The sequence below is a fragment of the Globicephala melas genome, chromosome 15 (genome assembly GCF_963455315.2).
Source record: "Globicephala melas chromosome 15, mGloMel1.2, whole genome shotgun sequence".
In the NCBI taxonomy this organism is placed as follows: Eukaryota; Metazoa; Chordata; class Mammalia; order Artiodactyla; family Delphinidae; genus Globicephala; species Globicephala melas.
Window position 1 is genome coordinate 64,145,256 of NC_083328.1, and position 113,903 is coordinate 64,259,158.

Consider the following 113,903-nt stretch of genomic DNA (forward strand, 5'->3'; position numbering starts at 1 on the left):
AATGTCCTCTGGGGGCAAATCAGCCCCAGCTGAGAACCACTGCTCTAAGGGTTACAGGGGTTTACAGCAAAGGTCACTCAATGCAGGTTGTGGTGCTGAGAAAAAGTTTCATGGAGGAGGTAATATTTGAACTGGACCTTGAAGAATAGACACCATTCCTATAGGTCAGGATGAGAGAATAAAAGAAGGAATGCCAGAAAGGGAGGAGAACGAAAAAGCAAGATGATAAGAAAGCACCGCTGGAAAACGCTCCAGTTTGGCAAGAGCAGAAGCTTGCTGTTGGTAATAGGTGATAAAGCTAAAAACGTCCACTGGAGTCAGGTCACAGAGAGCCATCCATCAACTAACAGTTACAAGATACACACCGTAATGAAATAGCCAACAATACAAGATACTACACAGATGTTTAACAGTATACAAGTCAAACCAGTGGATTTCCATGTGTCCCACCTACCCAGGAGGACAGAATGTTACCTGGGCATCATGTCTTACATTGCATCTAGTGTTCACTACGTTTAGCCAGAGTTAAACGAAGGTCGGAACCAGTGCAGAAGTGGGAGAAATAACTAAGGACTGGGATGGTCAGGAGTTTCCCAAAGGAGTTAAGAGTGGAGGGCCTTGAATGGATATGTTCTGGATAGCTGGAAGGGAGGAGAGGACATTCCAGGTGAGGACATTTGAGCTGGGAAAGAAATAAATGTACACAACATATCCAAGAGACACCAGGAAGAACAACGTAGTTGGGAAAGAAGACAAGGCTGGTCAGAACACAGAGCACATGACTCAGACATCACTGGACAATCACTGAGGGTTCCTGAGGAACAAAATGACACAGTTGTTTAAAACGTGGCATCTTGTCCAGCAGTTCTCTTAGCTACACATTAGAAAGACCTGGGGAGCTTTGAAGAACATCAATACCCAGGCCTCAACCCTAAGGATCCAATTTAATCGGGCTAAGACAGGGCCCAGGTATTGCTTTTAAAGCTCCACAGGTGATTCTTACACGCAGCTAGAACTGAGGACCACTGGTCTACAGTCATGCTGTCACTTTCAGATGAGAAAAGAGGCCTAGAAGTTTAAGTGGTCTGCCTAAATTCACATAGTCGGCTGGGTGTAGGGTTGGGACTGGCATCTGGACTCCTATTCCAGGCTCTGAAAGATACCACAGAGTCCTGGGCTAGAGGCCATACTTCAGTCTTTAAGAGGCACAATCTGATGACTTGCCTCTTAAGTTTTGCCAGGGTTAAAGCCTGAATTAATCGTATCATAAAACTATTAACTTAAGCATCCTCTCAAGTGTCTAGGGTAATGGATGTTGATTTCATTGCTGTCTCCTGAGGGCCCTGAGGAAAGGAAAGGGTCTCAGGAGACTCCCCAGAAAGCCAGATAAACAAGCCAACCCCCCAGCTCTGTGGAGAAACAATGACTTTTTAAAATACAGCTCACTGATGTTTTGTACTGCATAAAGGAAAGTCTGGGTTACTCTTCACCAGGAAAATACTTTCAGAGATGCTATGCCATAAGCAGAGGTGGGGGACGGGGAGAGTGATCAAAGGCAGCTGCTGAAGCATGCCCACAGACCCTCATTTTATTTTGGTTTTTTTGGGGGTTTTTTTGCGGTACGCAGGCCTTTCACTGTTGTGGCCTCTCCCGTTGCGGAGCACAGGCTCCGGACGCGCAGGCTCAGTGGCCCATGGCTCACGGGCCCAGCCGCTCCGCGGCATGTGGGATCTTCCCGGACCAGGGCACGAACCCGTGTCCCCTGCATCGGCAGGCGACTCTCAACCACTGAGCCACCAGGGAAGCCCCAGACCCTCATTTTAACAGTAAATCTCTCTATAGTCCTCAGCCCTGGATAAGGGCTGTCCACGCACCTTGTGTTTTTCTAAAAGGAAAAGAGTAGCACCCCTCACAATAGGCCCGCCTTCCTGTTGTGTCACTCCAGGATTCTGGCAGCAGGTGGTAAACGGGAGGTCTGCAGAGACTGCCAAGCTGGGGATCTGAGTCTGCTTGTATAACCATTCTATTCATCCCAGGGTACTGGTACAGATAGCTATTAGAACAAAGCAACACACATCTAGGGGAGTTCTTGTTAATCCCAGACACCCATCAACCAGCTGAAGCCTAACAAGGGGGTCATACTAAAGTCACTTCAGAAGCAGAAGCACTACCCTCTGTCTCCAACTCTTGACACCAGGAAAGCTACTGCTGGCAAGGCTCTGGTACGTGCTCTTGGGATGGGTTCCAAGTTCCCACCAGCTATGAGATAGAATCCCTGAACACAATCTGTTCTTTAAGACAACGTGCGTGGAGGTGAAGGACAAATAAGAGCCCTAAGAGGCAATACTTAATACTCATACTAACTTGATGCTCATAAGATATTGATCACTGACTCTATGCCAGATACCAGAACAAGCAGTTTCATCCATTATTCCATTTTATTTTCCCACACACTTATAAGATAGTACTGTAATCTCCCCATTTTACAGATGAAGAAACTGAGGCTTGGAGAGGTTCTGTAACATGCCAAAGGTCACACAGCTAGCAAGGGGCAGAATAAGGATTTGCACCTGAGCACCTGCAGCTAGAGCTTGGGCAGCCTCTATAAACGACTCTTCCACTTGATGCCAACTGACCATTAATTCTTCTACTTATTTTTTTCAGCTTTGGCTACTGGAGTCTACCAGGATCTTAATGATCAAAGAATTCTGAAAACTGAGAAGCACCATACTAAGTTTAGGTATTATTATTATCATCATTATTACTTCAATGAATAGGACAGACCTGCACCAATCTGGAAGTATTTGAAAAGCAATTACCCTGTGGACTGTCTAATCACCCTAAGTTACACTTTAGTCAACATCCTGGTTAAAAACCTGGGTCCCAGAAAGCCTGGTCCCCAGAGCTTTCTCAACTACAGGGATAAAGAGATAATAGCCTGATTCCTCTCTTCTCCTTTCTCTGCCAATTATTAGGTTTCAAATTAAATGGTTTTAGAGCTAAGAAATCTCACAATTTCAAAAAGCATTCATTTTTATCCTCAAGTTGAAAGTTCAGGCTTAAAAGATAAGGATAAAACTGTCATTTTTAATAAACAACTGTGTCTCTTTTGAAAGCAAATGGTATTTCTGCAAAGATTATCGTATGACAACTACCAATTAAATGAAAAGCTGACATGACTTCTCTTAAGTTATCATTAGAAAAGAGAAGCAAGTTTTTATGAGCTAAATTTTCCTTATCCTAATATATGAGTTTTTGGGCCATCACACTCACAAACATAACTAGCTCCAAACCTGAAATAGCATTACCTTTAAAAAGATACTGCAAAATAACAACCAAAAAAACCTTAAAATAATTAGTAATAAAATCAAGTATGAAGAGTGGCTGTATCAGAAATTTATATTTGGTCAATTGAAAACTCAAACTGTAGACTGTGGGCATTTTTAGGTGGTAAAGGGATTACAATCAAATGATATAGCTAAACTCCTCTATTAGGGAAATTAAGTTTAATTTTCTATATTGAATCTCTGAAGAATATAAAAAGTAGCACCTCCAAACAAAAAGTGGGGGAGGGTTTCCATGGTGGCGCAGTGGTTGAGAGTCTGCCTGACGATGCAGGGGACACAGGTTTGCGCCCCAGTCCGGGAAGATCCCACATGCCGCAGAGCAGCTGGGCCCGTGAGCCATGGCCGCTGAGCCTGCACGTCCGGAGCCTGTGCTCCACAACAGGAGAGGCCACAACAGGGAGAGGCCCGCATATCACACACACACAAAAAAAAAGTGGGAGAGAAGGGACTTCCCTGGTGGTCCAGTGGTTAAAACTCTGTGCTCCCAATGCAGGGGGCCTGGATTCCATCTCTGGTCAGGGAACTAGATCCTGCATGCGTGCCGCAACTAAGAGCCCGCATGCCTCAACTAAAAAGATCCCGCATGTCACAACTAAGACCCAGTGCAGCTAAATAGATAGATAGATAAATATTTATAAATACATTAGAATTAGCACTGTGATTAAAGAAAAAAAAGTTTCATTTACCAAAGAAAGCCCTGGTAAATACTCATACTAAATCTAGTTAAGTTTTTGCGTGCTATTTTCAAGCAGTCTCTTAAAAAAAAAAAAAGTGGGACTGGGGGGGATGGTTTAAAAAGGTCTTTCAGAATAGATGACTGGACATCCAGTTCTGCAGTAAATCCAAATGTTATCAATCTTTGGACTTGAAAGTCCTTGATACACCCTTTCTTTTCATCATCTCTATTCAGGCTTGTCAATTTTTCTTCCAGAATCTCCCATTTGCCCTTTCCTTTTCTTTCTGACTGTCCTCACTTCTTGCCTGGATTTGCTCATTCATTCATCATTTACCAAGTGCTTATTATCTGCCACGCACAGAGCTAGACCCTTGTCCTTGAGCTTAGGAAGCTCACGTGATACTCAGTAGAGCTGCAATCTACCCATCTCGATCACCAGACTACAAGCTTTACCAAAGGCTTTGTATTTCCAGAACCAGCAGCAACTGGCATAGAGCAGACACTCTAAAAATGTTTGTTGTATGACACTAGATTACTTTAGCAAGCTCTTTTTTTAATCCATAAATATTTTAGTGCATATCTTCAAAAAGGACTCTTACTTTTCTTCCCTTTTTAAAATACAAAAGCTATATGTGCACAATGCAAAAATAGTATTGAAAGGTATGGAGTGAAAGTGAATTCTCCAACCTCCTAAATCCCACTCCCAGAAATGACTACTATTACAATCTGGAATGTATCTTTCCAGAACTTTCCTATGCTGGTATATAACACACACACACACACACACACACACACACACACACACACACACACTCTAAAACTTTTTTGGAACAAGTTCTTTGACAGTTTCTGACTCTAGCTTCTCAACTTTTTTTTTCTTTTTTTTTTAATAAATATATTTATTTTTGGCTCTGTTGGGTCTTTGTTGCTGCACACGGGCTTTCTCTAGTTGTGGCGAGCGAGGGCTACTCTTCGTTTCGGTGTGTGGGCTTCTCATTGTCGTGGCTTCTCTTGTTGCGGAGCACGGGCCCTAGGCACGCGGGCTTCAGTAGTTGTGGCACGCGGGCTCAGTAGTTGTGGCACGCGGGCTCAGTAGTTGTGGCTCACGGGCTCTAGAGCGCAGGCTCAGTAGTTGTGGCACACAGGCTTAGTTGCTCCGCGGCATGTGGGATCTTCCCGGACCAGGGCTCGAACCCATGTCCCCTGCATTGGCAGGCGGATTCTTAACCACTGCGCCACCAGGGAAGTCCCGCTTCTCAACTTTCTAATCCAGCTCAAGTTCTCAAAGTGCTGTCCCTGGATCAGAAGCATCGGCATCATCTGGGAACTTGTTAGCAATACAAATTCTCAGGCCCCACTCCAGACCTATTGAATCAGAATCTCTGGAGGTGGGGACCCCACAATCTGTGTTTTAATTAACTCTCCAGGTAATTCAGATGCACACTAATGGTTGAGAACCACTCCTCTAACAGTCAAGCCACCTTGGTCAAGCTGGGTTTTTTTTTTGGCTGCATTGGGTCTTCGTGTGCGGGCTTTCTCTAGTTGTGGTGAGTGGGGGCTACTCTTCATCATGGTGTGCGGGCTTCTCATTGCGGTGGCTTCTCTCGTTGCAGAGCATGGGCTCTAGGCACATGGGCTTCAGTAGCTGTGGCTCGTGGGCTCAGTAGTTGTGGCTCACAGGCTCTAGAGCGCAAGCTCAGTAGCTGTGGCACATGGGCTTAGTTGCTCCGCGGCATGCGGGATCTTCCCGGACCAGGGCTCGAACCTGTGTCCCCTGCATTGGCAGGCGGATTCTTAACCACTGTGCCACCAGGGAAGCCCCAAGCCGGTTTTTTATTTTTATTGTCCCTTAAACATTATATTGTCAGGCACTGTAACCTTGTTTTGGTTTTACCACCCTATTTCAAAATGCATTTCTTGTCCTTTTGATTAATTCTGATCATACCAATCTGTTAAAGCCCAGAAAGTCCTCGATCCTCCCCAAAGTGCTCTCAGTACCACAGCTCTTACTGATTCCCCTTGCTCCTCCCCCTCCTATGACATACCTAGTTCCCCTACCATACAATTTCACAATTAGGTACTCACTGTCTCCAATGATAGAGAACAGTTCTTTACTCTTCCCTTGAAGACATGAATCATATTTTTGTCACCTCTTCCTCACCCCTGTTCTAAGCACAAATTTTAATAAAGTTGCCGGTCTTTAAGGATAAATTCACCGAGAGAAATACTGATAAACTTTTGATGGATAAAAAGTCTACATTCAAGTTGTAGCACCACTTCTGCGACCTTGGACAAGCTCACTTCTCAGGATGAAGTCTGTAAAAGCAAGACAGCTGGACTCAATGACCTAACACTTCCTTTCAGCCTTGAGCGACGTATGACTTTATGAAACGTCTCACATTGGAATATCTTATTCCATTATACTTGAGTATACCATTAGACTCATATCGCTTTGCTAGTGAGCTCTTTGAACAAGAACTATGAGAATCTTCCACCATACCCAGCACCATGCCTTATGCATAACAGCTCAATCTATTTGCAGAAGATTATTTGGAAAAATTATTTTAGAAGTTTCATTTATGTAGAGAACCTATGTACTTTGGCAGACCTACTGCCTCCCAAAGGGCCGTTTCAAATATTTATTGTTATAAATACTATGAAATGATTTATGGTAAAAACTGTGATTACTCTGATAACACTGGGGCAGTCAGCCACGTAAGGCGAAAGAATGTAAAAATGAATCTTACATGTATTTAGGAATAGACTAAAAAGCTATAAGCCTTAGGCTACCTTAGTGCAACATGCAAATAAAAACAGTCCTGTACACTTAGGTGACATATACCAACTCCACTCTTGGGCATAAACAGGCTTCTTGACATAGGACCTTTTTCTGCAAATTTTCAGACACAACAGGGTGGACTAGAGACCTCTGAGTGGCCAGTGATGACCAGAAGTTGAAACTAAAGAGAAGGACAGCTAAGAGAAATTGAAGGGCAAGAAGGAGGAACAGAAGGGCAGGAAAACACCTTTAAGTAATGAAAAGGAGCAACGGAAATTCACTGAGTCTTTACCAAGGGCCTACTATGAGCCAGTCACTTGGGGCTGCAAAGATGGCCCCTGACCTCAAGGGGCTAACAGTCCAAAGGGTAAGACAAGCTTCTACCCTATCTACCTACCTACCTACCTACACACACACATATATACATATGTATGTGTGTGTAATTCTAATTGGGAAAATCAAGCAAGGAAGGCTTCACAGAAAAGGTGGTAAGTTAATGAAGTTTTGAAGTGTGTAGGAAGGTTTGCTAAGGAAGAAAAAAAAAGTTTGAGCTAGTTGTTTTGGGGAAGAAACATTCGCTTATTTTTACAGCCATTCCTTTGGGACTTTAAATCGGTAAGGCTTCTTAGATGCAACACTACCTTGTCAATGCTCTCCTTCTCATTTTACTTCATCTTAAGTGAGATGTTCAAGCCCAGCACTGGAATACAGCCAGAAAGCCCCAGGATAAGGGGAATGCTCGCCAGATTCGCTCTGTCACCTCCAAATTCAACCAGCCCAGCTATCCCAGTCTTGCACTCCTGGCAGCCAGAATAGGAAGGCTAATAATATCCTCTGGGGACAAAATCTGGACTCAGGCACACAAGACTTACCCCTGCTCTGCCAGTAAGCCACCTTGAGAGCGTCCCTGCCTCCTAAGCCTAGTTTATCTGTGACAGGGAGGCCAGCTCTGCAGAAAAAAAGCTGCATGAAAAGGAAGGAGGACGCATCCGATGGCGAAGCGCTGAGATACTGAGATAACCTTAAAATGCTTGGCAGGAGCCCTGGCACAGAGCAAGCGCTGGATGAACGTGAGCCCCTAATTAATAACATTACTATTACCATTATTACAGTAATACCTCAATTGTACTCCAACAACAAGAAAATGCTGTTTTTGCAGCCTACTTTTATGACGTTGAAGAAGCAACTCCAGAGATGAAAGTGCATTTCAGATTTTTTTTTAAAGGGACAAGATCGAATTCCAACCGCACTAGCCTGACAGCCCCAGACCCTGAATTCAAGAGCCATTCCTGCCTCTCGTCTGGCGCGTGACCTTGGGCAGGGCACTTCACCGCTCTGTGCCTCAGTTTCCTCATCTGTAACGTGGGGCTAAGAAGCCCCTCCCTCGCATGGTCGTCGCCGGGTCCAGCCAGAGGGTACTCTTTGCGGCACCGGCACCGCACGGGTGCAAGGCGAGCTCCCGGCCCATTTTCCAGGCCCCCCGCCGGGCGGACGGGGCAGACGAATGCCCGACCCCGAGGCCCACCGAGCTCCGCCGCCTGCAGAGCAGGAGCGGGAAAGGGGGTCGCGCCTGCGGTGGGTCCCTGAGGCTGAGCTGTTGGGCACCCAGAGGTTCGGCCGCTGCCGCCTGCACGCTGTCGCTGGCGGGTTCGCCCTGGGCCCCGCCGCCCAGGTGGGGAGCGGCCGAGGGAGGCCGGGCTGCCCCCGGGTCCCCAGGAGAGGAGGGCGGAGGGCGCCCGGACACCTAGACGAGGCTGGCAGCGCTGACCCGGTGCCCGGCCGCACTGGGGTGATGAGGCGGGGAAGGAGAAGGCAAGAGGAGGGACGACCCCGCATGCAGTATGGCGCGCCCCCCGCCAGCCGGGCTGAGGCGCTCACACTCACCCGAAGCTCCGGCACCCGCCGTCAGCACAGCAGCCGCGGCGGCGGGAGTGGGGCGGGCGGGTGGGGGGGTGGGGAGGAGGCTCTGCGCCCGCGCAGGCGCGCTGAGGACGCCAGGCGGCGCATATGCGCTGTGCCCGCCCGCCCGGGGACCTACGGAGAAGATGGTGGCTGAGCTGGCGCCATTTTCCGTGTACAGTAGTTTGCCTGATTTTTCGTGGTTTCAGTTCCGCTTGGCCGACTCTGGTCTGAAACTACTGAATGGAAAATAAGTAAATAATGCGTAAGTTTTTAATTGCTGTGCTGTCCGGAGCAGTGTGTCGAAATCTCTTGTCCTGCTCCCTCCCCCGGGGAAGTGAATCATTCCTTTGTCCAGCATAGCCACGCTGTATATGCTACCTGCCCCCTTAATCATTTCGTGACGGTCTCTCATCAGATGGATTGTCTGCATACGGCAGTGTTTGTGTTCAAGTAACCCTTACTTTACTTAATAATGGCCCCAAAGTGCAAGAGTAGTATGGCTAGTGATGTGGATAAGCGAAAGAGAAGCTGTGAGGGGCTTCCTTTAGGTGAACAGGTGAAAGTTCTCAATAAGGGAAAAAAAAAACAACAACGGTATGCTGAGGTTGCTAAGATCTACAGCAAGAATGAATTTTCTGTGAAACTGCAGGAAAAAAATCTGTGCCAGCTTTGCTTTCGTACCTCAAACTGCAAAAGTTAGGGCCACAGTGCATAAAAAGTGCTTGAGAGTGAAAAGGCGTTAAATTTGTGGAAGACACGAACAAAATACATATTCTGTTGACAGCAACGTGTTGCCCCAGAAAGCACTGAGCCTATTGTCAAAGCCAAGTTCATGTGTCTGACACCCAGTGAGGCCAAACCAACCAAAACGTTGGAGTTTGGAGCAGACAAAGATCCATTGCAGGGCCAAGCAAGGAACAGTGGACGGGTGCTCAAATGACCCAAACTCTTTCAAGGAAGAAATTTTAAAGGCAACATTTGGGGTGAGGGCTGCAGGGTGCATAACTTTCTTCTGATTGGTTGGTGGTGAGGTAACAGGGTGATGTTTCAGGAATCTTAATCATGGACTTTCTGGTTCCAACCAGTTTGGGATCTACTGCTTGTGGTCAGCATGCAGTCACCATCCTCCACCTGGGCCTAGGAGACCAAAGCCTCTTTCCACAGACAAGAAACGGGGACATGGAGGGGCTTTTGTACCCAGGAGGGCCCCACTGGGTCCTGCTCAGTTTCAAGCCTATATAAAGACTTCAGCAAGGGCTCCTCTGAAGGGAGTGACACCAAGCCATTTACTGCAAATAAGGGATTGTTACACAGACTCAGGAGTATTTTGGACAGAAAAATAGAAAAATTGCCGGAGAGACTGAGTCTGCCAGTGAAGAAGTGATACTGAGCAGGACCCTGTGGGGGTCCTGGGCACAAGAGCCTTTCTGTGTCCCCTATTTCTTTTCTTTTTTTTCTTTTTTTGGCCACACTGCTCGGCTTGCAGGGATCTTAGTTCCCCAACCAGGGATTGAACCCTGGCTCTGGCAGTGAAAGCACGGAGTCCTAACCACTGGACGGCCAGGGAATTCCCCCACCCACTCACGCCATTTCTTGGTTACAGGAAATAGGCTTCTTTCGGCCTCCAGGGCCTTCCTGAGTTGCAAAAGCAGATTCAAACAGTTACTAATTAGGGAAGGGATGGGATGCTGAGACAAGGTAGGGACAGTCAAAACCAACAATAATGCAGCCTTGGGGCAGGGTCCTGTTTCGCACTCAAGGGATATATGTAACAATATCTTGTTACCTGCTATCTTGCAGATACTGAAACCCCCACCAGGTGGGAGAAATCAACTGTATGCTGCCCACAAGCGTGCAGACCCCAGACTGGTTGCAACCAGAAGGTTGATGATGCTGACTCCCACTTACCTCACCACCAACTACTTAGAAGATTGTCCACGAGCTGATCACGCCCTCCTTGAACCATTACTATAAAACTTCTCACTACCCCCTCCAGGTTGAGATACACAGTTTTGAGGGCATTAGCCCACTGTGGCCCTTTGCCTGGAAAAGCAATAAAGCTATTTTCTACTTCACCCAAAACTCTGTCTCTGAGAATTAATTTGGTGTCAGGGTACGGAGGCTGGATTCAGCTTCAGAAGCTGTTGCCACATTTCCAGCAGAGTTGAAGAATTTGATTGAAGAGAAAGGATACCACCCAAAGCAAGTCTTCATGTGATGAAACTGGGCTTTTCTGGAAGAAGGTGCCCAATAGAACCAAAAACCATCTGGGAGTTCTCTTTTTTTTTTATAAGTATGAGCCACCCATTCTCCTTGTTTGGCCCTTGCAATAAAACTTTCTCTGCTCCAAACTCGGACGTTTGGGTTTGTTTGGCCTTATTGTGTGTCAGGCACACAAACTTGCATTCGGCAACAAATCTACCTTCATAGAAGTGCAAAGGAGGCACCAGGTCATAAAACATGGAAGAACAGATTAACTGTGTTACTCCTGGCAACGCTGCAGGGCATATGTTAAAGGGAGGAGTTGTGTACAGAATGAAGCATCCACAATCTCTCAGAAACAAAACCAGGAATTATCTGCCCATAGTCTGACAACATAATCAGGTGAAAGTTATCTTGTTTATGAACTGGTTCCACCAATGCTTCTTTCCAGAAGTGAAAAACATTTGGAAAAGGAAGGGTTGGAATTTAAAATCCTATTACTAATAGACAATGCACCTGGCCATCCTGAATCTGCTATGAAAATGAAAATGTCAAAGTTGTATTTTTACCTCAAATACAACCTCATTGCTTCAGCCACTTGACAAGGCATCACTTGGTTTGTCAAGGCCACGTACACCTGCCTGATATTTGATCACATTTAGTCAGCAATGAACGCAGACTTTCATCTGGACATAAAGCAGTGCTGGAAATCATTCGCTATTGCCAACGCAATACATTCATCAAAGCTGCTGTGAAGGAATTAAAACCAGAAACTGTAAATGCCTGTTGGTAGAACTTATGAAGTCGTGAATGATTTTAAAGTTTACTGAGGCTCGATGGAGAAGTTAGGAAACTCATTCACGTAGCAAGACAAGTTGGTGGAGAAGAATTTGCCGACATGCTTGATGGAGAAGTGGAAGAACATACTGAAGGCCACCGAGAAGTGTTAACAAGCGAGTTATTGGAAGAACTTGTGGAGTCATCTACAGAGGAAGAGGAAGGTGAAGAACCTGAAGCAGAATCAGCAATGTGGACATTACTGAAACTTGCCAAAGTGTTTCGAATTTCACAATCAATTTCAAAATTATGGAATATGATCCTCAGATGAAAAGAAGCACTGTAGCCATTCATGATCACCAAAGGGTTACAAACTCTGCAGCAACACTGTGATGAGTTAAAGAGACAGCAACTCCAATTACAATGTTCTTCCAAAAGCTTTCAGCAAAGAACCCTTCAACTATCTATTGTGGATCCCCAACCATCAACGTCATCTGCTCATGACGTCCAACCATTGACATCATCATGGCTTCATGATCCTCCTTCTGATGTATGGTCAGGTCAATAGTAGCCTAATGCTATGTCACTTCATCACATAGGGATTGTATCATCTCATATCATCTGTGAGAAGGGTGAGTACAAGACAATACAACATTTTGAGAGTGAGACCACATTCACTTAAATTTTATTACAGGGGACTTCCCTGGCAGTCCAGTGGTTAAGAATCCACACTTTCAATGCAGGGGGTACAGGTTCGATCCCTGGTTGGGGAACTAGGATCCCACATGCCGCATGGTGCAGTCAAAAATTTTTTTGAATTAAAAAAAATTTTTTTATTACAGTATATTGTTATGATTGTTCTGTTTTGTTATTGTTGCCGTTAATCTCTTAATGTGACTAATTTATAAATTAACTTTATTGTAGGTGTGTATATATAGGAAAAAACTTAGCACATATCGGGTTTGGTACTGTCTGCAGTTTCAGGCATCCACTGGGGTCCTGGAACGTATCCCCCTTGGTTAAGGGGGCAGTACTGTAGTTTTCTTGCTGTGGAGTCTCCCTGGAGAACCTTAAACTAGAACTGCTCAGAGGGAGGGTAGTTGAGTGCTGTGTCTGGCTGGCTTCTCCCATTCTGCCGAGTTGCATCCTTAGGAAGCCCCTAAGAGCTCTTTACAGCAGCAGGCCCCAACCTTTTAGGTACCAGGGACCGGTTTCATTGAAGACAATTTTTTCCATGGACGGTGGGGGGCTGGGAGGTGAGGATGGTTCAGGCGGTACTGGTCCACAGCCTGTGGGTTAGGGACCCCTGCTTTACAAGGCAGAGCATCCTCCTTTGACGTGGGCCCTGAGAGGTACCCAAGGTCACATGGCACCTAGCACAGGGTTTGGCATGAGGAAAGGGCTTAGTAAGTTTTTGGTGAATGAACCAGTAACTTAAGAACTAGATATAGGACAGGGAACTCTACGCAATACTCTGTAATGACCTATATAGGAAAAGAATCTAAAAAAGTGTATATATGTATATGTATAACTGATTCACTGTGCTGTACAGAGAAACTAACACAACATTGTAAATCAACTCTACTCCAATAAAAGTTAAAAAAAAAAACTAGAATCCAAGACAGGGCTCCTAATTCCTAGTCCTCCACTGTATCACCTCTACTACAGCCACCAGCCACACCATCTCCTTTTTAGAGTGCAACATGAGAAACGGAATTTTTTTCCCCCAGAATGATTACATTAAGCTTAATTACACCCAAATTTAAAAAACACCAAAATGTACAGGACATACTCTCTTCCTTGAAAGAGCTTATAATTTGATCTATTATTTCTTTAGTGTTAAGTATCACTGACTAAAAGCAAGGTGTTCTCTTAACTAAAGTAGGGCAAACGGAAGAATATTACCAAACATCTAAAGGGCTGCAACTGTCTATAGTATTCATCAAGTGCAATTCCTGAACCAAATTTGGGGAGAGGGAGAACTAATACTGAGCACAGCCTTTTATTATGATTTGTGTTTATTTGTTAACATTTACTGAGTGCCACATGGGGTCTAGTTGACCCTCCACTCCTGTATATATGTTCTTGGTTAGATTATTAAGCCCCTCCATGCCTGAGTTCCTCATCTATAATGACAGAAAGAGAAGTTATCTTATAAAGTTGTGGTCTATATGTGTATAGAATACTCAGAGCTTATTAAATATTCTTTTTCTGTGCTCTATCTTGCATAGCTGTTGAAGACACAAAAACATACTTCCTATCCTTGGGCTTAAACAAATTCTTATCAACAAAAGATGTAATACAATGCAGTAGATAAAATGGGGCTGGGGAGGTACAATCACCTTTGGAGAGAGGTGATCTCTCCCCATTTCACAGAAAGGAAATTGAGGATAAGGATGAAGATTCACTCCAAATTCTACACTCTTTCCACTATACTATTCTGCTTCTGAGAGTAGGCAATTCACACCACTCCTCTGATTCTTAAAAGCTTTCCTCGGGTCTGTCCAGTTTCCCTTCTTGCTCTACTCTGGACAGTATTATCTACTCTTAAGGCTTTAATAACTGGGTATCAGTAACTTCCAAATTTTATTTCTAGTCCAGGTTTTCCTACCCAGTTTTCCACCTGTATATCCAACAGTTCTAGTTGACATGTTTGGCATCCCAAACTGAACTGCAAGCTTTCCCATCTCATTATCTGCTCTATTACCCACCCCCTCCATCATATTCATACCACTGTTCTAAACTTACGTTATTTAATCTAACCCTTATAGCATCCCTGTGATATAGATTCTATCATTCCCCCAATCTTACAAATAAGAGGTTAAATAACTTTTTCTCGGTCAGTTAATACGTGGCAGTTAGGCGTTTGTAACACGTAGGTGACACGCCTGCTATGTTGCAGACACTGTGGACGACTCTTCACACTCATCCATTGCCAACTCCCAGCACAGGTTGTCATTCCCCACCTGATGACTACAATAACCCAACTGGTTTCTCACACCCACACATACTTGCTTCTGTCTGTTCTCCAAACAGCAACTGGAGTGATTTTTTTTGGCTGCTGCCGTGTGGCATACAAAATCTTAATTCCCTGACCGGGGACTGAACCCACGCCCCCTGCAGTGGAAGTTCAGAGTCTTAACCACTGGACCACCAGGGAAGTCCCTGATCTTTTAAAAATAAAGCTCTGACCCTTTCTCTCTGTCTCTCAAAACCTTCCAATGACTTTCGATTATCTTTGTCTCACGTGGCTCTTACACTTTTCTCTCTCCCCTCAGACCTTTGTAAATGCTGCTCCTTTTACCTCAAATAACTGCCCTATTTAACTCCTTTCTCCTTCCCAAGTTAACGAAAACATCACTTCTGTGGAAAAGGGCTCTCTTCTTGTTCCGTGTCTTCTTGTTCCCTTGTCCCCACTAGACTGTGAGCATCATGAAAGGAGGTCCCAGGTCTGTTTTTGTTCTTTGCTCTCTTCCCAGTTCCTGCAACTGTGTGTGGCATACAGCAGGGGCTCTGCAAATCTATGAAAGAATAAGGAATGTAGGTCAAAGCAAGGAGATATCACCTCTCCCTAACTGGTGCTTAGGCGAAGGCTTAAGACTTAGGATAATGACTGGGTATTTACGTGAAATGGATTTTGTCCTAATAGGAGGATCAGAGAATAAGAGACACTAACAATAAATTAGTTGGGGTTTTACTGGAGTTAATGCTGAGGCGTATCTCCACACTACTGTTCACTTCCAGATCCTGGCAAAGAATCCTATTTTCTGCTGAGCCTTCCCTGCCTTTTCATTTTTTTATACACTCAAAATATACACAGAGACAAGGGAAAGCTTTTAAGTATGCGCCATCTTATACTGCAGATTATTAACAAACATGGAGAACAATGAAAAGAGGTACTTAACCCCTTCTTGCCATGAATCCAGGATTTAGGATGTCGACTCAATATTAAAAGCTAAAGCACACTACAGACATCAGGATAAAGAGAATGAGAGGAACCTCCTTCAATCTGGACATGTTGTGATGTGATTTATGTATCCACACGATGCTAGCAATGCTCACAACTCCTCTACCTAAAACCACCTTCGAAGCCACACTAGGCGTCAGTCTCATTCCCTTTACAACCAGAACGACCCCTAAAATGTTTGTTGGATTCGGCCCTGAATGACTTCGCGTTGTTTCAAAACCTGAAAAACATCTTCACAAGAGGAAGGTTTCTGATCACGAAGGACGTTTAAAAGAATGGGCCACTAGTTCTGAAGGTCATTCCAAAGCAGAAGTCTCAAGCATTTTGCACATTCTTGGAAAAAGTTTCTATATGACATTCTTTCAGATGCATTAATTCCATCATTTTAAGGAAAAAATCGAAGTGCTTTATAGTCAGCCAGTTATCTTCAAAGGCAACAGGGCAGACGTCACAGCTTAGCCCGTTGTGCAGTTGCCGTGCGCTGGGGCACTCTTCCTGTTTCTCTCCTCTGGAGCATCCTGTGGCAGAAAAGCTGCATAAGGTCACTGACAAGATTTAGAGCAACGTGTGCTAGGTTGCTTCCGCAGCTGAAGCTTGAGCAGTTTTCGAGCTGGTGAAGGATCTAATTGTTGCGTGCTTCTCTTCCCTGCAGAGAAAAGGAGCCACAAAATAAACTTCAATTGAATTCAAATACCATTTATTGAAAACTTACTGTGTGGACACTGTGCCAGACACACAGAAGGGCATTCCAACAACAAATGAGAGCATGTGCCCTCTACGAGACGGCAGTCTGGTAGGAAAGCCAGCTGCAACTACAACCACAATACCATCCAATGAATAATGAAATGAAGGGATGTATAGCACATAATTTAGGGCTGGAGGTGGTCAGGAAAAGTGACGGATAAGTAATGTCGGTGTCACTTAGTGGATTCTTGAAGAATGAAAAGGGAAAAAAGGAATGGGTGTTTCTTAAGTCTTGGATTTACCCAAACAACACAGTTTGTGGAGATTTAATTCTCAGTCTCCTGTGCTTCTGTGGAATTTACATCTACAAATTTCCCATCAACTTTGAGTACCCACAACGTAATAGTTATTGTGAGGGGAAAAGAAACCCCACCAGATATAGGCCTTGCCCTCTGAGACCATATGTTTTGAAGGGCGGTGTGTATCCGAAGGGCTATGAGACATAAAACAGTACAAGCTCTGGTCCCCTTAAGACAGGCTTACCGAGCTGTACTGACACCTTCTGGAGGCACTGGGTACTTTCCTCCATAAAGGCGTGCAGCTGCTTCATGGATCCTTGCAGTTCGTCCATCTGCAGACAAAAGACAGCTGTCAGTTGTAAGGGTCCAGGCGTCTCTGAGGCTCCTCAAACATGTCAGGCGAGCTCCTGCTCAGCTTTGCTTTTGCTGTTCTTTCAACCTGGAATGCTTATGCCAGACTTCCCCACTCCACTCTTCTCCACACCGCTCCGTGCCCCAGCAGGCTGACCTGCACAACCTCCAACAAGATCCCATGTCCTCTGGTTTCTGGGTGGGCTTGGCCAAGAGGGAGCCAAGTGCGAGGGAGCTGAATGAGGTCAGCGTATTTTACCCAGGCCTGCTTCCAGAAGGGTCATCTCGAGTTAGCTGTGTCTCTCAACTGAACGTCATGGCTCTCTCAAAGCATCCCACTCACTATATGACTCCCTGCCAGGTGCCACAGTAACTGTTCCTCCCTCCAGCCGACAGGTATAGCTCAGCTGCCTCTAAGCCCCAGATTACTTTTGGTTTCCTGAAACCCACACTTTTGTACTTAGCCCCTCTGTAAACAGACCCTCCTTGAATTATCCTATATCAAATGCCATGTGCTTCCTGTTAATACTTGGGTTGATAACACTACTATTCTCCAAAATGTCCTCATGGATCATTCCTCATTTCTTTCAAGTCTTATTAAAGTAGAACCTTAGCAGGACCTTCAACCCCTCTATATAGCAACCTACAGCCCTCCTTCCACCTGATTTATTAACACTTATCACCATTTATTCGTTTCTTCTCTTCCATTGTCTCTCCATGTTTCCCCAAGGTAGAGCTGAATATACTCTTATCTCATCTAATTACGCATATTCTCCACGTCTTTTAATTTCCAAGGATGACAAGGTAGCAAAGCTGGATAACTCAACAAAAGAAACATGACCCAACTTACCACCAACTCCATACAATCAAAGACTTTATTCTGGTTCTGTAATATTTTCTGGTAGTCAGGCTTTGTATTAAGGACTTCACTCTGGGAAGACCCAAGATATGCTGTAGGTTCCACTTCAACTTCAGTATTTTTGGTTTCAGTTGATCCTCTAAACACAAAACAAAAGAGCTTTCAAATAATTTTACTATCATTTTCTGGGGAAAACAGTAAAGATTACCTAGGGAAAAAACCTCCTAGAAGGCTTTATTAACCTCAATCAATATTCTTACACCCTGTACTGAAAGTATAGGCTCTCTAACTAACAGGAGATTCTGAGATCATTATCCAATATTAATATTTTTATACCCCTGGACTCCAGGAAATGCTAGAAGGTTAGCTGACTCCACCTAACAGTAAGGTCCATTTACAAAAAGGACTACACTTGGGGTAAAGCCAAAGCCTGCTATCCTGAAGTCAACGTCTATAATCTTTTACCAAAGAGATGCTGGCCCACTTCAATTATCTAAAGTAACTGAATATAGGGAATTCCCTCGAGGTCCAGTGGTTAGGACTCCCGGCTTTCATGGCCGAGGGTGTGGGTTTGATCCCTGGCTGGGGAACTAAGATCTTGCAAGCTGCACGGTGTGTGGCCAAAAAACCCCAACCACAAACTGAATATACTGGACAGTTCATGAAAACTGATGATGACGCTTTAGTAACAGCTACTACAAGGTACTGAGCGCTTACTGGGTGCCAGACACAGCTAAGCACTTTCCATTCAACCTTATTTAACCCTCATAATAACCCAACGAGGTATGAACTAATATTATCCCCATTTTCAAATGAGGCACTTCAGATTGCCCAAGGTCACAGAAGTAAGGAGTAGTCAGGATTTGAATAGAGACAGTCTGCTTCCAGAAGCATTCTTCTTAACTATTAAGCTATGCCCCATCAAAAGTTTTTATTCTGAAACTGCCATCTTATACATTATCTATCTTCATAAATGGAACATTTAAAGGGTGAAGAAAGTAACTAATAACCATCAATGCTGAGACTGGGGGCATTTCTCCAACTGTGTTCCTCAAAGCACGTCTCTAAGAGGCCGCTTCTGCAATTACTATTTTGGCTAATGTTTTATAGTTCCATTTCTAGCTAAGATTCTGTTTGGGAAAAAAGCTTAAAATCACTGGTTTGGATGGTAAAATGAAATCAAAATCTAGCACTTACCCATTTTCTTATGCCTTCAAGACCCAGACAAAGATCCTCTCTCTCCTACACCTCATCTTCCATTACCCATTTCATGTCTGTATCTCCATGAAGGCCTGGCCAGGGTTCTCTCCCATACCTGCAGCTCAAAGGCCATGTGCTCATTGATGTCCCTTGATACTGTTCTTGGCCCAGCCCCAGGTTGCCAGGTACAGGCCAGAAATGTGCCTGTCTCCCCCAGGATGTGGAATCGCAGCCAAGGACACAGAACAGAGGCAATTCTGTTCTTTGACTGAAAATAGTGACAACTCTTCCTTCCCTTCCCCCTCACTCCCCATTTACAAAGTGCTAATATACATGTTACAGAGATCTGATGAGTTGATTGGCCTCTAAGAATGGATTCATCGTTCAATTTGTGCTAAGAGAACTGAAATCAATTCAAATCAAATTCCACAAGGTAAAAGCTTCCTATTTCCTGTCACAGATCTAACCTGGATATGATCTCTTCAGCCTCCTCCTGGTAGCGCAGCAAGAGCTGATCCCAACTCTGACGTTCTAAAGAAAACCTATAGGAACAGAAAAAAATTCAGTTAATTTTTGATCATCTCACTCTGAATCACTCAGGGCAACAATAAGTGTATTAGGTGTCTACTCTGGTCCTAAGATATGAATAAAAAGGTCATAAAAGGATGAGAAAGCATGACCAATTCAGAGGCTATTAATTTAATCAAATCAAACATGAGTTCTTAATAGCAAATCCACATCTTTAGTCTCTAGACTCCATTCTATGAAACTGGCCATCAGTACAGCCCATAAAATCCCAGTGTGCAGCTGTCTAACTTCCAGTGGGGATACACTAGTATTGACACACTGAAAAGTATGTTTACTATTCCTTTTTCCCAGGTTTAGTTATTTTCCCCAGATGGATTTAGATTTTCCAACAAAGGTTCACTCATTTTCACTTACTTTGTTATATATTCCTTCATCTCAGCCACTGATGTTTCCAGAGACAAATCTGGTGCTCTTCTAGAATACAGACAGGATGATGAGATTAACACAAACCTTCCAAGAGCACTTGCTATGGACACCTTACATAATTTTAATGGCAATAAAACATGTTCAGAATTTATCTTTCTTTAAAAAAAAAAAAACTTTTCTGAAGATTTAAATTTATTTATTTATTAAAAAAGTTATCTTTAATTTATTTTTTTTTGGCTGCATTGGGTCTTCCTTACTGCATGCAGGCTTTCTCTAGTAGTGCTGAGCAAGGGCTTTGTTGTGGTGTGTGGGCTTCTCATTGCGGTGGCTTCTCTTGCTGCACAGCACGGGCTCTAGGCGCGTGGGCTCAGTAGTTGTGGCACACGGGCTCTAGAGCACAGGCTCAGTAGTTGTGGTGCACGAGCTTAGTTGCTCCGCGGCGTGTGGGATCTTCCTGGACCAGGGCTAGAACCCGTGTCCCCTGCATTGGCAGGCGGATTCTTTTTTTTTTTTTTTTTTTTGCGGTACGCGGGACTCTCACTGTTGTGGCCTCTCCCGTTGCAGAGCACAGGCTCCGGATGCGCAGGCTCAGCGGCCATGGCTCACAGGCCCAGCCACTCTGCGGCATGTGGGATCTTCCTGGACCGGGGCACGAACCCGTGTCCCCTGCATCGGCAGGAGGACTCTCAACCACTGCGCCACCAGGGAAGCCCGGCAGGCGGATTCTTAACCACTGTGCCACTAGGGAAGTCCCAGAATTTATCTTTCAACAAATATTTATTCTTGGGCTCTATTTCACTTTTGCACCAGGTAACAGCTTTCTCAGTGGGTCTCTTCATCATCTATTTCTCTCACCAATTCTAATTCGCACACAGCCAGATTAACCTTTCTTAAAATATTCCTTTAATTTTTTTCCTTGCTTAAAAATTCTGTGACCCTCCACTGCATTCAGAAGAAAACCCAAAACTCCTTAACCTGGCACTTAAGGTTCTCTTAAGGTTCTGGCTCTGTCCAGCTCATTAACTTTGATTCCTATTACCCTTTATCTATTCGGTCTCATATAGTGCCATTCAGCATCAAACATCTGAGGGTTTCAATCTCCAAAGTTTTGTTCACGCCGTTTTTTAGCCTCTTCCCTTCCCACTAATCAAAACCTTAATATCTTTTAAGAACCAACAATACTTTTCCATATAACCATCTTGTCTTCCCACTTAAACTGAAGCTACTGGTTGGATATGTTTTACTTAAACCAATGCCTCGGCTCTGTAGGGCCATTAATCCTAAAGGAAAAGCAGGAGGCATTGAAAATGCCAAAATTTTGCAGATGTACTTGGTACTCTACCTGGCAAAAGCAAATCAGTTGTGTCACCGTTCGTGTTTTCCTACCAAGGCCTGTGAGAAACAGCCTCTATCACCTCTGGCTGACATGCAGCAGCCTGTGGCTTAAATATACTGCATTAAGTTACGGGGATATAAACCTTATTGCTGTTTCATTACCACGCAGAGGTCGAATATGAGCTAAAGAATAGCATCCTATATTCATCTTCCAACGACTGGTTGTGGGCAACCCAAGCGATTGTATTATAGTTTAATTAATGGAATAAGAAGGGAATAAATAGCTTCAGTGCTGCCTGACAAATGTAATTCTCTCATGGTAAGATACGCACAGTGAAAAACAATAAAGGAGTGCTGATGGAAAAAATATATATATATACTGTATTAAAAGAGAAGCTATGTTGAACTAAAGTATTTTTCATTTCCTGAATAGTAATGTTAATTCTAAGGATCCATAGAAAGGTAGACCTTTGTGAAGTCAGAAGTGTAAGCCCAAGTTACATGATGTGTTACAGGCTGTGGGTAGAGGGGTGGGTGCTGCCCCTGAAGAGGAACGACCAGTTTGGGGGTGCGACCGCAAAATTTCTCCTAATATTCTTGCTTGCCAACAGCCAAAGAACATAAATTTATCTCCAACTTGCATGGCTAGTGAAGATCTGAAGAGCACTTTTCCTCTCAGCTTTCCATGGCTGGCTCCTTCTCACCATCCAGGTCTTATAGGTCTCAGTGCAAAGGTCAAATCACTAGAGGACTTCTCTGAACACTCTAGCTAAAGGTGCCCACCCCTCAAGTCACTCTCATATTTACTGACTTCTTAGATTATCACTATCTGAAATCATTATTTTCTATGTATTTGTTTGACTGTCTCTCCTATTACAATGTATATGAAGAGAGATCTTGTTTGATTATTTACCACTATTTATCTCCACTTCTAGAAGAGCCTGGTACATAGGAGATGCTAGATGAACGTTTGTTGAGTGCATGAACAACTGTCTAATTAAAATAAAAAGTTTTATTTCTCCAAGGAAGACATACAGATGGCCAACAGGCACATGAAAAGATGCTCAACATCGCTAATTATTAGAGAAATGCAAATCAAAACTACAATGAAGTATCACCTCATACCCATCAGAATGGCCATCATTAAAAAGTCTACAGGGAGTTCCCTGGTCTCCTAGTGGTTAGGATTCCAGATTTTCACTGCCGTGGCCTGGGTTCAATTCCTGGTTGGGGAACTGAGATCTCACAAGCCGCGTGGTGAGAAAAAAAAGTCTACAAATAATAAATGCTGTGGAAAAAGGGGAACCCTCCTAACACTGTTGGTGGGAATGTAAGTTGGTGCAGCTACTATGCAGAACAGTAAGGAGGTTCCTTAGAAAACTAAAAATAGAATTACCATATGATCCAGCAACCCCACTCCTGGGCATATGTCCAGAAAAGATGAAAACTCTAATTCAAATAGATACATGCATCCCAATGTTCATAGCAGTATTATACAATAGCCAAGACATGGAACCAACCTAAGTGTCCATCGACAGATGAATAAAGATGTGGCATATGTGTATACACACACACACACACACACACACACACACACACACAATGCAGTATTACTCAGCCATAAAAAATAATGAAATAATGCTATTTGCAGCAACATGGATGGACCCAGAGATTATCATACTAAGTAAGTCAGACAAAGAAAGACAAATTCCATATGATATCACTTATATATGGAAACTAAAATACAACACAAATGACTTATTTACAGAACAGAAACAGACTCACACACAGAAAACAAACTTATGGGGGACTCCCCTGGTGGTCCATTGGTAAAGAATCCGCCTTACAATGCAGGGGACACGGGTTTGATCCCTGTCAGGGAACTAAGATTCCACATGCTGCAGGGCAACTAAGCCCACGCACCACAACTACTGAGCCTGCACGCCCTGGAGCCTGTGCACCACAACTAGAGAAGAGAAAACCTGCACAATTAGAGAGAAACCCACACGCGGCAACGAAAGATCCTGCATGCCTCAACGAAGATCCTGCATGCTGCAACTAAGACCCAACGCAGCCAAAAATAAATAAAAATAAATAAATAATAAATGTAAAAATCTTTAAAAAAGAAAAAATAAAACAAACTTATGGTTACCAAAGGGGAAAGGGGGTGGGGAGAGATAAATTAGGAGTTTGGGATTAGCAGATACAAACTAGTGTATATAAAATAGATAAACAACAAGGTCCTACTGTATAGCACAGGGAACTACATTCAATATCCTGTAATAAACCATAATGGAAAAGAATATATGTATATGTAACTGAATCACTTTGCTGTACACCAGAAACTAATACAACATTGTAAATCAACTATATTTTAATTAAAAAGTTTTTAGGGACTTCCCTGGTGGTCCAGTGGCTAAGACTCTGCAACCCCAATGAAGGGGGCCCGGGTTCGATCCCTGGTCAGGGAACTAGATCCCGCATGCCGCAACGAAGATCCACACACGGCAACAAAGATCCCGCGTGCCGCAACTAAGACCCAGTGTGGCCAAATAAATAAATATTAAAAAAATTTTTTTTTAAATAAATAAATAGAAAGTCCTAATTCAATTATAATTTTGGACAGAAGAGGAATTGCTCTTACCCTTCTGAATCTTCAAAACATTTTTGTAGAGTTCCATCACTTTCCAGTCTGTCTGCAAAATGTTTCAATTCTTCAGAAAGAGAAGATGCTAGAGAGAATAGAATAAAATTTTATGTTATAAAATAAAGAGAATACAAATTTTCACAGTGAGCTGCTGACAAAGATATAACGTACTTAATGTGGTCCCAGCTCTACGGTCCCCTGTTACATTCTCACTCATTTAAAAAAGTGGTAAAAATATGCAGGAAGATTTTATCTTTTCTCTTTGGATAGGTATAGATAAAATGAAAGACAACTCCTCTTTATAACATTTATAATAGTGTTTTTTACACTTGACTGGTGAAAAAAGCAGTTAAAAAGATGTATCTGGGGCTTCCCTTGTGGCGCAGCGGTTGAGAGTCCGCCTGCCGATGCAGGGGACACGGGTTTGTGCCCCAGTCCGGGAAGATCCCACATGCCGCGGAGCGGCTGGGCCCGTGAGCCATGGCCGCTGGGCCTGCGCGTCCGGAGCCTGTGCTCCGCAACGGGAGAGGCCACAACAGTGAGAGGCCCGTGTACCGCAAAAAAAAAAAAAAAAAAAAGAAAGATGTATCTGCATGGACATTTCATTCTTTTCAAGCGATTTGATCTGCTGGCACTGGGTGGAAGAACATTACAGAAGTCAGGCAATGGGCAAGAGTGTAATGAGAAATGTTGGAGACAAATAAAGAGTTATGGGCATAAGGTAAAAACAGGTCTCTGCTTAAATTTGGAAGAGTTCACAATTAAATTCAGGTGAGGAATGCAGAGGGGGAAAGATAGGTTAAAACAGCTATCAAAATAACCTGGGCATATCTACTTTAATTATGGTGATAGTGCAGTTCTGAGATAAATAGCTTTAACTGGCAAGTAAGTCTGAGTTCATGTATTTTCTAGGTCTTTTAAGTGGGTAACACTGAGTATTTCTGACCTGGATGATTGTGTAATGACACTGTAAGGAGAATAGCTACTTTTTGGAAAGCTGAAAACTGATTCCAGGAAAGAATATTTGTAACTTACATCACAAACAGCTAATTTCCTTAATATATAAAGAGTTCCTACAAAATCAATACAAAAGAGCCAATATCCCAATTCTTAAAAGTGAACAAAGGATATGGACAGACAATACACAGAAAATAAAGCACAAATGGCTCTCCTCTAAAAATATGAAAAAATTATTATCCTCTTCAAAAGAAAAAGAAAAGATTAAAAGTACAAAAAAATACCTTTTATCACCAATTAAATAGTAAAAAATCTAAACTTTTAGTTACAGTATAATTACACTAGTTAATTTCCAATCTAGAAATTTATCTTACTTTTACTTGAATATGTGCCAAAAGGTTTGTATAAAAAGGTATTCATTATCCATTCATTGCAACAGTAGAAGACTGAAAACAACTCTAAAAGTCCATCAGTAAAAAACTGGTTAAATCAAATATGGTACATTTATAAAATGGAGTATCATGGAGCTACTAAAATGTCAAGATGGCTCTATAAGTGTGATATAGAATTATCTGTAAGATAAATTAAGTTAAAAAAAACACAAGGTAAAGAACAGTGTAGAGTGGTTTACTCATTTGATTTCAATGGATAAATGTTTAGAAATGCGATAAATCTTTCTGCGAGGATACACAAGAAGCTGGTGACTGCAGTTGCCTCTGGGAGGAAAGAACTGTGATTGGGGTCACGGTGGAAGAGAGGCTCACTTTCTTCACTTTTGGACCTTCTGAACTTCATAAACATATACTCTTATTTTTTTTAATGCAACTCCCCAAAAAAGGAGGGGAGCTGGTTTTGTGAAGCAGCAGTTCCTGTAAATGGGGATCCTGAGAATGGGGCTTCAATTGACCTTCATAGAAGGTACAGACCAAGGTCAAAGCTCACTTGTCTAGTCTTAGTAACTTACCTTTGGCTCTAAAATTTTCAAGACTGAAGCCCTCAGTGCCCCTTAGGAAAGGTTCAAGTTTCTGAACAGAGAACTAAATAAAGAAAAGCATTTTCAGTACAACCAAGATTTCCCAGGCCAGTCCCGAGTTCATGTAATTTTATGATGTTTAATAAATGTGAGTAAACGTGATTTAATTCTACACCTAAGATTTTTCATATAAACAAAACAAAATGAGAAAATCAAAAGGTAAGGGAAAAACTCTTTGTTGCCTAGACTATATGATTTGATTTTTGATTCAGGAAAAACAATGCTCATTTAATTCACACAAATGACTTGCTTATCTAAACTGATGTGATCACCAGTCAGCCATATAACACCAACTTAGAATGCAGTCAGACCTCAAATGACTGCTTAAACTTAGATTTGACCTCCACTCACTGTAAATTCCCATCATTTGCTGCCAGTGAGCAAAATATACTAGATCGGGGAAATCTGACTGTTAAGTGCTCAGCGACAGCAGCACCGATGGGACTGGTAGAGCCTAGTCCAGAGACAGATCAGCTCCTGGGATTAAAGCTGGCTTTTAAATTAATCCCACTAGAGAGAAATATCTTTTACCCTTTACCGATAAATCACACAGTATTTGATCTCTCTTTGGGGATGTCACAGTTAACAGTTTAAAAAAAAAAAAGAAAAGAAAAGAAAAAGAAAGCATTTCCCAATCGTGAGACTCTCACCTGGAAACTGGAAAGCAGGAGACAGCCCAGCCGTTTGCTTTCTGCTATGTTGACACTGATGGATCTGCAGAGCTCTAACATAAAATATCACCGCATTGAAGGAGATGGATACTTACACAGTTAGCAAAGTAAAAAAAACTGAAAAATTCCCTCCCCCTTGATGCAGTCCAACTTAAGAAAACCCAAGCAGCCTTCTCTAATTAAAGGGAGAATTCATATATAGTCACATCTAATTTGTTCAAGATCACCAAAGAATGACATTTACCCATTTGTGCATCCTAACTTTGAAAAGTTATAAGAACCTTTTATGTACTACATTAAAATCTTGTCTTGATAAACAACGTAGAACGTAAAAAAAAATTTAACTCCTTTTATGTTTTATATTCACCATTTGAAGAAAGGAGGTGGGATTATTTCAGTATTTCTATGACAGGCACTGCAGTGTGCTTTAAATACTGTCTTGGGACTTCCCTGGCAGTCCAGTGGCTAAAGACTCCGTGCTCCCAGTGAAGGGGGCGCGGGTTTGATCCCTGGTCGGGGAAGTAAGATCCCACGTGCTGTGTGGAGCAGCCATGAATGAATGAATGAATGAATGCATACATACACTGTCTTAAGAATCTTCTTATAAACTATGAGCTCCATTTTACGGATGGGGAAATTGAAGCTCAGAGGGGATATAACTTGTTTGAAGCCGAGACTGGTGGAGCCAGAATTCAACCCCAAGTCCATCACCAAAACCTGTTTTCCCACTAATACCATGCTGCCTCTCCTTAATGACCTAATGATACATTAATAGTAATTTGTTGAACACCTGCTATCTAAAAGGCATTTTATTAAATGCTATACACACCTCATCAAAACTTGAGGCAAGTATCTTATCTGGGTGAATCTTTTTTTATTTTTTTCCCCACACTGCCCGGCATGTGGGATCTTCCAAGACCAGGGATCAAACCACTGCCCCCTGCAGTGGAAGCACGGAGTCTTAACCACTGGACCGCCAGGGAAGTCCCAAGTATCTTATCAACTCCATTTGACAAAGGTTAGGTAATAGGTAACTTGCTCAAGGTCACACAGTGAGTCAGCCAGAACTGAACGGGCATTTTACATAATTATGCCACTGAATCCTCAAACAACTAGAAGACATAGATACTGTTTTTTCGATTATGTTCATTTAAAAACATCAACTATTATACAGCAAAGGAAATTTGCTTTGAGAATTGGGAGAGATACATGTCTTTTTGCCCTCCAGCTTCAGCTGGCTGTGTTTTTAAAGTTCTTTTGTGCCCTCTCTTGATTACTTCTCCTTGCTTTTAGTCATGAAAAACTGGATACCTTCTGCCTATAACCAAAGAAACTTGGCAAGTGGCTGGTAGTGACCAGGAGATAACAAATCTTATTATGCATCAGTAATTTTCTATTACACAGAACTTTAGGCCCACATGCTCTGGAACAGAGATGCAGGTTAGGGCAATCTTAGGAAACTGAAGCTTCTTGGCACGTCCATGGAGTAAAGTGCATGTGCCTAATTGTGGTGGCCATTTTCTGATATGCTACATGGCTGTTTTTACCCAGAATTCCTTCTAAACATGAGACCATCTGGAAGTGAGGTGATGTCTTTAAAATAATCACCACAGCTTAACATTTGAACTATTTCTTTACCATGTGCCAAGTACTGTGCTATATATCAACTCATTTAATTCTCACACAACCCCGTAAAATAGGTATTATTTCATCCTGTTTACTGATGAGGACCGTAAGGCAAAGGAGGTTAAGGGACCTGCTCAAGGTCACACAGCTAGTAAGGTCTTCCTGAAATGTGTTACTTTCCATATTAAATCTTGTACTTCAATGCTTACTGAGATGCTATTATTATAAATTCATACAAAATTACATTCAAATACAGCATGTCTAAAAAACTAGGTTTTTACCCTAGATATTTTTATGTGTCCTTCCCTCTGAGATATTTTCAGTTATAAAGCCTAAAATCAGGTAGCGACCCATCCACCTTCTGTTCTGCTTAAGGATATGAGGCCGAAAGCCACAGGAAGAAATCTTTACTTCTAGCAAAGGCGAATGTTGAACATTCACTTAGCAGAGGTGAGTGTTGAACAACCATAAATCAGATTTTCTGTTCATGGTATAGATTACAGTGGGTAGCTAATAACATGATATCAATAGCAATGATACTGAATACTTACTAGGTGTTTGACATCAGTACTTATAATCTTAGGATACTCCTACAGATGAGGAAACTGAAGCTCAGAGAGATTTGCTCAGTCACATAGCTAGTAAGCAGCAAAGTCAAGTCTATCTGTCTCCCATACCTCACTGCCTCTTATCTGAGCTGGAACTCCATTGTCTTATGTACATGGCACCCCACCTGTGATGCCCTGATGAAAGGGAGGCAGTGACTTCCGCCGGTTCGTTTCTTTCATACTTGCTCGCCGCCAGGATTGCCTCCTGTCTTGATGACGGGCACACTGTTCTTTGGGGGACAAATAAAGGGACCTGGATTGAAGTCCTTCCTGGTGGCTGGGATCACAACTTTCCCCCTTTTTAGGGCTAGAGCCAAGGTGAATCTGTTTCTTTGAAACGCCTTCAGTCATCTCCAGGGAGGTGGACGAATTACCACACGCTTCCGCAGGGTTGGGATCTGATTCCAATTGATGATCATGAGTCTTAGATGCCACTGGTTCCTCTTCTAGCACTTGTTATAAAAAAGTCAAAATACAGAATCAATCCCATCACAGCTAAGTATCTGTGCAAAAAAGTGGAAAAAGGAAATGTATGCCCCAGATCATGGAAACACTGAGGAAGCATCTTTGCAAATACGTGAGTAAGTGCTTTCAAGTCCACCAGGAGCCAGGAAAGTATTTAGGTAAAGCTCAGGAACCTGAACCCAAGAGGTACTGAATGTCACTACAGTACTCACCTTCTACAATCTCTGATCTAGAAGTCATCCTGGGTGGAGAACCCTGAAAACAGGAAAAGGAGGTGATCTGTTCTCCACATTTCAGTCCCAGGCTTGCCGGGGATTTACTACCCCAGAATCGGCCTTGTGCTTTCTAATCTCTTTGAACTGCCCCTCTTTGCCCCATGAAATTCTACCTGCCTGAGAAGGCCCAGTCCAACCCCGCCTCACCCACCTCCTCCAGAGAACATCTGCACAGCTCATCACCCCCTGTTCTCAATTTCTACGGAATTCATCTCTAGAAATACTCACCTTAACACGTAGCCCATCTTATTTCCCAATTATTTTGTGTTTAACAAGCGCCTAAGTGCATAGTTCAGTTGATGGCATTATGATCTACATGGTCTTCAAAACATGAAAAAATCACATTATCCTTGATTAATTCTAAGATCCAAAGGCCTGTTCATTCTACTTCCAACAGTCTCTACAACTCTTCCCCATTTCCGGTTATCGATTTAGTTCAGATCTCATAATTTCTACCACTCTCCCCCACCTCCCTCAAGAATCTAACAGTCTCTCCACTAGTTTTTCCTACATGCAGCATTGCTCCTCTCCAATCCATTCTTATTTATTTTATTTATTTTACTTTTGGCCGCGCCGTTTGTGGGATCTTAGTTCCCCCGCCAGGGACTGAACCCTGGCCCTCACAGTGACAGCACGGAGTCCTAACCATCGGACCGCTGGGGAATTCCCTCCAATCCATTCTTTAGACAGCAGCAGAGATTCCTCCAGTGTACTCAACACCTTCCAGAAGCTAGTCCTAACTAGTACCCATTCCTGCTTTCTCCTGCCACTCCCATTCCATGCACCACTTTTGACTCTTTGCACACAGTGCCTGTAAAGCTTATTCATCCTTCCCAATCGAGCTCAAGTGTGAGGCTTTCACGCCACTTCTCTTTGACAGAGTTGGCTGCTCCGCTCCACCCCTAGGTCTCCCTAGCACTGGTTGTAAAGTCCGTTTACATGTCTGCCTCCCCGGCCAGACTGTATTTCTAGAGCCTGTTACAGACAACTAACGGATTGGAAAAGGGCAGGGACACGACTGAGGCATCTCTACATCGTCTATGCTTCCCCCACCCCCATCCGCAACAGAAATCGGTGCGTTGCGGGGTGCTTAGTAAAGAGAAATGAATATATGCGACGGGACAACATGGCAAAGATAACAGAACGAGGGGTAGGTCGAGGATCTACATCGCCCCAGTAACGACTGTATCACTCAGTTGAAAGCCTGGATAATAGCAGCAATCACTGTCGCCCGCTAAGCGCTTATTACATGCCAGGACCTGTGTGTGTATGCAAACAATTTACTTGCATCACTATCCCGTTTAATCCTTTCCACAGCTCTGTAAGTACCATCATCAATTCCACGTTGCAGATAGAACTGAGGTTCAGAGGGGGCAAAAGCCTGGCCCAAACTTGTTGTGCGGCCAGCCTGGAGCACAGGCGAAATTCCGACCCCGGCCTGAGACCCACCCCCCAGCCTTCAACCACTGTTCTGGAGTTTAGACCGCTGGCTCGGCAAACAGGCCCCGACCGAGAGGCGCACCCCGGCCTCGGGTCTCCTCTTACCCGGAGGTGGCTGCAGCGCCCCCCTAGTCCCCGCTGTCGGGGGTGACGACGGGTTGGGTCTGGGCTGGGCCGAGGTGTCCGGCCCCAAAGAGGATGGTGCGCGGGTAAGCGACTTCCTAACCTCAGAGCGACGCCCGTCCAGCCCTAAGCCTCCGTCCCCGAAAAATAAGGCCGCAGGCCACTCTCCGCGGCCCCGGAGACCTCCGCACGCCCTGCGCCAAAGCGTCTGCTCCTTCCGGGTCTGGGCCCGTTTGGCGATCCGCCGCCCGCGCCAGCCCCGCCTCCGGTGAAACTCCCGCCAGCCGAGGGCGCATGCGCCGGCGGCGGCCTCCACGGCTCGCGCAAGCGCACACGCAGAACGCCGGCTTCACTCAAGGTGCATGCGCAAACTGGTGTTCAAGGCTCTTGTTGCCCCGCCCGCTTTGTCCAAGTTCTTCCCAGCCCAGACTTCGCCATGTTACACCTCCTCAGCTACGCCACGCCCAGGGAGCCACTAACTGGGTCCCATCACACCAGCGTATCCTTTGCGCCCAGTATGCCTAGAGCCTTTCTAAGAGGGGGAACAGAGGTCCAGGGAGGTACTTGCCAAAGGAATACAGGGCATTAGCGGGTGCGCAGTGATACCTGCTCCGTCGCTAGGCCGTGGTCACCCCTCCTTTTATCTTCTTAACGCTGAAAATGTGGACCATGACTCTCACACTTTTTCCGGTCCTTTTGTAGCACGTATTCTCCCTTTGTGGTCCCTTCTATACTTGGCAAAGTTCAAGATCTCTCCTTTGTAAACTCACTGCAGGCCAGCCCCTCACCAAACTGCTTGCCTCTCCTCTCGTCATCCCCCATTGCTTCTACTCCTTTGCTCAAGCCATTCCCTCTGCCTGGGAAGCCCTTCAAGCCTTTTGTTCTTGGCAAAATTCTCCGATTTTAAGCCTCAGCTGAGGATTCATCTCTCTCAGAGCCTTCTCTGAGGCCCCAGGCTGAAAAGCAGATCCCCCTTCTGTGCTCCCAGAAGCCCAACCTGTGCCTGGTCCACTATCCCTTGCTGGCTTGGGGGCTCCCAGATAGCAGACTGCTGCTTCAGCACCCAGCATGATGCCATCAGAATGTCCCCTTGCAGGTGCAGTCCTTTGGGATCTGAAACCTCCAAGTGTTGAATTACAAGCAGTCCACAGAAACTGAAAGAAGGGTTGGTGAGCAACAGCTGGAACGTGACTGTGATCATCCTTCTATAGCAGCTGTGGTCCTTGGAAAAGTTTTCTGGTGGTAGGCAGAAATCTGCCTTCCTGAAATTTCCACCATGTGGTTCCAGCATGTTGGCTACCAACAGACATCTGAAAGCAGAGGTTTGCTCTTTATTCCTTGAATATCACTTTCTAGAGCCCCGTTCCTTCTCTGCTCACCCTGCTCCTTCAATTACTACTCGCTTGTCAATATCCCAAGAACAGAACACAGCCAGAACTGGCCCTCCTGGGGCACAGTGGGTCTACTGCTTCATGGAATCCAGACCCAGTACATCCTCTATGTCCCTTCTCTGCTTTCAGTTCTTATGTGGCTCCCTACTGTCCACAGGATGTGGACACCCCTTCCCTCCTAAGGCCCTCTGTGATCTGACCCAGCCTCTTTCATCACGCCAGTGACTTCTTTCCGTTCCCCAGTTCTGCTCTTCTTTCTCCTAGGCTTTCACACATGCCGTTCCCTCCACCTGGGACATGTCCTTTCCGTCTCCTGCCTACGACACACCACCATCTCCTTCATCTGGTCCTCTCAAGCTTAGGTATCAGTTCAGATGTCCCTCTGCAGCCTTTGCTGATTCCTCCCAGCTCCCTGAGCACCCTGGGCTCCCCCTGGCCATTGACATTTGCTTTCCTGTTTTTCAGGTCCATATATTGTTATCCTCAATGCCTAGCACAGGCCTGGCTATTGTTAGGCCCTCAAAAAAGAAGAGATCTGTATAATTTTCATGTGGTTGCTGGCTTCCAAGATGGCCCCTAATGTTCCCCACTTCCTGGTCTTCATACCCTTGTATAATCCTCTCCCACAAGGAATAGGGCTAATCTGTATAAGCAATAAGATACTGCAGAAATGACAGTGTATGATTTTCAAGGCTTAGTCATAAAAGACATTGTAGCTTCTACCCTCTTTTTCCATATATCACTTGCTCTGGGGGAAGCCAGCTGCCATGTTGTGAGGATGCTCAAGCAGCCATATGGAGAGGGCCACCTGGGGAGGAACTGAGGTCTCTTGCCAACACTGACTTGCCAGGCATGAGTGAGCCACCTTGTGGATCTTCCAGCCCCAATCACGCCTTCACATGATTGCAGCCTGATTGACACTTGACTGCACCCTCAGGAGACCCTGAGTCAGAACTACTCAGCTCCCGAATTCCTGACCCACAGCATCTGTGATATAATAAACGTTTGGGGATAATTAATTCTACTGTAATAGATAATTAATCCATGTCCTTTTTTATGATAAATTTTTGAAAGTCTTTTGTAGAAAGTTTCAATTCCTTTTTTTTTTTGGCCACACTGTGAGGTTTGCAGGATCCTAGTTCCCTGACCAGGGATTCAAACCCATGCCCCCTGCAGTGGATGTGCGGAGTCCTAACCAATGGAGCTCCAGGGAATTCCCTCAATTCCATTTTTGATGACTCTGCATTTATTTCTCAGTGGTCATACCACCCTTCATGGGAGACTCTGAGGTGTCAGCAGTCAGTAGCCAGGAACCCCTGGTGGCTCCTCCCAAGTGACCCCCAAACCAGCCAGCTGGCTGTGGCATTCCCAGGGCTCCTTCCTTCCCAGGCAGCTGGGTGTGGGGTAGACTCAAGTTTCAAATCTGCTGAGCACCCCACCCACCCAAAATGAGAAATCAGAGAAGAGGCCAAGTCCATGGAAACTGTTCATATGACATACTTTATTTCCAATCTACAACCATTAAAAACGCTTTGTAAGTTTACACTGTACAGTTATTCTCATGTCTGAAATAAGACACGGGGGCAAGGAGAGCTGGCGGATTGGACCATGGTTGTCCTAGCACCCAATCCATCCTGGGAAAGAGCCTTCTGAAGACAGGAGTGGGGAGGAGAAACAGCGGACAGGAGAGGTGGACAGTTTGGCCCAAGGATGCCCTTAGTCCCTTCCCTCCCAAAGGCCTTTCCCTGGGGAACCCTTAGGGCCCACAGCTGCAGGGTCCACACCAGGAAACCAGGATGGTCAGAAAGGGGGCTTCACAGTATTGGTGGGGTTTGGGGAGGGAGGCCAGGAGGAGGAGGAGGGACAGCTTCTGGCTCTCTTCCCCAGCCGCTGGGGGTTGGAGCTGCTTTTTGGCCTTGTCTACAAGGTGTCCCTAGAGGTGAGAGGTGAGAGGAGAAGGAGCTGGCTGGGGATTTAGGAGTCTTCCTTTGAGGAGTTGTTTCTTTCCATTTGAAGAGAAGCCATAAGCCTATGGTGAGGTTTCCAAGGGATAAACGGTCTCACGGTCTTTTGTCTCCCGCCCCCCCACCCCAGGATGCCCACCTGCTGCCCAGCTGGCACAACCCTACACAATCTCTTGTAAAACCCAGACAAGTAGGAGAAGTGGGTAGGACTGGAACCAAGCCAGGGGCAGGGAAAGGAAAAACGTATGCCTTCTGCCAGCCCTCCAGTTTCCAGGAAGAGGAGAACATAGTTTTGTTTTGCTTTGGGTAGGGGCAGGGAGGGTTCGCAATCTCTCAGGAGTCCAGATGAGGTTGGTGTTTCCTGTTCCTGGTCAGGGCCAGCCTCAGTCCCTCACCAGGCCACACTATTTGCTGGTCTAGGTCAGCAGGTGGCAAACTCCTGTGTATATCAGAATCACCTGGAGGGCTTGTTAAACGCCCCCCCCAGCTTGCTGGCCACCCCCGCCCCCACCCAAGGTTCTGTTCCATAGGTCTTGAGTGGGCCCAATACTTTGCATGTCTATCAAGTGCCCAGGTGTTGCTCCCGCTTCTTTGAGAACCTCCAGGCAACATCCTCAGCAACCTGGTGCCCCAAGACAGTGCCCGGGAGCTGGGCCACAGCCGGCAAGGCCCTGCCTTAGAGGCACCAAGATATCTGGGAAGCTGCTGGGCACAGACTTGTGGTGAGCGCCCTGTGCGGAGAAGTAAACTAAGGCACAGAGATCAGCGGCGGAGCTGAGAGAGGAGCCAGGATACCAGGGCCCAGTGGAGAGGGGATGGTGATGCAGGACTCCAAAACATGAGGGGTGCTCTGGGGCCCTAAGGACCATCCTCGTGCTTATCATAAAATCATACAACCAGACAAACACAGAGAAGTTAAGACATCTCCTGGGCCAGGTCTCCAGACTCCTGGCTGAGGTTCCTTTTCATGGGAGCAGTTTGAGTGGTATCAGAATGGAGAGTGACAAGGTGGCCAGGCCCTGACGACTTCGGCCCTTCAAGGATGCTTAGGGGAAACCAAAGCTCCTTTCCTTAGACCCTGGGGTCCAGGGGGCTGGTGAAGGGCAGGAAGGGAGTGGAGTAGGGCTGATGGGATACACAAGGTAGGGTCCAAGAAGAGTGCAGGAGGGGCGGGGAAGAGCCCTGGGCAGGCGACTCAGGCCCAGCATCATGTCACCAGTCCCCTTCCGTTCTTGGGTCTGTGGACTTTGCAAACCGCAAACACTATTGGGAGGGGTAAGGGGTAGTGCCAGGGTGGGCTACAGGTTCTGCCAAGGGCAAGCTGTCCCAGAGGCTGTGAGGCCCAGGGGAGAGTGGAGAGTATGGGGGATGTCAAATGGACAGACAGATGGACGGATGGCCAGGGAGAGAAGAACCCAAGCTAGGCTGTACCTACTTTCCAAACAAGGCCATGTGGGACAGGGCAGGACAGAGGAGGCCAAAATGGGGGATCCAAGTTCCCCCCCAATTCCCAGTGGAGAGTGTTGGGGTCTTGCCGGGAGGCTGTGGACAGAAGAAAATGGGGCTCAAGGGTGGGATGGGGGGATGTCTTTCTGGGCTTGGGGGTGGTGGTCACTGAGGCCAAGCCCAGCCTGAGGCATTGGGGAAAGGTTCCCCCTTTGGTGTGAGGAAACACAAAATAAAACAGAACCCAGGGAATACAACCAGATCTGAAAGCAAACCTCCGGAGTTGGGAGACCACAGACATGGGAGGATGGGAATGTGAGGCTGAGGGCGCAGGGAGGGAGTTGCTGAGGTTACAGGGAAATCCACGGGAGACGAGTGGAGCCGGGGAGGCCGTTCTGGGAGGGCTGAGGCATGGGTGCTACAAGGAAGCCTGAGGCTCAGAAGAGGAAAACCTGGCCATGGGTCAGGGCCACTCAGTCTGCTGGTGGGAATCGGCTGGAGAAGAGGAGGCAGGATGAGGGGAAGCTTCGGAGGAAGATATTAAAAGAGAGGATGGGTGGGCAGTGGGGAGCGAACATACAGCCCAGAGAGAGGAAGGGGTTCAACCAAGACCACGGAATGGTAGGTGGGGGGTGTCTCACCACTGGGGATGCAGAACCTGATGGGAGTCAGGAAGCCTGGGTTCTGGTCCTGATTCTGCCTTTAACCTGCTGTCTTGACCTTGGGTGAGACACTCTGTCCCTTCTCTGGGCCTGATTCCTCATCCAAAAAAGTGAGGGGGTTCGACACAAAAAGACAAACACTGTATGTATGATTCCACTTATATGAGGTGCTTAGACTAGGCAAATTCATAGACACAGAAAGTAGAACAGAGGTTACAGGGGCTGGGGGAGAGGGATGGGGCGTTATTGTTTAGTGGGTATAGAGTTTCAGCTTGGGATGATAAAAAGTTCTGGAAGTGGAGAGTGGTAATGGTTGTATCAACACAACATTGTGAACGTATTTAAAGCCACTTAAAAATGGCTATGTCTTATGTATGTTTTGCCACAATTTTAAAAAAAGTGAGGGGGTAGGTCCAGTTTATTTTTCTTTCTATTCACTAAGACTAGTGAGGGGTGTATCACCCCTAGGGCCAGGGCACCAGGAGGCTGGTGTGGGGACAATGAGTGTGATCGGACCACTTCCCATGGGTGTAGAACCTTATGTTTTCCCAGGCAGATTCCCAGGCACAGTACTGTATTTGGTCCTCAGCACAGCCATGCAAGGACATTCTCCCACTTTGCAGCTGGAAGAACTGAGGTACAGACTAGCCACATGCTCCGGGGCCAAGGCCATTCAAGTTGGTGGCCGTTTATTATTATTTTAAAAATAGAAACCATCCTTGCATCTTAGGTTCACACTGCAACCGGCTTAGTGGACTTTGAAGGAAGGACACATGCTTGAAATTAGCAGCAGAAGAGTTTGTCTGCTGGGGCAACTATGGTTACATCCCATGACTGGATGATGACATGCTTCCCTTTTTACCGTGATGTGCTTCCCTTTTTACTGTGGCTGCCAGGAAACTCAAGAGTAAAATTTAATTGCAGGATTATGGGAATCATGTCAGATAGATTTGGGGAATGATCATTCCTCTTGCTTTTTGACTTTCTTTGTACTTTTTTTTTTTTGGCTGCGCCGTGAGGCATTCGGGATCTTAGTTCCCCTACCAGGGATCGAACCCATAACCTCTTCCGTGGAAGCACAGAGTCTTAACCACTGAACCGCCAAGGAAGTTCCTGACTTTCTTTTTTTCTGTTGTCTTACTGATCCTTATGACTAAGACTGTAAATTGCCTCCAGTGCTTTTTGGAAATTCTCAGCATAATTAACCCAAATCAGAGCTGGCTTGAGGACCAGGCCCCCTAATTACCAGCTCAGTGCTCTTTTTAAGATATAACATCATGGTTATCTGGTTAAAAAAAGATGGCCTAACGGTCAGGGCTGTGAACATCAATGGTGTGGCCACTGGTACTCAGGATCTCCCTGGGAATTCGTTAGATACGCAGATTCCTGGCCCAGAGGCTGAGGCGGGTCCCAGGAAGCTGCATTTTGGACATGCCTAAGAGGATTCTGATGCAGGGGGTCCCCACACCACCCTCTGGGACACACGGGTCCAGTGATTCAGAGTGGACTGGTTTTATGTCTGGGTTGGGCAGTGGCATATTCTCGGTGTCCTATACCCACACAAAGCCTCCAGTGGGGCAGTGGGTTGACACAGCAAGCAGGACAGTGTTGGGCTGGGGGATCCAGTGGACCCAAGTTCTAGTCTAAACTTGATGACTTCCCAGTTAGGTGACTCAGGGATGAGACCTGCACTTCAGTTTTGTCATCTGTAAAATGGGAGCACTAACCCCTATCCTACCAAGGTTGCCTCCCAGAGCTGGCCCTTAGAAGTCTGAAGGAGATGTGGCATGGGGAAGCAATTTCTAAATAGCAATGTGCTCTAGGGGGGGTGTACGGGGTCGGGGGAAGGTGATGCTGGTGGGGCTGGAAGGCTGGCAAAGCTGGGGTGGGGAGGACATTCTAGATGGGAGAGGAGAGGGAGGAAGGGCCTGGCAGTTGGATGGGCAAGAGGAGAACAGGCCGGGTGACGAAACCATGAAAGGTGCATGGGGGCAGGCACGAGGGAGCCATGTGGCAATTAGGGTATAAGAGGGTCAAGTCTTGGGTCCTCAACTTCGTCACCTGGGAGAGCAGCTGGTAGAGGAGCGTCCCTGGGGGGGACCAAGGGGAGGGGCCATTTTGAGCAAGACCTCTTGGAGGAGTTTTTACAATTGGTCAGCCTTTGGTGGGGAAAGAATTAGCGGGGGGCGGGGGGAGAGTGGGGGGAAGGGCTGCCAGGGTGACGGGGACTTGGATACTGATGCTTTGTGCATGCAGGATCTAGGGACCACTGATGTGCCAAAGTGGTTTGACATTCATTTCAAATACAGACATCATTGCCCCCAGGAGGGTTTAATTTGGCTCTGGGAAGAGGTCAGACATAAGAAACACAAGATCGTCCAGTCTGGGGTCAACCATGCCAACTGGTCTCCCATTTCCCCTCAACGAACTGGTGCCAACACAATGGATCCAAACCCAGGGGTCTGTAGGGAACTGGGACCCCAGGGTTCCTTGGGACTTTGGCTGCAGAGAATAGAGATGGGGAAAGGAAAAAGAAGGATAGAGGAGGAGGAGGAAGGGAAGGAAGAAGAAGCTGCTAGGAGTGAAAAGGTAAGGGGCAGCAGGAAGGGGAAGAAAGGGGGAAAGGGCAGTGTTCCTTCCTGGGACCCAATGCTCCAGGGGAGTCCCCACAGAGCGCCAGGCAGTTTTCTGCTTTGGGAATGTTACCAAGACTTAAAAAGGCATTTGAAGAAACAAACTTAGAAATTACATTCCAAAAGAGTAGAGAGTTTTTACAAACCAACCCCCCACCCCAAAAAAGAAAACACAACCGTTACTAATTAAAATGCTAAAAATCAAACCAAACCAATATTTACACGTAACATTTTCAACCCCATCAAGCCCCTCGTCCAGAGGCTTCTGTAGGAACAGTGATGAGTGACCTTGCACAGTGGCATGCAGGAAGCAGAAACTGGGACTTTATTGAAAACCAAGCTCTGGGGTCTCGGACACTGGCTGAGGTCTGGGTGGCCATGCTCTAAGACAATGAGAACGCAAGGACAATCTTGGATGAGAACGACGGTAAGGCTGAGCGGTCCGCAGGGTTCAGGTCTCACGAGGATTTCTCCCCAAGGCTAGAAGCACAGCCTCCCTGGCCCTCTGCAGCTCTGGGAAATGCCAGAGGCCTCTGGTGGCTTGTGGCCTTGTGTGAATCCCCTCACTTGGAGATAACCTCGGAGGGGCCCCCTGACCTCTTGGGTGGGAGCAGTGTCTTCCTAGAGGGGATTGGCCCATGGCTCCATCAGCCTGCCTGCTCTGCCCACACAGGTCGCTATGGCATGAGGAAGTGGCTGCTTGCACCAACGTAGCCCCAAGTTCTACCGAGAGGGAATGGCGATGAAGGAATTTGGGTAACTGGTCCAGGTGCCCCAGAAAGGGCAAGACCGGCAGCTGGTAGGTGGGAGCGCAGAGGCACCTCCTGAGTCCTGGGGGCAAATTGGCCACGCTGCTGGCTTTTTGTCTTCCTAATGGCAAATTCACAGATAAGCCACTCTATCCTGGTGTTTCCACTCTGAGCCCCCAGCCCGTTACAGGCCGATGTGTGTAAACAAAACAGGTTCACTGGCACCAAGGGGGAGGCCATCTGAGTATCCCTCCCCCATCACCACACTGCAGTGAGCCACGGTGCAATCCATCCGATGGCTCAGGCAGCTCACATGGGACATGGGGAAGGGCGGGCCGTGGAGCTGGGGCTGGGAGGCGAGCCGGGAGAGCCCATAAGGCTAAGGAGAGAGGCTGGTGAAAAAGCTGGCAGGCTGGTGAGAACTGAGGCAGGCTGGCAGACACTCTCAGATCGATGTGCAAAGCTGCAATAAACAACATTCTTGAAGTTCAGTCCTGTTTTCCTGTGAGTTCTCACTTGGGGAACTTGGAGAGATCTCCATGCTCTTGATAAAGCCTTAGACATCCGTGTTTGACTCATCGAAACAAAAAAGGTTTCAGAGGGAGGGAGGAAGATGAGAAAAAATGGAAAATGTTTGGGAAGCGGTCCAGCCCTCCACCCTGGCTGTGAGCATGTACAGACTCACGTCTGGGGGCTGGGCAAGTACCGGGTGTTGAGTGTAAAGGGGTGCTCTGAGGCCAAAGGGTCAGCAGTTTTGGGGGAGCAGGCTGCAGAGCTCCAGCTTCGCTGTGGGGCCCTCCAAAGCTGACCTGGAGACCAGAGCTCGGCTGCTGAGTTGCCTCATCCACACAGGGGACCCTGCGCCTGTCCATCGTGTTAAAGCCTTGCATTGTCCCAGTGGCGAGAGTACATGTATCAACCTCCAATAAATTACCTTAGGGGCTTTGGGGTAAGTTAAATTATTAAAATAAAGTAAAACCACCTTAAATATTTATAGTAAGAAAAATTCAAATAAACACCCGAGGCAAGAAATATGTTTCCAGGCCCCAGTCTATTGCCACGTCCTGGGGCACTGGCCTCTCGGAATGCTCCTTGGCCTGACCTGGCCATCTGGGAGTCTCTTACTGGGAACGTCTTTGCCCTCCACCAGCTGCAGGATGTAATCACAGTGGAGATGCGGTGCCCCTCCAGGGTGCCAGGGAAAGAGACCCCAGCGATCAAGGCAGTGGGCAATTAGGCATTTATTTATCTGTGCACCAGGTCTTGAGATGGACTTTACCTATTTCTGTCCTCAAGGAGTCTCCTGGGAAGGTTGGGGCCCCCCAGGTCACCTTGGCAAGAAAGGCAGTTCCAGTGGCTCTCCAGCCCTGAGCCCCTCGTCTTCTAGTCCTTGCTGCACCCAAGCTACAGGGAGATCCAGGGCTCCAGGATTCCAAGCAGATACTTGACCCTGGTTACCGCCCTCTCATATCCCCTAGAGCCATAGCAATCCAGAGCAGCAGGGCTGGGAGGAGGAGGCGGTGGAGGGAAGAAACGGACGGCGTGATGCCCATTTCAGCTCCACCAAGAACCCGAGGTTGAGCCCTAGAGCAAAGCCTGTTCTTCTCATTGGTGTTTCCTCCCCGTGAAGAGGGATGTGGTGGGCAGGGAATGTCTCTGTGAGCCCTTTTCCCTGAGGGGCATGGCCGGAAGTGTATCCTTTCCTTGGCTCTTCTGAGAAGTGGGTGTGGCTAGAACCAGGCAAGGCTCTCCCTTATGACCCAGGGATCAGCTCCCAACGGATCAGCTCCCAAGGGATCTTTCTGGAGCTGCTTCTGAAGCCCAGCTTTGGTCTTTCTCCCACTCGCTGCCTTCCCCTGGGAAGTCAGAGATCGCCACCCAGCAGTCAGCAGGAGGCCCCGCTTTACCTGGATGGGAAAGCTCTTCTGCGGCGGTGGTGCAGCTGCTGTCCCTCCTGGGCGAGAGATGCAGGGGGCGCGGGCCCTCACCTCGTCTCCTCTCCGCGGGTTCCCTTTGGCTGTCCAGGGACTGGGCTGGTTGAGGTGGGGAGCTCGGCTGCTCTGTCACTCACTGGGAGGGGCGGCCCTCTCCTCCCCACCCCAGGCGCACTCCGAAGGGTGCAGCCTGCACTTGGAAGGAGAGTGGCGGACGGCAGAGCGGGATGGCCGGGCGAAGCAGGAGGCGAGAGACTGGGTGCTACAGTCACACACGGCATCCTGGGAGGAGGGAGGAAGAAGTCGGGAGGAGCCAGGAGGCACTGCCCACCCAGGGACTGGGTGGCCAGGCAAGGAATCTGGACTCAGCTGTGCCCAGGGACCAGTTCCCAGGGGCTGTAGCCCCTCTCCGGACCAATTTTTAAAAATTATTTTCTCCCATTAGAACAGTAATGAATGCTCATAAAGAATCTTCCAGAAGGTAATAAATTCTGGAATATACAGAGAAGAAAGTAGACATTGTCCATGAAAGATAAGTTCTCAAAACATTGCTCACACATGCATTTACCCAAATGATTTCAACCCCTACAGCTTATTCTGTAATTGCAAAACATGAACCCTTTTTTGTCATGTATGTCCAGATCTCCTTCTTTTTAATGGCCACATACTATTCCACTGCGTGGAAGTAGCTTGATTTATTTATCCAATGCATTTTTTATGTGGATATTAGGTAGTTTCTAATTTTTTTTTACTGTTAGCAACACACAGGGATAATGGTTAAAAGTGCTGTGTACATTATTTACAATTGCCAAAACCTAAGTGTCCATCAACAGATGAATGGATAAAGAAGATGTGGTGTATATCTACAATAGAATACTACTCAGCCATAAAAAAAGAATGAGATTTTGCCATTTGCAGTAACATGGATAGACCTGGAGGGCATTATGCTGGGTGAAATAAGTTAGATAGAGAAAGACAAATACTGTAGGATATCATTTGTATGTGGAATCTAAAAATTACAACAAACTCGTGAATATAACAAAAAAGAAGCAGACCCACGTATATAGAGAACAAACTAGTGGTTACCAGCGGTGAGAGGGAAGCGGGGAGGGGCAATATAGAGGTAGGGGATTAAGAGGTACAAACTATCAGGTATAAAATAAGCTATTGTACAAGGACATGTTTTACAGCACAGGGAATATAGCCAATACTTTATAGTAACCATAAATGGACTATATCCTTTAAAAATTATGAATCACTATATTACACACTTGTAACTTATATAATATTGTACAGCAACTATACTTCGAAAAAAAAAAGTGCTGCTGTAAAACTCAATTGCTTGGTTCAATTCCCAGCCCAACTGTCTACCAGCTATGTGAACTTGGATAAGTTATTTAACCTCTTTGAGCCTTGATTTTTCCTGCTCTTAGATGAGGGATGTGATACCTTTGTCAAAGTTGCTGTGAGGGTCACATAAGGTATATGTGAAGCATTTGATAGCGCCTATTAAGTATTCAATAAATCTTAGCAATTTTTATTAATAATGCAATACACTTCTTTACACACGTATCCACCTCTGTGAATATTTCCATAGGCTACGTTCCTAGGAGAACTACTGGGTCAACAGGTAATAAGCACATTTTACATACTGAAAAACATCTGGATCAACTGTGAAACCAACATTCAAAGTACGGCCAGCTTTGTACCTCTGTTTCTTTATGTAGGTGTGGTTATGTGGGTGTGATGATTAATTTCACGTGTCAGCTTGACTGGGCCACAGGTCCAGATATTTGGTCAAATATTATCCTGGGTGCCTCTGCAAGGATGCTTTTGGAAGACAGTAACATTTAAACCAGTAGATTGAGTAAAGCAGATGGCTCTCTCTAACGCGGGTGGGCCTCATCCAATCAGTCAATGTACTGAAAGACCACAAAGGCTGACTCCCCCTGAGTAAGAAAGAATTCTTCCTTCCTGATGACCTTTAGATCGGAACTGTATCAGCTACATATGCTGCACTGGAGCTATACCATTGGCTCTTCTGGTTCTCAGACTTTTGGACTTAGGAACTAAACCATTGGCTTTCCTGGGTCTTCAGCTTGCAATATAATAAATCTCTCTCTCTCTCTCTCTCTCTCTCTTCTCTCTTCTCTCTCTCTCTCTCTCTCTCTCTCTCTCTCTCTCTCTCTCTCTCTCTCTCTCCTCTCTCTCTCTCTCTCTCTCTCTCTCCCCCCCCTCTCTCCCCCCTCTCTCTCTCTCTACACGCGCGCACACACACACACACACACACACACATAACCACAAAGCCTATTGGTTTTGTTTCTCTGGAGAACTCTAATACAATGGGTGTGTTCAGTTTGTGAGAATTCAATAAGCCATATTCTTACAATATGCTCAGTATGTATATTAACCTCACAAAGGGTTTTCTTAAGTTAAAAAAAGAGGAATGAATATTTAAAAGGTTTTTTTTTTTTTTAAATGCAGCCAGAGAGTATAGGGAGGTAAGGCACTCACCATACACTCCTGGGGGTTCTAGAAATTAAACAAAGTCTTTGGAAAGACAATTTAGCAACATTTATCAAATACCTTTAACAATTTACAGTCTTTTATTCTGGAATCCCATTTCTGCAACTCAAACGTAAGGAAATAATCTGCAATACGGAAAAATGCTTTTGTGTCAAGATGTTCACCACAGCATTACGTGTAATAGGGAAAAACTAGAAACTAGCTAAACATACAATATGTACAAATCACATGGGTCAATCCCACCCCATGCCACCTCTCTGTGCCCCCACCTACAACCCTCCTTCACTCTGTGCACTGCAGACCATGATACCACCCCTGACCACAGCTGACTGGACCAAGGGGGTTACACTGGACTCAAGTTACACTAGTCAGTTTCTTCCTGAAATGTGGAATGGGGACAGAGGGATTTGAGTCAGTCTCCCTTAGGTGCTGGAACTGGAAGATGTTACAAAAGCAGAGTAGGCAGAGCCCACCTGGACCATATTCAAATATAACAGAGACAGAGGGAGGAAGAGGACATCAGAGAAAATGAAGCTCAGGAGAGAGGAGAGGGAGACAGAGCAGCCACTGGGGCCTTTGGGTCCCTGCCCTTGGGTTCCGTGAGATCCTCTGCAATTTCCCTTTCTGCAAAGCTAACTTACATGCGTCGTTTTACTAACATGCACATGATCCCTAACTAAATCTGAAATTGGTATCAGGAGTGGGGTGAGCAGCAAAACAGTCCCAGAGAAAATGGAAGCACTTAGGGATACAGTCTCGGTGAGGGCAGTGGTGTGCTGGTACATGTTTAATGACTAGTTTCCCAGGAGTAAGAGGAGAAGCCCTGATTTGCAGCATTTCCAATTTTCACAGAGTAAATCCTCCCATGCAGTATTTCTAATTTTCAAGGAGTAAATCCTCCCCTGGTGGCCGATCGCAAGGTACTAAGGTGACATCACTAAACACAGAGATGTACACGATTGGCTCTCATGAACCAAAGGAGCTGGCTCCCGCACACCACTGGGTAGCAGGAGGGCAGTGAGCGGCAATGCCTCTTCCCTGGAGGGGATGCTGGCAATGTCTGGGGTGTGGTGGCAAAGCAGGTGGGAATGTCACCATGCTCACCAGTCTCTTGTATTCAGACTGTGTGTCCATCAGGTCTGCTGTTCCAGGTCTGGGGCCTTCCAACCCCCATCCCAGAGCAGCACAAGGACCTTTTGAAATACACAAACCACATGCCTGAGTTTGAAAACCAAGAGTGGGACCTTATAAGCCAATCTCACCTCCCAAGAAAAAGGGCAGACCCCACCCACCTACCTCATTGGGAAGGACCGTGGCTCCGTCTCCATCACGAGGGACCCCATCCTTCCCCATCTGGGGGAGCATGGAAAGCCTGGCCTCCTCGCTGCCGCCTGACTTGGCCGCCTTCTTGTTCAGAATCCTGGCCATGCCCTCCGGCTGGTGGTAGCTGGCGGGGGAGATGGGCTCTAGCTTCTTGGCGCCCTCCTCCCCGGGTACGGACGTGGGGCTTGGCGCCCGGCCACACACGTTGCGGAAGAACTCCTGCACGATGCCGTATTTGGGAGGCTCGGGCTTGGCCCGGGCCTCGGACACGCCCAGTTTCCAGACGGACTCGGTGCTCCCCGAGTGTTCCACCACGCTGAATAGGCTGGACAGCCCATCGTTGATGTTCCTCAGCACGGGGCTGTCCCGCGTGGTGGTGGAGCGGGCCCAGGCCGAGCCGTTCTGCTTGCCCTGGTGCAGGTTCCACAGGCTGCGGTCCTTGGCCCCGTCCAGCTTGGACACGGACCGCCGCTGGAGCTTGGGCGAGCCATACTTGGGCGAGCAGCACGGCCGCTCGATGCGCGAGTGCACCTTGTCCAGGGAGGAGGAGATCTGCTTGCTGCGCACGGACACCAGCGAGGAGCTGCGGGGTGACCAGCTCTTGCCGTGCAGGCTGCTGCGGGGCGGGTCAGTCTGCAGGCCCACGCTGACCGTGCGGATTGTCTGCGTGCCCACGCTGGCCAGGCCCACCGTCTGGCTGGACGTGCTCTTCACCTTCCGCTCCAGCGAGCCCGAGCGCATGGCCTGGCGCACGCAGTTGGTGATCTCCTTCATGTCGTCGCTCATGTTGCCCGACATCTCAAAGTCATGCAGGGCCGCTGGGAAGCCGGGCCCGGCCGCCGAGGGGCCGCCCCCGGAGCCCCCGTCCAGGCGCTGCCGGGAGAAGTTGCAGAGCCAGCGGCTGTAGGAGCTTTCCGCCAGCCCGTCCTCCTCGGCGGACTCTTTGGGCTTGGCTGTGGTGAAGAGGAAGCCGGGCTCGATGATGATCTTGCCCTCCCTGTCGTGGACCACGGGGACGCCCAGGCGCCGGGCCACCGGGGGGCTGTAGTAGACGCGGATGCCCGTCTTGTCGGGAGCCGTGTAGCTGCGCTGCATCTGCTTCCCTGCTGGCTCCTGGCAGCCCAGGGCACCCAGGCGGTTGCTGTCACGTGGAGAGAGCCCTGGCTGTTCCGGGGCAGCCTTCTCCGGGTCCACTGGCTGGGGGCCCACAAAAGCAAAGGCAGGGCTGTTGGGCAGCTTCTTGCCCCGGGCGGCTTCCCCTGCGAGGTACGGGGAACAGTCCAGCAGACTTTCAAACTCTGACATGGAGGAAACAGATTTGGTCCTGGGAAGCGCAGAGGAGAAAGGGCAGAGTTAGTGGAAGATGCCTCATGCGGAGCAGGTACTCTGGTCTTCCTCCCTGGTCCGTGCACTTCGCGGGCAGGGGGCGGTGGGGCAGTGGGGAGACGGACCATGACGGTCCTGCTCACCTCTTGTGGAAGACGCTGTAGGTGCCCTGCCCCTCATCCCCTCCACACTCACACCTACACACGCAGCACTGCATCTCTGAGCACCTGCTGTTCTCCACTGGAGGGCTTTTTTCTGTCTGCAGGAGCACACTTGGCCTCCACCCACAGGAAGCTAGACATTCACATAGTTTATGGCCCTAGACACAGCCCTCAACAAACAATGAGTGGGGTTTGGTGGCTTGGTTCCAGCCTCCCTGTGCCCCAGGTGGGAGAACTAATGTTCAGCTCTGGCTCCCAGAGATGCTGTGAAGCTGACCCACTTGCCCACGTGTATCCTGGTTGATAATACCTCCTTTATGGTGCCTTCCCTACCCTGTCTCACTTCCAGGCTTTTCCTGGAATCCCCTCCCAAATATACCATTTGCACTTAAATCCTTGCCTCAACGTTTACTTTTGAGGGAACCCAATCTAGGACGCCATTTAATCTCCAGCCCAGACCTGGCACGTGCACTGCCTGATGACTGTAAGTGCCAGGCCTACGTGACAACATTGCACACGTCAGACCATTCAGTCCTCCGACAACTCAAGGGGGCAATTCCTGTTATCCCAGTAGGTAGAAATGGGAAGTATAGCCCAAGGGCACAGAGCTAGAAATGACAGTGCTGGAATTCAAGTCCCACACTACCACTCCAGAGCCACCCTCCTATCCTGGGGCCCGGCCCCTGGGAGGTTCCGTTACCCTGAATCTTTTCATAATGGTTTCCTAATGGTGGAGACACGGTCCTGATAGCCCTAGGGGTTTTCCTGGCTATAGCACAGGGCTGGGCCCAGAGGATGCTGCTCACTAGTCCCAGGAATAGATGTCCAGCTGGACTCTCCCAACTCCAGAGACAGGAAGAACTCCAAGAGGAGCTAAACAGTTTCTTTCCCAGCTAGGATATTCCGGGGCCCCAGTTTTCCACGCCCAGAATCAAAAAAAGCACAGGCTACAGTTTCCATCACCCAAACTTTCCCAGCTCCTAAGTGGCTTGGGGTTCATAAAAACCAGATCCCAGGGGACTTCCCTGGTGGTCCAGGGGTTAAGGCTTCACCCTCCAATGCAGGGGGTGTGGGTTCAATCCCCGGTGGAGGAGCTAAGATCCCACATGCCTCCGGGCCAAAAAACCAAAACATAAAACAGAAGCACTATTGTAACACTATTGTAACAAAAAGCACTATTGTAACAAATTCAATAAAGACTAAAAAAATGGTCCACATCAAAAAAAAAAAAAAAAAATCTTTAGCAACCATATCCCAGTGTTCTCCCAATTCAGCTGAGGTGCAGTGGTGGGTGCGCAGGGCAGAGGAAGAGAAGAGAGGCAAAGGGGCAGGGCAGCCTGCAGGGTGGGGCTGGGGGCAGAGCAGGGGGAGGGGCTGCAGAGTGGAGCATGGGGAGGGGCTGCTAGCACCTCTTCAAGCCGGTTCCCCCAAGCTCAGCTTCAGAAACAGCCTCCTTGTTGTGGATCTTCTCACTGTGTGTCTGCCATAGAAGAGAGACAGGAAAGGGTCAGTCTGGCCACTAGCACACAGAGGGAAGGTAACAGGGGGTCTGGGTGGGAGCTGGCCCCGAGCCCCACGCATGAGTCTCCTCTTGTAGAGCAGGAGTGATGTCAGCACTGATCCAGAATGCCCATTGGTCAGTTTCTGGCTACAGTGCACCTACCCCCTCTCCACACACACATAGGTACGTGATGCAGGCATGGCCAATCGGCGGTCCAAGAGGGAACCCAAGGAAAGAGACTCTATTTAGAACGTATTCTGAATGTAGTGGCAGCAACAAAGCACCCAGTAGTCGCTGCTCAGCTGAAGGTGAAAGCAGTGACCTGAGGTCCTGCTTGGGGTTTGCCCCACCCTGGTTCAGAGACCTGCACCAGTTTTCTGACCCTGCATCACCAGCCCTTTTGAGCCCCTAATGAAATCCTCTCCTGCTTCAGTTCCCCAGAATTGGCGTTTATTGCTTCCTCAGGCTATCATGAGCAAGGGCCCATATGTTCACTCTTTGGTTACTCAGTGTGTGGCTATATGGACAGTGCACCTGAGGCTTAGAAGCAAACTTCACTGATTGATCTCCACAACCAGGGCTGGGCTAAGGCAGAGAAAGTGATTCTCATTTTACCAATGAGGCAACTGGGGCCCAGAGAGGGAGAGTGACTTGCCCAGGATCACACAGCTCTTTGGAGGCTCTGCTTTTGAGAAAGCCACAACTGAAACACAGAGAAACACCTAGCCTTTGTCCCAGGCATGGAAGGACGGAGCTAACAGGGGGCTCTTGACAGGTCCCAAGGCTGGAACCATGAAGTAGAGACCTCAGGATTGAGAAGCCCAAGGGCGTGAGGGTGTGTGACCTGTGGGACAGGATTAGCATCCTCCTTGTCACATTCCCCACAAGTGAGAGACTTTCCAGTGTAGCCAGGAGCACAGCACATGGGCCGCCTGCCACCCCACTCACCTCTTTCCAGCTGTTGTCCTGCTTCTCCAGATCCGAGTGCTTCAGGACCCAAGGGTCAGCAGCCTTCTGCAGCTGGGCAAGAGTAAAGAAGACAGTCACGTGCAGGCAAAGACGGTGAGCAGGGCCCTATTCTGCGCAGGGCCATTCCCCAGGCTCCACTCTGCAGCCCAGATGACCCAGATCATGGACTCAGAGCCACCTTCCCAGTAGGCAGCAGCTCTGAACCAACGGAGTGGGTTTGACAAATGATCAGGAAACCAACCACTTAGAGGCATCTTTATAAGCGTCATTATATCAAGCACGGTAATAGTTGTTATTACCATGTTAATTCACGCCACAATGCCTGTAACAGCTACATCAGCAGCTGAATGACATCAGAGTGGTATCTCCACCTAGGTATGCTAAGCAGCAATTAAACTGAATGAGAGTGGCCTCTGCATCTGTCATGAACAGCTCTCTATGAAAGAGGCAAAGTGTAAATAATATGTATATTAGGATTCAATTAATGATTTACAAAAAATCTCTGAATGTAAATTTTTTTTTTTTTTTTTTTTGCGGTACACGGCCTCTCACTGTTGTGGCCTCTCCCGTTGTGGAGCACAGGCTCCGGACGCATGGGCTCAGCGGCCATGGCTCTTGGCCTGCTCCGCGGCATGTGGGATCTTCCCGGACCGGGGCACGAACCTGTGTCCCCTGCATCGGCAGGCGGACTCTCAACCACTGCGCCACCAGGGAAGGCCCCTCCCCTTTTCTTTTAAAAGGGCTTCAAATGCTTGGCTTTTATTTAATTAATTAATTTATTTATTTTTGGCTGTGTTGGGTCTTCATTTCTGTGCAAGGGCTGTCTCTAGTTGTGGCAAGTGGGGGCCACTCTTCATCGCGGCGCGCGGGCCTCTCACTATCGCGGTCTCTCTTGTTGTGGAGCGCAGGCTCCAGACGCGCAGGCTCAGTAGTTGTGGCTCATGGGCCTAGCTGCTCCGTGGCATGTGGGATCTTCCCAGACCAGGGCTCGAACCCGTGTCCCCTGCATTAGCAGGCAGATTCTCAACCACTGTGCCACCAGGGAAGCCCTGAATGTAAATTTAAACAGCAAGAAAGGGAGGGAGTGGGTTGGAGTATGCTTTTGTAATATTTGAGTCTTATATAAACATGAAGTCCTGACTTATACAATTGCAATAAAAAATAAACAAAGGAAAAAGTCACAGTGGAGCATAGCAGCTTGATAAGATAGGTGCATGTTAACTGTAGTGGGGTTGTAATGGTCAATGATTGTTTTTCCTATTTCCCCCTTTTGGTCAGAGGACTCTAATTTTCATGGGAAACCTGGCAGATCAGAGCCCTGTGGAAAAGGAAAACTCTTTCCATTGAAACTGCTAAGCTGTGAGGATATGAATACAACACTAACAGAGGCCATATTTGAGAACGGCTTGCTTCAGAATAAAACACAGAGGAAAGCAAGCCTGTGAGCCTGGCAGAGAGGAAGGCCTGGTCCCTACTGCAGTCTCTGAGCATACAGATCCATCTCTACCTGAAGGAGTCTTCCCCCTGGTCTGTGCCTATAGCAACTTCCCCCTTGTGGCTTAAGCCATCTTGGGCTGGGACAGACCTCACCTGGCTCAGGCGATTCTGCAGCTCCTTTACCTGCTGCTCCACCTGCTGCTTCTCACCCTGAAGCCGCTCCACCAGCTGCAGCTTCTCCTGGCCCCAGTTGTGCTCACTGATCTGCAGCTGCCGTGTCAGCTCCATGACTGCACTGTAGGACTCAGCCAGGAGGTGCTGCTGTTCCTCCCGTTCCCTCTGCAGGGCTGCCTTCCAGTCGGGCCCTATCCGATCTCCAGCCCCCTTCCCAGCCTTCAGCTCCATCTGCGGAAAGAAGAGCAACCCGGGTGGCTGGCACCAGGAGGACCCTCCTCTCTGCCCTCCCTCGTCCCTCCCCGGGCACCAGCAGGGGGCAGGGGGAGGGTGCTCTCCTCAGAGGACCCCTCACCCAGGAACCTCCACTGACCTCCTCAGTTAGAACTAAACGTTTCTCACAGTCAAGGCTTGTGTAGCACAGCTTCTACACACCAAGCTCTGTGCTAAGGGCCTTTCAGGCATTATCTATGCCCTCAAGAAAACTCAGCAAGATAACCGCCATTGTCGATACTTTACAGAGGAGGAAGAGGTTCACAGAGGTTATTTGTCCCTGGTCACATAGCTACAGAATGGCAGAGGCTCCTAGTTATTGCTTCTCATGATATTTCATCAACACTTACCCATGTTTACCAGGGTTTACGGTTAGTGGGGGACATGCACAGTCACATAAAGAATGTGGGCAGGAATCACCTGAGCGTGATGGCTGTCTTGGCCCAAATCTTGGGGTGCAGGAGGGAAACGTGCAATCTATAGAATCAATGTACCCCACACCCCCAAGCTGTGGTCAGGTTCCCATGGCGGGAGGGACACCTGGAACGCCTGGGGTTGGGGGGGCAGTGGGAGCAGGGGACACTGTGGAAGGTGCAGGTGGGGCGGGACCTGTGAGATCAGCAGGGAGGGTTGGGAGGAGAGAACGGTGGCACCAGGAAGCCAGAAGTCTGAGAACTGGGAAGAAGGTGGGATCACGGTCATGAGGAGCCAGGAGGGCAGAGGTTTGGGGAGTGAGGGTCAGGTCTGCCACTGACTAGCTGGGTGACCTTGGGAAAGAAGCTTAACTCCTCTGTGCCTGCTTTGTCACTTGCCCAACAAAGATAATCAGGGTACCCACCTCTGAGGGGCCCGTGATACCTGGGAGGGCAGACTGCAGCAGGGGCAGCGGGGAGGAAGCTGGGCCCCGCAGAGTTCTGGCGTGGGGTAGGGGTTGGGGTGGTGAGAGCATTCTTTCTGAGCGGGAGGAAGCCCATCCCCTCACTTCTCGGCCAGAGTGGGGGGCAGCACCTTGCCTCCAGGCACACAGCAAAGACCAAATATCCAGGACTCCTGGTTAAGGCTCCTTTGATCATCTGAGTTGTAGGGAGGGGAGTTCCCCAGTTCGGGTGGAGGGAGCAAAACAGAGTCAGGTAGCAGGGGCCTAAGGGGATCCTTATGAGGACAGCAGGCAGCAGAAGTCTGGGTGTGAGGATGAAGGATGTCACCAGGTGCAGACAGGCATTTAAGTGTTCCGGCCTCACCTGTGAGCTCATGGTGCGGCGGAGGCGCCTGTGATGTCCCCATGGCTCCTTTGCCAGTCCCTCACCTGCCTTCCCTAGCCCAGGGACCTTCAGTTCCCACTGTTTCTGGTACCCTTGCTGTGTGACTCTAGGCAAGTGTCTTGCCCTCTCTGGGCCACAAGGTAAGTGAAGGGGTTCCTATGCTTCTAGGAGCAAGGCTTGGGCATCCTCCTCCCCAGTCTGACAGCTGAGGCCTTCGCAGAGAGGGGAACAAGGAGGGGGATGTCTCTGACAGGTGGGAGACTCACCAGGGCAGTATGGCTCTTGAGCTCTGCCCGCTCTGTCTCCCAGGTGGCCTTGGCCTTGGCAAACTGTTGCTGAAGCTCAGTCAGACCACGGCGTTCATCCCGAAGCAGCCAGCATAGCTCCTTCAGTGTCACCTTCATGTCGGCCAGTGTCTTGATGTACTCGTTGGGCTGCAGATGGGGGCAAGGCCTGGGTCAGGAGCTTTCGGAGCGGCAAGGAGGAGAGGCTGGGCTGGGAACTCATCCAGAGTCCAGCCTGGGACTCTACCAGGCCTCAGGCAAGTCCCACGACCTCTTCGGGTCATCTCCCCGTAAAACAGGCATACCAAGCCCAGCCCTGGCCACCTCTTAGACTGACACATGACCCAGTCTCACAAAAACACAAAATTCTGTAGTTACAGCAATTATTCAACCTAAATCTGAGCTGGGCCCTGGCTTCTCTGAGGCTCTGCAGCATCTAGGCCTCCGTCTTTCTCCTTGCCCAAGATCTGCCTTCTCTGACCCACCGTAGGCCAGATGGGGAGTCTGAACCACGGAAGCTCCCTGACTGCACGACTTGGACCCAGTCTTCTCTCCTGGGTCCATGACCTGTTTCCCACCTATAACCCAGCTTACTGTGGGTGCCCCTGGGAGCCTGACCCTACTGCTCTATACTACCCCGTGGCTTGATTTGATGGTTCCTGATCCTAGGCCACAAGGCCCTTCTTCATACAACTCACTCAAGCCTGATGTCCTTACCCCCACTATGCACATCCCAAGCTGCAGCCAGACTCAGAATACCTTGCCACATCTCTGTATATACAATTCTCTTGGTACCGAATGGCCTTTTCCCTATTCTCTATTAGGCAAGCTCCTATTCATCCTTCAAAACCCACCACCTATGACCCCTTCTCTGTAATACCATCCTCTATACTCCAAACAGAATTAACTGCTCTCTCACCTGAGACTCCACAGTCCATCATCTGACCCTCTGTCACTGCCCTGGGGTGACTTACATACCCCATAGCACTGAGCATCTGGGGCCAGTGACCAAGCAATAACCCTCTGCCGCTCCGGTGCCTGGTGTAGGACTGGGGTCAGAAAGCAGCAAGATGTGATCACTAAACAGACAAAGGAACAAATGGACAGGGCAGGACTGGAAATGGGCTGAGAACGCACCGTGTTTTGGGTCCAGCTGTCCCCCGTGCAGGTCTTGTTATCAGAATGCTGGGCGTTTAATTCTTCTTCCTCCATTAGCAGGTACAGCTCCTTCATGCTATTTACCTGTTTTTTAAAAACCACACTCAATAGCGGGTAGGAGGGCATCATGCCTGGGGGGTCTGACCCTCAGGGAGAGGGGATACAGGCTAGTGGCCCAGATAGAAAGTGGGCTGCACAGCCAGGCAGGAATAAAGAAAGGGGGTTTATGGACCAAAAGTACCCCAGCTGGGCACTGATTTCCCAGATTTTAACTTTGAGCCCTGGGCACCGTCCAGGTCAAGGAGCACAGCTGGAAAGTCAGACCCTTCTACTCCCCACACCATCTCTTCTGCCCCAAGGACCATGAGGCATCCCTGAGAGCTACTCTGAAATAGCTATGCTGTCAAGGTAGGCACTGTGGTTGGAATAAAGGGCCACAAGGCACCCTCATAATTATAGATAAGGGTAATCAGAGGCTTGGGTGGGCAGAAGGGACCCTTCCTGGGAGCAGAGGGGTTTGCTGTTGATGGACTCTGGGCAGGAGTCGAGAGCCAGCCCAGGAGACCAGGGTCTAGTTTATGATGGGAGTGAAGCAGAAGAAGTGGGTGCTCATTCACTATTCATTTCATTCATTCATTCACTCATTTGACAAATATTTATTGAACATCTACCACGCACCAGGCCCTATGTTCAGAGCTGGGAATACATCAGTGAGCAAGACAGACAGAAGCCCTGGTCCCCTTGAGCTTCCATTCCAGTAGCAGGAAAACAAACAAATATGTGAAATATTGATACATGAAACATCATTAAATATATGGAATGTTCCATAATAATAAGTGCTATGGAGAAAAAGAGAGCTGGGAGAGGAGCTAGGATGTGCTGCACTGGGTGGTCAAGGAAGGCCTTAGAGAGAAGGTGATATTTGGGCAAAATCCTGAAGGAGGTAAAAAAAAATAAGCCACGTGAATACGTGCAGGTTGAGAATTCCAGGTTAAGGTCACAGCAAATGCAAAGGCCCTGAGATGGGAACACATCTATTTGAGGAAGAGCAAGAGAGCCAGGGAGGAAGTGAGAGGTACGGGGACCAAGGCCGGTGGAACAAGCTTTGTAGGGACTTCGGCTTCTACTCTGGGTGACGTGGGAGCCAGGGGAGGACTGTGCTGAGGAGTGACCCTGGCCTGGCTTTCAGTTTTACGAGATCACTCTAGCTGCTGTGTTGAGATACACAGAGCTCCATACTGCACAACACCAGGGGGCACCATCCACGTGGAGTACACGCGGCCTGGTACCTCCCTGCTTTGACTAGAAGATGCTCGGTAGAAGGGTGCAAGGGCAGAGGCAGGGAGACCAGCTAGGAGGCTACGGTGATAATCCAGGCAAGAAGTGGTGATGGCTCAGATGGGGGTGGTGAGGGGGTAGGCAGTGCAGCTGGGTCAGATTCTGTAGATTCTAGATAGATTGGCAATGTGCAAGAAAGGCCATGTAAGCCAAGTGCCTGGACAAGCTCCCCAAGGAGGCAGGTGAAGGTCAAGGAGAGACGCGGCCTGAGGGCTGAGCCCTCAGGACTGTTGACGTTAAGGGGTCAGTTCAGGGAGAAAAGGAAGCGTCCAGCCAAGGAGACTGAGGAGGAGCAACGAGTGAGGTGGAAGGAAAACCAAGAGAGTGTGGTGAAATCAAATGAAGAGGGTTTCTGGGGTTCAGGGCAGGCACTGAGCCTGGAAATATGTGGGGTGGAGCAGGGCCTGTGTGAATAAATACCCAGTTCCCTCCCTGGTCAGAATCTGAACATACTGACTTTTGATTATCTGTATTATCTGTATACACAGGTGCACAATTCTTTCTCCGAAATTCTTTGGGTCGGGTGTGCTTGGAATTCAGAAGTAATCGGGATTTAGAAAGATAATATGGTACCTACACTGTATATTGTAAAACAGCCCCGTCTGGTGAGATACCCTATGCTCGTGGACACCAATATTTCCCCTTCAAACATGTGAGTACTAATAGGAAATGGGGTAAATAAAGGTTCTGCTGCCAAATGAATGTCAGGTCAATATTTTCCAACTGAGTTAGACCCAACAAAACACAGTTCTCAGAGCTTCTGGATTTCAGAATTGAGGACAAGGAATCAAAGATCTTTATCTGCAGTAGAATGGGGATAATAATTGTTTCCACATCATAGGGTATGTGTAAAAGTGAAATGCAATTATCCAAATAGAGCATTTAACACAGTGCCCACGACACTATAAATACTCAATATATGAGGGTTATCATTCATATATATAGTTTTTTTTTTTTTTTTTTTTGCGGTACGCGGGCCTCTCACTGCTGTGGCCCCTCCCGTTGCGGAGCACAGGCTCCGGACGCGCAGGCTCAGCGGCCATGGCTCACGGGCCCAGCCGCTCCGAGGCATGTGGGATCTTCCCAGACCTGGGCGCGAACCCGCGTCCCCTGCATCGGCAGGCGGACTCTCAACTACTGCGCCACCAGGGAGGCCCTCATATATATAGTTTTAATTCTACATGCGTGGACACACATATTCTTTAAAAGTATGAATGTACATCAAGTTTGTTATTTATATGGTTATCTGTATTTTATTATGTACTTGTTTATATGTATTTTATACACATGGGCTTTATATCATTATATCTATGTATATATGTATTTTTTACAATGTGGGTGGTTATGTTTCTTATCATGTCTATCTCAGTAAGTATGTATATTTCTATTTATTATAGGCATGTATATTACTTTATTTTCTATGGTTACACCTTATTTTTATCCTGAAGTAAGTTTCTGTTTCTCTCTGTTATCCCAGTACATTGAAATGGCTAGAAAGATTTTCACCAAATATGGAGAGTTTGCCTGAGACAACCTGATTTAAAATCAGGCTACGTGGCCTGAAAGCAATTCATTTTTTTTGGTGGAGGGGGAAACATCTTCCCTAGCAGCCAAAAGTGGGCTTCAGCTATGGAAAACAGTATAGAAGTTTCCCCCCAAATTAAAAATAGATCTCCCATACGATCTAGCAATCCCACTTGTGGGTATATATCCAAAGAAAATGAAATCTGGATCTCTCCATGTTCACTGTGGCATTATTCACAGCAGCCAAGATATGGAAACAACCTAAGTGTGTGTCTATGAATGAACGGGTAAAGAAAAAGTGATAGATACATACAAGGAAATATTATTCAGTCTTAAAAAAGAAGGCAATCCTGCCATTTGCGACAACATGGACATGGATGAACCTGGAAGACATTATGCTAAGCAAAATAAGCCAGAGACAGGAAGAGAAATACTACAAGATCTCACTTACATGTGGAATCTAATGAAGTCAAACTCATACAAGCAGAGAGCTGAATAGTGGTTGCCAGGGCAGGCGGAGGGGGGAATAAGGAGTGAATGGGTAAGAGTTTCAGTTTTACAAGATGAAGAGTTCTGGAGATGGACAGTGGTGATGGTTACACAGCAATGTGAATGTACTTAATGCCAGTGAACTCTAAACTTAAAAATGGTTAAAATGGTAAAATTTATGTTATGTACAATATATTTTACTATAATATAAAAAAATAAAATTTAAAAAAGTTATTGTATAACTGATTCACTTTGTTATAAAGCAGAAGCTAACACACCATTGTAAAGCAATTATACCCCAATAAAGATGTTAAAAAAAAAAAAGTTATTAAGAAAAACAAACTGGGCTTCATCCAGAGGCTTGTGTGGGACTTCCAAACAGGAGGGACAGTCCTAAAGCAGACAGTGGCTTCAAATAGGAGTCCCCAGGTGTCACTAAGAGTGATGCTCGAGGGGCAGCCATGCTGGGCTTTCCAGGTGCTTCTCATAGGGGTGCCTCCATGTCAGACATTCCTGGGAGAGGGCAGCGGGGAGTATGTTCATCTAAAGATGGTAGCAACTCTCTCTAGAGTCCCTTGGGGAGGAGGCGGGTGGCCTATGAGCCCCACTGGGGATGGGGGAGGAAACTCCTGCTACAGACTCAGGTCTAACCACCATCCCCTGCTCCTGGGACATTCAGGCTACTCTGGGGGACCCCTGACAGGGGTACATGGGGACTGCCACTGGTCCCCATTGGCTCTGGAATGAGTAGCTTGAACTGGAGAAGGGCCAAGCCTGGGCTAGGGCAGAGGTACCTGTACCTAAAAGGCCAAGGCCAAGGTGAGCAGTGCCAACTCAGGTGGGTGTGACTGAGGTATGACGTCCTTACATGCCCCCTTCTCCTAGCAATGTCAGCGTGCTGATCGTGACAGGAGGAAGGGGATTTGAGGACAAAGGGTCCTGCACAGGCTGAGGGACAAATGGGCCACGTGAGTCCTTCCCAAGCTTCACACATTCCCAAAGCTCCACTCGTCACGTTTCCTGCCACACCCATATACTATCTGTACTATCAGTAATGCTTTTAAGTCAACGTACTCTTTCTAGTTAAATAAACGTATCTAAAATAGGAAGTTGATATTACTAAAAATGGAAAGCCAGTGTCCATTATCATTGTCAAAGGTAACATTAAAAATAAAATATATTCATAAGTGAAAAATAAGCAGCAATAAAGAACCAACTACTTTTATAGGTAAAATGTGGATGAATCTCAAAGAATTATATTAAGCAAAAGCCAGACACAAAAGACTACACGCACTTGTATGAAGTTCTAGAATAGGCAAGATTGATGCATGGTGTAAGAAGTCAGAAGAGTGCTGACTGCTGGGGTGGGCGTATCCCCTGCGGCACCCGGGAGCCTTCTGGAGCACTGGAAATGTGCTCACTGTGATCTGGGCGATGCTATACTATGTCTCTGCAGGGTGTACACTATAAAACTTCATCAGCTGTACACTTAAGGTGTGTGCACCTTACCGTATATAAATTGCACCTTAAAAGAGTAAAGAACATTCATATGTACTATATGTGCCTATAATGCAAAAACAACGAAACCAGATCATTAAACGCATCTATATCCTATTGCCAGCTCAAGACTCAGGTCTGTTAAAAAGGGAAACCAACAAATACCAGAGAAGTGTGGAAGACCTACTGGCCCCCTGGCAAGGCCGGGACAGAGTCTGTCGTCTTCACCACGGTCTCCCCGGCATCTGCCACAGCACTCAGTAAAGAGCTGGGTCTCAGCAAACCGATGCTGAAGGAGTGAATGAATGAATGAATGCAAGGATGGACGCTGCAAGCTGATGCTTCGTATCTGAGCCCCAGGGCTAAGTCCCTCCTGTCCTCTCTCCTCTACCCCACCCCACCCCAGTCCCAGTCCCAGGGGAACCATACCTCAAGGAAGTCATCTCCCTCGCTGGGCAAAACCTTGCCCTGCCGCCAGCGCTTGAGGAACCACCTGAGCTTCATGAAGAGCAGGAGGAAGTTGTGCTTGAACTGCTGGGACTCCTGAACCAACATGTTCTTCTCCTGGCTCCAGAATTTCTGCTCCAGCCTCCGCTGCAGGCTCAGACTCTGCAGCTCAAACTCCCGCCGCAGGAGTGCCCTCTGCTGGTCCTCCTTCAGCTGCAAGGGGGACAAGAGGGTGAGCTACCCCAGCTGTCTAGGGGACCCTAACTCATCCCGTTCCAGGCCTCACACAAGGGCCGAGAGGAAATTTCAGGGGGTGCCCGGTGGTGACCCCCGACAGGGATTCCACCACTAGCAGTTCACTGTGTTGAAATAAACAGTTCCCTCAGCTCCTCCAGGGGAGAGAGACTCATAAAAACAGCAGCAATCACAGTAACAATCAGCGAAAGAGCTGGGATCTGAATCCGGCTCTGTCTGATTGTAAAAACCATGACATCAGCTAATGAGCCCATACCAGGAACCAACATGAACTCTCACATTCATTGAGGCACCTGGGAGGGTGAGCAGTGATGGCAGGGAGGGGTGACCCACATGCAGAGCAAAGGGCATTCTCGGGGTGAGGAAGGCTGACAGCATTAATACCCTAGTAAGCAACACGGGGTAATGGCTCCGAGAGAGCCAATAACCTGGATTAGAATCCCAGTCCCAAGGACTTCCCTGGTGGTCCAGTGGGTAAGACTCCACGTTCCCAATGCAGGGGGCCCCAGGTTCGATCCCTGGTCAGGGAACTAGACCCCGCATGCATGCCACAACTAAGAGTTTGCATGCCGCAACTAAAGATCCTGCATGCCACAATGAAGATCTTGCGTGTTGCAGCTAAGACCCGGCGCAGCCAAAGAAATAAAATAAATAATAAAAAAATATTAAAAACAAAGGAAAAAAAGAATCCCAGCCCCACCTTGCCCTGCAAGTGCAACCCTGGGCAAAGCACTTCAGCACTCTGGGCATCAGTTTCCCCACCTGTAAAATGGGGACACACTTCACAGGGGAAAACATGAGGATTAAAGGACATGATGTGTGGCAAGTGCCCTGACATAGAGTAAGGGCTTAATAAATGCTGTCTACTAGCAGAGCTACCATCTTGATTACCAGCCAGGCCTACGGCCTTTCTAATACAGATTTTCAACTCTGACGGGGCAATATTTCATAGATGGGAAACTGAAGCACAGAGAGGCGACAGAATGGGCCTGAGGTCACACAGACAGTCAACGACAAGCCCAGGATTCCAGCCCAGCACAGCTAATGCATAAGCACCAGTGCAGCACGGGGCGAGAAGACACAGGTTTCCCCTGACATTCCTGCCTCTGAAGACCCATGGACCGCTAAGGTTTGGTTCAGGGAAGACAGGTTGCAGTAGGTGCAGGAGAGCACTGGGCACCACCCACCTGCACCACTTTCTGGTTGAAGTTTTCAGCCTCCTCCTTCCGCAGCTGCCGCTCCTGGGAGAGCTGCTCTTGCAGGCCCCGGAGGCTGTCATGTGCTTCGGCCAGCACGAGCTGCAGCTCCTTGATCTGGGGTCGAGATGAGGGACACAGATAAGGAGGAGGGAGAGAGCAGGAGGAGGACAGAAGCTGCAGTCAAAGGACGAGAGTCCTTTGCAGTAAGTCAGGCCCAAGCTGTCCTTCCAGTATAAACCAGGCACGGCAGCTGTCCCTGCCTCCGTGGGTTGTCATGACGATGAAATGAAACAGTGCACATCAAACCTAGCTATTGTTATAATTTTAGCTTGATAATTTCTTGCAGAAATTTGTAGAAAATAAATACTATGAAAACTCAGTTTAATTCACAAAGATGTTCGTCTCGTTTATAATTGCAGTAATTTACAAACAACTAAGATAAGTTGGGGATCAACCATATGTGTTTAATGGGTCTATACTTATGTTAAAATCCATACAACTGCACACTTAAGGATAGTGCCCTTGGGAATTCTCTGGTGGTCCAGTGGTTAGGACTCCATACTTTCACTGCCGAGGGTGAGGGTTCGATCCCTGGTCGGGGGAACTAAGATTCTGCAAGCCGCGTGGCATGACCAAAAATAAAATTAAATTAAAAAAAAAAAGGATAGTGCCCTTTACTGTATGTATATTATTAGGTTATACTTCAGTAAAAAGTAAAAAATATATATACTCAATAGAAAAACATGAAGGACATGGACACACACAAACTAAATGTTCACAGTGGTTAATTATGTGATAATCTTGTGATCTTGACTTTCTTCTTTATATCCTTATGCAATGCTGCTTAGAGACTTTATTATAGTTATTTGTTGTTTATAATGACTATATAATAAAACCTTACAAAAAAGACAATAAAACTCTGCCTTTGGTGTGGGGAGGGGCGGGGGGGATTGGGTTTATAAGGATTTGTAGCTAAACAGGCAAAAAAACTCTATTTTGTTAGAAGTCAGTATGGTGACTAGATGGGGAGTAGAAGGGAGGCTTCCAGGGCCAGGTCATGTTCTGTTCATTGATTTGCTTACACAGTAGTGTTCAGTTTATGAAAATTATTTGAGCTGTACACTTACAATATGAGTGCTTTACTGCATGTATGTTATACTTCACTTAAGATTTCTAAAAGTATTTCTACTAATAAAGGGAAATTTTTATGCTGTCATGTTAAGCAGGAAAACAGAAAAGGGAAATGTCAGCTCCAACGCCTACATAAAAGGTTTCCAGGTATGGCAAGATGTCCCTCTGTGAAAAAACCAAACACTCGTTATCTGGCCAATAATGTAAAAGTTTGGCAATGGAAGGCACTCTGGCTTGAGGTATATCCTGTATGCCTGTTTTTGTTTTTTTGTTTTTAATATTTATTTGGCTGCATCGGGTCTTAGTTGCGGCACAGAGAATCGTTTGTTGCGGTGCATGGGCTTCTCTCTAGTTGTGGTGCATGGGCTCCAGAGCACATAGCCTCAGTAGTTGCGGCACGTGGGCTCTCTAGCTGTGGCGTGAGGGCTCAGTAGTTGCAGCATGCAGGCTTAGTTGTCCTGAGGCATGTGGGATCTTAGTTCCCCGACCAGGGATCGAACCCGCGTCCCCTGCATTGGCAGGCAGATTCTCAACCACTGGACCACCAGGGAAGTCCTGTGTATGCCTGTTTTTTATTAAAAATCCTTAAAGGGCTCAATACTACCTATCTCTGGTGTTTTCCTTAAACTCAGTGCCCAACGCGGTGCCTGGCAACTTGTGACTTCTCAGTAAAGAGTGGCTGAAGGAAACAATAATTGAGGGCAGGTAGGAAATTATTTTCTCTGCAGGTGAGCTGGCCTATCTCTTTTTCTCAAAAAATAAGAACTAAGTATCTCATGATTCCTGCCCCCTCCCGTCCTCTTTTGCCATGGCTGCTAGGACACTCAGACCACTTCAAGAGTTTGATTCATCAGCTTCAAGGGAGCTTCTCCCCCTTCACAGTTGCAGACTGGCCTCCCTGGGACCAAAAGTTGCCTTCCTAGGGAAGCTGAGAAGAAAAGGACGCTCAGGTTGGGGCACACATGAGACTCTCCACGGTTCAGGAGTCTCAGGGAAGCCCCATCCAGCCCATAGGAGCCTTTTCCTGTTTCAGGTTCATTATGAAGTGCTGGGGAGAGGCTCAGTAGGCTTGGGAGGAGCTCAGAACCATCCAGAATTGCTCAAGGACCAGGGAATCCTGGAAATTCTACAGCCACCACCCACTCTAATCCTCCCATATTACAGGTGAGGATCTGCAGCCAGAGAGTGGGAACATGCCTGAGGCCACACAGCCTGCAGGTCTCCTGAGGCCAGTGATGTGTCGTCCGTCCTCTTCACCCAACATGGACCAGGCCTTACGCTAAGGCTTTTCATGTATTTAATCCTTTCAACAACCCTATGACACATTACCTTTATTTTAAAGGTGAGAAAACTGAGGATCAGAGAAGTAAAGTGACACTTTTACAATCTTACAGCTAGTATACATAGATCCACAATTTGTACCCAGTCAGCCTGACTGTAGAGATTGTTGCCTTCCTGCTAAACTAATTACTGTTTCCATTAAATGACATAAATTATTAACTTCCCTGTGGAATTCAGTAGTATAGGAGAACAAGATCAATTTCCTCAGATAAGTTTATAAACTTCCTTTCATCAGGCCCTGAGAATGGCCCAAACTTCCTTGTCTCCCTCTCAGCCCTTGCTGTCAGGAAGCTTGGAACCAAAGGAAATACTCAAAACCCGTATCAGCACCAGCTAAGATTCTCCACAGATCACTCTGCTCTTCAGCGGCCTCAGCCATTCTCCTCCCACCCTCCCCGCTGCCTGCTCAGGCCTATGCCCACCTCAGAGGCATAGGAATCACTGTCTTCAGCTCGGTAAGGCCTGAAGCTCCGGCTGGGGTCGGGCTTGGAGTCCAGGTCGCCGCTGCGGAAGGCCTCTCGTATCCTGGGCTCCCATTCCGGCAGGTCCCTGAGGTCAGGTGGCTGCACCTAGAGGCACAGGCAGAAGAGACTAAAGGTGAGCATGGGGAGGGGACACGGGGGCGCTAGAAACTGCACCCACCCAGGCCTCTGGCTCTGAAAGAGGCCTCTGACCGCACACCTGAGGGCAGGGGCCTAGGTGGATTTACCTCCGAGGCTCAGCCCCAGCCCTGGTTGGCACACTGCGACTGCCCCACGAATGTCTGCTGAAAGGCTGAATGGCTAGTGGTGAGTGAAAACACTGATTCTGTGAATGCCTGTCTTGTGCACAAACCTTCTGAGCCAGCTTCAACTGTCCTCCCACACATGCGGCCCCAGCTCATTCCTACCCCAAGGAGAACCAAGAGGGAGACCCAACATAGGGCAGTCTGCTTGCTTAAGAAAAGCAAGATCGAGGGCTTCCCTGGTGGCGCAGTGGTTGAGAGTCTGCCTGCCAATGCAGGCACACGGGTTCATGCCCCGGTCTGGGAGGATCCCACATGCCGTGGAACGGCTGGGCCCGTGAGCCATGGCCGCTGAGCCTGCACGTCCGGAGCCTGTGCTCCGCAACGGGAGAGGCCACAGCAGTGAGAGGCCCACGTACCACCAAAAAAAAAAAAAAAAAAAGAAAGAGCTAAACCTCCCTGTACAGACATGGGAAGACGCCCCTCCCCCAGTGCTCTCAGGATGAAGATCAAACCTCCCGACACTGAGGTCCAGCCGCACTCTTTCCCTTAGTCCTTGGACACATCCTGCTCCTTCTGGCCGTATGCCTTTGCACAGGCTGTTCCCTCTGCTTAGAACACTCTTCCCCTGGTGATCCATCCTTCTGATCTCAGCTCAGATCAGAGGTCCTCCCTGACCCAGGGTCTAGGTCAAGCTTCTCATTCACAGAAGCCAGCACCTTTCCTAGCGAGCCCTCATCTCAGTTTGTGATTTCCCATTCAATGGCATGATGTTTTGATGAACATCTCTTTCCCCACTAGATGATGCAGGCTGGGGGGCAGGAATCATAACTGTTTATTTGCTTACCATGGCACCTCCAGCACTAAGAACAAAAAGCATACGAACCATAAATACAGCATCGTAAATAAATGAACAAATAGATACATTACACAAGAAAAACAAGTTGTGCGGTAGCAGGAGGTATAACATAAAGCAATTTGAGGCAAAAACAAATATATGAGAGCACATGGAGAGAAAGAGTTAGAAGGGCATGCTGTGATGATGGAATGTTCTAGATCTGCACCACTTGACACACGCAGCTACCGAGCCCTTGAAATGTGGCTGAACTGAAGAAGTGAACTGTCAATTATATGTATCGTACCTTTTATTAATTTAATTTTAAGCAGCCCACATGTGCCTATGACAGCACTGCTCCAAAACCAGTGTTAATAGCAAAACCTTGAAGGAGTAAGAAGCAGGGGGGAGGAGGCTTCATCTTTTTACCAGAGGCACTTCTGAAGCTCTTCGCATGTTTATGGATTACTCTTGCAGTGATGCTTTTTGGGGGGACAAGTGCTTTTGCTATTTTAATTTTTCTAACTAGTAGTTTATAGATATCAAGGCTGGAAGTTCATTACCTTTAGAAAGCCAAGTTTCTGGCCTTTGCACAGGATCTGACCAAAGCTTTTTTTTTTTTAAATAATACTCGTTTTAAAATACAGCGTTGCAAAAGAAACATGAGGAGAAGAAAGGGCGACCTGGCATAAAAGATAGGGCTTCGGAAGGAATTCCTTTATCAACAGCAAATAGCTAAGAGAACTGTGGTATATTCACCCCATGAGATCATATTCAGTCATGAGAACACACAAATTATTGCCACCTGAGACAACAAACATAATGATGAGTGAAAAGTCAGGCACAGGTGAGTGTGTTCTGTGTGATTCAATTTATGCAAAGTTCAAAGACAGGCAAAACTGAATCGAGAGGGGTTACCCTTGGGAGTGGGGATAGTGGCTAAAAGGGGACCTGAGGAGGGCCTTCTGGGGTGCTGGTCACATTCTAGTTCTTGTCCTGGGTGACGCTTACACAGGTGTGCTCACTTTGGGAAAATTCATTAAGCTGTGTACTTGTGCTTTGCGTGCCTCTCTGTACGTATGGTTCAGTAAAAAAAAAAACCGTACATACATATATAAAAAAAGTAATAGGGCCTGTGACTGGGACATCTTACCTGGAAGTCTGAGCCAAGGTCTTTGGCCAGAAGAATCTCCTTGGAGGGTCCCTGGGAGCCCAAGGCGGGCAGCGTCGAGAAGGGCTCTGGCTGCTCCTTGTTGGGGTCCCCGAGGACCGAGTCCGCCTTCCGCGTGAAGGCGTGGAGCTCCTGCTGGAGCAAGCTCAGCCGCACCAGGAGGGCGTGGATCAGCTTGGTGTCCCTGGGGCCCTCGCTGTTGTTGCCGGGGGCCTCGTGCAGCCGAAAGTCGGCACACTCGTTGTCCAGATACGGGCGGAGGCCGCCCGTGAAGCCGTTGGCATCGGCCACCAGGACGTCGATGGCCTTGCTGACCAGGACGGCCTGCTCCCTCAGCCCCGGCAGCGCCTCGGCCTCCCGGGCCCTGCAGAGCCGGGCGGTGTGGGGTCCGTGGGCCTCGCCGAGGGCCGCGGGCACACACTGGGCCGAGTCCCCGGCCTCGGCGTCCGTCTCCAGCATCGGCCGCGTGCTCTGGCAGGAGGCGAGGTCACAGCGCTGGAGGTTGGAGAGGAGCACCCGGTTCTCGTACTGCAGCTTCTTGACCTTGCCGCTGAGCTCGCCGATCTGCAGCTTGGCGGCTGCCAGCTCCTCCTGCGAGGGCTCGCTGAGCACGGAGCAGCTGTCCTCCGACAGCGTCACGTCCAGCTCGTGCTCCGAGCGGTACTTGGCCAGCTCGCTCAGCAGCAGCTTGTTCTGGTCCTCCAGCTCGGCTGAGGAGCGCCGGAGCAGCTCAGCCTCCTCCTCCACGAACTGCAGGTGTCGCCGCAGCTCCGCCAAGCTCTCCCCGCACTCGCCGCCGCTGCCGCCCAGAGCGGAGAAAGCCAGGCGGGCCTCGGGGCCCCCGCAGCCGCCGCCGTGGTCCTTCATGTCGTCCATCTCGGCCCGCAGGCCGCGGTTTTCCACCTCCAGCTCCACGATGCGGCGGCTCAGCAGGTTGGCTTCCTCCTCCACCAGCTTCAGATGAACCTTGAGCTCGGTCTCCCGCGAGTGGGGTGCGTCCGCCAGCTCCTCGGCCGACAGGGCGCCATCCAGGTCCCCGTAGAGCGAGCGGTACTTGAGCAGCTCCTCCTTCATGCTGTCATTCTCCTTGGCCAGCTTGGTGAGCTTCTTGCACATGAGGGCCGACTCCTCCTTTGCAAAGTGCAGCTGGCACTTCAGGTCGGCACTGTCCTCCTGTGGCCCGAGGGGGAACAGGGACAGGCACAACCCAGCAAGGTTAGTGTTGGGAGGCTCGGCCACAGCATTTCAGGGAGCACTAACTACGTGCTGGGGACACAGCCCTGACCCTCAAGGAGCTGTGGGTCCAGAGGGGAAGCAGAGAGGGGGACATACATATTGCAGCACAGATGGGGCACTGCATGTAGCCTGGGGAGTCCAGGAGGGCTTCCTGGAGTAGGCAACATTCTGCCAGGGTCAGTGTTGCTGCTACTACTACTACCATTACTACTGCAGTTTTCTCATCTGTAAAATGGGGCAATAACATTCCCTCCCTCACAGACCATGAAGAAAATTAAATGAGACAATATATGAAAAGTGCCTGCCACCCTGACCATCCAGGACCACTAGAAACTAACTATATTCTATGCCTGACCTGTGCTACATATAGCACTTTCTCTAGCAGAGCATGTGAGAACCATGGGCTCAGGGTGTAGTTTGGGGAAGTAAAGTACACAGCGAAGCTAAGAAAGTGAACAAGGGGAGGATGGAGTAGAAACTGGGGCAGGGTGGGCACCTCTGGGGACTCCCCGAGCCACATGGAGTTAGGCCTGGGGCCTTCAGACTGAAAGCTACTGCTGGGGGCTGCACAGAGGCTGTGGAGGCTGACGGGAGGTACCTGCATGGAAGGTTTCTTGTCCGTCTTCCCAAGGGAGCGGGTTCCTCTTTTCTTCAAGGAATGCTGGAGCGAGATTAAAAAAAACTGAACTGAAAGCTCACAGGGTGAGGCACATCCAAAGAGCAGTCACAGTGCCTAGGGTTCCGCTGAGGGCCCCTGCCCTCCCTGGCCAGCGCAGCCCAGCCATGTCCAGCCTTGACCAGCATCAACTGCTGAGCCAGAGAAGTCTCAAGACCACCCAATGGGTTGCAAATGGGGAACAGGACAGAAGCACTTGAGACGATTCTGAACCCACCTGCCCAGGGTTCCTCCCCTCTCTCACCCTGAAATTGTGATCCAGTTGGGTTGAGCCCAAGACCCAGAAATCTGGGTTTCTGTTCTTGTTTGTCTTTCATTCATTCACCAAAGACTCCCTGAGCACCTATCACGTGCCAGGCATAGTTAGGCATGAAGAATACAGCAGGGACCATGACAGACAGGGTACTTGAGGGGGATGCTGGAGTGTTATGCCTTTAGGACTGGGGCACGCATTCCCCTGGCTAAGATCTCAAAGTTGAGTCCTTCCCCCAGCGATGGCCATTGGCTGAGGGCAACCACCTCATCCAAGGTCATGTGCCCTCCCTGGGTGGGGGTACTGGGGGGGCGGGGAACCCACATCCAGCGACTGGTCCGTGCCCCCTTCCCACTTCAGCTCCAGAGCTCCGCATGGGATCAGCTGAGGCCATTGGTGTGAATGCTCTGCAGCCCAGCTTCTCCCTCTGCCTCGATCCCTGATGGTGTTATTCCAAGGGGACGTTTCCAGAAGCCTCTTGTATGCAAATCTCCATCTCGGGGGAATCCTGAGCTCATGGAACTGACGTCCTAGTGAGGACTTTAATTCAGCATGGATACTAATAAACAAAATGAATATGGAAAACAGATCATAACTACACAAGACGCTTAGAAATGACGAGGAACTGATCATTTTTTACAATTTAAATGGTAGGTTTTCATGCAGATTAAAGCAAAATAAGCCTATAATAATCATCATGATGCAAAACTACAGAAGCAATAGGGGAAGAAATAGATACATTTGATTAGATAAGCAAATTCGACATGGGAAAAAAAATACCCGAAGAAAAGCAAAAATAGAAATAATTAACTGGGAAAAAATATTTGCAATGTATTACACTGACAAAGGGTTAATATCTTAAATATGTAAAGAGATTCACGAAATAGAGGAAAAAATCCAACACACCTATAGAAAAACGGGCTAGAGATATGAAAACCGGTTCACATGCAAAAAAAGATAGATGGCTCCAACCATAGGAAGATGCTCAACCCTAATCATGGTAGAGAAATGTGAATTAAAACTATACTGAGATACAATTTCTCACCTATCAGATTGGCAAAAATCCAAACACCTGACAACACATTCTATTGATGAAACTATGGAGAAACAGGATCACTCATATTTCACTGGCAAGAATGCAAAATGGCACAAGCCCAGTGGAGGGGAATTTGAGGAATTGTTATAAAAATCATTTCTGAACTTTCTCAACGTTTAAAAAAGTCACTCAGATGCATGAGTCCACTGAACACTTCTTCCCAAGAGAGGGGTGATTCATGTTAGTGGCATATAAAATCACCCTTGGGTTACATTTGACTTTTCAAGTCAGGCAGGTAATTGTCAAGCATGCTCCCAGGTAGTCCAAATACATGGGCTCCTGGTCCCCCACGTCTCACACCCAGTCGCTGAAGGTGAGAACCACTGATCTAATCTAAGCCCCCAGTTTACTGAAGGCTAGAGAGAGGTCCCACAGCAAAACCAGAGCTGACCTGGAACCAGTTCTTTTTTTTTTTTTTATGTCTTTATTGAATTTGTTACAATATTGCTTCTGCTTTATGTTTTGTTTTTTGGCCATGAGGCATGTGGGATCTTAGCTCCCGGACCAGGGATCGAACCTGCACCTCCTGCATTGGAAGGTGAAGTCTTAACCACTGGACCGCCAGAGAAGTCCCTGGGACCAGTTCTTGACAGAGCTCTTGTTCTAGCTCCAAAGACCTGGAAGGAGAAAATGTGCCTTCTTGGACAAGGGACAGAGTGGAGCCAGCACAGTGGTTCTCAACCTGGGTGCACGTCAGAATTACCTAGGGAAACTTAAAAAGAAAAAAAAGATGCCCAAGGTCCCAACCCCAGAGAGTCTCACATCATTGGTCTGGGTAGGTCCCAGGCATCAGTATTTTTAAATAGCTTCCAAGGTGATTCTAATGTGCAGCTAAGCTTGGAACCACAGAGCCAGGGAGATGAACCCCAGACAGGCTCTTAAGTTCATCTTAGAGCCGAATCAATTCCTAAAGAGACCTTTTGAAATGCAAATGAGGCAAGAAGGCAGAGGCTGATATTTCAGACGCTGGGTGCCAAGAGCAGGGAGCCAGTATTTGAGAAGGACTGATGGAGGATCTTGCCAGGCAAGGAGGAAAGAGTAGGGAAGGCAGGGGTGAGGGCCACAAAACAAGTCCTTCCTCAAAGACCCCCTCCTACAAAAGGGGCCTGGGAAGGGGATGCTCAGAGACCCCTGCTGGAGTGGTGAGGTGGGGGCCCAGGAGTCAGGTGGTCAGGCTTGCAGATCTGGGCCCGCCCATCACAAGCTGATGGGAGGGGCTGTGACCTCAGCTGGGACCCCGTCAACACTGAGTTTATGATCCTGGGTGAACCCCTTCCTCTCTCTGAAACTCCATTTCATCATCTATCAATACACAACTGAGCCATGGATTAGGTGACCACTGTAGACTTTCTGGAGGAGGGAAGTGGGGTGACAGTAAGGGGAACCAGGGGTCTCCAGGGGCACTGAGAGGTCCCAGCCATCACATATAAAGGAGTGAGATAGCACAAAGCCTAAAGCCATGAAAAAGGACAGAGGGAGGGTGAGATTCACGGACGTGGTAAAATCTCTGAGACAGCTTGGTGAGCGAAAGGAAACTAACTGCAAAACAAAACCCGCAACCCTAACGTCCACCGACTGATGAATGGATGAACAAAACGTGGCAGAGCCACACAAGGCAGTATCAGCCACGGAAGAGAATGAAGCCTTGCTCGATGCTACAACATGCTTGAAAACATGCTGAGTGAGAGAAGCCCGCCACAAAAAGCCACACAGCGTATGAATCCATTTACATGAAGTGTTGAGAGGAGGCAAAGCCACAAAGGCAGAAAGTAGATGAGTGGCTGCCAGGGAGGAAGAGGAAGAGGGAATGGGGAGTGACTTGGGGTTTCCTTCTAGGGCGAGGAAAATGTCCTGGAATTAGAGAGTGGTGATGGCTGTAAACTCTGAGTATTCTAAAAACCACTGAACTGTATCCTTTAAAAAGCAAACTATATGGTATGTGAATTACATCTCAGTAAAGCTGTTATTTAAAAAAAAGCCAGAACATGTTACCATTTTTATAAAGATAAGACGTGTGTGTGTGTGTGTGTGTGTGTATACACGTGTGCACATGTGCATGGTGGGGGAATATGGTCTAAAGAACAAGCACCAGGCTAATAACGATGAGAGTACAGGGAACTTGCACTTTGCACTTTTCTTCCCCCACATTTTTTCAGGAGGGAAGACTTGGTCCTCCAGCGTTTTCTCTTTAAAGTTTTTAAAAATTATACAATATTTTAAAAAATAAATTAATATATAAAGACACATTCTCACTGTAAATCTGTACTGTTCTGACGAAGCAAAAGCCCCCCTGTTTACACCCCCATCCCTTCTCCTCCTGAGGGTGACCACAGCTGAGGGTCAGCTGGAGCTGCTTCTAGATCTCTGGCTCTGTGTTTAAAATACTGAAATAGATGGTGTTCTTTTAGACTTTCCTTCCTATGTTTACTCGACTCTGTGATCTTTGACTTTTATAATAAGCACCTTAAAGCAGAAGAAAACCCCAAAACATCCAGCCTTTAAAAAGACAGTCTGTGTTCATGCTATATTATTCTGTATGTTACAGAAACTGTGCATGTAACATAATCCCATCTTTATGAAAAAAAATACGTAGAGGAATATACATCACATAAGCACAGAGAAAGGCCTGAAAAGACACAAACCAAACCAAATCACAGGTTAGGCTGAGTCAGGCTTCGAATTGAGGGAAGTGGTTAGGGGAGCCTTTCTTCTTTTATTTTATGTATCATTATTATTTCTTACATTTTGGAGGACACACTCACATACTTCAAACTTCAAAAAACCCAAAAAGGGGGCTTCACCTGGTGGCGCAGTGGTTGAGGGTCCGCCTGCCGATGCAGGGGACACGGGTTCGTGCCCCGGTCTGGGAAGATCCCACATGCCGCGGAGCGGCTGGGCCCGTGAGCCATGGCCGCTGAGCCTGCGCGTCCGGAGCCTGTGCTCCGCAACGGGAGAGGCCACGGCAGTGAGAGGCCCGCGTACCGCAAAAAAAAACAAAAAAAGAAACAAACCAAAAAGGAACACAGTGAACCCTGTGACCAGCTCTCTTGCCCGAGGCAAGCAGTGCAACCAGAGTCTGATGTGTCCACCCTTAGAGGTATGCTAGGCATGCATTTAGATGTTTTTGTAATGAAATTTTTGCTTCACTGAGCTTATATTGCTTTTTTAGTAAAAAAAAATGCATATATACATTTCAATATGTGTGTGCGCATACGTAGAAAAACGTATTGGAAGTACAACATACTGGGAAGTACTCCCACCCAAATAGTAATTTGGTAATTACTCGGAGGAACTCCCTCTGAATACTGGGTGAAACTTTTTCTCCTTATGGCTTACTTGTATTTCCTAGTCTTTCTCTACTACGCATATATTACCTGTTGGGTGGGAGGGGAAAGTTATAGTAAAATGTTTTTAAAATGTACTTCCCCAAGAAAAGTCATGAACACCATTCCAACACATTTTCAGAGGGTGAGTTCTGAGTGCCCACCAGAAAGGGAGGGCAGTGGGCAGAGAAGAGGGGCTGAAGCAGCAAACCTTTTCAGGACCAAAGTGGTTCCAGCCTTTTCTGGATGGAACTGCCCCTGTCCCTGCCCCCCACCTCATCTAAGCCATTTGGGCTCCCACACTGCTCTGCGGCTCTGGAGGGAAAACAAGGCAGGCTCACAGAGCACAAAGACCTTCCTCCTCTCTGCAGGGCAGCAGCTGGCCAGGCGGCCTGGGGGACCGCATTGCCCCTCAGGGAGCCAAGGCCCGTCACAGCCCCTCTGTCAAGCCCCCAGGGGCAGATGCTCTGGCCCTGGGCCTCAGGTGGGCGGGCTGGGGCAGGGCAGGACAGCACCCGGGCACCAACAAGAATGCCAGTCACAAGTGCCAGACCCCGAGGGCACAGTCCTTGGCCTGGCACGCAGCAGGGGCTTCCCCACCCACCAGCAACTCACAAGGCCGCTTTTGAGCAGCCGGGGCGGTGCCTCTAAGCATCCTTGGTCTAACGGCTCCTGGTAGGAGCAGAAGCTCTGCCCTCCTTGCCCTTCTCCAGGAGATTAGAAGAGGGTACTTCCGCCCCTCCAGCCCACACGGACAGGCTGCCTGAGCACAGCTCTGGAGAGGTCCCCTGTCTTCTAACACCTTCCATGCTTCCATGCTGCCAGGAAACAAAGACCAACCTTCAAGGAATAAAACAAGCCTTCTGCCAAAACAGTTGGGTAGATTTTCATCCAATTTAGAGGGGATGTTTGAAAAGGTCTCACTGAAAACACAGACTGTGCTGTGTGTACCAGCTTTACTCCAGGGGGGAGCCTGGGGTAGGGGTGCATCTCAAAGACTGAGGAATTCTTCCTCCAAAGTGGCTGAAGCAGCTAGAGAGTCGGTGTGGCTCCGGGCTGAGGGAGATCATTTGAGTGGAGGAAACAGAGTGGTTTGACACGGACCCCAAATCAAAGTACAGGGGCAGACGCTGCCAAGTGCAGGCGTTGATTTGCTGCCTAACTGCTCCTTCCACGGGCACCTGGCAGTTAGATATGGAGAGCTCCTTGCTAGAGGCAGCAGAAGGATATGTATTGAACTAAGGCCCACAGGTGATGACACTGATAACCAGTATTTACCGAGTTCTTATTCTCCACTAAGCATTTTACCTGCTTGTCTTGATTAATTCTCATAAACACCTCTGAGATGTAGGGATTCACGTTTTTTTTTTTTTTTTGCAGTATGCGGGCCTCCCACTGCTGTGGCCTCTCCCGTTGCGGAGCACAGGCTCCGGACGCACAGGCTCAGTGGCCATGGCTCACGGGCCCAGCCGCTCCGCGGCATGTGGGATCTTCCCGGACCGGGGCACGAACCCGTGTCCCCTGCATCGGCAGGCGGACTCTCAACCACTGTGCCACCAGGGAAGCCCCCCATTTTAAAAAAATTTATCATTTATTTATTTTGGCTGTGCTGGGTCTTAGTTGCAGCACGTGGTATCTTTAGTTGCAGCATGCGGACTCTGAGTTGCAGTATGCATGCGGGATCCAGTTTCCCGACCAGGGATCGAACCTGGGTCCCTTGCATTGGGAGCGTGGAGTCTTACCCACAGACCACCAGGGAAGTCCCCATATTCCCATTTTATAAAGGAACAAACTGAGCACTGGAGCGGTTACATGATTTGCCCAACACTACAGTTATTTGCAAATAAGTGGCAAAGCCAGGATTCAAACTCAGGCCCGTGTAACTCCAAGTTCGAGTTTGCCCTGCAGCACACAGGCCACGGCCAGGCTGCATCAGATGACAACGCCAGCAGAACTGAGATTTGAACCCAGGTGAACTGATACTATGGTGAGTGCCCTTCCTCCCCCATGAGAGTGGGAATCGGGCCAAGAAGCCTGGGCCAGAGAAGGAAGTACTCGTTGGAGTGAGTGGCCTCTTCAGAGGTTCCAAAACACAGCTGGGTTCTAGGAAGGCCCCTGGATGGGGCAAGGAGGGCACGGGCATCACCGTAAGAGTCAGTGTGGCTTTGGGAGATGGGGAGTCCTGGGTTAGGATTCCATCCTTGTCTTTCCCCTGTCCCAACTATATACAGCAAGTCCATGCTTTCACTGCTGAGGACCTGGGTTCAATCCCTGGTCCCGCAAGCTGTGTGATGCAGCCAAAAAAATAAATAAACAAAATAAAATAAAATGGGGACAAAATCACGATGTACCTTGGGAGGCTGCTGGCTACACAACGTGAAGACACACATAAAATGCTTAGTGTAGTGCCTGGCACAGAGCAAGCACTCAGACACAGCAGCTATGTTATAATAAATCCCATCGACACTGAGATTGGCTTTCTGCCTAAAATAGAAAGACGGGGAATGATACTGGATTGGGGGTGGCGGTGGCTCGTGTTACGATTTTTGAGCTGCAGCCCAGCTGGCAACGGTGCCACTGCAGAACACAGCTGGGGCAGGCCACCCTCCCTTCTCTCTAGCGAAGAGCCATCTCCATAGCAACCACATCAGCTCAGGCCAGGGGCTCCTGTTCCCAGCCGGGTGACAGCATCGCCACAGCAACCTGTCAGCATGGCAAAGGCAGATCTCGATGATGGGACTGGAACAGCTCTGGCAGAAGAATTGCTAAGGGACCCTCGTCTCCATAGAAACCATATCAGGAAGGAGAGGGAGGAGAGAGGGCAATCAGCAAATAAACACAGGGCCACGCCTCCTTCCGCAGATCCTAAGACACTGAGGGGCACATCAGGGAGGGCTAGGCCAGCCTCACTGACGTGGCCTTCAAGAGGAAGTGAACCAGTGTTTCCTGAGCACCAACTGTGTGCCAGGCACCACAAAGGGCTCTTTACATGCTTGACTTTATTTAAAAGTTCACTAATAATAACCACGCGCCCCCCCCAAAACCCCTAAATACAGCAATCATAGAATAAAAAGCAAAAGCCACTACCTACCATCTCCTACCATTTCTAATGCCTCAGTTCAGTGGGTTTTCCTCCAGCCTATGCATTTGCACATATAGACACATGCTTCAAAATCAGTTCATTCTGTATGACTTTCCAAAATAATTAGTGGGATTGCACAATACGTATGGTTCTATAGCTTTCTCTCCCCGCTTAACAATGTATCTTAGAGATCTTTCCACATCAGTGCATATGTATCTGCCTTTTTTCTTAAATCGTGGGAAAGTACACCTAATATAAAATTTACTATTTTAACCATCTTTTTCTTTTTGATGGCAGTAAAATATACATAACATAAGATCTGCTATTTTTAGCCATTTTCAAGGGTACGATCCAGTGGCATTATCACCATTCACCTCCAGAACTTCGTCATCATCCCAAACTGAAATGCTGTCCCTATTAAACAGTATCTCCCTATACCCTCCTCCCTCCAGGCTCTGGTAACCTCTAACCTACTTTCTGTCTCTATGAATTTGACTACTCTCAGTATCTCATCTGAGTGGAATCATATAATACTTGTCCTGTTGTGTCTGGCTTAGTTTACTGAGCACAGTGTCCTCGAGGTTCACCCACGTTGTAGCCTGTTTCAGAATCACGTTCCTGCTTAAGATTATACATACATTGTAGGTATATACTACATTTCTGTTGGTTCATTGATGGACATTGGGGTTGCTTACACCTTCTGGCTACCGTGAATAATGCTGCTATGAACATGAGGGTACAAATATCTGTTCGTGTCCCGGCTTTCAATTTTGCTATATACCCAGAAGTGGAATTGGCTTATTTGGAAATTCTGTTTAACTTTCTCAGGAACTGCTATACTACCTTATTCTTTTTAACTTCTTCACAGTGTTTCATGGTTACCCAATCTTATGAATGATCATGAACAACTTCATAAACTGGGTACTGTTATTATCCTGATGTCACAGATGAAGAAACTGAAACTTAGGGGAGGTGGCTTCAGGGTCTCAGCCCCATCTCAGGCAAGGAAAGGCTGGGTGAGCTCAGGCAGGCTCTCCCTCTCTGGACCTCTGTTCCCTCTCCTTTACAATGGGAACAGGCTGACATCCAAGGCACCTTCTGAAACTGTCTCTCCTTTTCACTATCAAGGGTGGCGGCGATGAGATGTGTGAAGATGGTTCCCTGTTATTGGCCAGGCCATGGAGGGCAGGAGCCCTGGGCAGCCCTGAGTAGCAAACACCTCCCATCTCCACACCGAGAAGCCTTTGGCACGTCACACCAACACACCCAGTGGGGAGGGCAGCAGAAGGATTGTTATGGCCTCAGGGCTGTGGTGTCTGTCCTGGAATGCTGGCACGCCTGCCCTTGGGAAGGTGAGAACTGTGCCCCGGAACAACGTTCGATCCTAGCATGCCTCATGCGCAGCCAGACAGCTGAGGCCCAGCTGTGCCTCTGGGGGCAGAAGGCACCGGGGCCGCCTGGGACACAGACCCCTGGATTCTGGAGGATTCCAGCCCTTAGGCATCACCTGGGCTGATGGTTTCCAATCTGCACAGCCCACTGGGCCCTACGTGACCTGGAGGACATCGCTCCCTCCCTCAGGGCTGTGTTTTCATCCATAAAACTGGTACAATCACAACCTCATCAGGCCTTTCTGAAAATCATGGAAAGTGTCTAGCATGGTGTTTAACATGCTGTACACCTAACACACAGCAGAAGGAAGAATGGGATGCCAGGTGGAAGGACTCTCATGACCAAAGACAGAGAAGCTGGTGCCTGGGGTCACACTCAAGAAGCATCTGGGGCTTCCCTGGTGGCGCAGTGGTTAAGAATCCGCCTGCCAATGCAGGGGACAAGGGTTCAAGCCCTGGTCCGGGAAGATCCCACATGCCGCGGAGCAACTAAGCCTGTGCGCCACAGTTACTGAGCCTGCGCTCTAGAGCCCGCGAGCCACAACTACTGAAGCCCATGCGCTCTAGAGCCCGTGCTCTTCAACAAGAGAAGCCACCGCAATGAAAAGCCCGCGCACCGCCATGAAGAGTAGCCCTCATTCGCCGCAACTAGAGAAAGTCCGAGTGCAGCAACGAAGACCCAACATAGCCAAAATAAATTAATTAATTAAATTTAAAAAAAGAAAAGCATCTGTGTCCTGGAAATGTGTTGAGACACCAGCCAGAGGCTGCCCAGACCCGGCAGTGACTTTATACCGAGTGGCAATGCCAGGCAGTCCCTAAAGCGTGTCCACAAAATCTATACCACTTAGTCCTTGCAATGATTTGAAGTATTACTATCCCATTTTATACATGAGGAAACTGAGGCACAGAGGGCTGGGTCCCCTGCTCAGCACTGTTGCATGTTTTCTCAGGCAATCCTCTCCCAGCTGTGGTCCTTTGATGGCTGACTGTCTCCTTCGTTAGCCTGTGGGCTCCTGGAGGACAGGAACCAGGTGTCTCTCACGCACCCCTGTGTCCTTAGTATCCAGCACACAGTGAACACAGTAGGTGCTCAGGGAGCGCGTGCTGGAGCAGTGAATGAATAGACAGCTCTGCCAGGGAGGCATAACTGTGCAGAGACAGAGGCTCAGAGACACTGGCTGGATGGGGTTGGCACATGCCTGCCCAGCCCAGGCCTGGCCCTGCCGGGGTGGACGGGGGCCTCACCTCTCTCGGCCGCTCCAGCTCTGTCTGCAGCACCTGCTTGGCCAGCTCGGTCTCAATGAGCCGCTGCCGCAGCTCCTCATTCTCCTCCTCCAGCCTCGCCCGTTTCTTCTCCACCGCCTCGAGCTCTTTATGCAGCCGCACGGAGATGTCCTTAGAGACCTGAGCAAAGGTGGGTGATGAGCAGGGCATGAGCAGGCCATCCTACCCCTACCACAGAGCAACCCCAGCGTAGGCAGGTACTCTCATCACCCCCACTTACAGAAGAGGAAACTGAGGCACAGAGAGGTCAAGTAACTCACCAAGGGTTGCACAGCCAGGAAGTGGTAGAACCAAAACCCAAACCCAGGCACCCTGTGTTTCCCATGTCCACATCATAGTTCAGCTCCCAGAAAGCCTGTTCTTAGCAATGCCTTTACTTTTATCTGAGCCTTTTGATGCTTCCAAAAGCCTCTCCTGTCCACCCTCTTGCCCAGTTCTCACCAGAGCTTAAGACAGGGCCAGAAGATGGTTTTATTTATTTTTTTAAATTTAATTTTATTTATTTATTTTCATACAGCGGGTTCTTATTAGTTATCTACTTTATACAAATTAGTGTATATATGTCAGTCCCTATCTCCCAGTTCATCCCACCACCACTACCCTCCAAGAAGATCATTTTAAAGAGAGGTGAAACCCAGAGCAAGATGGGCATCCCCAGAGACATCTGAACCCCATCTCTGCCAGTGACCAGCATACGTTCCTGGGCAAATTATTTCCCTACTCTGGGTCTTTCCTTTAACTACAAAATGGGTGCAATAATAACAGCACCAACCTCACGGGCCGACAGGAGGACTGAATCAGCTATTGCACAAAGGCCTGGCTGAGTGCCTGCACAGTGAGCGTTGGGTAAGTGGTAGCTGCTGTTGGGAGGCGCTGAGCCCAGAGCGGGCATGACTTGCTGGGGGTCACAGTGTGACACAGACCATGAGGCCTATTTCCAGTTGTCTGGGATACAGAACATGCCCCCAGTAACAAAGGCTGGGCAGATGTCCAAGTCATCCCTACAGAAGGAGCTAATGGAGCTGCAAACTCCAATCCCGGTTCCAGGACTCTGCTGCAAGAGCACCCCGTTTCCTTGAGGACCCTTCTGTCCTGTCCCCTGCTGGCTGGGGTGAAAGGTAGGAAAGGGGGTCTCTTCTCTGGGGATGAGGAAGGCCCTTCTGAGCTGGTAAATCACAACTAGCCCCCATCCCCAAGTGGACTAAGTACTAGCATTTGTTGAATACCTGCTATGTGCCAGATTCATTCCTCTTCACCCCAAATCTGCCCCCATTTTACTGGCAAGGAAACTGAGGCTCAGAGGGCAAATGACTTGCTCAGAGTCAAACAGAGCTAGTGTGGGCCAAGCTGGAGGGAGCTCAGGGGCTTTGGCTGAAGGGCCAGCGTGGCCCAGGCTCCACAAGGGGTGTGAGGGCTTTGCCAGCAAGAGGTATGTGTGGGGCAGACAGCCCAGTGCCTCGTGCCTGCCAGTCTCGGAAATGGCTGTGGCACCTCCTCCCTGCCGGAAGGGAAGAGGGCCCTCCCTGGCTCTGCCTTCTGCGGGCCCAGGCCCAACTCGGCACGGACCCCTTGGCAGTGTGCAAGGCAGGCCAGGAAGAACAACGGCCAGAAAGGAAATCGAGCCCTGCCTCCCCCTCCTCCCTCCGTTGCCCACTGCCTCTCTCAGCCCCCTGAAGACCTCCTAGGACAGCTGGAAGCTGGCCCACGAGGCTCCTCCCACAGTCTCTCTAGGCCACCAAACCCTCCTCATCCACGAAGTGGGGGGAGCAATCCCTCACCAGCAGAACGAGGACTTCGCAGGTGGGAAGACTAGATTCAAGCCTGATTCCAGCCCTCACTGGGTGTGTGACCCAGGACAGGTTATTTAACCATTTGAAGTCTCGGTTTCGTCATCAGTAAAAGGGTGTTGATATAGCCTAGTCACGAGGCCTGCTGTGAGGAATAAAAGACATAGCGCTTGGAATCCCACTACTGGGCATATACCCAGAGAAAACCATAATTCAAAAAGACACATGCACCCCAATGTTCATTGCAGCACCACTTACAATAGCCAGGTCATGGAAGCAACCTAAACGCCCATGGACAGACGAATGGATAAAGAGGACGTGGTACATATATTACAATGGAATATTACTCAGCCATAAAAAGGAATGAAATTGGGTCATTTGTAGAGATGTGGATGGATCTAGAGACTGTCATACAGAGTGAAGTAAGTCAGAAAGAGAAAAACAAATATCGTATGTTAACGCGTATATGTGGAACCTAGAAAAATGGCACAGATGAACCGGTTTGCAGGGCAGAAATAGAGACACAGATGTAGACGACAAATGTATGGACACCAAGCGGGGAAAGCGGCGGGGGGTGGGGTGGGGTGGTGGTGGGATGAACTGGGAGATTGGGATTGACATGTATACACTGATGTGTATAAAATAGATAACTAACAAGAACCTGCTGTAAAAAAAATAAATAAAATAAAATTCAAAAATTAAAAAAAAAAGACATAGTGCTTGGGCTGGTGGCTGGAACATAGCAGGTGCTCAAAAGTATGATTTTTAATGCATTGTCAAGATTACTGCTTCACCTCTGTGCACTGATTTTAATCCAGGTTGGCCCAACACCCCACAACCTCACTCTTGAGTTTAGTGTCTGGGTGTTCAGCCCCAGGTCCCAGGTTTTAGGCTATTAGGTCACCCAGTGAGTCCCTGTCCTGACCAATACTCCATTCATTCATTCATTTATTCATTCATTCATCTGCGTAGCCCCTGGGGGCAGGAGTGGTGGAGCACAGAGGTCCAGGCCCCAGGCCATGCCGGGGCTCCTTCATATCTCGCAGGGTCTGGCACACACTAAGTGCCTAATAAATGCTTGTTGGATGAACAAACAAATCCAAGACCCCAGCAAGCAAAAAGGGAGGGGAATGAAGGAGTGAATGACTGAAACATGGGGAGCTGCACATGCCCTAGTTTGGCGGGGGGTGCTCCCCCCAACTGCCCACACCCCCAGATGTCCAGAGAGGGCTGTGTCCCTGACTGGGATGCGGGATCAGCTGCTGGGAGGAGTGGGGGCTTCTCTCCTAACTATGCTCCCACCTGGGCCAGCTCCTCTCCACCTGGGGTTCACTCCGTCCCCACCATGGCCTTGACCTGGGCAGGTGACCCACTCCCCACCAAGAAGTCATGATCCATGTGGATTCCTGGATCCTCTTGGGTTCATGAGTGACTCTATGGATTTCATCCCTTCCGTGAGTCCCCAGTTGCCTTCTGCCCCATCATCCATGGAACCCCCTTCTCCAACTGCTTTCTACCCCCAGGGGTGCTCTGTTAAGAAGGCCTAGCCCCAGGCAGCTTACAGAATTCCAGTGTGGACAAAAGAGCCCTTAATCTCAGATCCCCACAGAGCCCTGTGCCCCTGATGGAGGTCCACAGAGCAAAGAGCATGCATGCCTGGAGGGCAGGAGCCTGGTTGCCTGCGCCTCTCCCTTTCTCTCTCTGAGCCTCAGTGGTCCTGGGCCCCCTGGCTCTCCCAGGTGATCAGGCAGAATCAGCTGTCGCTCCCCATGCACCCACCACATGCCTTTCATCCCCTGGGAACGTGCTTTGAATATCATCCCCACCCTGAGGCTCAGAAAGAAAAGGTCATTTGCCTGAGGCCACACAGCCAGGAAGCTACAGAACCAAGGTCTGAAAGCAGATGGGTCAACTCTGGAGTCTTGCTCTCAGTCTGAGCCGCTGTTGGCCTGAAGCCTGAAGACACATTATATTAATATCAATAATAAGAGTATTAAAAATAAGTGCAACAGTGGGCTCACTGTGTCAGGGGCTCACGGGGCCCCACCTGCCTGTCGCATTTGATCCCCTCATGATCCTTCCAACTACCCCCAAGGTTGGGGGGCTGAGATACTACAGGAGGTGAAGCAGCTGCAGCTTCTGGAAACCAGGGCAAATCCCCAAAGCACAAACAAATGCTGTCAGCCATGAGGTCACTGTTACAGCGCTGGGGTCTGGCTCCTGCCAAATGCAGCCAGCAGCCTCCAGGCCACAGCCACCTCGCTCATGGGCCCCTTGGCTCCTGGGCCTAAAGCTTTAAGGGGTCTCTGTCACTCTGAATCCCCAGGGTGTGGGATAGGAACCGTCACTAAGGAGCACCCCCTGTCCAGGCAGCATCTGGGTCCTGTGTGGTGAAATCCTCCCAGGAACCCCGGGAGGGTGGGAATGTCACCTGCATTGTACAGATGAGGAAACTGAGGATCAAAGAGAGAAAGTGACCTGCTCAGGTCACCCAGGGATTAAACCCAAAGCCAGAACTTTTTCTCCAGCAACATCTATTTCTAAGAATTGTTTTACCTGTGTGTCCTCGGGCCTCCCACAAGAGTCCCTTCAGGTGGGAATTTTCATCCCTGATTCCCGGGACCTGACGCCCTCCTACAGGATCCCAAGCCCTGAGGGTGGGGCCTGGGAATCTCCATGGTGAACAAACCTCCAGGCTACACTTATCTACCCAGGGAGGTAGAGATTCTGGCCCCCTTCTCCACCGTGGTCCAGCCATTTGTCCCACTAGTGCCTTGTAAGTTCTTCTCCTGAACAGTAACACGCCAAGCAACATCTGCTCATTTGCTGAGGGAGCATCCCGAGCCGGACTCCGTGCTCAGCACGCTCTTTACTTGAGCTATTTCATTTTAGCCTCACAAAAATCTCTACAGGTAGAGACTTGTTGCATCTCCATTTTCCACATGGGGAAACTGAGGCTCAGGGCTGTCAAGGAGCTTTCCCAAAGCCACACAGCAAGCAAGTGGTAGAGCAGGTCTCTCCCCCTCCCCACCCCTGCCCTCCTCATGCTGGACAATGTTCCTGCTGAGCGTCTGTGGGTCCTGCCGGCTGTGAGAACCAGCAGACAGTGAGAGAGCCTGGGGGTGGGGGTGAGGGAGAGGGAGGGCTGAGGCCTGAGGTTTCTTTCATGGCACCCTCACCAGTAATCTACCTGCTTGCTTAAACCACTGGGGCTGCAAAAGCCCCGGAGATTCAGCTGCTCGAAGCCCTCCTTTTAACAGAAGGGGAAACTGAGACTCCAAGAGGCGGCCTCACGCCTGTCTACTCTTGCTGGCACGGCGAGTCGGAGGGCGAGTCGGAGGGCCCCCGGGGATACCCTCCCAGGCAGCCTCCAGCTCCCTCCACACTTGGGTCTCTCAAGCCCTCCCAGGCAACGCCAGGGAAGTCAGCGTTCTGAAAGCCTCCAAAAAATGCCCCAGAACATCCCCAGCACCTGGGACACAGAGAGGCGGCCAAAGCTGTCCAGCCCAGGCCAGTGCGGATGAGCTCAGCGCTCCAGCTGCAGGCACGGGGACAGGAGGGAGGGAAGGGGCCAAGCCAGCTGCTGATTGGCTAGTTCAAATCCCAACAGAAGGGGCCGCTCCCTTCCGCCCAGACTCCAGAGGGTCTCCCCCCCTCCCCATCCTACACACACACACCAGCTGCTCTCAGCTCCTCCCACAGAGCAAGCCAGCTAGTCTGCTCCCAGCTCCAGCCTTCCTCCACCCCTTCCTCATCTAAGGCTGACTTTTCGGTGTCTTCGCCCCAAAGCCCCAAACTCAGATTCCTCTAAGCTTCCAGGGCTCTCCCTCACCCCACACCCTCTCGATCTGGTACCTGGAATTTGAATATTTGTAGAACAATTTATCTCAAGAGCTGCCTTCTTAGGTACAGGTACACTTTGGCCTTGGAGATACAACCTTTCTGAGCTGTTTCCTCACTTGTACAGCAGACCTACAATCCCAATGTGCCCACAGCGCATGCAAGACAATGGGAGGCGCAAAGGCCGGTGTGGATCTGGTGCTCACTCTTCACCTCCCCTTACAGGGGCCCTCTTCCTTCAACATTCCTTCTTCCACCTCAGGCCTCACCTCGGAGGTCACCCCTGCAGGAAGACTCCACAGTCCCCCAGGCTGTGCCAGAGGCCCCTCCCCCCAGCTCCTACATCCCTGGATAACACTGGGCTGAGTTCTGAGAGCAGGGTGCCGGGCCAGGTCCCCTGGAGTTCTCAGCCCCCAGACCAGGGCTCATACAGACAGGCAGGGCAGACTTCTCTTCTGGAAGCCCCATCTGCCGGCCTCCAGGCCGTCCCTTTCCTGCTCTCTGAGGCCAAGATCAACAAGGTCAGTCAGCAAGCATGGGAGGCTGATAAGTCTGCGTCTGCCAGCTCCATGGAGGGTCACGTGAACTTGGACAGGTACTTCCTTTCTCTGAGACTCACTTTCCTCATCCGGAAAATGAGAAGAAGAAGAAGAATTACTAGCTAACCTTTTCCAGTGCCTACAGTGACCTCTTACCTACCTGATCTCATTTGATCCTCATAGAACCCTGTGAGGCAGGGGCTGCCGTTACACATGTTTTACAAATGAGGAAACTGAAACAGGTGACTTGCTCAAAAGCATAAAATTAGGGCATATTGGAGCCAAGATTTAAACCAGCCTTATTCAACTCCAGACCTTCACTACTCTCCATCAGCACAAGAAAGAAACCTCCGTGGAACTATGCACGGATAACTTGGAGCCCAGCACCAGGTGTGTGGCTCGTACTCACACAGCAGCTGCTGTTAGTAGGTATCATCTTATGATACCACTTTGGGACAACCGTGGTAGACGGCCTGTCAGTTCCTAGGGATCCTCATTTTACAGATGAGGATGCTGAGGCCCAAAGAGATGATGGAACTTGCCCAAGGACACATGAGGAGGGAGCTGACCTGGGCACTCAGGCTCATGGTCCGACCCCCCAGAAAGGGCACCTGTGAGGGTTGGGAGGGCCCTGGGCTTACCTTGACGTCCTGCTCCAGGCCACGGATGAGCTCGCCGTCCACCTGGCCAGTCTGGGCAGCGCGGAGGCTGCGGCGCTCAGCCTTGCGCAGCCGGTACTGCAGGATGCGACAGGTCTTGCTGGCCTGGTCCAGCTGCTGCCGCAGCTCCTGCAGCTGGTACACATCCTCCTCCATATAGACGTCCCGCATCTCCAGCATCTCTGCCCGCAGCTCCTCAATCTCGTCCTGCAGAGGGAAGGAGAGGTCAGGTCGCTGGGCCCTATGGCAGTGGCCAGGGTACTCGAGTGCAGGGCACACTCGATGCTGTCCTAGGCACACCTCAGGGGGTCTGGGTGTGGCAGACTGCGTAATGGGCCCCCAAGATGCCCATGTCCTAATTCCCAGAATCTGTGAGTATGTTACCTTACATGGCAAAGGGATTTTGCAAATGTGATTAAGTTAAGGATCTTGAGATTGGGAAATTTTGCTGGATTATCTGGGTGGGCCCAGTGTAATTACCAGCATCCGTATAAGAGGGAGGCAAGGGGCTCAGAGCGGGAGAAGGCGATGTGGCAGAGGTTGGGGTGATGTACGTTGAAGATGGAGAAAGGGCCATGAACCGGGGAATGCAGGCAACCTCTAGAAGCAGGAAAGAGAATGGATTCTCCCCAGAGCCTTTACAGGGATGGAGCCCTGACAACACCTTGGCTTTCAGACTTCTGACCTCCAGAATTATAAGATAATAATCTGGGATTTTTTTTTTTTTTTTTTTGCTGTACGCGGGCCTCTCACTGTTGTGGCCTCTCCCGGTGCGGAGCACAGGCTCCGGACGCGCAGGCTCAGCGGCCATGGCTCACGGGCCTAGCCGCTCTGCAGCATGTGGGATCTTCCCGGACCGGGGCACGAACCCGTATCCCCTGTATCGGCGGGCGGATTCTCAACCACTGCGCCACCAGGGAAGCCCTGGGATTGTTTTAAGTCAAATTCGCGGTAACTTATTATAGCAGCAATAGGGAAGTAATACACTGGGGAAGCAGAAGAGGCTCATTCAACAAGCATTTATGAACACCAACTGTGTACCAGGCTCTGTGCAGGCACAGGGGGTGGGTAAGGAGAGTGGTGACCAAGACAAACGTGGCCCTTTCTGTATTGTCTGCATGGAGCCCCAAGTCTCATTGGCAAGACACACAGTAAACTGAAAGATAAAAAAACCCCTCAGATACTGTTAAGAGCTGGGAAGACAAAAAACCAAAAAACCAGAACCAAAACACCTGGGTAATATGAACGAGTAATGGGGGAAGGTGCTATGTTAGAGGACAAGGTCGGGGAGGCCGCCTCTCAAGGGACGTTTGAGCTGAGACAAGAAGGAACAGCCATGCAGAGAGAGAGGCAGGGAGCAGTGTGTGCAAAGGCTCAGAGGCAGGAAAGAGCTCAGTGTGTCAAGATACAGCAAGGCAGCCAGGGTAGCTACAGGGGTCAGTTGAGGCTGGGGAAACTGACAGGGGTCAGCCATCCAGGGCCTTGAAGGGTTGAGTAAAGAATCTGAGTCTGGGTTTTAAGTGGAGGGGGTTGAGGGGGATGACCTCACTTCCTCAGGGCAGCTCCTGACCACCTCTGTCATCAACTCCCAGATGTCCTTCACTTCCCCTTTGTTATCATGGGTATATCAGCAATTCTTCATTTAAGAGTTTGTCTCCCAGAGAGACCGTGAGTGCCTGGGGGGCTTCGCCACGTCTACCTCACTCCCCGCTGTATGCCCCACACCCAGCACAGGGCCCAGCATCCTGCAGGCTCCCAACAAATACTGAGTGCATGGAGGCATGTCTTGTTATGTAAACAATCACAAAAAGACATACCGACGTGAAACAACCATTAGACACAAAGTGGAGGGGGATGAGTGGGGAGACCCAGGAGAAGAAATGGATGATTACTATGTCTAACAGCAGGTACGAAAGCTGAGTCACAAATGGAAATAATAATATCTGCCCTTAGTGTGATTGAACGGATTAAATAAAATTGTACACTAAAAAGAGAAACCGATGGGCTTCCCTGGTGGCGCAGTGGTTGAGAGTCCGCAGGCCGATGCAGGGGACACGGGTTCGTGCCCCGGTCCGGGAAGATCCCACATGCCGCGGAGCGGCTGGGCCTGTGAGCCACGGCCGCTGAGCCTGCGCGTCCAGAGCCTGTGCTCCGTAACGGGAGAGGCCACAACAGTGAGAGGCCTGCGTACCGCAAAAAAAAAAAAAAAAAAAAAAAGAGAAACCGAGTCACAGGAGATGAATGACCTGCCAAAGGCATCCCAAAGGAGTCACAGAAAGCACCTAGAAATGGTGCTGATGGGAAAGCGGGGTGGGTCCAAGAAACAAACAAACCAACCACTGTGCAGGTTCTGGAGAGGGACCACATCTGGAGAGCTGGGTTCACCAGCCCTCTGAGCCTCCCTTTCCCCAAAGAAAATGGGTGGCTCCCTACGGAGGAATGGCCTGCGGTTCCCAGCGCCCCTGAGACTGGATGGGTTGGCTTAATTCAGGGTTAGGAAGTGGCACCTTCAGGCTGGTTTTTAGTATGAAAGTTCATGGAGGTTTTTATATCCATCTGCACCCAGTTACTCCTGGGACTATTTCTCAAATGGTTCTGAACACAGGAAAGGAAGACAGAGGGGATGACAGGGTATCTGCTTCTCTCAACCACAACAGATACTGTCCCATTCCCACCAGCAACTGAAGGGTTTGATTCCCACCTGGCACCACAGCCTCGCTCCTAGTTGGGGGTGGGGGGGGTGGTTCAGCAGCACCCCGCAAAGTGAATGATTCTGCCTACATCAAGCTGCAGAGGAATGGTCCCCTCATCAGGAACCCCACCTCTACCCCAATATATACACAGACGCAGCCTCCCCCACATGCCAAGCAGACAGAACTAAAAGTGGAGAAGGAGGAAGTGGGACAGTCAATGATCACACCAGTTAAAGGAATGAGGAAGTGAGGGGTCCACACGCATTTCAGCTGGCGAGATTAAGGGAGCATAAAGGAAACGGCACTAAGGAAGGGTGGGCCAGTTGGCTAAATCCAAGCTAAACCAGCCTCCAGATGGGCCTATGTCCAAATCCTCACCATACTATTTACAGAACATGTTGACAGGGAGGATTTGGGGGTCGGAGTGGACCCAAAGTGCAGGGTGAGCCAAAGGGAAGTGCAGGGGATGCACAAGCTAATGATGCTGGGCTACATTAAAAGATGTATGAGGGCTTCCCTGGTGGCGCAGTGGTTGAGAGTCCGCCTGCCGATGCAGGGGACACGGGTTCATGCCCCGGTCCGGGAAGATCCCACATGCCGCGGAGCGGCTGGGCCCGTGAGCCATGGCCATTGAGCCTGTGCGTCCGGAGCCTGTGCTTCGCAACGGGGGAGGCCACAACAGTGAGAGGCCCGCGTACCGCAAAAAAAAAAAAAAAAAAAAAAAGATGTATGACATTTAGATCATGGGAGGTGACAGCCCACAACACAGGACCACACCCAGGGCACTGGAGTCATTTTTGGCGACCGCTTATTTTTCTAACTTTTAAATAACTGATTTTTTCGGGACTTCCCTGGTAGTCCCGTGGTTAAGAAGCCGCCTTCCAATGCAGGGGATGCAGGTTTGATCCCTGGTTGGGGAACTAAGATTCCACATGCCGCGGGGCAATTAAACCCATGTGCCACAATTAGAGAGTCCGCGCACCGCAACTACTGAGGCCGCGCACTCTAGAGCCCGAGTGCCACAACTAGAGAGAAGCCCATGTGCCGCAACGAAGAGCCCGCGTGCGCAAAAAAAGAAAAGATCCTGCATGCTGCAACAAGGATCCCGCGTGCCGTAACTTAGACCCGATGCAGCCAAATAAATATTTTTTTTAAAAACTGATTTTTCTGTTTATAAAAGTAAATGACGGGACTTCCCCGGTGGCGCAGTGGTTAAGAATCCACCTGCCAATGCAGGGGGCACAGGTTAGAGCCCTGGTCCGGGAAGATCCCACATGCCGCAGAGCAACTAAGCCCGTGCGCCACAGCTACTGAGCCTGCGCTCTAGAGCCCATGCGCCACAACTACTGAGCCCACGTGCCACTACTACTGAAGCCCGCGTACCTGGAGCCCATGCTCCGCAACAAGAGAAGCCACCGCAATGTGAAGCCCGTGAACCGCAACGAAGAGTAGCCCCTGCTCACTGCAACTAGAGAAAGCCTGCATGCAGCAACGAAGACCCAACGCAGCCAAAAATAACTCAATAAATAAATTTTAAAAAATGTTAATCATAAAAAAAATTATTAAAAAAAGTAAATGACGGTCATAAAGACAGTTTTGAAAACAGAAAACATAAACCACTCATCATTCCTCCACCTGGTCTTGAATCACAGTGGTTCTCAAGGTGTGGTCCCTGGACCAGCAGCATTAGCAACACTGGTGGGGGACTTGCCAGAAATCCTCACGCCCTGACTGAGAACTCCTGAATCCGAAACCCTGGAAATGGGGGCCCCCGAGTGACTCTAATGCAGGGTGTTTCCTTCCAGTCTTTTTTTTTTTTTTTTAATTTATTTTTTGGCTGCATTGGGTCTTCTTTGCTGCATGCAGGCTTTCTCTAGTTGCAGCGAGAGGGGGCTACTCTTCGTTGCGGTGCACGGGCTTCACATTGCGGTGGCTTCTCTTGTTTCGGAGCACGGGCTCTAGGCACACAGGCTTCGGTAGTTGTGGCTCACAGGCTCTAGAGCTCAGTCTCAGTGGTTGTGGCGCAAGGGCTTAGTTGTTCCACGGCGTGTGGGATCTTCCCGGACCAGGGCTCGAACCTGCATCCCCTGCATTGGCAGGCAGGTTCTTAACCATTGCGCCACCAGGGAAGTCCCTTCCTTCCAGTCTCTTTCCTTAAATGGGCAAGAGTCACATGTCTCAGCACACAAGTCCTCAGCCCAGAGCCTGGCACAGAGCGGGGTCTCAATAAGGATCTATTGAAGAAGTGAATGAATGAATGACCTTTCTCACATGAGCAGCTGTCTCTCCAGGCCTGCCCTTCACCACAGTCCATTTCTGCAAATGCAGGATGTTGCATTCATGCCAGCTCCATCTCTCCGTGGAGGCCAAGGGGGGCCCAGGCCTCTCGGGGGCTTGTCCCAGCTGCAGGCAGAATGCGGTCAGCCCCTCCTGGCACCGTCCACGTGAGAGGGTGAGTCCACAAAGGCTGAATTGTGGCCCGCACGCCTGGGTCTGCTGGGATGTGTGCAGCAGAAGCTGAGCTTTCGGGGTCTGAGGTGGGGGCTGGGAAAGGGGCTGCTGGGACATGGGGAGGGGGCTGAAGGTAGGACTCTGCTTCCCTCCAGAGGTTCTTGGACCTCACTGAGCCTCCCAGTCTCCCAGGACTTCATCCAGGGTCTGATCCAACCGAGGGAGCTGGTAGGGAATCGCCAGTGGGTAGTGGGTGGGGAGCTCATGCTTCCCTTCAAAGACAGCTCAGTAGGGCTTCCCTGGTGGCGCAATGGCTAAGAGTCCGCCTGCCAATGCAGGGGACGTGGGTTTGAGCCCTGGTCCGGGAAGATCCCACGTGACACGGAACAACTAAGCCCTCGTGCCATAACTACTGAGTCTGTGCTCTAGAGCCCTCAAGCCACAACTACTGAAGCCCGCGTGCCACAACTACTGAAGCCCGTACGCCTAGAGCCCGTGCTCCGCAACAAGAGAAGCCACCACAATGAGAAGCCCGTGCACGGCAACAAAGAGTAGCCCCCGCTCGCCGCAACTAGAGAAGAGCCCGTGTGCAGCAACAAAGACCAAACGCAGCCAAAAATTTTTAAAAAATTAATTAATTAAAAAAAAAGTTTCCTCCTTAAAAAAAAAAAAAAAAAGACAGCTCAGTGTCCGCTGAGCCTCTCACCCCAGCCGCGGGGAAATGCGGAGAGAGGGGGCCAACACCACTGAACTACGCCAGCCCAGTGGCTATACAACAAGCTTGTCGGAGACCCCCCAACGTTGGTGGGGCAACCCAGACTTCATCCCCCACTGCAGACAGGAAGAGGCCACACTGCCCAGCAGTGCCCACCTCAGAGCCCAGGGGCCCCCGATTCTCAAACCGCACCCCCCCGCCACAGTCAGAAAGTCTGGACTGAAGAAGCTGAGCAAAGGTGCTCAGATGAGGCACAGCCTGCCAGGCCTCCAAACCCATCCCCTCCGGCCGCTCCTTCAAGGAAACCTCTCCTCCCCTTGAAGCTTAACCTGATTATTTAACCTGGACTGAGAACGGGGAGTGGAGCGGGGAGGACGGGGGACAGGATCGGGCACCCACGCTGCTGCCAGGGTAGTCAGCCTTTCCCTTTACAGAGAATGTTTATTTTGCTCTGATTATAGAGGTAATACCTGTTTATTGGAAAAAAAAAAAAAGCAGATAGCTTTCTATCTCCTCCACTTTCCCACTGGTCTCTGCGTTAGGTACAAGCTTCTTACCCTGGAATCTGAGCACACCCCTCTTCCACCGCCCCCACCCCCACCCCGGGTCTCCTCCCCACTTCTGTCTTGCCTCTGCCCTCCATGTCCAGGTACACCACGACGAAGAAATAGCCACCACCTATCGGGAAGCTCACTAATTACCAGGCCCAGTCCAAGCACAGTATGTGCACAGTAGTTTGACCCCTTACCAGCTCTGTGAGGTAGGTAGGGAAAATGTTCCCACTTTGCAGATGAGGAAACTGAGGCTCAGAAGTTTTCCAGAGCTGCTCAAGCAAAGGAGCGGTGGAGCTGGAATCCAAACAAGCCCTGTAACCCTGGGCCAGTGCATCTTAACTGTGTGTTCTACTCCCAGGGTTGCTTGAGCTATTCCCTCTGCTAGAGAGCCTTTGCCAGGCTAACTGCTAACTTTCTCATCCTTCCAGAGTATTCCCTCCTCCCCCAATCTGATTCAAACCCCACGCTCTGAACTCCATTCTTCTTGTGCTAACAACTTGAGGTCGCATTTGCTCGTCTTCAAGTCTATCTTCCCCAGGAGCTGGCGGGGAGGGCAGGTGCTGGGTCTGACTCGTGTCTGGTCCCCAGCACAGCCCTGGACAGGACATGGGACGGAGCAGGCACCCGTCACTGTCTATGGGTGGGTAGATGAATGAATGAAAGGAGTATGGCTTCTGCCCTGCCCGGCCTCTCTCACAGCCCAGAGAGGACAGGCCCTCCTGATCCCAGCCCCAGGTCAGCTGCAAAGAGTCAGGGAGAGCCTAGGCTGCTCCAGGGCTGGCCTCAGACCCCCATGCCACCTCAGGAGGATGGGCAGGGTCTCTCGAACCTCAGCTCACCCACCCACTCCCTGCCCACAAGTACACCTCTGTCCATCCTCCCTCACATCCTCTAATGACCCATGAGGTCAGCCTGCAGGAATCAGCCTCTCAGGGGCAGACCCGTTCCCTGAAATGGATTGGTTCCCAGGAATCCTGAGGGAATTGGCCAGGAAGAGTCTTTTGGTCCACGCTGGGCCGGAGGGCCAGACATGAGCTCACACTACCGCTAATAATAGCGTGGCATTGCATGGCAGCACGGGGCTTCACAGTTTACAAAGACATTCCATGTGAGTCATCTCACGGGTCCTCACAGAAGCCCCATGGACAGGCAGGACAGGAATCACCATCTCTGTTCTAGAGGCAAAGAACTGCAGAGGAGCACAGGGGAGGTGGGCTGTGTCCAGGGTCACACAGAGACACCTCCAAGCGGGACTTGGGTTGCAGACTTCATGCTCTTTCACCTGCACCAGAATGCAGGGAGTCCATGAACTTGGATGGGAAGGGGAAAAAAAAAATCACGTCTTTACTTTCACTAATGCTAACTAAAAATTAACGTTTCCTTCTATTCTGGACAAGCCACGGTTGTATCAGCAGTACTTACAGTTTCGGCACCAAAAGAAACCACAGATATTTTCATATCCCATAACAGCTGTTGCAGAAATGTCAGAGTATTGTATACACTCATCAGTACTTTGAAATTACAGTAGTTAACAGACCTGTTTCCAGATCTTATGAGTTAATAAACACACATATTACTATATCATAATTTAAAAATATACTTTGATAACTATATTTCAATATGCTTGCTTTCCTTTATATTTTGTTTCAAACATTTAAAAACATTATTCTGAGAATTACTCTCAGCACATGGCGCAAAATAAGATGGAGTCTGTGTTCCCTCTGGAGCCGCCTCATCTGTGGGGTCTGGGTCGCCACCCCAGACCCTTGCTCTCCACCATCAGGGCATAAAGCTGGTGAAGCAGAGCTCCGCTTTCGCGCCACATTTAAAATGTTCCAGGAGGGACGTCCCTGGTGGCGCAGTGGTTAAGAATCCGCCTGCCAATGCAGGGGACACGGGTTCGAGCCCTGGTCCGGGAAGATCCCACATGCCGTGGAGCAACTAAGCCCGTGCGCCACAACCACTTAGCCTGCGCTCTAGAGCCCGCGAGCCACAACTACTGAGCCCCAGAGCCACAAATACTGAAGCCCGCACACCTGGAGCCCGTGCTCCGCAACAAGAGAAGCCCCCACGATGAGAAGCCCGCGCACTGCAATGAAGAGTAGCCCCCGCTCGCCACAGCTAGAGGAAAGCCCGCGCACGGCAATAAAGACCTAACGCAGCCAAAATAAATAAATAAAAATAAGATTTAAATAAATAAATAAAGTGTTCCAGGGAATTCCATGGCAGTCCAGTGGTTAGGACTCAGTGCTTCCACTGCCATGGACCCCGGTTCGACTCCGGGTGGGGGAACTAAGCTCCTGGAGGCCTTTCGGTGCAGCCAAAACAAAATAAAATGTTCCAGGAAAGAATGCTTTCTTCAGGAAACCTACAGGAATGTAAGATGATTAATCTCTGCACAATGAGGACAGAAGGGGGCGGGGGTGAGATGTGGGGCTACTGGAACACTCGCAGTGACTCCAGATGCCTGGGTCTGATGGAACTGGTCTGGAAAAGTAGATGGTGAGGTCTCCCGACCCATGGGGCTGGAGGTGAAAGCGACCAAACACGAAGCCCCTCTGCAGAAACACAGCAAGCAGCAATGGGTGGGCGAGCCTCAGCAACAGCTCCCAGCTGGCCCACAGGGGACAGGAGGCTCCTGAAGGCGTGAGGAGGCAGCCTCTTACCAGCCACCAAGGAAGAGACTGTTCCAGCGCAGAGGTCCCCTGGCCAACTCCCTCCCAAGAGAATCAGCCCCCACAGGGCTAGGGTGGACCCTGGGAGGGGCCTGTTCACCCAGCGTCCCCAGGGAGCTCTGATCTGGGCCCTGCACACCACATTCTAGAAACCCTGGGATACTAAGGCTAGGTCAGGAGCAGGGAGCCGGGGTCTCAGCCCACCCAGCTCCAACGGGGACTCTGCACTGCCTGGGCCTCCTTCCATTCTGCATCTGTCTCCCACCTCCTCACTGCTCCACCTCAAATGCCACCTCCACCAAGAAGCCTCCCTGGCTACCTCGGAGCACAGCCGTTTTGTATGAACAATTAGTGAGTATCTCTGGTGGGCCCGATTCATCACCAAATCACTGGATTTAGTCCCCATGATGGTCAGTCTGCTCCCCACTAATCTGTTCTTCACTTAGTACATGGAGTGATTTTTTGTAAACTGTTACTCTCCTGTTTAAAACCCTCCAACAATCGCCAAAATCCGGAAACAACCTAAATGTTCCTCAACTGGTGAATGGCTAAATGGTGGTACATCCATATAATGGAATACAACTCGGCAAGAAAAAGGAAGGAAACGCCAATACCCACAACCACGTGATCGGAGCCCAAATGCATTATACTAAGTGAAGGAAGTCAGACTCCGTTGGCTACGTACTGTATTAAGCCATTTCCATGACACTCTGGAACAGGCAAGACTACAGGGACAGAAAACAGATCAGTGGTTGCCAGGGGCTGGGGGAGGAGGGAGGAACTGACTACAAAGGGGCACGGGGGAATTTTGGAGGTCGATGGTTCTCTGTCTTGATTGTGGTGGTGGTTAACAGAGCTGTGTGCATTTGTCAAAACTCATTTCACGGTATGTAAATCACCGGACTTGAAAGCAAAACAGAAGGCTGATCCTGCCTACCTGTCCATCTTCATCTCCCCCCATTCCTCCTCTTGTTGGCCACACTCTAGCCACTCGGGTCTTCTCCCCGCAGCCAGAAGACACCTTGCCTGTCCTACCTCTAAGCCTCTGCCTGGATTCCCCTCCCCTGCATCTCCCACTACCGGCTCCCCGTCCTGCTTGAAGCCTCCACTTAAATGCCACCTCCTCAGAGAAGCCTTCCAGACCCTTCTAAGCCCACTGTGTTCATCTCAACCCCGTGTTTCTTTCAAGGAGCGTATCACAGGTCCCAGCCCAACTGCGTCCCTGCCCAATTTCAAACCTTACCCAAATTTATCACCTCCTGCCCAGGTTCTAGGGACCCAACCCATCAATGGGCAACAGACCCAGGAAGAATGACAGCTGAGCTAAGGGACCCAGAACCTTCACTCTGCGGGAGCCTCTGCCTGGCCTGCCTTCTCCCACACCACCCTGCCCCCCACGGTCCCTCCCTCAGGCCAAAGTCCAGGCTGCCTGCCCATCTGCCACCCTGGCTCTGGCCCGGGCCACTCACCCTAGCCCGGAAGGGCTGACCTGCAGTTTGGGCCAGCAGTGGCCACAAGGGCGGCATGCCAGACCCCCGAGAGGCCAGGGCAGCCATCTGCTGTCCCTTCTGCCTGTCCTCCAGCGTGTGTCAAGGCTCCAGATGAGATCTTCACACTTGGACCCCAAGGAGGGCAGAAGGCTCTGCAGAGCTCCACTTTCCTCCCCGCTCAAAAGCCAAGACTGTGGGAGTAGCAGCAGGCAGAGGGGAACCCAGAGACACCATCCCTTCACAAGCAGGGACACTGAGGCCTAGAGAGGGACTGGGGACAACCCCATAGTTCCCCAGACTGAACAGAGTCAAGCAGGGAGGGACTCGGGGTTCCTGCCTCCCAGCTTAGCCTCATTGCCTGGAGGCTGGGCTCTAGTTTTAGGGGAGTCAGGGTCAAGGGTCCTGGAAGAGGAGGGCCAGGACCCCAGCCAGGCACGGCCATGCTACACAATGCCCCCTCCCACTGGCATGGAGGCTGCCTGGTCCCAGTGACACACAGGGTCATGAGGGAAGATAGGGTCCTGAACTTACCTCTCCAACAGCAATAAACAGTAACAGGCACGGAGCTCACTGAGCACTCCCCCTGTGCCACGCACGTGCCAGGTAGCACACACTACCTCACTGCATCCCCAGCCACCCCACTGACTGGTGAGGAACTGAGGTCAGAAAGGTCTACTCGAGGTCACAGTTCAACGGCACAGCCAGGATTTGAGTCCAATTTGAGCTCCAGTAAACGAGACTAGACAGTCTCTATAATGGGACAACAGTGAGAATCGTAATAGCTAACGTTTACAAGGGTTTACCATGTGCCAGACACCTGGCTGAGATCTGAGTGAATGTCCGTTATCTCAATGACAGTCCCTTTGAGGAAAGTGCTATTACTTTATGCCCATTTTACAGATAAGTAAACAGAGGCTCAGGAAGATGAAGGCTCCAAAGGCAATCAGGAGTGAGCCTCCCAGATGTGGCACAGCTCTGTGCGTGAGACCACAGACACTCTCTCTGGTGGGGAGCTGTGTGTGTGTGTGCGTGTGTGGAAGGGGTGGGCAGGGAGGAGATGCCCGGAGAACACTGCCCACCAAGGCCAGGCCTGGCTTGTCACTGCCCCATTCCAGGCCTCACCCGCCAGAGCAGGGAGACCTCTGCAGTCCCTGATGCCTCTGGGGAAGGCACTCACAGCGGGGACACCCGACAGCATCCCTCCTGTCCTTTCTCTGTTGACAGGAAGGAAGGCAGCTTTTGGATCTGGATGTGTTTAAAACATCCCCCAAAGGGCCTCTGGGCCACAGCCAAATCTCTGAGCAAAGAGCATCACGAGATCCCAGTCCTTCTGCCTCTTGCCACTTGCAGGCTGTGTGACCTCTGGCAAGCCCTTTAACCTCTCTGAGCCTCAGTTTACTTACACTTGTGTGAAAGGAAGGGGTTAAGTCCCACCCTGGTAAGATCCCTGCCCTCATGCAGAGCACATAGGGGGAGGGGCTGGAGTGAAACCTGTAATTATCCAATTAATAATCTAATTACTGTAGAGGTAAATGCCCCAAAGGAGCCTATAGGAAGCCCCTTCGTGTCTAACACAGGAGCCTGGCCTGGAGCTGAACACATGAAGGTGGAGGAGGAAACCAAGGGAGGCGGGAGGGAACTACAGTGAAAAGGCCCCCGCAGTGGGAAGAATGCAGGGATAGAGGCTTGGGGTGCATGGAGCGCTCAGAACTGGGGTGGAGCAGGGGTGAGGTGAGGCTGAGAAAGGCAGGACCACACAGGCCACCCAGGCAACTGGGCAGGGCCCAGGAGGGGTGTGGAGGGGAGAGGCTGATGCAACTGACCCAGAAGATCCCATGTGGATCTGGGGCAAAGCCACGGGAAAGATGTTTAAGTGGCCCAGCCTAGCCACAGGACCCAGAGCAGTTTTTCTGTTGGAGCCCGAGCTTCTCTTTGCGGTGCAGGCCACGGGAGATTATTCACCCCAGTCTTAGAATGTGGGACCCCAAAGGCAGCCCTCCATCAGCAAAGGAGTAGCAGCATCCCCATTTTACGGAGGAGGAGACTGAAGCTTATAAAGGCAAAGCTCATAGAGGAAAAGGCGGAACCAGGATTCAAGCCCAGGTGGGCTCGGCTCTAGACCACAGTGCTCTTCACCACCTTGGACCCCAGAGAAGGGAAAGGCTGGCCTGCTGCTCTCACCTTCTCTGACTCCCTGCCATTCCTCAGGGAGGCCAGTGCCATCCGCTGACCTGTGGGCCTCCAGTGAATGCCAGGGCCAGCCTGGCCCAGAACACCCCAGCGTCTCTAGCTCTTTCCCCACCCCAGCTCCAAGTTCCTTCTGGCACCAGAAGGAAGAGAATGTGACTGCAGATGAGGTCACGCCTATGGGGCATCCGGGGCAATGACCTTAGTAATAACCTTGGCTGCTGGTCAGGCCTCTGCTTAGAACTTAGCCGAGCCCCTCCCCTGGGGAACTCTCTCTGCCCCAGAGGCTACACAGGACATGGGGATCCCTCCCTTCTGCTGTGCCCAGGACAGTGCTGGATGTGCCATATACCTGAATACTAATCCTCCCAAGTGCTCTGCAAGAAAGGGATTAAGTTCCCATTTTACAGATAGGAAGACTGAGGCTTGATGGGGGGGGCCTTGCACATGGGGTTCATGTACAGGGAGGAGGTGACAAAGCAAGGTTTGGCCCCAGACCTGAACCCAAAGGTGGAATTTGTCCACCTTCCTCCCGAGAGGCCCTGGGGCCTTGTGTCCGGTGCTACAGACACATGGAAAGGAGGCAGCTCCTAGCTCTGCTATAGGTCAACACGGCCCCCTCCCAGCAAGGTGTTCACAATGCCTCGGCTCAGTTCGGCATCCAGTGCCCTTCCCCAGCAGGCCCAACTCCACTTCCCAGCCTCTCCCTCACCACTGCCACCCCCAACTCCCTCCAGCTCTTCTGTTTTAAGCCTGCAGCCGGCCTGCAGCCCACCTGCAGACCCTGATCACTGCCTTTCCTTCAACCATGCAACAAATATTTATTGAGTCCCTATGATGTGCCAGGCACGGTCCCAGCAGCTGGACACAGAGGCAGTCATTCAAGGCTAACGCCTCAACTCTAATGCCTCCTCCTCCAGGAAGTCTTCCAGGTCCCTCCTCTGAGTGCCCACATGTCCTCCAACCTTCTCTATCCTGGCCTCCTTTTCCCAGGCAGAATCAGGCACCCTTTAGGGATGGCAGTGGCATGGCCCTCCACAGTCCCCAGCAAAGGGGGAGGGGGAGGAGGCGGGAGATGAGGGCAAGCAGGAAATTCCGAGGAAATTAGAAGGGAGTTGCCCCTGGGCGCTGGCAGGCCTGACAATTGCTCCATTTCACTCAGCTCATTGGGCCCAGGCCCAAGTGCTGCGTGTCCGGGGCCTGAGGGCCTTTGGTGCCTCTTCTCCACCTTGGTGACCTGCCAGCCCCTTATCTGCCTACATACCACTCAGCCCCAGCCAGGCTCCTAGGACCCCCAGATCCAGAAGACTGCAAAGTCAAGCCCCGGCCACACTCCTCACTGTTCCCAGCAGCCTAGTGGAAGGAAGCCTCGTGGAGGAGCTAAAAACAGTAGTTTGTACACATGAGCTCCAGGGAGACACGGGCCAGGATTTCCTGTGTTTCTGTGTAGCTGAAGTGTCACAGCCAGTTTGCGTGTGTGTGTGCGTCTGGGGAACCTGGTCTGTGGGTCTTTGGCTCCCGTTAGCAAATGCTACAGGCCTGACATCTGAGTGCCCTGTGCTCGTGTCCTGCTTCTATGTACGTGGCTACATGTCTTGCTCATGCGTGTCTCTTGGGTGTGTGTCTGTGAGCCCCAGGTGTGCAAGGACCTCTGCTGCTTGCTCTCTGTGGAAGAGGCAGCGGGGGTGGCTGGGTGATGAGCTGTGTCTGTGCCCGCTGGGCAGGGGCGTATCCGTGGATTTCCGCGGATGCGAGCACCTGTGTGTAATGACTCTGTGTGGGTTTGTGTGTGCGCCCGCATATGCGTGTGTGCTTCCGATATGTCTGAGGGTGTCTCCAGGGTATGTCCATCTCTGGGACATGGCCAAGTGTGTCTGGGGGTGTGTAAGGGTGTGTTTCTGAGCCAGCAGTCTCCTAGGTGGTGTGAGTCTCTGTTGTGTCTGTTTGATAACTGCGGGTGTGATGAGACAGGAGGTGGTGTATCTTGCATGGGTTTGTGTACTTCTCTGAGCAGGTATCCTCCCTGATAAGTCTGGAGGTGTGCTTCTGCAAACAGGCAGCACAAGCATGTCCCTGGATGTGTACGTGAGACGTGTGAGTAGTCGTGGATCTCTGAGCACACGCTGTGACTATGTGTACCTGTGTTTCTGTGTGCAAGAAAGAGTGTGCCCAGGGACACAGGCCAAACCCCTCGGTAAGGAATGCTGGGAGCCCTGGTAGCTTCGTGGTCCCCCTAAGGCCTCAGCAGCAGCCACCTCACCTTCTGCATCTCATTCTCCATCTCGCTGGAGCTGCCCCCCACCCCCCATGACAGGCGACCAGCTAAGGATCCTTAAAGACCCAGTTCTCAGAGCAGCTTCTTTCAGGCCACCTCTCAGCTGCCACAGGGAGGGCTGGGACTAGCCAGGAGCGTTGCTGACCATGGTGACCACTCCTCTCCCCCCCACAGTGACAGATATACTGGAGTCCTCCCCCTATAGCTCCCAGGAACTGAGAGCTTCACAACTTGTGGGTTACTGCCCCAGACACCTGGCACAGGGCCTAGAAGCAGGTATGGGAATGGTGACAACCAAGACAGGCACTAACATTTACTGTGCACTCGATCTATATCATCACTCGGAAAAGGGCCCCCATGACCCTGGGGCAGACATGCTTACCTCCCATTTTTCAGAAGGAAAACCAGACTCTGAAAGACTGAGAATCTCACCCAGAGTCACAAAGCTTATAACTGGCAACACCAGGTGAGAACCCTGCTCTGTGAAACTTGGAGGCACAAGCCGCCTCTGGGAGAGGGTGGAAGAGAGCCTGGGGAAGGGAGCTCCTTGGGGTTGTCTAGTGAGGTTCCCAAGTATACCAGCTGTGTAATCTCGGGCACATTACATAACCTCTCGGTTTCCTCATCTGTCAAATGGGTCTGATATCAGAACCCTCCACACAGGATTGCTGTGAGGACTAAAGGACTTACTTAACCCAGAGCCTGGCACACTGGAAATGATCTAATTGTTGATAGCATTTGTGAGCAAGTACCACAGAAGGCGGGGGATCAGTGGTCTGGGGGTGTCCAGGCCAGCTCTAACATTCCAGCACTCTGGATTCCAACCTAACCATTATCTAACCCTTAAGTCTCGATCCAAACCCCCATCACTTCCTCCAAGACCTCAGATCCCTGGTCCCAATCACACTTTCTACTGGTGCAGGGTCATGTACACACACGCAGGCACATGTCCCCCGCTCACCGCCTGCAGGCTCCAGGTCCTCGGCCCCAGCAGATGTCATTCTCTACTTGCTCCCAACAAGTCTTAGCCTGGAGCCCTGCACACAACAGAATTCCTCTCAACAATTTATGTCCCAGACTAGACACGCTGTTAGCAACCACAAGCTCATGCTCCAGTCGGACTGTAGAAAGAACAGGACCCAGGGTTAGACCAACCAGGTTGGAATCCTGGCTGTGTGACCAGGAGCCTCCATTTGCCCAAGTGTACAATGGGAACTGGAGGGGAATTAGATGCTTCCTCTGGGCCCTTCTGGCTGACATCTAGATTGGCTACACTTCAAACACTCACACGTAGACCCTCCAAGGAGGTGGGGAGGCCTCGCTTCATGAAGCCCACTCAGCATGGAATGTGATCACTCCTTCCTGCCCTCCTCGGAGCAGCTCCTGATTTATCAACATCCTAAAGCTAGGAGAATCCACCCTCCTGGCTTCTCCCAGCTCCCTCAAGAATGAAGGCTTTGACATCCTAACTGCTCATTGGCTAACAATAATAACAATTCCCTAAACGATGCGGGGTTTCGGGCTTCCCTGGTGGCACGGTGGTTGAGAGTCCGCCTGCCGATGCAGGGGACACGGGTTCGTGCCCCGGTCTGGGAAGATCCCACATGCCGCGGAGCGGCTGGGCCCGTGAGCCATGGCCGCTGAGCCTGCGCGTCCGGAGCCTGTGCTCCGCAACGGGAGAGGCCACAACAGTGAGAGGCCTCCGTACCGCAAAAAAAAAAAAAAAAAAAAAGATGCGGGATTTCACTGCTTGCAAAATGTCTTATCTATTCACACCTCCCTGATTCCTGAAAACAATCCTATGAAGTTGCCCAGGCAGGTTCCATCATCTTCATTTTATAGATAAAAAAAAAAAAAAAGAAAAGAGCTCAGAGAGGGCAAGTGACTTGCTCATGGCCACACAGTAAACAGCAGAGTCAGGTCTCTAGACCAGGTCTTTGGGCTCCAACGCTCAGATTCTTCCATCCACACCAGGTGGGTTCCCAGCATGTCCTCAAAAGGTGCATGGGCAACAGTTAGTGGTGATGGGGAGATGGAAGACTTCAGACCACCAGGGTTTTGAAGGTCAAACAGTCCATGCGTCTGCCCTGCAGCCAAAGCTGTCTCTTAGAATCCTGGAACCTTAAAAGTTAATAACCTTCAGACTTCCTTGGCTGAGGTCAGGCAACTCAACTACAGCCTCCACATAAATATCCTCCTCAAGTAATCACAACCACCACATTTCGTGCCGTTTACCAGCTGCTTTCCACAAACCCCATGTCTTTATCCAACATGCAAGGTTGAATAACTCTGAATAACTCAACGGACAGCAAGCTCACTCCCTTCTCTGTAGCAGCTCCTTCTGTCGTCTCACTGAGAGAGAGCTGCCCCATTTCCACTTTTTCCACTCGGGCCCCAGAGTAAGCCTCATGCCACAGGAGATCTGCCGTCACCCGCAAGGTCTTCCCCAGTTGATGGTTCCCAGGGCCGCCCGCCAGCTGGGCGGTGAGCTCGAGCAGGGCCCCACTGGACTCAGTGGGACTCAGCCCAAGGCAGCACGAGGCCTGCTGGGAACACACTGGGGATCTGAAGTCCTTCTCCTGGTAACTCAGATCCTGCATCTTAGAAGCAAAGTGGCCCAGAGGGGCAGGAAACACATCAAGAGTACAAGGTACTCTTACTCCAAGCCTGGCTGCCTGGAGAACTGGCTCTGGGACCTGGAACAAGTCCCCTCCCCGCTGTGGCCACAGTTTACCCATCTGTAGAATGAACAAAACAACACCTCCCGTAACAGCCTCTACATCTATGGCCCACATTCAGGGCTCTAGATTTTCATCTTGCCTCTGTGAGGCTGGCAGCTGGAGAGAAGTTCAGGGACTGACCCATGTATACACAGTGTAACTGCACAATCTGGTCCTGCTCTCCTCTCCATCCAATCTCCTTCCTCTCTCCAGCCTTGGCACTGATCCTCGAAATCCACGAGCTTTTTCCTACTTCCCTGGGCCTGGAATGGTCTTACTCCAGCTCCTTATTCAGCTGGCGCCATCTCATCCTTCAGCCCCTGGCTTCCCTTAGCACCCCCAGCCCCAGCTTCATGTGCTCTCGGCACACTGTGTCCTTCCCCACCCTTATCACGATCCGTACTGTGACGTAGTGTATGACTTGTTTAATCCCAGTCTCCCCCACTAGATGAACAGCTCCATGAAAACAGACACTTCGTCCTCGCCCATGGCCGTCTCCTCAGATCTGCTCTAGTGTCTGGTACACAGTAGGCCTTAAATAAGTAGTTGGTGAATGAATGAACGAGGGGCCGGGACTGCGTCAGGTGGGGAGGAGGATCTATTCTGCCCCCATGGAGTCCACAGGAGAACATGATAAGCGCCCACAGAAATGTGTCTCATACCACCTGAGAACAGCAGTGATCGAAATTACCCTCATCTGAGGCTCGCTACATGCCAGGCGCTCTAGTGGTGTTTGCACACATAACTCATTTAACCCTTAAGGCTGGAAGACGTGTGATGTCCCTTTATACAACGAGGAAACTGAGGTCCAGAGACATTAAGTAACTGGCCCAAGATCACACAGCCAAGAAGGCACAGACCCCAGATCTAACAGTGGCCTAAGACCTGCACGTGAAGCCAGAAACACTGCGTGAATGGGGGAAATTGAGGCTGCACCCTGACCCAGGCAGTGGGAGGTCCCCAGCCTGGCCCTGGCCCCTGTGAGACCTTAGGCTCAATCCCCAGGCTTCTGGAACTATTTTCCATCTTAACAGTCATGGGTGGCTCATAGGGACTCCAGAGCTCCGCCTGCTGACTTCCTGGAATGAACAGGAGCCCACAGGGGTGGGTGCGTGAGACCCTAAAGCAGAGCTCTATGGCCCATCTTCCCTTGCCAAGGGGAGCAGTTGGGGCCAGGAGGCAGGAGTGAGGAGCTCGGGGTCCAAGTTTAGAGCAGCTCAGGCAAGGAGTACTGGAAGCAGCTCAGAGCACCAACTGGGCAGGGCCAGGCCTCCTTCTGGCTTGTCTCCCTCCTCTTACCCCCCCTCCACTTGTCTTCTCCTCACCACTGGCTTTTGAATACTATAGGAGCTGACTGAACCTCTGATTGTCAACAGCAAATGGGGTCTTTAGGAAGGCTTACCCTCTCAATTAACAGATGAGAAAACTAAGCCCTGGCCTGAGGAAAGGTTAGAGGCTAAAGGGGGAGATTATTCTGATTCAGACAGACCCTGTCCTTCTATTCTATTTAGTGACAACAGTCACTAAACGTACGCTGGATAGCAGATGCTGGGGAAAATAGGGAAGGGGAAACACAGTTAAGTAAGATCTTACAGACTCTAATGAGAGAGAAACCCTTTTGGCCAGAAGAGCTACAATGCGAAGCTAAGTGCTGCTGGGCAGACGTAAATTAGCAGAGTGCCGTGAACTCGGCGGCTCCTGGCCAGGGGTGCTCTGGGTACTGTGCCAGGACATCAACTAATAAGAGTAGGTACATTTCAGCCTCTTCCAAACCACGCCCAGCCAGTGGTGGCAGAACCCATGAAGCTTCCCAGGCCAATATCGACACACAGGGCTGGGCTGTCCCTAAAGCTGCCTTGGTGCCAGGCAGTGGGCAGACAGAGCCTGGCCTGCACCCAGCAGGTGCTAATGTCCACTGAAAGCGTGAAGGCCAAGCCTGCTCTCCCGGGGAAACTCTCAGGTCCCCACTGCGCCCCCCCAGAGGAAAGGCCCCTTTCAGATGTCAGTTTCCCTCCTCTCACTGGCAACATGGGAAGGAGATGGGCACTGCCGTGGGGCACCAGTGCAGCTGCTGCGTGCACAGGGCCTGTCCCAAACTGGGCAGAAGACAATACCCTGGGATTTAGGAAGCTGCCTCTGAACCGGTTCTCCCACGACATCATCCTCCCAGGCTGTGGGACCGTTAGGGCGGAAGTCGGACTCTAGCCAAGGGGATGTTCCCAGATGTCAATGCTTTCAAACCGGACCCGCCCTGAAAGGCAGGCAGGGACAGGCCTGAGCCAGGAAAGCCCTGGGTAGAGACTCAGGATGGTGTTCTGGCCTCTCCTTGGCAGGGGATGGCCACAGGTCTCCCTGGCAGCACCGCACAGCAGTGCCTGTCCCAGAAAGGAGAGCCGCCAGAGGCCTAGCCTCTGGCTTGGGGGTGGAGGCTCCGAGCAGCTGCATCAGAGGTCCAGCCCCTCGCTGAGTACCCACCCCCATCCCAAGTACCGCATCTAGGCATCCTCCAAAGTACTTTTCTCAAGCTCCCCTTCCCAAATCAGGGTCCTTTGGGCAGTCTCCTCTTCCAGGTTCCTTCCTCAGGAGACGGTGTCCCAGATACAACAGGAAGCGGGATGTGAGGGAGCCCCTGAGGGTTTAGGCCCCTTTCCCAGTTCGTGCGGTGGGACAGCGGGCCGGCTGGTGCCTCAGGCCGGTGGGGCTGACACCCGCGCCTCCCCGCGGCCTCCCTTTCCCGCACCAGCGCCCTCACCTTGAGATAGTCGTTTTCTGAGCGCAGCTCCTCCAGCTCTCGCACGAAGCCGCCGGGCCCGCAGTCCAGCATCTCCTCGGTGAGGTCGGAGAAGGCGAGCGAGGCACTGAGTGGCAGGCGGCTGCTCCCCACCGACGACGCGGCCACCGACGGCTCCTCGGGGGAGGCGGGGGGCCGCGGAGGCTGTTGTGCGGACGGCGCAGGCTGGGACGGCTGCCCGGTGCGGGCCCCCGCCGGGCCCCCGGCCGCCGACTCAGCGTCGCTGCTCAGCGCCAGCTCCAGGCCCAGCAGGCGCGCCTCCTCCGACGCGCAGTCCGACACCTCCGAGCTGCTGTCGGTGAGGCTGGGCGGCGGTGGCGGCGGTCGCGGCCCGGTACCCGGGCGCGGACGGCCCTTGGCGCGGACCCCAGTGCGGACACCGGCCACCCGGGTCCCTGAGCCCCGCGCCCCGGACGCCACCGCACGCCCCTTCTTGTCGGGCCGCGCCGAGGACGCGGCGCTGCAGGCGGCCGCTGAGCCCGGGCCTGGGCCGCGGCGGCCCTTGGCCAACGACCAGCCGGCCACGTCCTTGGGCCGGGCCGGCGACGGCGCGCGGTGGCTCTTCTTCCTCTCCGGAGCGGGAGCAGGCGGGGGGCCGCAGCCCCGAGCCGGGGACTCCCCCGCCGGCACCTCCATCGCGGCCTCCCTCGGCCTTAGCGAGCGGCGCGCATGGCCCGGGCCCGCCCGGCCTCCGCGCCCCGTGGGAGGCTCCTGGCGCCCCTCCGGCCGCTGGGGCCGCGGCTCCTCTCGGCCCACCTCAGCCCCCCGGCTGCGCTCCGGCCCCGACCCCCGCCGTACTGTCTCTCCGCTGCCCTGGGCTCGGAGAGACCGGCCCGATCGCCTCCAGGCGCCCCGGCTCCGGCTCCGGCTCCGCCCGGCGCCCGCCCCTTCGGCCTCGCCGCGCCCCCGGAGCGCGCCCGGGCCCCGGCTGCCTGCACGCCGATCGCTCTCTCGGGCTCCGAGTCCGGCTGCGGCCCGGGCCCCGGCTCCGCCCGGCGCGGCCCGCCCCCCGCGCAGCCCCGCCAGCTCCCCGCCCAGCCGCCTCGGCTCGGGGGCGCGCGGCTCCGCGAACAAAAGGCGGACGCGGCGGGAGCGGCAGGGAGGGACACAGGCAGCGAGCGAGGGAGGGATCTGCGAAGCAACAGCGACCCCCTCGAGGGTCAGGCGGGCCGGGGCCGCTGTGGCCCGGACTCCCTTCCCCTCCGCTCCGCCGCCGCCCCCTCCCCGGCTGGCCTGGGGAACGCACCCGGCGGAGGCGCCCCTGCTCCCCTCGTCCGCGCAGGGGTCGCGCGAGCGGCGAGAGGGGGGACTCCTAGGTAGAGGCCGGGTGGACCTCAGATCGCGGGAGCCAGCATCCATATACACGCCGAGCACCTCGCCCCTCGAGGCTGTGCAGAGCGTGCGCGAACTCCGCCCCCCTGAACCTCGCAGAGCAAGACCGATTATCCCAATGTACAGATGGGTAAACTGAAGCCAAGGGAAGACAGGCGATCAGCCCACGGTTAGCGGCAGAGCCGGGATGGAAGCCAGACCTCGCGCCTCCAGGGCGTGCTCCGCATCTTCTGGCTTGGCTTCCCTCTCACAGTCGTGGGGAGCGTCGGGCCCTGGGTGCATGCCCGGCTCTGCACGCCGTGAGCGGCTTGTGATCCCAGGCGTACTCCCTCCTCCCCTGACCCCGGTCTCAGGTTCTGCGGGGCTAAAATGGAGGCGACCCGTTCTCAGGAGTCAGACCAGCGAATGCTTTGGGAATAGGTTTTGGCTCCGGTGGGGGCTGGTCCGAGCTGGACACGGTTGCCCTGATCCCCACACGTCCCCCACAGGAACAACTCCGGATAACCCCGGAGCCCCGGCTCTTGTGGGTGTCGTTTCTTTCCTTCCAGAACTGTGCTCCTGTGTTGTTGATTTTCCCTTGTGTCTGTCACGCCTTCCCCGCCCCCGCTCCTCGCTGCTACTTCCCATCGCCACCGAGCCGCAGCTGGGCAGAGCCACTTGAAGTCCTTTGGCTGCCCGGCAGGCAGGCGCTCACTCTCCGGGTAGCACCCCCTGGCGGGCTTGGGGGGCAAGGCTGGTGTTTACCGGTCTGCAGCCTCTTCTTCCTCCCTCTATTCCCCTTCCTTTCCTTTTCCTCCTCCTTCTCCCCCTTTCCTCCTTCCGTTTCCATTTCTCTCTTTCCCTCCTCTTCCTTTTCCCCCAAACCTGTTGCTTCACCTCCTCCTGCCCTTGACACAGCTGGGCCCGCAGCTGGCTCAGGTCCACTCTGTTTCTGTGCCACCTGCGCCGCAGCGGTGAATACACTCCTGGGGTATGCCCTCTCCCAGTGGCACGGCTTCATCCCCATCTAGGTGTGTCTAGGTGTGTAAGTGCCCCCTCTATCCTCGGATCCTTCCTCTGGGTGCCCCCCACGGAGCCAGGTAAGGAACAGGGCCACTCAGCAGGTTCTCTGCAAACACTTCTTCAGGGGCATTTCCACCCCCATCCTGGCAAGGCACCTGCTCCCCTGCCCCCACTAACTGTCCACTCACCCAGACCAGGCACCAGGCGGGACCCTGAGGGACACAGTGGTGGACTTGTCAATGGTGAGTTCCCGACCTCATGGAGCACACAGTAAAGCGAGGAGATGAGCCACAATAGACTCACCACAAACAGTGTGGCATGGCATTTCACAGGGGCAAGGGCCAGGGTAAGCCCTCCTGCTTCCCGGACCTCAGAAGACACCACTTAGTTTAGTATGATGTAACAGATGACAGGGTCCTTCTAGCTCTGATGTCCCCGTTTCTTGTAGACTGGTTCTGGCCTGGCACAGAGAGATGCTGTGTGGCTCTCGGAAATTGTTTACCCTCTCTGAACTTCAGTTTCTCCATCTATGCAGAATGTGGGCTTGGAGATGTTGGATGGTGGGAATCCCAGCAGGGGATGTGCTACATAGAGCAGGTTGCTCAGCCACTCCTGACACACCCATGGCCACACCAGCGGTGACCTGGATCTCCCCATGTGGGCCTGGGCCCGAGTCCTGGCTCTACCACAAACCCTGACTGGGTTCCAACACTCATGGCTGAGCAGGGGGCTGATGGCCCTTCCTGCTTTGAAGGTCTTCGGATTTGGGGAGCCACGAATCTACATTGCAGCCCCAGAAGAGCCCGGGGAGCAGCAAGGTCCTGGTGGGGAGGGACCCAGGGGTTGGGTCAAGGTGAGGCTCTGGACTCAGGTCAGACCAGGGCAACAGCGAAAGGAGTAAGACTAGCCAGGGGCCCAGAATTGGCTCCATGCAAGCGGGGAGGCCACCTGGGTTTTCCTGAGCCCTGGGCACTCATGCCAGGCTGTGTGCTCAACACTTCAGCAGGATCTCAGAAAGGGTAGGAACTTCTTGTGGCTGATTATATTTTCCAAAGATAGGCTCAGCAATATATAGCTCATCCCAATTATTCTTTTTTACAGTGTGGCATTGACACTCTTCCAGTTGAGTGACGTGGTCTATGTTCCCTCTCCTTGAACCTGAGCAGACGTTTGTGACTGCCTCAACCAATAGAGAATGGCAGAAGCGACAGTGTGAAACTAGGTCATAAAAGGCAATATGGCTCTTACAGCTCAGTTTCTCTCTGCCCTCTGTTTCTCTGTGTCTCTCAGTCTCTGTCTCTCTGGCTCTCTCTCAATCCACTCTCCCTTGGGACGCAGCCACCATGTTGGGAGCAAACCCAGGCCTCATGCAGAGGCCACGTGAAGGTGCTCCAGCCAACAACTCCAGCTCCGGTCCCCGCTAAGCCCCGGACATGTGAGAGAAGGAACTTTCATATGATTCAGCCCCTAGCCTTGGAGCTGCCCCAGCTGATGCCAAATGGAGCAGAAATGAGCTGTCCCAAACTGCAAAATATTGTTGTTCTAAGCCACTAATTTAGGGGGTAGTTTGTTACGCAGCAATGGATAACTGGAATGCTTGTTCAAGGTCATACAGCTTGGAAGTGGCAGGGCTGGGGTTGATTGGAACCCAGGGCCATCCAGCTTCAGAGCCTGTTGTGCTGCACTGTTGGGTGGTGTCCAGCTCAGGCACACAGTGTGTGCCATGTGAAGCTCTACTCCAGAAGGCATGAAGCGTTAAATGATTGTAAGAATTATATATCAGATTGTACAAAATGAAGATGCTGATCACCCAGCGGAAAAACAGTTTATGTTCTCCCATTCAAGTGGCTAAACTGACCAACATGATGGAAACTGAATGGAGAGTAAATCCTGGAAGGCTCCAAAGAGGAGGTGATTTTTTAAAAAAATAAAGGTTATATTCCTTATACAAACCACTGGCTGAAGGAGAATTAGAAGAATTAGTAGGGAAACCTGCTTTTGTTGTTGTTGTTGTTTTTGGCCGTACCACGTAGCATGCGGGAAGGATCTTAGTTCCCTGACCAGGGTTCGAACCCATGTCCTCTGCAGTGGAAGCATGGATTCTTAACCACTGGGCCACCAGGGAAGTCCCAGAACCTGCTTTAAATAGGGTAGTCAGGGAGGCCTCTCTTAGGAGGTGACCTTTAAACTGAGTTATTCAAAGAGCCAGAATAAGAGAATTCCAGGCAGAGAGAACAGCAAGGGCGAAGGCTGAAGGAGGAATAAGCTTGATAGATGTTCAAGGAAGTAAGAAGGTCAGAATGACTGGCACTTGATGGGTGATAGAGGAAGGACAAAACAGAGCAGGACTGGACAGCGGGAGCCTCAGCAGCCCTGGGCAGGGCTTTATTGTTTGTTTGTTTTTAAAATATCTTTCATATATATATTTTTTAAATTTTTGTTTATTTTTGGCTCCATTGAGGTTTCGTTGCTGTGCAGCTTTCTCTAGTTGCAGTAAGCGGGGGCTACTCTTCATTGCAGCGTGCGGGCTTCTCATTGCGGTGGCTTCTCCTCTTGCGGAGCACGGGATCTAGGTGCACGGGCTTCAGTAGTTGTGGCACATGGGCTCAGTAGTTGTGGCTCATGGGCTTAGTTGCTCTGTGGCATGTGGGATCTTCCTGGACCAGGGCTCGAACCCATGTCCCCTGCATTGGCAGGCAGATTCTTAACCACTGCGCCACCAGGGAAGCCCGGGGCTTTATTGTTGATGCAGTGACAAGCCACCGGGGACTTTGGAGTAAGCAGGGGTGAGATGTAATCTAATTTGTGTTTTAAATAGATCACTCTAGCTGATGGCAAGAAGATGCTAGAAGATGGGTAAAGGGCCTATTGAACCAGCCTCTGAGAGGTAACGGTGGCTTGGATGAGGGTGGAGGCAGTGGAGAGGGAAGAAGAGGGGTAGTTTTGAGATCTGTTCTGGAGCTTTGAAGAGTTAGACACCCTTGGTTGGAGGTGAGGAATCAGAGAAATGAAGTCAAGTTCAACTCCCAGGTTACTGGCTTTCGTTACAGGATGAGTGACAGTGCCATTTAACAAGACAGGGAAAACAGCTTAAATGTGGTCGGGGGTAGAGAGACCAGGTTTAGAGGGGGAAATGGAGAGTTCTTTCTGGACCCTATCAGTTTGAGGTGTCTGTGGAGACATCCAAGTCATATAGGCAAGAGACCTATGAGTTTGGAGCCCAGGGTAGCAGTTAGTCCGGAGTCATGAAGAGTCATCCGCATTTAGACAATATTTAAATCCATGAGACCAGATAGGTTCACATAGAGAAAGGGTCTACAGAGAGAAGAAAAACCAAGAAGTTAAGAATTCCTGGTTCTACATTTGTAGAGACATGGATGGACCTAGAGCCTGTCATACAGAGTGAAGTAAGTCAGAAAGAGAAAAACAAATATTGTATCTTAACACATATACGTGGGATCTAGAAAAATGGTACAGATGAACCGGTTTGCAAGGCAGAAATAGAGACACAGATGTAGAGAACAAATGTATGGACACCAAGCGGGGAAAGCAGGCAGGGGGGTGGTGGTGGGATGAATTGGGAGATTGGGATTGACATATATACACTAATATATATAAAATAGATAACTAATAAGAACCTGCTGTATAATAAAATAAAATAAAATATTGAAAATAAATAAAATAAAATAAAGAATTTCTGGTTCTATCACAGATACAGGGAACAAACTAGTGGTTACCAGTGGGGAGAGGGAAGGAGGGAGGGGCAACATAGGGGTAGGGGAGTATGGGGTACAAACTATTCTGTGTAAAATAAGCTACAAGGACATATTGTACAATAGAGGGAATATAGCCAATTTTTTTTTTTTTTTTTGCGGTACGCGGGCGTCTCACTGCTGTGGCCTCTCCCATTGCAGAGCACAGGCTCTGGACGCGCAGGCTCAGCGGCCATGGCTCACGGGCCCAGCCGCTCCGCTATAGCCAATATTTTATAATAACTATAAATGGAGTATAACCTTTAAAAATTGTGAATCACTATTCTGTACACCTGTAACTTATATAATGTTGTAATCAAGTATACTTCAATTTAAAAAATAAAATAAAATTTAAAAATTAAAAAAAAAAGATTGATAGTTGTTACCTCTAGGAGTGGATGAGATTGGGAGAGGACAGATGAAGAGGGCCTTTAATAATTGCTCCCAAAACATCTATCATGAATTGTTTGAATCTTATTAAATAAAACTGTATCCATGTATTATTTCTTTCATAAAGTAGAAAATTGAAAAAAAAAAAAGGGTTGGGGGGGGAATTCCTGGTTCTAGAAAGTGGTTAAGAGAGGAGAAGCCAGCCACAAAAGACAGAGAGGGAGTGGCCGAGGAGGGCGGAGGGAAATGAAGACAGCGTGTTGTGTTGGAGAATCGCTCTGTCAAGCGGCATAGGAGCTGAAGGAAGATGAGAGCAGTGTCCCCTTCCTAGGGCGACACGGAAGCTGCTGGGGACCTTGAGCAGGCGTGGTAGGGACAGATGCCAAAGGCAGGGGGTTGAAGAGCGAAGAAGAGGTAGAGGTGGAGTGTAGGGAGAAGAGGATAGAGCAGTCGTGGCGGGGACGGTTGTGTCGAGAGGGGCAGGCGAGAGATGGGTGAGGCCGAGAGAAGCCGGGCAGGAGAAACGGAGCGCGACAGAGCCAGGGAGGCCCAGGGGACTGGCTTTCGAAAGCAGCAGGGGCCCTTCCTCCGTTGTCCTGGAGGGAAGGCGGAAGAGATGGGTGAGATGCAGGTGGGTCCGTCGGGAAGGTGAGGGAGTGACTGATGGCTTCTGTTTTCTCGGTGAAGAATAAAGTTGCCGGCTGAGTGAGCAGCCGAAGGAGTGGAGCTTGTGTGAGGAGGGCAAAGACCGTCTGTCACAGCGACCAGAGAAGAAATCAGACCTCTCAGGATGTGTGAAGGGGTATGTCATGCACCCATCCGAGGATCAGAGTGAAGCCAGTCGACTCAGCAAAGCACAGAGCTGAAACTGTGCCGCCTATCCAGTTTTATATCCAGCTTTTTTCACTTTACAGAGTAGCAGAAGCATTTCCCCGTGCATTATGAACTCTTGGCAAACATCACTTTTAATACTTAGAAATAATCCACAGAGGGGATATTCCATGGGTCGCTTAAACTTTTCCCCTTTTACTGGACATGGAAATTGTTTCCTGGCTCTGACTGTTGCAGTTCTCAGAGAGGCGGCCTGTGGTCTGGTGGAGAAAGGACAAGACAGGCTGCAAGGCAGAGCTGGGACATTCAACACGCTGGTGCCTAGAATCTCATCGTGGAAGCTTTTTAGGGGCCAATTACATGGCAACTGGCTTTCCTGCCAGGTCACATTCCTAGACTTGAGGATGAAGAATGGGACAGCAAGGCACACCTCACTGGCCTCCCAAAGTGCCCAAAAGTTCGGGAATTGAGTGTGGAGGAAATAGATTTGGGAGAGGGGCCCTGAGAGAAGGGAAGGCCAGACGTGTGACCCCCGAGCTGTTGACAGCTCAAACACATATAGCAACAGCCATGTT

At 49.9% G+C, this 113,903-nt stretch overlaps 3 protein-coding genes across 10 annotated transcripts in view; all 3 read right to left on the reverse strand.

Annotated features, from left to right (window-relative positions):
* NDRG3 (NDRG family member 3) overlaps positions 1-8,825 on the reverse strand; it is an 85,592-nt gene extending 76,767 nt beyond the window's left edge. For all 3 annotated transcript variants that reach the window (XM_060284357.1, XM_030830670.2, XM_060284354.1), the window contains exon 1: positions 8,687-8,825. The gene's annotated coding sequence lies outside the window, so the exon portion shown is untranslated. The remainder of the gene's footprint in view (positions 1-8,686) is intronic.
* A 2,879-nt stretch (positions 8,826-11,704) lies between these two features.
* DSN1 (DSN1 component of MIS12 kinetochore complex) lies at positions 11,705-31,403 on the reverse strand. Of its 5 annotated transcripts, none has more exons than XM_030830662.3 (11): positions 31,281-31,403; positions 29,552-29,594; positions 29,000-29,326; positions 26,620-26,693; positions 25,901-25,973; positions 23,977-24,064; positions 19,986-20,045; positions 19,511-19,585; positions 17,835-17,982; positions 16,878-16,965; positions 11,705-16,296 (listed from the first exon to the last, which is right to left on the reverse strand). In XM_030830662.3, exons 2-11 carry the CDS (start codon positions 29,577-29,579, stop codon positions 16,193-16,195), a joined length of 1,065 nt encoding a protein of 354 aa, XP_030686522.1. In that variant the 5' UTR covers positions 29,580-29,594; positions 31,281-31,403; the 3' UTR covers positions 11,705-16,192. The 5 variants fall into 5 exon arrangements, with proteins under 5 accessions (XP_030686522.1, XP_030686521.1, XP_030686528.1 ...); XM_030830661.3 differs by having other exon boundaries at positions 11,706-16,296; positions 31,160-31,292; XM_030830668.3 differs by lacking the exon at positions 29,000-29,326 and having other exon boundaries at positions 11,706-16,296.
* Positions 31,404-34,041: 2,638 nt separating this feature from the next.
* Positions 34,042-106,893, reverse strand: MTCL2 (microtubule crosslinking factor 2). 2 transcript variants are annotated; one of them, XM_030830659.3, is made up of 15 exons: positions 105,983-106,893; positions 85,453-85,677; positions 78,607-78,765; positions 68,136-68,198; positions 66,284-67,474; positions 63,994-64,140; positions 61,088-61,213; positions 59,628-59,858; positions 54,330-54,434; positions 53,175-53,342; positions 51,383-51,604; positions 49,742-49,813; positions 48,702-48,772; positions 45,779-47,129; positions 34,042-42,238 (listed from the first exon to the last, which is right to left on the reverse strand). In XM_030830659.3, exons 1-15 carry the CDS (start codon positions 106,655-106,657, stop codon positions 42,086-42,088), a joined length of 4,959 nt encoding a protein of 1,652 aa, XP_030686519.1. In that variant the 5' UTR covers positions 106,658-106,893; the 3' UTR covers positions 34,042-42,085. The 2 variants fall into 2 exon arrangements, with proteins under 2 accessions (XP_030686519.1, XP_030686518.1); XM_030830658.3 differs by having other exon boundaries at positions 51,353-51,604.
* Positions 106,894-113,903: the final 7,010 nt, after the last annotated feature.

Bases quoted from the DNA above. Each gene is read 5' to 3' on its own strand.
- DSN1 (XM_030830662.3), bottom strand. From the start codon at position 29,579: ATGACTTCTAGATCAGAGATTGTAGAAG. The intron at 26,694-28,999 runs GTGGGGTGCCAT...ATTTTATGTTAG, and splicing joins CTTTCATCAGGGCATCACAG to AGCTCTGCAGATCCATCAGT. The intron at 20,046-23,976 runs GTAAGAGCAATT...TCTGTATTCTAG, and splicing joins TGTTTTGAAGATTCAGAAGG to AAGAGCACCAGATTTGTCTC.
- MTCL2 (XM_030830658.3), bottom strand. From the start codon at position 106,657: ATGGAGGTGCCGGCGGGGGAGTCCCCGGCTCGGGGCTGCGGCCCCCCG. The intron at 68,199-78,606 runs GTGAGGCCCCCG...ATCTCGCTCCAG, and splicing joins AGCTGGAGCGGCCGAGAGAG to CATTCCTTGAAGAAAAGAGG. The intron at 51,605-53,174 runs GTGAGTCTCCCA...TTCTTTCCGCAG, and splicing joins TCAAGAGCCATACTGCCCTG to ATGGAGCTGAAGGCTGGGAA.